The sequence below is a fragment of the Camelus bactrianus genome, chromosome 1 (assembly GCF_048773025.1).
Source record: "Camelus bactrianus isolate YW-2024 breed Bactrian camel chromosome 1, ASM4877302v1, whole genome shotgun sequence".
In the NCBI taxonomy this organism is placed as follows: Eukaryota; Metazoa; Chordata; class Mammalia; order Artiodactyla; family Camelidae; genus Camelus; species Camelus bactrianus.
The window spans coordinates 55778400-55883862 of record NC_133539.1 but is presented as its reverse complement, the minus strand read 5'-3'; the positions used below and the strand labels follow the sequence as shown (position 1 = coordinate 55883862).

The window sequence follows — 105463 nt, the reverse complement described above, 5'->3', positions numbered from 1 at the left end:
CCTTTTTGGTCTGTGTTCTTGAGAGGTGATATGCTTAGTCAGTTGATGTCAGTAGTCATCTAAACTCCTGAGGCTTTGTCTTGAGAGCCTGAAACAATTCTAATATGTTTTCTACGGTCACTTTGGGTTTTTTTTACACTGAAGCTTTTGGTGAAAACACGGTATGGTTTATGAAGTAAAAAGACCAATCATGTAATTCATGAACTGTCTCTGAAAACAGTTCTTGCAGAAGAGTTCCCAACAGGTTTTCAGCAAAGGCAGCCTTGTGAGGAGTAGGTGTGTATACAACTACCCAAGGTGACTGCTCTAAGTTAACCATTGTTTCCTTACATATCTTGATGGGTACACTTTTATTTTTTCAAAGTTACATTATTTGGCATTCAGTCTGAGTCTATTTGGTCATTGAACAAATATACATTGACCACCGGGCACTATGTTAGGCATTGAGGATGTAGCAGTGAATAAGAAATGCAAAGGCCCTACACCATAGAGCTTACAGTGTGGGGGGTGGGAGGTGCAAAGTATACCATAAATAAACTTACATATATAATGTCTCCTGGTAGTAGTTATAAGTGTGGTAAAGAGAAATTAAATTAGGGTAAGGAAATAGACAGTGCTGGGAATGGCACTGCTTGAAAGCATCTTTGAGGAGATGATTTTTGAGCAAAGACCAGATGAAGCAAGACTGAACCATTTGAATAGTTTTAGGGGGACTTCCATGTTACAGTAACAGCAAGGGCGGTGAGTGCCCTCAGGTTGGAACGATTTTGGTATATTGGAAAAATAGCAAGATAATCAGTGTATTGGTTGTTTCTTGTGAAGTGATTCAGCCTAAATGTGGTGGTTCTTGGAGTGGGAGTGGGGAGAAAGCTGCCATCCCCATATTCTTTCCTTAGGATCTTGAACATATGCTTCTTTTGACTAACTGACATTTTGATGAGTCACTTGACAGCTGAGAGCAAAATGGGTGGCCTGGGCACAAAAATGTCACAATGGCCCCAGGTTGGCTCTGTCATTGAAAAGCAGCCTAGATAACTGATCAGATAATAGACTAGTCTTGTAAACTGCCATGATTCCCCCTTTTGGTTTGACCAGTCTTGGCCATATCCTAAAGAAGTAGCACAGGAGGATCAGATGCCAGCTTGGCTAAACAAATGAGTGAATATAATAAATAAAATTTAATTTTGACTAACGGAATTACAAAGTGTACCCCTTCTTCCAGGTATGACAGCATCCGGGAGATTAAACCCTCAGTTCATCATGGTCCTACTTATTTCAGCTGTCCTTTGTAGGTTTCATAATCAGATGGGGGATAGAGGAATTACTAGTTACCTGTATATCCTATTACTTAGGGATCATGTGAAGGAAAGGATACCATCTTCGTTTAGTGATGGGAGATGCATACGCATTAAAGAATGGATTTTCTTGTAATTGTTAAAAGTTGGGAAATGGTGTGTGGAAAAAATGTTACAGCAAAAGATCAGTTAGGTGAACTTGGGATACTGGGAAAGGAAAAGATGCTTGACCAGTTTTCTGGGTGGCTTAAAGTTAAGTGTGTCAGTAGAAGGGGGTTGTTCACAGGCATTAGCATGATGGAAACATTCGTCAGCATCCTGTTCACTCTGACTCCATGTTATATTCCCTAAGCTGCTTTCCCTCCCCTCCCTATCAATAATCACCTACACACCACTCCTCTCATTTCTGTTACTGAGCAATTATTATGTGTCAAATTACTGCTGTGTGCCAGAGTTCACAGTACATTGTTCAGAGTACATTAACTTCAAGGCAGACAAGTAAGTAATTGTAACACAAAGGTGTTCAGTTAAGGAGGCACATACAAGAGACAGAAGTGATGTAAAAAAGAGTGATGAACTTTGCTTGGAAGCTGCAGTGTCAGGGAAAGCTTCACTGCATCAGTAACACATGATGCATTTTAAAGGAGGACTAGTTTACCACAGAGATGAGGGAGTGGGGGCTCAAGCAGAATGAACAGAATATACAAAAACTTGTGGCATGGATTTGTACTAGGTTTTTAACTAATAGTTCAGTTATGCTGAAGAGCTAGATAAGGAATAGATTCGAGTGACTTGAATTCCACATTAAGTGGTTTGGGTTTTTATTATTTTGTAGGTCACAGACTGTCAAAGGAGTGATCCTTGGACACTGCATCAGATCTACTAAGTCAGAATCATTAGGGTGAAGCCCAGTAATATGCCCCTTTCACAAGCTCTTCAAATAATTCTTAAGTGGACAGAAGGCTGAGGACTTCTGTTGACAGAAGACATCTAACGAAAGATTTTAAGCTGAGGACTTGTGACCCAAAGAGTTCTCAGGTCAAGGGGCCAGGAACTATAATCTCTGGATGAACAGCACCAGCATCAACTAGCTGGGAACTTGTTGGAAATGGAAAATTTCAAGCCCTACAGTATAGTCAGAAACTGGGAGGATCCCAGAAGTCTGCACACACTCTCCAGGTGATTTTGATGAGAACCACTATCCTACCTTAGATATCTTTGACAGCAATACATAGGATAGGTTTGGAGAACAGGGGAATGTAAATGAGACTTAAAGCAGGGAGACCAGTTAGCCAACCATTTAAAAAGTCCATGTAAGAAAAAATGGGAGTAGGGGTGGGATGACATCCTTGGGTGACAGAAAAAGCCATGGACATGAATAAGATAATGCAGGGAAAGTATGTGGAGTGAAAAGAGAAGGAAGGACAGAATTCTGGTGAATAACAACATTTAAGGGTAGAGGAAGAGGAAGCTTTCAAGTGAACAAGACTAAGAAAATAGAAGTCCAAGAGGTGAGGTGAATCAGAATTTGGAGAAAGGAATGATGAACAGTATCAAATGCAAGAGGAAAGTCAAGAGACTGAGAATTGGCTGTTAGATTTGGTTATTTAGACCATTGGTAACTTTAGCAGGAGAAACTGAATGGAGCAGTGAGGGTGGAGGTCAGGTTGCAGTTGGTTTGGAGTAGTGAATTGGAAAGGATGGCTCTTGGGAAGAGGAGTAGCACTTCCTCTGAGCTAGAAAGGAGGCTAGGTGCACACATATAAGAAGTGGCATTGGGAGGTGGAGAAAACACATCTGATAGCATAAACTGGTAGTGAAGTAAGAAGCAGTTACTTTTGGGGGGAAGTGGTCCAGCTAGGATGAGGAATAGCCTTTGTGAGTTTGGGGAATGCGGCCATTGCTGAGGTGGTAAACCATAAACTTCCAAAGGCTCACATCATGGGTTTATGGTTTTCTCTGGTCTAACTCAGCAAACACAATAAAAGGCTAGAGACAATGGGTGGTAGGAATCCTGGTCCTGGCTTGGAGGTTTGCCAAGCAGGTATGGCCGAAGGACTGTTCAGCATCAAGGGAGTTAATGGTGCTGCTGAGAAAAGCCGAGATGATGCACCTTGGGGTCTGGAAAAGCTAGGGAAGAAGAATGCAGTTTGGTGGGATACAGTCTGTCAGAAAGAGGAATGGGCCAGGCATTAGCAGTCTTGAGCAAGTAGAAGGAATAAAGGAACCAGGAGAGAGGCATTCTGGTAAAGAAATACGGGAGTTTAGGATCACAGAATTCTGGGTTGTGAAATAGCCTGAAATGTAACCCTGGAAGCAAATGGTCAAAATTGAGTAGAGTCAAAGGTGGAAGTGGTTGTGGCAAGGGGTTGGGTAACTTTTCCTCAGGAACATTGAAGTCATCCAGAATGATGGTGGGACATGAGGTAGAGAGGAAATAGGGCGCCTGGTGTCAAAGACTGGGAAATCTGGGGCATGGACTACATCATGGCCACAAAGAATGGAGAAGTTAAAATAGCTGGATGCCATAAATTTCAGTAACATGAGATTTTTGTATGAGATGGGAAAAACTGGTGCAGAAGCAGGAGTATGAAACCTGGATAACGTTTCTGGGCTTTTTGTGGAACAGATGGGCAGGGAAAGAAGTCCCCTCTGGTGAGTGTCAAGTTTTATTGACATCTAAGAAGTGGAGGCAACGTTCATTGAAGAGATTGCAAGGAGGTAAGGGCTCTAGAAGAACTGCAGGAAAGATGAGGACTGAGGGGAACTGAGTGTTGCCAGTTTGGGGGGTGGGGCAGGGTGGCGGGCTTATTCTGGATAGAGAAACAGAAGAGTGGGGATCTGGGAGTACACAGGAGAAAAAGGCATTTAGGGCAGTAACGAACAGGAGCAGGCCAAGTAGTGTTAAGTTCTAAATAAAATATTGCCAAATACTTGTATTTTTATCCCCTTGGCAACAGTATTTTTCACTGCAAATATCACTAGGTTGTGAGCCTAGGTTGTATGATTATTTTTCTAAGGGCCTGCCATTTCCACCCATTGAGTGCCTCTCCTCCCCCGACCCCCTTTTGTGATAATATATGCCGGGATAGCAAACTTCTTCCACCACCCCCTCCCTGCAACCCAGAGCACCATTAACATAATCACTGGGTAGGGGCGGGGGGAATAGTCCTTGATTAATTCAAGTAATAGAAAAATTGAGTTCGCACCTCTGCAGGTAGACCCACATAACTCCTTTAAGCTGCGGAATTTTGAGAAGTGATAGCTTTTTTTTCCTACTCATTTTTCATTACAGTATCCATTGATTTATACTGGGTATCTTGGGTAACATGTATGATTGCAACATAAGAGAGTGAAGTTGAAGTTGCAAATGTTTGACAATTACTAAGTTGTAAAATAACAAAAACAAGAAAATCTTACCGAAGCAAGCCATCAGGACTTTTGCTGCGAGACCAGACCTTGAAGTAATAAAAAATGACATCCAACAGAACAAACTAGAACAATGAGCCTGAATGCATATAATCCACTTTTCCTATTATTGATTTCAATGACCTCCATGTCCTCTAGTTCATAGTGCCACCGTGAGGTTTATATTTTATATCATTTATTAGAGTACACTTTTAAAGCATAACAATCTGTTTTAATTACATTTAAATGTCTCTGGATAGGTTTAATATTTATGCTTTTTTAATCAATAGAGAAACATTTTGATTATATCTTTGGAAACATTTGTCAAGCTCAACAGCTGAAACTGTGTGGCTGTTTAATAGACTCCTTTGAGAAAGTGCTCTACCTTGCAGAATCATAAGCCAGGAAATACTATGGCATTAAGTTAATGCAAAGCATTGTGATTTGCCCAGTAAAACACATGGCTGTGTTCTTTCATGGGTTTCTTATATTTAACTACATCCTCCTTCATCCTTGTAGAAGTGATCCCTGCATTGCTCATGAACTTCAGTGCTACTAAATTATCTACTGTGTGCCAATCAGTGACAGCCCCAATTTTATACCAACTGGATTGACTCTGATCTCAGGGAATCATCCTTCTACCATCTCCCATTCCTCTCCATGCTTGAAAAGGTGCTTGCTCCCTCTTCTGGCCTCACCTTACTAGGAAAATTATTGACAAAGGAGGACACATTCTTTGTCATTCCACATTTTGAACTGACTTTCCTGCTGGAAATGACTAAAATCATATTCCTGGCAACACTTAACCCCAAGATTCATGTTGTCATCAGATAGCACAGGCCATGGTAGAATGTGGCCCTAATGAATCCTGGTGGGAATTGGACCTACCCTGAACCTCTCCCATTCCAATCCCAGACAAATGAATCTTATGTTTCCCAGTAGCTCTTCAGGCAGAACACAAGGCCTGTGTAGACAAATGACTGTCCCACTCAACTTTAGTCAAGTAGCATTATCACTTGCTAAACATTAGCTATAAAACAATTTATCTTGGACCTACAATGTCATCATCAACAAGAGTTAACCCATTTCATGAAGAAGTGTCTAAAACCCCCTCTCAAGGAGTATGGAACCCTGATATCTGGCTCATTTGCAGAGATCCAACAGGACTTCACAACCCAACCAATTAAGATCAGGCAAAACCTCAGAACTATTTATTCTTAGTTACCACTCTCTAATTTTTTAAGGGATCAAAGCAAAATTTTCAATAACTGAATATGCTCCTCGTACCTTCTACTGGATTTGTAATTGTGTTTAATTTGATTAAAGTCTTAGGTAACCTCAACACTATTAACAATCATATTAAAAGATGCTAAGTCACTACGTATTTTCCCCTTCTGCTTTCATTTGGTAACTTATGGGTTCTAAATCTTGCTCCTGGTTGCTTATGGGATGTTTCATTTGCTACCCTTTCCCCCTTTTCATTAAACTCCTCAAGAATTTCAGGTTCTAGGGTAACCAGTGCAATATTACTAAGCGCTTGATAAATACTGTCTGTTGAAGATGATGATGTTTACATTTTAATTTTCACAGAACCCAGAATTTTGACTTGGCCAATATTTTTAATTTTAGAGCTTAGATTAGGCTAACAATGTCTTAATGGGGCTTTTGGTCAAGCCTCCTCATATTCCACTTGAAACAGAGAATAAAAACCAAATTCCCTCTACCTAGTACATTTTGGCAAAAAAGAAGAAAAAAGGCCTCAGAGCTCCATTTTGCCAATAAGTATAGATTATTATCTTCTTAAGCAACCATTAACACTGAAAGAAACATTAGAATATGCATGCATTTCACTTCAAATTCAACATTTAAAATCAGCCATCCTCAGTTTGAGGACTGGTAGTTGATTTGAAGGCACATTTAAGAATTTGATTCTGTAGCCCTTTCCAGGGCACCATGTAAGTCCTCCTATGAACAGCAGTACCTCTTCCATCCTTTTCCTGGATGGAAGCAGGCAATCTGATTCCCCCAGCCATTCTCAGAGGTTTCATTTCTCAGTCCCAAGTGGATGACCAAATTGATAATTTCAAAAGATTTGGGAAAACAATTTCAGGGGAAAAATGTAAAGAGTTTTCTCTGTCATGGAATGGAATTTCATCAGTGCTAGACTAGTCCCAGCTCACAAGAAGTTTATGAATATGGAGAGGTCCACACTTTAGCAGCAGGACACAGACCAAGAAGGTGAGTTGGCTTCCAAGGCCTTCCCGATTGATTGGCTAGGAAAGCTCAGAGTAGGGAATGTCTCCAGCCAGTTGTCACTTCATGATGACATCCATACACTCACACTCCTGAAGATGATGCTACAAATGAAAGATGTCGGAGTCTAAGGAACATGGCAGCCACTTAATCTACGTAGGAACCTCAAGTTGAACTCACCTGTTAATGTGTAAATGGTGGCTTCTCAGTCTATCTCCAAATAAAAATATATCCTCTAAGTGTTACAAACAAAAATTTAAAATAATCATGAAATAGTTTAAATATTACTCGGCTCAGAGTGCTGATGGTGAAAAAGTGCGGTTCCCTCCCTCTCTCACATTCTAACTGGAACATGGTCTTTATCGAAGCATAGACACCACAGTGCATGAAGATTGACATAAAGCCTACCACACTTTCTGATAAGGCAGGAATGTACTTTTCAAATCTGCTGAACATGGCCCTCCTCATCTAGCACCGCTGTATTTCTTCACCTTGCTTGCCTAGTGGGGATAATGCTGTACCCTAGGACTTTCCTTAGGGGTTTACAGTTCATTTGCTGTCGGTCCAATGTCTTGCTCACCCAAAAAGAATGCAAAAGACACTGACCAAAGGCCTATTAATTGCTTCCCTTGCTCACTCATGTCAGTGCCCTCTGAAAGCAGAACTCATGAGCTGGCCTGCTAGTTATCTCTGCCATAGACACTGGCTTAAAAGGTTTGGGCAAGATTTCAAAGCTGTTTGTAAAGCTTATCAGGGAAGAAGAGAGAGAGGAGTATGTATCTGCTGCAGGACATCAGCCTCCAATCTCTCACTGGAGGAGGTAACTTTAGTTCAGCCCCTCCCCAGCCCAGCACCAGCCTTGGTCATGAGGTTTGCCCAGAGGTACTTCTAACCCTTAGAGAAATTTCTGCAGTAACTGAACTAGACAGAGCAAGCCTTGACCTGAGAAGAGGTGCATGGGACTACATATAGGTCCTACCTGTCTTTGTTTCTCAAACAAGACAATTGTTTTAGAAGTTTCAAAGTGTTGATAATCCTGATGGGTTTTGCTTTGAGAAGGGCTCCTGAGAAGCCCTTTTTGGAAAAGCACCAAAAATCTGCCAGCAGGTTATGTTGGTTCTCCTTCCTCTCTCCAGCTGAAAAGGAAAGAACCATTTGAAGTTCTAAATAACGGAAATAAAATTAGATTGGTTTATTGCTTCTGCTTGCATACAGACAGGAGAAGAGCAAGTCGGAGTGCCTGGGGTGGGCAGTGGGTGAGGGGGATTATAGAAGGGAGAGGGCTGCCTCATATTGCTCTTGAGCAGTGGAGGGAGAAAGGAAGGCACGCCCTGGTTAAAATGAAATACATTTTCAAGAAGGGCAGCTCTCACCAAACAGGAGTGATGGCCACCCTGCAAGGGCATTTCCCTCTTCTCCTGGGGCTCTCCCCCTTACCTTCTCCAGTACTCTGGTCCCAGCCTAGTGTGGAAGGAGAGTGAAGCTGAACTAGAGGTGCTTTCTGCTAACGTCCCACTGATTTAACCATTTAAAGTTTGGAGTGTAGTTCCGCCTATGGGTGAGGCTGATACTGGAAGGAGAGCAGATCACTTCATTTCACTACTGCATACCTAAATGAAGATTCAGCGCATTTCATTGAGGTAACCCTGCCCGGCTACTGGATTAATAAATCAGAGGGCAGGATAATGGCAGTTGGAATCCCAAATGAATAAAAGCTAAAGCCAGAAAGTCTTCCTGGATTGTGCCAGTCTCAGTGAATATAGATTCTGATTTTCTATGCTGGTATATGGAGCCATCTTGGACAGGTCTGCAGGGATTCCAGGGAGGGAGCATGGGTAAATTCACTCACTTGGATATCTAAGTGTACATTAGTTTGCATTTCCAAATCTGCTTCTGTTCTGGATAGTACACTTTTACAAAGCTTATCAGAAAACTGGTCTAAAAGAACACATGCTTTAAAGAGCATTAAAAAGCATGAAGTAAATAGGAGGCCTTCAGACCTCGATAGCAACATTTTCCAACACAGGCAAAGGATTTCTCTTTTTTTCATAACAAATTAACACATCGACACATCCAGCTCTCAACAGTAATAGCTAATGGCGATGGGGGAGTGATGCAACTCATAAGCCCCAAGTCTCACTGAAGACCAGCATTTCATCCTTTTCCTTTACCTGACCTGTCCCTGCCTGGTCATATAGACTTATCTGAATTTCATCTCTTGGTCCTTCCCTTGACCTTTCTTCTGGCAAATGGACTAATTAATAAATGGCCAAAAGGCTGAAGAAAGAGGAGAGGCCAAAATAAGCCCGAACTTGGATAACCTCTACCTGGAATAAAGGCAAGTTACTCCTGTAATAACTTCCGGGTGAATCATGGCATTTTTTTCAGACACCAGCAGGTGAGCTGATGTCATTCTATTTGCCTCCCACTTCTTCCATCCAGAATCACTGATCTTCGCTGGGGCTGGTAAAAACAACTGGTTGAGGTCTCTAGTCTCTGGCCATTCTTAGGGATGGTCATTTTATTCCTAAGTGTAACCCCTTCTGGTGTGACCCATGTGTTTTCTGCCAACTCCCCACAAAGAAGGCCAGGGGAAATTGTCTGGGTGGGACTTCTGATAGGGGACAGTAGGACCTTGGAATCTGTCACTGTGGATGAGGGGGGTGGATGGTCCATAATGGGGAAAGGAGGACTGAATAAGATTAGGCTCTGAGGTCTTCCTGGTCTTGACCTGTGGAAAGGCTTAGAACCCCCTGATGGTCGCTCTATTTTTGAAGAAAGAAGGTTGTCCCCAGATGGCTCTGTCTCTGATGTGCGCTTTCTACATTGCACTACTGTATCCTGGGTGGAGAGCAGGTGAGCCAAACCCAGTTCTGGAGAAAGGGTGGGCTCCTCACCCATGTGGCATGTGGTGGCATCTATTGGCAAGGGTTCGATGGCTTCTGTATCTTGCTTTGGTTTCTCTTCCTTTGGGCTTTCTGAGGAGGAGAAAGAATCATCTTTGGCAAGTTTCTGAGAGGTCCCACCAGCTGAGCCAGGTTCCTCCTTGCTCCTCTCCAGAGGCTGAACCCTACTCTCTTCTGAGCTCTGAGAGGGCAGGGGCTGTGGGATCTGAGTGTACTGAATCTTCGGTGGGATGACTGGGACTGCCCTGGCCTGGCACATTTTGACCATGAAGGAGGTTCTCACAGCTGACACACTCACGGGAGCTGAGTTACGGCGGCCTGTCAGGGCATGAGCAATGATGTCCAGGTCCTGAGAGTCCTGGGAGTAAACCCTCCAGGGGTCTACTTTACAGTGAGATGAGGTCATCCATGTGACCTGTGGATCTCCTGGCTCAGAGAGCTGCATTCCAGGTGAACCAAATGAGGCCACGTTCTCAAACTGGAAGAGGTCAGTAATGGGAATGGCAGAGTCCAAGTTGAGAGAAGAAGGCCTATTTTTCCCTTTGGGGGGCCCACACTCAGTACTCTTCAGCTGTAACTTGGGGGGATGCTCTCCAGGTGAGGTGCTGTCCTGCACACCAGGTGACTTCTCCTTGCTGCTCTCTGGCTCAGGAACACTACCTTGCTCAATCTGAGAGTTATGGTGCCCCAGGTGTGTCCCCAGTTCCTTTCCCTCTGCTAAGTTGATGGGGCTGGTTTCTGCTGATTTGGACTGCCAACCACCTGGTCCCTTCTGGTTGGGAGGAGCCTCTGTCCTTTTTAAGGCAGAGAACTCTTGGAAGGACCTCATGGCTTTCTCATCCCGTCCAGTAATCTCTCTCCTGGGTGCCAAGGGCTGCAGAGGGTCAGAATTCCTCTCTACATCAAGATTAGCACAGCTGCTGGAGGAGGGACCCTCAAGAGTCCACTGGCTCTTAACCATGGTTTTGCTGTCTAGAGAGTGGCTCTGGCGAAGGCTGGGCCGATGGGAAAGCCTCTTCTCCAATCGGTGGCACTGGGCACTCTGCATCTGGGCCTCTTGTACATCTTTCAGGGTCGGGGAGTGAAGAGGACTTGTCACCCACTGGGGCTCCTCCAAGGGCTCCACCATCTCCAGGCCATGCTGGGCAATATCTGTCACAGTGTCGTCTTCATCACAGTCTGAAGGCTCCTGTACTGAGTGGGTTACATCCCCCTCTCCTTGTGGGGAGGGAACCTCCCTGGTTGGGCTTGGAAAGCTAGAGTCTTTTTCCTCAGGAGAAGCATTCTTTGAATTTTGCTTTTCGTTTTGTTCTGGAGAAGCCTCGTCTCCCTGACAAAGACTGGGAATCCCAGGGCTGCCTTTGAAATTGAGTTGGTCTATATATGGATTTGTTCTCAAATTCCTGGATGAGTCTTCTCTCTCTGGGTCGCCTTTCAATGGATGGACTCGAGGCGCTTCCTCCGTAAGAGTTGGTGGAGGAGGAGCAGGCGGGAGCAGAGGAGACCGATTCCCTGGGTCTCCCACCTCCACACTTGCTTGTAGAGAAACCTTCTCAAATGGAACTATTTCCAGAGGAGTCAGGCTGGCGGGATCTGGGCGCGGGCCCTTCTCAGGCTCACATCTATGGAGGAGGCTGGTTGCCTCTGACTTTTCTCTATTGGCTACTGTGGAAGCTCCCTGTGTGCTCTGATTGGTTGAATCTTTAGCCCGCTCCCCCAGAGAGGCGGAGACTTGAGCTGGGGCGGAACCACAAAGCAAGTTCCCAGCGGGCTCTGGGGAAGCAAATGGCCCTGGACTAGACTCAAGAACCGGCTGAGCTGGGCTAATCTTTAGGGCAGGCGGTGGCAACGAGGAGAGTTCCTCCTCAGATTCAATAATTTTCAGCTCTTGTTGAATCTCAGGCCAGAGTAGGGCGTTGGCCAGATCATCTTCATCCTGAAAAACATCAAGAAACTGATTACTTAGAACCAAGGACTCCCGGCGCTGACCTCCGCACCGTTTCCCAGGGAGAGGGAAGGGACTGGAGCGGTTCCCGGCTGGCTACCTCCGCACGTAAAGGCCACAGCATTAATGACAATTCCTATTTTAGAGATGAGGAGACCTATGTTCAAGCAGATTAAACAATTTACGTATGTCTCACAGCAGAGACCAGGATTGAAATCCAGCTCATTCTACACCAAAACATACACACTTAATCCCTGTGCACTGTTGCCTTATAAAACAAACCAATCCCTGAGCTCATATAACCTCAGGTTGAATGGGTAGCTCATAAGAATGAGCTTCTCCCAGTAGAATGAAAATGTTAACTCTTGCCCTGAAACCTGCTTTCCAAACAAATAAATACTTTTCCCCCTGTGTATTACCTTATGTAAAGAAATACATATCTCACATGGAAAAAAGTAATACCTATTAAAAGAAAGAAGAACGAAAAATAGCAAAATGATAGCAGTCCTACTACCCAGAGATAACCACTGTTAATGGTATCGGTGCTTCCTCCTCCATCCTGTTTGCTGTCCCTGTCTCCCCTCAAATCCAACTTCTTTGTCCTTCTTGGCTCCATCCTTTCCTTACACAGAGCCCAAGTTGCAGATGGGAAAGTGATGAAGGGAGGGATGGTCAGGGCCAGGGAGTCAAATTTCAGTTCCTTTTGTTTCTTGTCTCAAGGCCTAATTCAGTCCCAAGGAGAAGCAGTTTGGGGATGGAGGGGTGGGGGTGACATTTGTAGGCAGTGGGAAGTGGGCCTTTCTGGGAAGTCTGACCTACTGCCAACCTGACATCACTTCTCCCATGGCTCTGATCACATGTCATTTCACATTATAGTTAACTTGATGCTTATCTTTCCTCATGGAGGCCTGTGAGCTCCTTAATCAGGAATTATATTCATCCATCTTTGATTACTCCAGGCCAGATGATGCCTGGTATACTGTGAGTAATTGCTCAGTAAGAGGTCTGTGAATTAAAATAGATTCATTGTTTTCTTTTGAGTTATTGCTTCAGATAACTCCAGGAGGGAATTTTTTAGATCTGATCCTACTATATTGCATGTATCTGTGTACATTTCTATTTCGCCTACTAGACTGTGCCCTCCTTCAGGACAGAGGCGTTTTCTTACTCTCTGCAGCATCTACAGTATTAACCTCTTACTAAGAAATGCTAAATTTAGATGAATAAATGAACATCTGAACTCCCCTCCGTCCCACTCTGCCCTTTCAGTAAGTGGAACATAGTACATCTTTTGCTCAGATCAGGAACTGATGGGGTGTCCTTGACTCTTCCTTCTTCCTCACTCCTTAGCCAATCCTTCATCAAGTCCTGTTCACTCGACCTTCCATTTCTACCCCCGGCACCCCCACCCTAATCTGAGCCACCATCTGTTCTTACCTGTGCTGCCCCAGACTAGCCTTCTAATTGGCTTCCCTGCCTCCTCTCTTGTCCTTCTCCAAGCTATTCTCCTCACAGAATACAGTGACCTTTAAGATAAAATTCTGAACAAATCAGAAGAGTTTCCATCGCCCTCAGGTTATTCTTCAAGTCCCTCGAAGCAGCCCTGCCTGACGTGCTCCTGCCTCCCTCTGAGCTGTACTTGCTGTAGCCCACGTTCACGTTCTCCAGCTTTGCTCTCATTCCTTGAATGTTTTGTGCTCTTTCCTATCCATATTTACGGCAATCAGAGCCCTATTCCTATTCTGCCCAACCTCTTTCTTCTAGCTAAGTTCTCAATCTAAATGTTTGTTATTCAGAGAAGCCTCCCCTGGCACTTGTGACCACCCCACCCCACCCCACTCCCTCTGACTGGGTTGGGTCCTCCTATTATATTTCCACAGAATTCACACTTTCATATCCCCTAGAAATGACTTGTTTAATGACCTTTCACCTACTAAGCGGTCAGCTCCAGGAATATTGGGATGGTGATCATCTTGTACACGGCAGTGATCCCAGCGCTCAGTCGAGCGTCTGACACAGTGAGTGTATAATACATAGTTTTAAATGAATGAATGAACTGATGCCTTTACTTGTTCCCATGAATCCAGCCTGGTTCTTCTTCTAGCATCACCTTTATCTGCTTCTTAAGGCAATGTCCCTCATACTTGATCCCTTTCAGAATTCAATCTTTGTATCCTCCTTCTACAAATATAAGCACACCCTATAGGAACCCTTATTCAGCTTTCCTGAGGCCACTGTGGTGCCCCTGCATTGCCCTAACTCCCAGTCCATAAGCCTTTTGTGCATGTCCCAGAAACCAAGTTCCTGGAAGCAGGTGAAAAGGCAGTTTCCTTTTCCTCTTTGGCACACTCCTCCAGGTCACAACGCTGCCTCCCAAATGCAGGATTCCTCCCTGGATGTCCCTGGAAAACTTCTCACAACTTCATCTTAAGCAAGGATATCCCAACAAATCTCAGAATCTCCATCACTAAAAAGCAGAAGAGGTTTAGTACACTCTGGCATCATGTTTCAACTTTACCAGAAACTGTAGGAAGAAGGAATAGATCTTGGAAATCTTACAGAAGATTTTACAAACAAGCACAGACAACTGTCCATTCATGATGTCAGGAAGAAGGGAGCTGGCCCCCATGCATGGTCAGCATGCTTGGGCCCGGGACATGATAAATGGGTTTTGTGCTGTTTCCGGGATTGAATGTCATTACATTCCCGGGACGTTACTGGTTTATGGTGACTTCAGGTCAGAAATATTTAGAGTTGGATCTGTCCTAGGGAATTGGTAGTTATTTCCTATCACCATAGGACCCCTGAAAAGTTCATTGCGAAAAAATCCCAGACCTGGTTACAAGGCTGTGTCCCAAAGTTCCTTTGGTGGAAACTGGTTCTTCAAAATAAAATAAAACAAAATAAAAAGATAAAAAGAAAATAGACTTTAGACTTTACCAAGAACCCTTGGGGAAAAGAGGACTCCACTGGCTGGACCAGACAGTGAGTCCACCTTACCATCTCATGGAGAAACACGGCTTCGGCTCTGGCCCCAGGGCTCTCCTGCAGAGCACTGGACTCCACCTGGCCAGTCTCTCCACCCTCTTCCATCGCCTTCTCTGCATCAGGCTTCTTCTCTAATTCACTTGACTGTTGAGAGCCAAGGGAGATTTCTGAGGTCGTCTTCTCTAGTTGGGCGCCTGGCTCTGTGGAAAGGCCTTTGCTGCATTCCACTGTTCTCACTGCATCTGGTCCTGGCTTCGCATCCTCAAGGGCTGCCTTCTTGGGTATAGATGCTGCAGTGAGGATGAGAGTTATCAGTTGAAGGAGGCTCCATGTCAACAGAAGTGGTTGCCAGCACAGTAACTGTCCTGGACTGGTCCTGCTTCACATAGATGGAGGAAATCTCCCAGCTCACTGCCCCCTCACATTCTTTCCCCTTTCCTCTTAGCAGTGTCCTGTTATCAGATCCCGAGTCTCAGGCTGTCGGAGATGGGAGGGACCTTGAAGATCATCTAGTCCAGTGATTCTCAACTGGGGACCATTTTGCTCCTCCCCTCCCCAGGAGACATTTGGCAATGTCTGAAGACACTTTCGGTTTCACAACCGGGAGTGGTGATGGGGCGGGCGGAATGCCCACTGGCATCTAGTAGGTGGAAGCTAGGGGTGCTTCTGAATATCCTACAAAGCATAAGATAGCCCCCTACAAAGAACTGTCCAGTCCCAAATGTCAACAGCGCTGTGGTTGAGAAACTCTGCTCTAATCCAGTCTTTCACTTGTTGCCTAAGGTCACAGAATTCTGTTATTTACACCAAGCTACAAAGATGTATTATGATTATAATGGAAGCTCCCTGCATGACTCTTCCCAGGGGTGATCTATGCGCCAATTTGGATATATCTCTATATCTAAAGTGATTAAGCTCCAATCTTAAACATCTACCAGAACAGAAGAGAGGGAGGCAGACCTCACATTTGGCCCCTACTGCCTTGCATGAAGAAGGACTAAGTATGTAACAAAGTATTTGGTACACAGCAGATTCTCACTGATGTTATTATTACTTTTATTATTGGAATTAAAGAAACTTAAGTTCATATTTTAGTTTCTCAACAAATTTTGTAATCTTGGTATAATGGCATAATAATATGTAATAATACATTACAGGGCTCGTGTGAAGATAAACAAGGGAGGCAAAGCACCTAGTACCATGTCCGACATGCAGCACAAGCTCAGGAAAGTTCATTGATTAGGAACAAACTCTGCTCATTGCCTCTGGGTATGCTGGTGACTTAACTCAAGGTATCTGACCACAGTTCTGGCCTTGAATCTGGATCAGACCCAGTGACAGCATCCTGATCTAACTAATACTGCTTCAGAACTGACAAGAGTGTTGTAGCAGGCTTATTTTTGGAAATTTAATTTGATTTGGACTATGCAAAACATCTAGAGACCTGAAAAGTTAAAATCCTATAAAAGAGGTATTCTCAGAAAAGTTTCACTTTCATCCTTGTGTTTCTTCCACTCTGCTCCACATCCCCCTACTGTCCCTTATGGATAAACATTTTTATTAGTTTCTGGTTTATTCTGCCATATTCCTTTCTGCATATATAAGCGTATCCTTGTACTGTGTATATTCTGATTCCCTACCTTTACTACACAAAATACAGCACATGATCTATACTGTTCTATGCTTTGCAATTTTTCACTTAAGAACATATCTTGAAATCTATGACATATTAGTATATCAGAAGGTTGTTCTTTAGATTGTGACCTAGTTTGGGTTCCCCTCAAAGCAGAGTCTGAGCCAAGGTCTTGGCAGCAGGTTGCTTACTTGAAAGGTGGTCCCAGGAAGCAGGAGAGAGGAGCTGAGACAGTGATGGAGGAAAAGTCTATAAAGAGTATGGTTTCGAGCTGGTTACCACAGTGAGGAACCAGAACTCAGTCCCTGGTGACCCTCTGAAGACTCATGAGAAATGTACCCCATAGTTATTCCACCAAAGGGAGGGAGGCTGGGTCATTAACCCACCGGTTCCCATCTCCTGTTGACTGAGAGCTGCCCCAGTTAATTTTCCCCATACTTCTGGGCTGTCCTGAGCCAAGGACTGGGTGAGATCCTTCCTTCAGAAAAAGCCGTGAGGCAGACACTTGGAATAGGATGCCTTCTGTGTGCACCGAAACTTGTCTCCTGCAGATGTGCAGGGGTTTGAGGAAATGGGGGCAGGACCACAAAGCTATGGACTCCACAAGACTCCGTCGTGTGGATGCGCCTAGTTATTCCATCCATCTCCTAAAGCTGGATATTTGGGTTGTTTCATTTTGCTATTACAAATAATGTTATGACGCACATAAACATTTTGTAGTCATGCAGCTGTTTTTTTGAGATAAATTCTTGGACGTGAGACTTCTGGGTAAAGGGGTAATGCATCAGTGATTTTTTAAAAAGAATTGTTTTTCCCCGTGTTACTAAGATCTCTTAGCTGGATGTGTTTGCCAGTGTCTCTGCAGAGCTCAGGGTCTTCCATTCATTGACTGTGACCATAACTGCAGACTCTTAAAGTAAGGCGAGGAGGAAGGCCCTGCACCAAATGTGAGCTTGTTCAGATCACTCACTGTCCTGCTCAAAGCCCTCCTCACTCCAGCCCAGCCATGTACCCGCTCCTCTCCTACCACGCCCCTGCACGACACTGAGCAGACGTGCTGCCCCTGACGGGCCTTCTACTCCTCTGCTCTGGTCCTCCCGAATCTAACCCATAAACCAAGTAGCATTTCTTTTGGAGCCTCCCCAGACCACACCCTCCTTCTATTGCCTGAAGTTCTCACTGCTATTCCCTACATGGTGCCAAGTCAGCAGGTTACCATTTTCTTTTCATAAGTATGTGGCATCCATCCCTGGGTTAAGTTCTTCGGGACAGAGGCAGCATCTACTTCTAGAAACTACCCTAGCCTAGTTGGCCAATGAATTCTGTTGCTGGAGACTTGTAAACTATAAAAGATTTTCTGTAGCTCAAAAGGGAAGGGCATTGTCAAGTTCCCAAAGGGACACATGATGCACAAAGTGGGCAATCATAGAGGCAGAGACTGCTAATGTCCCCTAGTTCCAGTCTCTTCTTCACTTAGGAACAGATCCTTTCGCATCCTTTAAGGTTAGCTAGGTACCTGGCCATCCAGCCAGTGCTGTCTCTCAGCCTCCCTGAGTAAAGTCAGTGTGGCCATGTAAGTTTTGGAAAATGGAATGGAGATGGAAGTGATGGGTGCAACTTCTGGGTCCATCCTTAAGTGGAAGCTACTTGGCTGCCTCCCTTGATCCCCTTCCCACAGGTGGGAATATGGTGGTGGGGGGGTGTTGAGCCCATTTTGACCATGTAGATGGGCACAGCACGGAGATGGCTGAAGGACCCTGGGACCACAGAGGATCCCCCAGAGCACAGCCACCTATCTCTGGGCTGGTATGTAAGGCAGAAATCAATTTCTATCTTGTTTGAGCCACTGTGTTTTTGATTCTCTATGTTACAGCAGCTTGGCTGTACCTTAACTAACAGAATCATGGGTTTTTTAAGACAGGCTTGCTCCTGATTAAAAAAATAATAAGTCAAAACAAATTTTTGTAGAAAGACTCAAATTTCAGACACACTAAAGTATAACTATTCAAAATAATTCTTTTGTAAATTCTTCAAAAAAAAATGAGGCAACTCCTAGTATCTCTTTGGGTACATTTCATAGACATTTTCCCATGCAGACCTCACCCCAGCCCTTGAGATAGGAGCCATCTCTGCTTTGCAGAAGAGAAACAGGCTCAGAGATATCAAGCAGCTGTCACCCTGCCAGCAGCGGGAAAGCTAAGATCTGAATCTGGCCAGCTGAAGTCCCAAACCTACACACTTCCCACAGTACTCAGTCTCTCAGCTCAGCATGCCCTTTTCCACCGTCTGCATTAAGAAATCCTATCCATTTATGAAGGCCCAAATGTCACCTCTTCAGAGAAGCCTTCTGGAATCCTCCAGGAAGGAGAGGGCTGCTTCTGTTTGACGCCCTTGAAGTCCTTTCTGAACAACCCTTTCATGATACTTTGGGTGCCTGTGCTCTCCCTCATTCAGAAAGCCCAAGGGCAGTGTGAGACTACTCCCACGGGCTGCCCCTGGGCTGCAGGTGGGTGCAGAGTTTCAGTTTCCCTTCCTAGTTTGTGATCTTGCTGAGGGAAGGGATTGTGTCTTAACAATCTTTGTAACTCCACAGCCCACAGCAAACAGGAGGGAACAGGGAGGAGTGCTTAAAAGCATGGATTTTTAAAAATCTGGATTAAAATCCTGGCTTTTACACTTTCTTGCTATGAGTCATTGGGCAAGTTAACAGCTTCCTCTCTAAGCAAACAGGGACAACAGTAACCACCCATACCTCATGGGGCTGCTGTGCAGAGAAAGGAGATAATACATGTAGAACACTTAGGACAGTGACTGACACCATGGTAGGTGATCAAAAAAAGTTAGCTAATTGAAATAGAAATATTCTTAAACCACAATGAGAATGTGTTGGTTTGTCTCTCAGCCATCCTTTCCTTTGAGGTTCTTGTGACTTCCCTTCTGTGTGGCTCACAGTTGGCTGTTGATTCTCACTTCAGAGATGGCCCAGAGACTCAAGCTCAGCCAGTCTTAGAACCCTATTAGCCTGGCAACAGTGATTGGTTCAAGGCTGGGCAAGTGACCCAAGCAGGCCCAATCAGAGTCCTCCTTGTGTTTGATATAAGGAAATTGGGAGGGAGATGCTCTTTCTCACTGCTAGGGCTGCTAGCCATGTTCTCTGCACGTGTGAGGTAGAAATGTGGGATGGGTGGATGGACAGAGGTTGAGTCTGGAAGAGCTGAATCACTAATTCCAATTCTGCATTCCATTCTGTGAGCATTCCCTCCTGCCTTCTTACTGTGTGAGTCAATAAAATAATAGTAATAGGTAAAGTGACATGTATTGGTTACTTATTATATATTAGACCCTGTTCTGAGAGCTTTACCTGTATCAACTAATTTAACAAGAGATTTATTCACAAGACTAATTCACAAGAGACTTACGAACAAAGTATGATCCTTAACATTATTCCCATTTTACAGATCAAGAAGCTGAGGCACAGAGTGGTTATGTTCACTTATACAGCAAAATGGCTGAGCCTGGACTTGTACCCGGGCAGCCTGCATCCAGAGCCCACAGTCTTAACCACTTTACTACATTGTCCTGCAAACTCTGTTTAAGCCAGTGTAAGTCTGGTTTTTCTCTCTTGCAATGGAACAAGACCCTCTCCTCTGTTTTACCTGTAGAAGTCTCAGCTCCCAGTGGCTTCTCTTCTTCAGGCCAACCTCCACTCTCCGAGCCCTGGAAAGAAAACTCTTCCAGGCTGGAAAGAGACTGTAGCTCCTTTGGGGGTGTTCTGCACGGGGTGCTGTTGGTGCTGATGACAGCTGATACACGGAGTGGCACGGACACAGCAAAGGGCTTGGAGATGTTCAGGGCCTTGCGCTGGTGACGGGGAGAGGGCTCCATCTGGAAGAGGCTGCTGGTGAAGACAGATTTGCTGGGGCTGTCGTTCGAGGTGTAGAACATGCCCAGCATCTTCGGGGCTGTCTGCTCACTCTCAGGATCCTCGATGGGCCGGAACACCTTCAGCTGCTCGGGTGGGGGCCGGGCCTGAGCGCCCTGGAGCTGGCTTCTGTCACTGCTCACATCAAAGCCCCCCTCTGCCCCTGCTGGCATCCCCTCCTGGCTCCATTCACCCTCCTGCTTGCTGAGGTCACATGAGCTGCCAGTGCTAGCCGTGTGCATTTTCACTGCTGGAATGAAAAATCCACCCGTGGTGACTGTTCGATTGAAATTTCCTTTGGCTTCTTTCCCTAGTGAAAAAATAAACAAATGTGGTCAGCAGCCTGGGCACACACATCACTGCACAGCCTTCCTTAAGGGAAGGCACACAATATTTGAATAATGGAAAGGCATGGTGTGCTAATAAGGGCATAGCCATCCTCATAAAGACAGGTGCATGACATTTGTTGACAGGAGAAAGTATCTTATGTGCACGGAATTTTTTGCAGTGCACTGATGGAACCACTTGCTGCTGTCTCATATGCATCTCTTTTAAACTTTGCAGGTAGAGCAGTTTCCTAAAGACAGCCACTGCTAAGGCTGCTGAACAGAGCAGCCATCCACCAAGCATTAAATGTAGGTCATGAAAACTGAAAAGACGGATGGGAGATGGTAGAATGATGTTTGCTTAAAATAAAGGAGACGACTCAAAGGCCAAAATAACAGAAACTTGTTTCATTTTAAAACCTTGAAACTTATTGTTTTTGGGTTTTTTTTTTTAAACTTATTGTTTTAAGTCTTCTGTGGCAGATGGACCCAAACAGAGGTTTAATTTCCCTGCAAGGAAACAAATGCAGTCCTCAGCTAGACTTTTCCGCCTATTCCCAGGCTTCCTCCTGCTGATTCAGAGGACGAGAAACCAGAAATATAAATTAATTACATGTTAGAAAGCACAGTTGTGAGGAGTGAGTTCCTGACTGACTTAAAAGTGAAGGCAAAGAAGAGAAAAATCTGTATGGGAAATAAACAAGCTGGGAGATGACAACTGAACTGCCAGGGATCTGGGAAATAATTCCCAGCTGGGCACCAAGTGCTACATCTTAGGTCACACTAGGTTTAAAATTCTTAGGACCACTCTGTAGGGGGAGTATTATCACCTCTCTTCACACACGAAGAAGCAGACTCAGAGAGGTTTAGCTAACCTGCCCAGCACCCACAGAAGCGGTGACCTAGCTTTTGAAATAGTAAATCCTGCCAAACTGAGCAAGAATTGCACCTAAGAGGTTTCAAAACCAAGCAAATGGATGAATATAAAAGTGAAAAAATGCTAAAAGGATTGATTCAGCTTAAAGAAAAAAAAAAAACACCTCACTGAATATCTTATAAGCTTACAATTCTTTGTGGAAAGTTGTTCTAAAGACTTTCTGTAGTTTCAGGCTGCCTCATTTATCAAAGAGAAAAATATCTTGTATTAAAGGGATTGGAAAGTCATGGGATAACTGTAGGGGAGTTTAACTAGTCTGCTGTTAGGGAAGCCCTGTGTCTTGTAGCTTGTAGCAGTGCTGGTTGGCTGCTTAACAAAAACAGAAGCGAGAGCTACAGGCAAGTCAGCCCTGAAGGCTGGAGCCGTAAGAACCAACATGGTGAGGTGCCACCTCGGTGATGGGTGTCACCTGGCACGCACATCTACTCCAACAAGCGATAACCAGCTACGTGCCAGGTTGGTGCCCATCAGTGTTTACAGATGAATGAAGGAATGAATGAATCTACCAACTCAAAATCATGACTTGAAAAATATGATGAAGCTCATGCCTATGGAAACACCTAAATCCGAACCTCTTCTTTATGCCCCAGGGGACCCTCGTCCACCTTTGTTTTCAAGTGTGGACCTTTCACCTGGCTCAGGCTTGAATGTAAAGAGGCTGCTGTCTCCAGCTGTGGATGCAGAAAGGCTGGAGAAAGAGGCTTGGTGGAGTAGGAAGGTTACTGCAAGGGCTATGTGAGCCCCTTGATTTGGGAAGGGTCAGGGAGCGATTTGAGTCCGGGGGAGTGTGTGTGATCCTGCCTGGAGATGAGCAGGTTCGGCAGTGTCTGAAGGCAGGTCTGGTGTGGGAGTACCACTCTCCCGCCTGTAATCCCCAGCTGCGGATCCAACTGTGAAATCTCACCTTCCACGGGCACTGAGCACAGTGAGTCCATGCTTTTAGCTGGTCGGATAGTAGCCTTTTCCACTAAAGACAAAAGAAAAAATATCCCTGATGAATGCATGTTGAGAGGGAGTGTTCAGAACAATAGGTCAGGCTGTACATACAAAAGAGAAATTTCTTTAGGAAAGTTTTTCAAGTATTCATAATTTTCCCCTTTGGAAAATATTCCCCACTCCACCTTAGATGTTCCTACTTTCTTGATGGGACTGATCTTATAAAAATAGGGCATTTATAGATCAAAGTTTTATTAACATTGTACAGATAAAGGTAATTACAAATTACAGTTTGTCAAATAGCTGTTAGCAAATGAGGAGTCCTGAGCCCAACTTTGTGTACAGAAAAGATTCATCCATGGGGCTCCAGCAACTCCTCCTATTTGACAGGCCAGAAAGCAGGATTCTTGGCTGCAGCCACATGTCACAGCACCCAGGAATTTGGTACAACAGCTGAGAGGGCCCAAGGTCACAGAGAGTCACTTATATTGACACTGATGGCTCTTTAATTTCACCCTTGCATCCCATCAGAATTTAGCCAGTTTGATAATCTATCTCTGATTAGTTTGGTCAAGGGATATTAGACCACGGGGAGGGTATAGCTCAAGTGGTAGAGTGTATGCTTAACATGCACGAGGTCCTGGGTTCAATCCCCACTACCTCCTCTAAAAATAAATAAACCTAATTACCTCCAACACCTCTCAAAAAAAGAAAGAAAGAAAGAAAGTACATGTATCAGTTTAAGAAAAACTTAAAAAAAAGAGAGAAATAATAGACCAGTGGCTTTCAACCCCAGATGCATATCAGAATCACCTGGGAAGCTTTTTAAAAAGTGACCAACACTCTGACTTGACCACAGAACTCCCGAGGCAAGGTTGCTGTGGGTGGGAACCACACGCTGGGGGATTCTGAGGTGCAGCCGAGCTGAGGAGCCCTGGCCTGGGACATCCTGTGCCTTCTGTGAGTTTCCTACCATGTGGTCCAGCACCTTGAGCTTCTTCCTTTTGAAAACCACATAGTGGGGCGGAACTCCTCCTAAGTCCAGATCAAAGCAGATCATTGATTCTATTTTTACTTGATTGCTTTGTTCTATTGTTTTAACTTTTCATTACTTGGTGAACCTCTTTGTCTGTGTTACTGATTCTGTAACTGAAGTTCCCTCTGCTGTGCTTCAGCAAATCTATTGTTAGATCAGGAGTTTCTTCCCAGGTACTTCACCCCTTGAATTCTCCTTCGAGAATCCTAATTTCTGATTTGTATCTGATCTGCCATACTTGGAGCAACCTGCCCTCTTCACCTAGGCTATCTTTCCATTTCGTGAAAGGCATTTTTTCCCATATAATGGAATTTGTAGATGCCCATCCAGAATCCATTTCCCTTCCCCCTTCTCACAGAGCCCTTGTGCTTCCTGGGTGCATCTGACTGTGAGCCCATTCCTCAGGGCGGTGGTTGGCTCAGGAACCCAGGCCTAAGCCAGTAAGCACAGGGTACTCCCTTGGTCACAGGGACTGATCTGTGTGACTCAGTGAAGGCTACTGTTTGGCAGGGGGAGAGGAGAGACACTTAATGGGGGTCTGTAGGAAGGAAGGGTCCCTGTACTTAGGAGCAAGCTACCAGGAATGATGTTCTCTTACTGGACACAGTGAGAGTCAAAGGGAAAGCCTAGAACTACTATAGACACTTCTCAGCAAAGGAAACTAGTCTACGGAGAAAGCTGACCCACACTGGAAGGCAGAGCTTAAGAAAACACGGAGAAATGGAGACAGAGCCCCAGTATTAAGCCATCCCTGAAGCCTTCACTACATCTGGGTGTCCCAATAGATCCCCTCATTGCATAAGCCAATTGAGTTGGATTTGCTATTATCTACAGCCTAAGTCATTGTAACTGCTATACCCCACAACATCGCTCATTACTCCAATAGGCAAATGTGATTTCTAACACCTGTGCCTTATAAGCCATGACATACAATTATCACTGGGGTCGAGGAAGGTCCTTAAAACATATTCTCTCCCATTTTTACCTATAGGCATTAGTTTTTTCCCTCAAATCTTTATTATCAAGAATTTCAGCAGGGAGGGTATATAGCTCAGTGGCAGAGTGCTTGCTTAGCATGTAAGAGGGTGTGGGTTCAATCCCCAGTGCCTCCATTTAAGTAAGTAAGCAAACAAACAAACAAACCTAATTACCCGCCCCCCCAAAAAAAGAATTTCAAACATTCAGAAAAGTTGAAGACCTTTAAACCTACCACCTAGGTTGACATTTTGCCACACGTTTGCTTTATCTATTTCTCTCTCTCTCTATATATATGTGTGTGTGTGTTATGTATGTGTGTGTGTGTGTGTGTATATATATATATATATATCTACCTATGTACCTATATTTTTCTGAATCATTTGAAAGTGAGTTTCAATATTCTGACACTTCATCCTTAAATACCTCAATTTTAGCATGTGTCCTAAGAACCACCAGCACGCTATAAAAATGTACTATTCTTTAATATCATCTAAAATGGAATCTATTAGTCCCCGGTATCATCTTTTATAGTCCTTTTTTTTCAACTAGGATTCAATCAAGTTTTGCTCATGGCATCTGTACAGTTTACTACTTGCTTTTATAACTATCACCCTCATTTTTTAAAAAATCATGCTTTTAATCTCTAACACTAAAGGTCGTTGTAGAATATTTCTTTGTCTTTCCCTTTCTGACAATATTTAGCTGGATTCATTATATTCCCCATTATACAGTGGTTCCTTCAGTCCCTCCTGCCTCAATTCCTATTTCCTACTCAGATATAATTCCTATAGGGCAGCATCCATGACCCTCGGGGGAAAGGAACAAATCTTTACAGTAGAGTTCAATTAATAAGTGCAGAAGGCATGATGGAAATAGAAAATGACCGTTTGGCAAACACCACAGTAATAACTGTTGCAGGCAAGAACCATTGATGGATGTTAAAATTCATGGATCAAAGTATGATGAGAAAAAGATATTTGCGGTCTGAAAATATCTCCCACAAGATACTTATTAACTGCAAAGGAAAAAATAGTAGCTTTACAGGGACATATCTTGTAAATAGCTTTAACCAAGTGATCAAACTTCACCTCACCTACAATAAAATATGACCTTACGTGCCCCCTGATATGACACACTGAGACAGGCACAGCATTCATAACTTCAATCTACCCCTGAGGAAATATTGGACAATCCCAAAACGAGGTGTATTCTGCAAAATGAATGGCCAAACTCTCCTAAAGTGTCAAGGTCAGAAAGATTGAGGGACTGTCCTAGGTTGGAGCATTAAGGAGGCATGACATCTAAACGTAATGTGGCTTCTTGGACTGGATCCTGGACCAGAAAAAGGACTTTAGTGGAACAATTGGTCAAATGTGAGTAAGGCCTATAAATTATTTAATAGCATTATGTTGATATTAATTTTCTGATTTTGATTATTCTGTTACAGTTATCTAATATGTTTTCATTTGGGGAAGCTATGTGAGGGTATATGGATTCTCTGCAAACTTTTTGTAAATCTAAATTTATTTTTAAAAAACAAAAAGACTCTCTAGTTAATTTATAAGTCTCTCAGGGTTAGTCAGTTTGATGTGATCAAACTGAAGACTTAAGAAACAGAACTGAAAAAATATAGATCTCTTATAAACACAGTTGCTGTTGATTCTTACCTGAGAGCCTCTGTCCTCTCACAAACACACTCCCATTTCTACTCAGCTTTGATTTGGAGTCTGATCCAGAACGTCCCAGGTTAAATATTGACTTCCACTTCTTTGATTTACTGGAGAGCTTTCTTCTAAAAGAGCCAAGCCACAAAGGGGTTATTTTGGTAACCTGCCATTTCAATGGGCCCTTTAAATTGAGAAGGAATGCCCCAATCATGTTCTTAGTTATGAATGGCTCTGACATGTCAGGAAATTGCTCTCTAAAATCCAAGTTGAGCCCAACTCTCACCCTGTCTGGGGATGCCCTTGATGACAGAGCTGGGTTTTCGTGAGTCAGAGTGAAGGACCACTTTCCCCACAGGAAGAGGCAAAGATGTGCTATTAAAGGCAGGGGCTGGTGGGAGACTCAGAGGTCATAGCAACCACAGTTATGGGAATTCTGGTAGTAATTCAGGTAAGCATTTTAAAAGCATTTTCAAAGACAGGCATTTCTTACAGGAATAAACACCAAAGATCATAAACCCCAGTCCCATTATGCTCCCTGCACTGAGGCCACACTGCTGGGACATCCACAGCTGAGGGGGCTGGTGAAAACTTTAGTGGACTGGAAAGGGGATGGATGAGAAAGCCACTTGGAACAGAGCCTGGCCTGGAAGGGCTGTGGGCTGCTGGGGCGTTGTCAGCAGTCATCTCAGAGAAAGGCAGAGGGTAGTCACTGTATCTCTGGCTCTGTCTCTCACTTCCCTGATGCCACCAGGCTGCTCCAGTAAGTGGCAGGGAAAGTTGAATGCCAGACTCAGCCCAGAGCCTGGTGCCACCAGGAGTCACCACAGAGGCCTTGCCACGCTCTGGCTCGCCCAGCCATCAGACTCCATAAAGTTCCAGGATGAACCCAGCACCCTATGGGTTCCACAAAGGGCCTTTTCTCTGCAGGGTTCTCAAAGAACATCCAGATCTCAAGTTCAGCACGTTTTTAATGATCAATCAGAGAGAGATCTGCAGTGCTTAGCGGGCTCTTTTGGATCTCGGCTGGTGTTTTCAAGCACTTGGCCTCGGGATGGATTTTATAGGATGGCATACCATGAGGTATGGCCCACCCCAAGGTATGGCACACCCCAGGTGTTTAAGGCACAGAGAAAGTGCACTTGATGGTCTTTCCAAGGTTCTCTTCCCCCTGACCAAGGGGTGGAAGTCTTATTCCCCAGAAACTTAGGGGGAGGAGCAGTGGGACTTAGTCTCAAGAGAGCACCACCAGTGCTCTCCAGGAAACGGAGGGCTTTCTCAGCAGGTGACTTCCAGGTGCCCCTCCCAGAGCACGCAGTGTGACAGGCGCCCCAAGGTGGCAGCGTTCTCTGCTCCCCAAAAAGGGAAACAGCCACCCCATCGTGGGGAAGACACTGCCAAGAGGTCTGAGGTTTTTATACCTCCTTTCACTGACCAAACAGCCAGGATGACGCTCTCCAATGAAAAGCCTGCCTTTCCGCACCTCCACCTACTGTCAGCCTCAATCACCGCCCCCTTTTTACAGCGGGGCGTGAGGGGGTGGTGGGAGGAGGGCTGTGTGGAGACCAGGGTTACAACAGCAGTGAGCAGGAGAAATGAGGAAAGATATGAATGAAAATGGTGTTTGGTTTGTTTTGGGAGGGGAGGGAGGGCTCTGACCGGCGAGAGAGGAGGAACGGAAGCGGGATGCACGTCCCCAAGTGCCGCGTTCCCACAGCTCTCGGTCCAGAGTGGCGCTCTCTGCCAGCCTGTCCTCCGTTCCTCTCTATGCCTTTTGTAACGTCCCGCGGAGGTGAAGGGTGGGAGGAGGGGGTCAAGTTTTTGTTTTTAGCAAACTTCCTTTTGAAAATTTCAAGCCTATTTTGTCTAAACTAAGGAGTCAGGGATTTATGATTCTTGGCACCTATGAGCCCCACCCCCACCACGGTACAGGAGATTTCTGGTGGGAGGTCAAGGTCTTGATGACTTTGGGGCAGCGAGTGAAGGCGTCGCCGCCGGTGAAAGTCGTGGAGGCAGCTCCCTCCCCTTCTGGAAAGCTTCCTTACACCCCAACCCGGACCACATCCCCAACCCATGCAGCCATCAAAGCCTGGAGACTCTATCACTCCCTCCTCTGTCCCCCTCCACCCAAACATCTCCCAGAAGTTGAAAGAAGTCCACTCACTTGTTGTCCGGTAACTCAAGGACAGTGTGGAAGAGGGTGCCCATGGGAGGGACAATCTCAGGCAGGCTATTCTCCCTCCTTTCCTTCCGAGCCGGATGGTTAGTAGCCAGGCTCCGGGCCTGAGCTTCCTCCAGACTCACCAACTTCATGGGCAGGGAGAGGGCTGGCAAGGTCAGGCTCTTCATGACGGGCCGGTTTTCTGTAACAAGAAGCGAAGCGCTCACAGCTCTCTTGAGAGGCAGCGTGTGCCCCCAGACCAGCCGGATCCCCCATCCACAGCCTCTCCATTCCTGACCTCCTGTCAGGGGCTGTTCTTGGGCATGGTGGGGTCTGGAGCAGAGGCTGCACACGGGGATCTGACAACTCTCCTGGCCAGACCAGCCAGAGGGCACATGGGCTTCAGAAGGTTGCCTACATTTCTTGTACTTTTCAGAGACAGATCATTCATTCATTCATTCATTCATTCACAAAACAAACATATTGAGCACTCACTGTGGGCCAGAGAAACAGCAGTGGATATTTGCCCCCAGAAACTGCCTATGTCTTTGGTCAGCCACAGAAGTAGCCTCACTCAGCTAGGGCAGGGCCGGAGACTGCCCCTCCCACCCCTACCCCCACTGGAGCACACAGGCACCAATTTAAGGTTGGAGCCTCAACTTTCCTGAGATGAGCTAGCCTTATATCTCTTTAGGAAAAGGACATTTTATGGCCTATGCTATTCCCTAAGAGATGAGTGGCTTTCTACTCACTACCCCAGTCATCTTCAAGTGCATGCAAGCTAATCCTTTCCTTCTACGTTTTTTTTTTTTTAAGAATTGAAGTGACAATGACAGATCAGTGGTATCCAAGGTTAGTGCTTTTCTCCAAGTCAATTTTTTTCAACTTGGAACAATGTTGTACCCCTTTCTCCGGCCAGGGACTTTTGGCAATGTCTGGAGACATTTTTCATTGTGACAGGTGTGTGTGAGAATGCGAACTTGCACCTTGTGGTTAGAAGCCAAGGGTGCAGCTGAACATCCTACGATGCACAGAACGGCCCCTTCACAAGAGTTATCCAGCGCTAAATGTCAACAGTGCCAAGGCTGAAAAACCTGATCTAAGTGAAAAAGAAGAGGTTTAAGTTTGCCTCTACTTAGTCTTTTGGCCACCGTGCCAGTTTTCTGTACCTTCAGAAGGTGTGAGGAGACTCAAGAATAACTTGGACCAGTTGAGACTAAAAAATCATTTTTGGTATAGGACTCACCTCATTTTCAGAAAGCACCCTGCTGGCACCATTTCTCTTTGCAGAGCATGACCCTCCCTGAGTGGAGGGAAATAAAACCACTGACGTAGGGCCTTGTAGAAAATGGAGTTGGGATGTAACTCTGGAGTATTTCCAGGGAGGACAGCATGACCAGCATTCAGCAGGACTATCATTAGGTACATCTGTGACCCTAAAGATTTTTTCAGTGAAGTTTCCAACTTTAACTCAGTTTTCCAACTTAATCCAAAGGAGACTAAAAATATTTAAATTTAATTTATTCTTAATATTTGTTCACAGATCCTAGACTATTATTTTAAAAACTTACTATTTACTTAAAAAATTAAATCATTCTGGGAGCAACTGGAACAATGGGAAGAATATAAACTGCAGGGTCAGGAGACCAAGCACCCACCTCTCCCCTGGTTCCAGGCTCCCGTGTCCCAAGGCCTATTCATCCCCTGTGCTTAGATGTTCAACAGGCGTCTCTAGATTTACATCTCCTAACAGAGCTTGTGACTTTTGCTACTTATCTCTGAACTGGTCTCCCCTCCCATCTTCTCCAAGGTGGTAAATGGCTCCATGCATCACCCAGTTGTGTAAGCCAAAACCTGGAGTAGGTATTTTTCATTCAATCCTTTCTCTGATGTACCCTCTCTCCCCTACATCATGCCTAGAAGCAAGTCCTGTAACTCTACCTCCAAAATATATCCTGAATCCAGCCGCTTTCCTCCGTTCCACAGCTAACATGCACAGATGATCCCCAACTTAAACAGTGGTTCAACTTACAATTTTTTGACTTTAGAATGGTGTGAAAGCCATATGCATTCAGTAGAAACTGTACTTTGAATTTTGAATTTTGATCTTTTTTTCTGTATTCAGTACGATACTCCCTCCTGATGCTGGGCAGCTGCTGTAGCCACAGCTCCCAGTCAGCCACACGACTGCAAGGGTCATACACCTGTAACCATTCTGTACCCGTGCAACCAATCTGTTTGTCACTTTCAGTGCAGTATTCAATAAATTACAGGAGCTAATCAACACTTTATTATAAAATAGGCTTTGTGTTAGGTGATTTTGCCCAAATGTAGGCTAATGCAAGTATTCCGAGCACATTTAAGGTAGGCTAGGTTAAGCTATGACATTCAGGAGGGTAGGTATATTCAGTGCATTTTTGATTTATGATATTTTCAATTTACATTGGGTTTATTAGGATGTAACCCCATCATAAGTCGAGGAAGATCAGTAGTCCAGGCCACCATGATTTCCCTCCTGACTTCTGCCATCACTCCTTAATTGGTCTCCTGACTTCCAGCCTTTCAGTCCCCACTCCACACACAGCAACCAGGGTGTTCAGATCCCGCACACCCTGCTCAAACTCCTCCGAGGCTTTTGCACAGCACAGAGAACAAACCAAACTCTTATCATGGCCGACCAGGACCTTCCATCTGCTTTCCCTCTCCTCTTTGCCCACTGACCCAGTGGTCTGCAAAAATATACGGTGAAATTGTTCCAATGTATATTCTCACTATATACATGTCTATATTTGTAAATTATACATATACACCACTGTGCTTGTGTTATCTGTAATAGAAAACATACAAAATCATAGAAATTATAAAGTAGACAATAAAACCAACAGGGGGAAAATTCTAATAGTTTCTTCCAACACCCATACTTGGGTACTTTGGTCTTGGGTGCCCTAGGGTGGGGCAGCCCACACTGGAGACTGGGTTGCTCGAGCCACACTGGCTAACTTTCTGCAACACGATGAGCTCCTCTGCACCTCAGAGCTTCTATACTCCCTGTTCTCCGTGTTTGGAACATTTGCCCCCCTAGATCTTCACATGACTGGTTCCTTTTGTCATTCAGGGTTCAGTTCAAAGATCACTTCCTCAGGTGCTGTGTGTCCACTATGTACAAAAATTACGCCCCCAAGTCACTGACCATCACATTACCCTGCTGTACTTCCTTCATGGCATTTATTGCCTTTGAAGTGATAATGTATTTATTTGTAAACTTATTTATTGTTCATCTTTCCAGCAAGACCATAGCTCTATGCAGAGCAGGGGCTTTATCATTTTAGGCACTGAGGTGTCCCCACTGTCTAGAACAGTGCCTGGCACATAGCAGGTGCTCAGTACATATTTATGTCTTAACAGAAGTTGGGTATATCACAATCTCTCTGGCCTCACTGCTCTCATTTACCAATTAAATGTGTTGGATTCTATGACTTCTAAAATCTTCCCAATTTGAAACAGAACCCTATTTCTAAATCCAAAATTCCAGAGGGTATGACTTATTTCATTTTGTGTAAATATTACCAGACTCAATAAGAACTCATAATAAGAACATTTAAATGAAATGCACTGAATAATAAGTATTGGGGGCAATCAAGAGTTAAAGGCTCAAGAGGAAACTGGATTTCAATATGCAGGACAAAGCCTGATTAAGGCAATGGTCATAAAGAGACAGGCATTTCCAGGTTAAAATTAGAACAGCCTTAACACTAGCAGCCATGGATGGATTTGCTATCTAGGAGAACACTTCCCAAAAGTCATTAATTCTTCACAATGGTTTATTTATTTCTTTTCTTTTCTTTCTTTTTTTTTTTTTTTTTCCTCACAGAGGTAGCACAGGCTGGAAGATTTAGGTTCAATGTTCAGTCCTACCAGTTACCAGCTGTGTGGCTTTGGGCAGTTACTAAGCTTTTCTGGTTCTCTGGTTCTTCACGTATAAAATAAGGTTGATAACAACTTTATGATGGCTGTTGATGGGTCAGTGAGATAATGTAAGTGGAGGACCTGCCAAAGTTCCTCGCACAGAGTAAGTCCCCAGTAAATTATTGGTTGACTCAAAAGGATGAATGAATGCATATTATTTCTCATTTACTTTCAAAAAGGATTTATATTGCTATAATAAAAAATATATCTGTAATGGGAGAGTTAGAGATAAAAGAAACATCAGCCACTCCTAGGGGTTTAGCCAAAAAATTGGAAACATATGTTCATACTAAAACCTGTACATGAATGTTCACAGCAGCATTATTCATAATAACTCAAAAGTAGAAACAAGCCAAATGTCCATCAACTGATGAATGGATAAACAAAATGCAGTGTATCTACACACTAGAAGATTATTCAGCCATAAAAAAATGACATACTGATACATGCAGACATATGCTAAATGAAAAGAGTCAGTCACAAAAGACCACATTATTGTATGATTCCATTTATATGAAATGTGCAGAAGAGGCAAATCCATAGAAGCAGAAACTAGATGAACAGTTGCCAGAGTCTGGAGGAGGGCAAGATGTGCAGTGACTGCTTAATGGGTGTGGGGTTTCTTTTTGGAGTGATGAAAATGTTCTGGAATTAGATAGTGGTGATGGTTGCACAATTCTGTGAATACACTGAGAACCACTGAATTGTATGCTTAAAAATGATAAAAGTGGTGAATTTAATGGTATGTGAATTTTAAGTCAACAGAAAAAAGTTTTTTAAAAAAGGTCATAAACCACATAGGGGACAGGATGGGGTGAGAACAATTATACCAGGAATCGAAATTTGATATTAATTGCAATTGATTACTCTGATGGTTATAACTGATTTTCCCAAGTGTATTAGCTGAACTAGAAAAGAATGCTTTGATCAGCTAATACAAATATTTTGCAGATAAGGTTCCCATACACCACTGGGTCTCCAAGCATGGACCCTGACCAGCAGTACTCCAGACATGCTGAATCAGAAACTCTGGGGATGAGGTCCAGTGATCTGTGTTTTAACAAGGCTTCCAGATTATGTGACATCCGCTAATGTTGTAAGACCACTCTCACACAAGTGGTAATTAGCAGGCTTCTTGGTCAGCTGGATTTTTGACTTTTACAAATTAGGCTTATATGAGTTCAAGCAGCATAAACCAATACCAATTCATTCCTGGGGTTAATTATGTTATTATGAGAACTACAGAACTGAAACATCGTATCTTGCATCTCATTATATCCAATCTGAAATAGCTCTCTTTCTCACAGTAGGGCTACAGGGGGTTTCAATGCTAGCTAGTCTCTGCATACACATGCCCACAAACACACACTCAATGCTGTATGCCTGGTGCCCAGTGCAGGGCAGAATAAAGTAAGCACTCAAGAAATGCTTGCAAGAAGGATAAATATTATATGCTATCACTTGGATCATATATGTGGAATCTAAAAAATAGTACAAATGGACTTATTTACAAAACAGAAACAGATTCACAGACATAGAAAACAAACTTATGGTTACCAAAGGGGAAGTGGGGAGGAAGGATAAATTGGGAGTATGAGATTAACAGATGCACGCTACCATATATAAAATAAACAACAAGGATTCACTGTATAGTACAGGAAACTGTATTCAATAACTTGTAATAACCTATAATGGAAAAGTATCAGAAAAAAAGAACATGGGTATATACATATATATGTATAACCAAATCACTTTGCTGTACACCTGAAACTAACACAGTATTGTAAATCAAATATACTTCAATAAAAAATAAGAAACACTAGGGAAGAGAAGGCATTCTGAATACACATATGAGTATGAATAGGACGCCTCTTAGCTCATTCACTTAAGACTTCTAAAATATCATACTGAAAGTAAAAATGAAATCTAATAGTTAAAGGAAGGAATGTTGCCAGTGCCTCTAGATTATAACTGGAAGAGTTTAAGAACTCCCTAAAATCATTAGAGTTCCAGCTCCCCACATTGCATTCGTGGGATAGGCCGTGTACACAACTGATCAGAAACACGCTACAGCCACATACAAACACAGCACACCTTTGCTGCATGTGTACACATGTGTGCACAATCCCCATACACTGACATGCACTGTAGTCAGCACGTGCACACACACACACACACACACACACACACACAGAGCTGACACTGAGCTAGAACCCAGCCCACGCTGGGCCCTGTGACCAGGCAAGAAAGATGGGTGGGCTGGCAGGGTGTATGCCAGGAGGAGCCATTACCGTCGTTCTCCAGAGACCCCAGAGCACCGTTGTTAAAGATTTGATCCACGTGATTCAGTATGAATTCAATCACCACCTGCTGGACCCGGACTGCAAGGAAGGCTGCATCTCCATTGCAACCAGTGGCTTCAATCTCTTTGGACCTGAACAGTGGAAGAAACACATTCAGTTAATGGGTCTGCCCTACCAACCGAGGCATGACAGGGAGCCAGCCAGCCTTTTGTACAAGCCCCCAACTCCTAAATGTGTACAGTGTGTTAATCTGTAGAATATTTTAACTACTTAAGATCAATTAAAGGAACTCTCCAAAAGCTGTGAAGCCCAACGCACTGAACAAATTGGAAACAGTTACCAGGATTTATATATCGAAAGACAATAAACACTATATTAGCGAATACACAGGAGTTAATTTTTTACTTCATAGGCTCGTCTTCCACCTCCACCCACTTGTTCTAAGGGCAGGTCATCATTTATGAAGTTGCGTGAAGCAGCTGATTCAGGTTGCAGCCAGCTGGGACCCCACCAAAACCAACAAAAGCCAAGGAGCCCCAAAGACCCAGAAAGGCCTTTTAAGGAAACTGTAACATACAAGGCCCCAAACCTTGGCTACATCTTGGTTGTACCCAGAAAATACCTCTGGGCTCCAGAGATTCCAAGGTTAGTGGGCAAAGGCTATTAAAATCACCTTTCTTTCCCAAGTGTTACAAAAAACCACCCAGCCAAAGGTTTGTCTTCAAGGAGCTTCATTGTGGAAGAACCCAGTCTTCATATGAGTTGGGGGCTGCTCTGAGAACCACTGGGGTCGTGAGAAGGTGAGGGTGTGCTGGTTACCTGAGGAGGTTGGGCGCCCACACCAGGGCCAGGTTCCTGGCATGCATGTTGGTCTTGCTGCTGAAGGAGGCGATGTGTGCCAGGTGTCGAATCAGGTATTCCAGGGTCCTGTAACGGGTCATTTTTTTTTTCAAGCAAGTGAGAAACTTCAGAGCCTGTGTGAAGCCTGACATCTGGAGATAATTTCTAAGTTTGAATTTAAGAGATTCTGTGTATTTCTATCTCATGAACTTTGGAGCACTCTCAGGAAGATATCAAGATAGACAGAGGTAGTTTTCTTGGCTGTGGCATGCTGGCTGGGGTGGAGAACAAGGCAGTCTTGTCAGAAGTCAGCGGAGGCCCTTGGAGCACCAGTCAGAGACCGAACCGAGGACTCATCGGACCCGGAACCTAAGGGCTCCTCGTGGCTCCTTGTGCCTCCTTTCACCCAGGGCAGCATCGTCTCCACACTGACTTGAAACTGGCCCCCAGCTCGGCTCTTACTTTAAGTCTTCCAGCTACAGGTACCTTGGTGCTTGTCAATGGATGACATCTATTATTGCTGGTAAGTTCTTTCTAATACCACATCAGAATCTGCCCTCTTGTAAAAGCTGGGCAGGCTTGGGGAATACTGGGAAAGGTTGGTAAGATTAGGGGCTAAATTGTGAGAATGAAATAAAAAGATGGGATGATGTAAGGGATGGTACTGATGAACATCTGGACAGATCAGTCAGTCAAACTGTGTTTAAAAACCATCTTGGGTTCCATTGATTTGATTATGCTATGAACCTGGGTAAGAACCTTCAGTATCCCTGTGAGGCTGGCTTCTGCAATCAGAATGACCTCTTGTGGCACTCTGAGGGGGTGCCCTGGAAGGGACTTGGACACAGGCTGCCCCTTCCCACCAATGTCTCTGGTCAGGCAAGAACTCACTCTAATAAAAGTGACCTGTTCCCCCACCTCAGAATGCCCTGGAAGGACCACTGACCACTGAATCCATTCCCTTTTCTGATGCCTGCCTGCATCTATGGTATTACATCACGTCGAGAGGCTGTGCATTTCTTTTACCAGGGCTTCTTACCTGTAATGGGATGCGGGTAGCTCCTGGATAACATTTTGGATTCGGGCCAGTTGGCCTTCTTCCGGGCAATGCGACACTGCCTCCTATGGACAAGAACAGGAAGCAGCCCATTGAGTGCTTGAGAGGGTGGCCACCCACCTGTCTGCTGCTTTCATTTAGGCTTCTGGTCCTCCAGCCTCCCAGCCTCCCATGCCTAGAGATCATCCTGCCAAGAAGCATGCTTTTCTAATAAAAACAAACCACTAAAATCCCTGACGGTTCAAGATGGGACACGTCTAACAAGCAGGCACATGGGGTCTCTGTCATCAGATGGTTGGTAGGTAACTGATAAGGAAGGTATAGAGTCTTGGGTGTGTCCTGTGTGGCAGAGAGTCACAGAGGCTCACACTGGGAGAGAGAAACAAGAGACTCAGACAGAGTGAGATTGATGAGAGAGTCGCTCCACATTTACTCAGCTGGCTGTCTTTTGGGGTGAAAACAGCCACTCCCCACCTAACCTGAGACTACCCATGGCCTGGCTATCTCCACAGCTGCCTGTCGTAGATGCCAGGAAACAGGGAAGACATGGAGACCTTCTCAGCAGGATAAGAGCTTTGTCCCTGAGACCCGGTGGCCTTGTCCAGACTTGCTCTCTGGTTGCTTCCAGTGTGGGAATTTGGTTCTCCCTCTGCCCAGGCCCACAGGGAGAGGCAGGGCTTCAGTAAAGGCACAGTGATCGCAGGCTTGTCGGGGGTTCCAGCACGATGCAGGTGTCCCTGGGCAGATTCCGCTAAGAATCTGTCCTGCCTGTGCTCAGGCCCCGCCCAGGGCAGTGGCTGAGTGCTCAAGACTGCCAGAATGGGAGCCATACCTAAGTTCAAGGTCAGTGGTAACCACATCTTTCTTTTTTTACTGAAGTATAATTTACATATATTAAAAACGTATGAATCTTCTGCTACAGCTCCCTGAGTCCTTTCAAATGCATATAATTCTGTAACCCCACTCAGATCAAGAGACACTTTCCAAGGGGCTCCTGAGCTCACCTCAATCCACAGACATATGTGACTTACACACTCTTGTATCTCTCCCAATGCTGGAAACTTGCTTTACATTTGTATATACCGAAAAGTTTAATCAGAAAATACATTCTTTAATTTGATGAATGCTGCCTCCTACAATACAACCAAAAAGAAGGTCCTAACTGTGGTCCGATTTTCTTAAATTGTTCAGTCATTAACTGTCACTTCTTGCTTGGGAGTAAAGACTTGAAGTTCAAACTCTCAGTAATGAGAATTTTTAGGCACAGAGGAGTGGAAGGAAATTAACTTTATTGAGTACCTTCTGTTTGCCAGACCCTATTCTAGGCCACACTTGCTGTGTCTGTTCTGTTCTCACTTGGAGGAGAACTTCAAGACGCTGTCCCAGCCTGGCCCTCCCACCGCCCTGTGCTTCCTCCATCTTTTCCCACAGCACTCATCACCATTACTGATACTACATAGTGTCCTTGTTCATGAGGCTTATTGCTTATTGTCTGTCTTCCTTGCTAGACGGAAGCTCTGTAGGTGCAGGGATGTGCGGGGTCCCAGTGCCCAGAACTGCGCCCTCTACCCAGTAGGTGCTGCCCGGAGGTCTGCTGGATGACTGCACATTTCCTCCCCCATTTCCCTAAGTGGGACATCATGCCAAGGCTTTGTCCACCAAGTTGGTTTTGCTCTTCTTTTACTTTTTCATTTAATTGAAGTAAAACATTCACAGAAGCAAACCATTTTCAAAGGTGATCAAAAATCTCTTTGGGAAAGCGAGATTTCACTTCCTAAGCAGAAGTGGGGAGAGATTCAGGGCTGGGAGGGTCACAGTCACAGGCGTCTCAGTCTTCTGGTGGGTTTGGCAGCCTGAGAATAGAGCCTACATGAGCAAGCTGTCTGCTGCAAGCCTCGCCTTTTGAAATGTGCACGATGTGGAGGGTGAGGACAAGAATGGGAACTGGGATAAGTACCCTGACACCGCTGCTCTCTTCCTGGGAGCTGTCATTTAGAAAACAGATTTGGGGGAGGACCCTGACTCCCAAGACAGGGAGAACCTCATAGGGCGAGTGAAGGGAGAGAGCTCCAGAGGAAGGAGAGGCAGAAGAACGCAGCGCGGATCCTCCCACATTCTGTCCTGAGAAAGGGGAGGGGAGGGAGGCCTCTCTCCCTCTCCCTGCAAACCTACGATGAGCTTTGCAAAGCTTTGCACACACATCCCGCCCCTTGCCTCCCTCTCTTCCCCCTGACTTTCTAAAAATGTGACTGGGGAATAAAGGTGTAGGTCAATTTAACAGCCCTCATGGAAAGTTCCTTTAATATTTTAGGAAGCTGTTGGTCATTTTTGTTCTGAGAGCTGGGCGGGCTCACCCCTGATGCCTGCAGGTCCCATTTGGGACTGATGTTTATATCATTATTCACAGCCTCTCCCCATCGCACCCAATCCTACTCAAAAGATCCCTACATCCTGGTTTTTCTCCTGAGGGATCCAGTCACTGCAAACCTATGTTTAGCTCTCTTTATGTTCCCCCATTAGGATGGGAGGGGAGTTGAAAATTTGCCCATCCCCATTTTTTTTCCTGAAAGAGAATTTCACTCAACATTAGCCAAGCCAATCTTGTTAATGGCTAAACCTTAAACGATACAGGTTGAATCTGTGACAATTGGTTCTCTTCCAATCAGTACCAATAAGACCAGCTCCTTGCCCTTTGAGGACTCTTGTCAAGGCCGGACTCTTGTCCCCCTGGCAGGGCCCCGGCTCTTGTTTCATCCATTTACCAAGCTGTTTACCAAGTCCTGCCGCCTGGGCAGCCCCTTCACCAGGGTGGACAAACAACCCGTGGCTCTCTCTTTCACCACACCCCAGATGCAACTCAGTTTTTGCCCTTTCTTTTGTATTAATTATGTTTAAATTATTATAAATCCTCTTTTAGTATTTTTAATCATTTTAATTTAGTAGATTAAAAAATAACTCATGCACATGATTTTAAAAATGCAAAGCATTCAAAGGAATTCACAGAAGAAAGTTAGTCTTCCCTCCAACTGCAGACCCTCCGTCTCCAGAGACAACCACTGTTGTCTTCCAGACAGTCGTTGTACCTCCCTGGCTTTGTCACACCTGGTGTGGCAAGCATGACCATGTGACCTGGCCCATCTGCAAACTCCCGGTCTCCCATTATCTCCTTGCCTGCTCCCTGTGGGCCACGCTGGCCTCCAGATATTCTCTCAAGCAAGCTTGGCATGTCCTCGACTGGGGCCTTTGCACCTGCTGTTTCTTCTTGGTGCCCTCTCCTACCAGATGCCTGCACACTTTGTTCTCTCCTCCATCCTTGCCTCTGTTCAAATATCACTTCATGGAGAGACCTCTGATCATCTCCCCAAAACAGCAGCTCCGTCATTCTCTGCCCTGAGCCTGCATTAGTTTTCTTCAGAGTGTTTATCAACAGCTGGCATTACAGAGCTATGCTTTAAATTGGTTTATCATCTGTTTCCTTCACTAAAATATAAGTTTCACGAGAGCAAGGATTTTATCTGTTCTCCTTACTATTAAATCCCTAGCATCTGGAACTGTGCCAGCCTGGTATACAGAGTAGGTACTCGAAAAATGTCTGTTGAATGAAATGAGTAAGTAAATGACCCTGTGTTTTGCTTTGTGTTTGAAAATGTCAAGCCGCAATAAGATATATTTCTTGTTGATTGAGATTGGCAAACAATTTAACAAATTGAAAACGTCCAGTGTTGGCAAGGCTCAGGAAAAAGAGTTTTCTTGTCTCTCTGGAGAACAATTTGGCAACACGTGACAAAACTTTAAATAAGAATTTTTTACTCAGTAAATCCACTTCTATGATTTCTTTTTCCCCCAAAGGATATAAATAGACAAAAATATACAAATATATGTTCAAAATATCTTTACCGTTATTTATAAGAGCAAAGTTTTAAGAAACAAGTCTAAATGTCCATCAATAGGAAACTGGTTTAAGAAATCATCATATATGTGAGAAAATAATCTGCAAAAATAATGTCTCTCTATATTTGTCACCATGGAAAGATGGTCACATTGTTGAATTAACACTGTTTCAAAACAGCAATACATACATTGAGGAGCAAAAATGAGGAGAAAGGGAGAGAGAATTTGAGGAAGAAGTCTAGGGGTAAGAGGATGAGACAGAAAAAGACAGACAAACAGAACTGTAAGGATGCCTCCTGAAATATTAAGAACAAATATGCCTAGGGTGTGAGATTTCAGGTGATTTATATTTGCTCCTTTACACTTTCTAGATTGATTTAATTTTTGCAATAAAAATGTATTTTGACTTAGAAAAACAAAACACAACAAAAACACTATGCAGAGTAAAAGAATAAAGGAAATACACACACGTTAATTATGGTTGTCTTTGGTTTTTTAGAATAGGAACCAAGGGTTCCTCTCTATTTTCCTCCATTTTCCAAGTTGTCTTTTATTGAGTATGGTTACTTTTAAAATGAGGAAATACTCACATCTAATGATAATGATGGTAATCCGACAGACTCACAAGGCCCACAGCCTTTCCTCCTGGTTCCTGGGAAAGACTCCTCTGTGGTTTGAGGGTCAGAGGCTGCCATTATTCATAACGTACCTACTCAGAGTGGAGGCTCATTTGCCCTGCACCTTAGATCTCAAGGTCCCCTTAGATCTCTTAAGAGTCCCCTAACCACTGACACGTCCACATCAGCTGGTTTATGTTGGCTTCTTTAGTGGTCAACATTTATGCCCACATTTTTTGCACCTTTTGGCCTAATTTTTTTTCATTAAAAGACTAATGTACTTTTAGTGGATAAAAATTTAAAAGTTAAAGTATAAAGAAGGAGAGAAAACAGGGAGAAGCAAGATGGCGGAGTAGAAGGACACTTGTAGCTCACCCTCTCCCACAAATACACCAAAACTGACATCTACAGACCCACTCAGCCAACCAGAGCACCTGCTGAACTCCGATAGAACACTGCCCTCTTTGAAAGACAAAGACGCCAAAAATCTGGTAGGAGAAAAGGAAAAAAGAAGAAGAAAAAGCAAAACAGTGCGGGACCAGTCCCATGGGGAGGGAGCAGCAAAGGAGGACTGGCGCTTGTTCGCTGGGGCTCCCCTCTCCAACGGAAAGGCCAGCGTGATGGAGGGGGAGCCTCCGAGGCTCAGATCTGCCCCAAGCACCCCTTGACTGACAGAACTGAGTTAAACGGGCACAAAGGGTCCCCACGACACCCAGCCTGAGACGTGAGCTGGCAGCTGGGGCCGGGACAGGCTGCCCGAGCTGGGCAGAGAACTAGGGTGGCTGCACTGAGGCAGCCCCAGGGGACTGCAGGGGGCTGCACACTGTGGCTGGGAGGGGATACAGAGCAGAACAACCTCGGTCCCCCATAAATTGTGAAAAAAGCAAAGCAACACAGCTGGTGTGCCCTGGGGGGGCACCGTAGCCTTTGTTTCCTCAGACCTGCGACACCATTACTGGCGCTTCTCAGAGTGAGAAGAGAGGTGGGGGCGCAGCCACAGCTGCCATCTCCTTCTGTGCGCAGTACCCAGGCAGGGGTGGGGCCGAGGCCTGAATCCACACCCGGGGGGCTCCACAACCTCCTAGGCAGGACTGAGACTTGTTTACAGCCCGAGGCAGACAGAATCTTTCTGCCCTGGCACCTCAGAGAACTTGTGCCGCCAAGACAAATAAGGAACTGAGATTTGGCACCGAGCAGGGGCAGGGCCGTTCCGCGGTCTTCCCTGAGCCCACCTTCGGAGCGCCAACCCAAGGCGGAGCGGGCAGCTGCACAGAGCAGCTGAGCAACAAGCGCCAGGAGAGGGTGGGCGGCCACCCACCTTCCTGGCAGAAATGCAGCATCTGATCACGGTGCTGGGAGGAGGCGCGATCCGCCCTCCTGCCTCTCCCGAGTGCAGCATCTGACTGCGGCATCCGGAGGGGGAGTGACCCGCCCGCCCACGAGGTAAGAGCTCAGCACCTGACCCAGTGTTGGAAGGAGGCGTGATCTACTAGCCAACAGCCACTGGGAGCAGCACAGAAGAGGGCCCCAACAGAGGGCCTCTGGAAACAGCAAGCTGAGTTCGCAAAACAGGGCAAAGACACAAAGACCTCTTGATAAAATCATTAAGAGCACACCATCTCCAGGAGAACCAGATAACTGATACTCCTTAAGCCACAATGCCAGAGAGATATGAGCAATATGAAGAAGCAGAGGAACCACTCTCAATTAAAAGATCAAGAGAAATCCCCTGAAAGTACGATCAAGGAAATAGACATTGATGGTCTACTAGATCAAGATTTCAAAAAAGGAGTGATCAAAGTACTGAAGGAGCTAAAAGAAATAGTGTTTAGAGATATAAAATGTCAAAAATGAAATAGAAGTTATAAGGAAGAACCAAGTAGAATTAGTCAATTCATTTGCTGAGATGAGAGCTGACCTAAAGGCTGTACAAAGCAGGCTAGATAATGCAGAGGAATGAATAGGTGACCTAGAAGACAGGACAACAGAAAGCACCCAATCAGAACAGCTGAGAGAAAAACAAATAAAAACAATGAAAACAACATAAGGGACCTATGTGATAATATAAAGCGTGCCAATCTACGCATAATAGGGGCTCCAGAAGGAGAAGAAAGAACAAAGGGGATTGAAAAGGTATTTGAAGAAATCATGACTGAAAACTTCCCAAACCTAAAGAAGGAATCAGATATTCAAGTACAGGAGGCTCAGAGGGCCCCAAACAGGAAGAACCCAAACAGACCCACACCAAGACATATCATAATCAAGATGGCCATAGTCAAGGATAAACAAATGATCCTAAAGGCAGCAAGAGAAAAACAAAGAGCGAATTACAAGGGAACCCCCATAAGGCTTTCAGCTGATTTCTCTACATGAACACTACAGGCCAGAAGGGAGTGGCAAGATATATTCAAAGTCCTGAATGAAAAAAAGATGCAGCCTGGGATACTCTATCCAGCAAGGGTATCCTTTAGAATAGAAGGAGAGAAAAAGAACTTCACAGACAAGCAGAAACTAAAAGAGTTTAGCAACACTAAACCCATGCTAAAAGAAATATTGACAGGTCTACTCTAAATAGAGAAGAAGCAGGATGCTACAAAAATGAGAAACTCATAACTGGAAAGGAGATAACTGCCATGAATTACAAAAAGAATAAACACAAAATTGTAGAAGAAGACATCTAAATCATTAAGAGTGGGAGAGGGAAGCAAGGAAAGCCACTGTGGAAAACAGTATGGGAGATTCCTCAAAAGACTAGGAATAGACTTACCATATGACCCAGGAATCCCGCTCCTGGGCATATATCCAGAAGGAACCCTACTTCAAAATGATACCTGCACCCGAATGTTCATAGGAGCACTATTTACAATAGCCAAGACATGGAAACAGCCTAAATGTCCATCAACAGATGACTGAATAAAGAAGAGGTGGTATATTTATACAGTGGAATACTATTCAGCCACAAAAACCGAAAACATAATGCCATTTGCAGCAACATGGATGTTCCTGGAGAATGTCATTCTAAGTGAAGTAAACCAGAAAGAGAAAGAAAAATACCGTATGAGATCGCTTATATGAGGAATCTAAAAAAAAAAAAAAAAAACCAAACATAAATACAAAACAGAAACAGACTCATAGATATAGAATACAAACCTGTGATTGCCAAGGGGGTGGGGGGTGGGAAGGGATAGACTGGGATTTTAATATGCAGAATAGAGAGACAAGATTATACTGTATAGTGCAGGGAAATATATACAAGATCTTGTGGTAGCTCATAGCGAAAAAAAAATGTCACAATGAATATATGTATGTTCATGTATAACTGAAAAATTGTGCTCTACACTGGAATTTGACATAATATTGTAAAATGACTATTACTCAATAAAAAAATGTAAAAAAAAAAGGAGAAAACTATCATTCCATCATTGAAATAAGTGGCTATTAATCTTTTGAACATTTTTCTTTTTTACTCATGTCTCAATATACAGTTATGTATCTGCTTTTTCCGATTATCACTATGAGTATTTTCCTGTATCACTGAAAACTCCTAAATATATTTTAATCGTCCTAGCCCAGTTTTTAAAAAGTATTCATATATTCCTCTATAATATCAAATTGAAGAACATTTCTTTGCTTAAAATAGGTTTATTATTGGAGCCACGAGAAAGATTCCGTCCCATGGTTAGAGCCTAGATCTGGACCTTATCAATAATTGCAATTCCTTCATAATCTTAATTTCAAACATCTTCTCTGACCACCCTACTCCAACAGTCTACTGACCTCACTGGGATGAATAATCCACCGATCTGCTTTTTCAGTGCTTCTCACCTGAATTATGCCCTCATTTCCTTTCTTATCCAGACAGAATTGTGTGGTCAGTTATTTCAGTCACTCCCTTACACACACTCTCATCTCTCTCCCACTCTCTTCCAGCTGAGCCTCAACCTTGGTTAAACCCAACTCCTCACCTACTTTGCACCTCCCCTGCAGCCAGATGTTCAAGCTCTGCCTTTAATGCTATCTCTACAGACGTGCTGTGGGCATTAATTCTCCTTTCTGCTTCTTCTCTGGGTGCCCTATTTGGTGGCCATGCTGCTGCTGCTTAGGTGCTCTGCTGTCGCCCACCCGTCCTCCACCAGCCAGACTCACTGGCCTATCCTGCACTCCCTCTTGGCTGCTTTTCCCAGATGATTCGTTTCTCTTCCCAGCTTTCTAACCTCTGTCTTGACTTCTGTTTGTTCTCTCTCCCTTCTCTACCCACCCGCCTCTCTGCCCAACTCCCCCGACCCCCAAACCATGGGAGGAATAGCCTGATAAAAATGAATGAGCCATGAGAGTAGCATCTGGAGCCTCAGGCTCCTGTCCTGCTTGGGGACAGTGTGACCTTGGGCCAGTCATTTCATTCTCTGGTTCTTAGTTTCCTCCCCATATAATGATGCACATTTGGTTAAATAAATATGGAGATGAGTTAACGCAGTTCTTAAAACAAACATGATTCTGAAAGTTCAAGAAAGGAAAAATTTCGCCAACAGTCCCGCTACCCTGATTTCCTCACTATACCATCCTGCTTCCATCACTAAGATAATGTTAACCATCTGGTGAGTATTATTATTGTTATTTTAGTGCTGAAACTTTCCTTGACCCATCCATGCTTCCCACCCAGTAACCATGGTGGAAATCCAAACACTCACCGTGAATTTCTCATAGAGCTCATAAGTCAGGAGGGGATTGGGGAGCTCCCTAAAGTAGAGCTTGCAGAGGGAGCCCACACAGTGGATGTCCTGGAGGTACACTTCCCTTGTCAGATCTGGACATTGATCTGAGCCAAACTCTTGCCTGAAACAACACAGACAGAGACATAGCAATCCCAGGAACATGTGTTCCATGTCAGCAGCTACTTGGCTGCTTAGGGGGTCAAAAGACCCTAAACTGCTGATCTGACCATAATTTTGACCTTGATTCAAAAAGACCTTCTCGCACAAGCACAAGGAAGCTACAGGAAGATTTCCACTTCAGGTCTGGATCATCCTTCCAGAAGCTGCTGGAATTAGCAAGCCAGAATCCCATTTACAAGTGGATTTCTCATGGCGTGTCTGTAGTCTCAATTACAAACAGTGGGGATACATGTAAACAATTTGCCAAAAACCCTGTTGAGATTTCAGTTTTTCCAAAATATTGTTCTAAATGAACTTCTCTTTCTTGGAGGAGAGACCAAAACCAGGGTGAGTCAGATTGTTATCATTCATGTCCACATATTCATGTCAGCCAACTTGTTTTATCTGGAGACTGAAAGCCAGGGTTTGAGAACTTGAATCAACTTTCTCTTTGATGCTGAATGGAAACTTCTAGGATGCCTCATAGTGACTCCCACAGGACAGATGAGCTTATAAATATCTTCTTAAACAATCTATAGACGGGTGTTTGGAAACATTGTCAGATTCCAGGCCTTGTTTCTAATTTTTAAAAATTTCCTAACAAGGTTACGTGAATATACTGCTTCAAATTATATATACTTACTAGTTAAAAATCTATTTAAAAGATGATAAACCTAAGCTTTAATACAGAAGTGAAGTTAGGTTTCTTGAGAGTATTCACTTGGTCAAACAAGTAGTGACAAAGTCAAGCAGACTCAAGCCAGCATCTCCAACAGCTCACTTCCCGTTCACCAGTAGTCTGGTTCTGCCCCTTTAATAAAGGGAAGGGAAATCCCTTATGCTGTCAGAACCTGAAAGGAACTGAGTGAGGCCTTGAAAAGAAAACCATGCAATGGCCTCATAAATTCATAGGCATGTGTTTTTTACGAGGGCAGAACAAAAACAAAAATTTCCCTTGTCAAGGCTAAGGTCAATCCTTAAATGAAAAAGAATTGGCCCCTGTCCAAGTGTCCTTCCCTGATACCAACTGCTGGGTAGTATATTCTAGAGCTAAGAGCAAACCACTAAAAATACTTGCTGCTGAAACTCTGAAAAATGTCACATGAGTACATTAGTGAAATTATATAAGCATATAGATTTGTTAAAATCTATGGCTGCAATAAATCAACTACTTTTTAACAGCTCTTACTTCTCCAGAAGTAAAAAGGATGCTTTATTCCTTTGGTATAGTTTTATTACAGTGGAGATTTGAGGGGGAGGGGCAGAAAACCAAATAGGAGGAAGAAAATAAAAATGAATTGCACAATGTATTACATTTTATATACTAATTTTGTGACAAGAATGTTTTATTATTTTAAAAGTCTACATTTATAGCTAAAGAACATATAGTAAATATATAAAAATAACACAATAAAGTATGTTCTTTTGATATTAAAGAACAATATTCAAAATAATAAATCTATTGTTTTAGTCATAGAATATATTATATATAACCTATATACGCTGTACATAAGCTATATAGATTTATGTATACTCTATTTTATATATATAATGCATATAAAATATACACACACATATCTGTGTTTTATATGAAGATTATTGTCCTCTTAATTCAATGAGATAGAAATTTATTCAAAAAAAATTCTAGGATACATTTCAGAATTGTTTAGGATAAATCCATAGGATTGGAAATAGTTTCTCCATCAGTAATTTTTAAAATACATGTATCAGTTAGAGAAATGCACAAGACTTCTGACCTCTCGACCAGATGAAATATCAGATGTTGAGTGTGTACCAACAGAAAAATTCACATCAATCTCTAAGTTCTGAAAACCACAGAACAGGGATCTGAGCTTTGGGTTGGTAAGTGGGTAATAATAAATCATTTTTCCCCAACTTGTAATTTAAATCGTTTGAGTTCAATTGAATCTACCTAAGAAGGATAAATCTGGTACAAGACAAAGAAACAGAATAAAAGCCCTCAGGAGCTTTTGTTGGAAAGAATTACATCAGACTGGAGAGCTTCCTGATTGGATTAAGAACAGTCAGGCATCTGAAAACATCAGCACTTGATCTTCTGTCCTGCCAAACTTCCCTCAATCCCTTCAGTGTTTAATACCCCCTACACCTGCAGATAGAGGTATGGACAGAGGAAAGATCATGGAAAAATTCTTCAGGGGGCTATTCTTTGACTTACCTTAGCCGCTGTATGTTTGAGGTGACTCCTGAAAGCCGATAAATTCCATCCACAATGCCGTGAGTCTCTATAAATTCTGCACAGCTCTTCAATACATATGGAACTATGCAAAAGAAAAGAAAAAACAGCAAAGTATTAGACATAAGTCTGACTGTCTTTTAAAGATAGGCTTTTAAAAATCCAGGTAACTTCAAAAGAGAAATGAGTATAGAATGCATATGAGTTACAAGTGGAAACAATTACTTATAAATGGTAGATGATGTTCTTCGGTATTTAAAAAAAACATAGGGTTTTGTTAAAGTTTGGAAAACTCATGTGTTTTAAGAGTTAGTTTTTTTTTTTCTTAAAGAATTTGAAAAATATGCAAACACTTAGATTTTGAAACCAGCGGTGACCTTGGAAATCCCACAACCCAACCTCTTCATTTCACTGGTTCTCCCAGTGTGGTCTCCTGACTGGCAGCAGCAGCATCTCCTGGGAACTTGATGGGAATGCAAACACCAGGCCTCACTCCAGACCCACTGAGTCAGAGATCCTGGAGGTTGGGGCTCAGCCATCTGTGTTTTAAAAAGCCTTCCTGTGACTGTTGAATGATAAAATTAGAGAACCGTTGCCTATTCTAGCCATGAAGAAACCAAGGGGCAGGTAAATCTACTTCTCTCACTCAAGAGTACTGGTTGCTTATGAAAAGTAATTAACACATGGAAAAATGCTTATTATATAGGTAGGTAAAAGAAAAACAAGGCACAAAATCAAATATACATTGTGAATTCAACTATGTTTTAAAAAATTGCAAAGGGAATAAAGACTGGAAGAATACCTGCCAGAATATTAAAAGTGATTTAAAGGTTAAAGTGTTTTGATTTTTTTAAAGGTAAAAACCAAACCCCACCCCACCACCACCAAATGGGTCAAACCAGTCATTGACTGAATGGACCACATAAAAGGGACTAACATGGCCTCTTGAATTTCTGCCACTCTAGAAGTCCAGTGCCTGGGTAGAAGAGTCTGGCTACGCTGTTCTCTCCTTGGAGTTGACTTCGACCAGCCTAGCCAGCTCAGTGACCCAGAATGGCAGCCACAGGTCTTCTGGATGGTGTGGAGAGAGTGGCAAGTCACTTGACACTTTGGTCCTCAGGCAGACTCACGTGAAGTCCCTCCATGAGTGTGCTGTGGATGGTAGTTTACCAAAGCTTTGGGCGCCAAAGTCTTCAGGCATAGAGATGGTATTGGAACTTCATGAACTCCTGGCTGGGTTAGCACTGTGCCCGCTCCCCTAAAAAATACCCAGTCCATTAACACCTTAGGTTAGACTAGTGCCTATCCATTAATGCTTAATGCACACGATCATATCTACACCTAATTCCAAGTTGGACTGGACCTTGACATGAGTAGATACTAGGCATTCAGACTCAACATTCTTCCTGGATTCACTATTACAATACTTTCTAAACAACTCTCCCATCATTTTCTTCAACTACTAACTATCATTTTAGGTGCTGATACCCACTTCTCAAAGGCAGTGCACCCCCAGATCCTCTCCCCTCCAGGACACATCCATATTTTGCCAGTGTCATTCGTGACCAACTGGTGAGGTGTTTCTTAGTTACCCCAGGTGGAAAGAGGGCAGGGAGTGGACTTGGAAATATTGAGGCCAGAGACACAGAGGTGGAGCTACTCCCTTTGCGCGACTACAGGGTAGGATCAGGGTGTGGTGGAGGAGGGACTGTGAGAGTGGGCGGGGTCCAGAGCCCCCACCTGGCTTCAACCAGAAGAGCTATACTCTGATCTATTTTATGAAATAGAGGTCTTGGTACAATTTTTGTCTCCCACCCTCATGTCTCTCAAAACATTTTATAAACAAACAAACAAATAAGCAAGCAAACAAACGGAGTTCAAATGCTATAAAAAGTTGCCTCATTTTTTTTTTAAATCCCTATTGTGCACAAAAGGTCAGCTCTTTCCCCAGCACACCAGCTGCTGTTCTGTAACCTGCCACATGTGGTCACAGTTCAGAGCACAGGTTGGGACACCAAATTGCCTTTGTAGCCTTGGGAAAAATATGCAGTCATTCTCTCAGTTTCCATATCTGTAAGATGAGGATAACAATGATGTTAACCTCAGAGCTGGTGGACTGAAGTAACACCTGTAAACACTTAGCACAGACCCTGGCATATAATGAGTATTCCACAGTGACAGTTACAATTTCTACCTGAAGCTTCTCTATGATGAAATTTATAATTTGTGAGATGCAAGCTTGGTGAAAACAGTTTGCCTCCTTCCATCCGATGGGCAGCGGGGGGCGGGTTGACCAACCTCTTACCAGTCAACACTCACCTCCACTATTCAGAATGCCTTTTGCAGACTTCTCCGGTTCAGTGTTTCTATTTGAAGGTCATTTTGCTCACCTGCAGCCTCTCTTCTATGCATTGAGGTGCATCTTCATAACACAAAGGTAGCAGGGCAACAGGGTATGGATTTTGTTAGCAGTTCTGTAACTGTGCTTGATCTGGACCTGTTTGGCAAGGTGCTTCTGCACCAAGGTATATGGCTGTGGTGCCACACAGGGCACAAGTGGACTTAAGAGCTTGGACCATTTCCAAGGAGGACTCAAAGACAAAAGCCTCAGCCTTGAAGGCCCTTTATAAAGAACACTCCACAAAAGGGCAGTGCAGGGTCACCCATCCGTCCTACCCCATCCTCAGGGAGCGGCTTGCCAGCACCATGGCCCTCAGCTGCAGCACCTCGGGCTCCGTTTGTTTTAAAGGTGGGGAACACATTCCCGGATGGAGCCTCTGACATAAATTTACTCTGGCTTTGGTACAGAGGCCCTAGAACCTCTTGTCCTGGATCTGTTTAAACAGGAGACAATATTAAAACAACCCAGAGAAAAAGGCCATGGTCCCAGTCCCTGAGGAGTGTTAGCTTTCCTGGAGTCTCGTCTCAGGTCACGTTGGAAGACTAAGGAGTCTCCATTACTCTCAGTAAATGTGAAAGGACCCACTTGATCTCTGTAATCATCTGGCTCTAGAGTCAGAGCAGTGGTTCTCAGATTGTGGTCCCCAGGTGAGGGCCAGCAGCTGCTTCCAGGTGACTCTGATGCACACTAAAGCATCTCATACTTTAACGTGGATACAAACCACTGGGATCCTCTTAGCACGCAGATTCCAATGGGAGGGTTGCTGCGGGGTGCTCAAGAATTTGCATTTCTAACAAATTCCCAGATGATTCAGATACAGACAGTCTGCAACCCACATTAAGGGTAGCCAGGCTCTAAAAGTAATACTGGCCCGTGGTGCTGCAGGCGCTAATAAGAGTTTTGTCTCAAAGCCTCAGAACTCTTTAGACTATTGTCCCTGGGGTCCAATCAAACTGGGGACACCCTAGGACTCTGGACAGGGTAGAAGCTTGGTACAAAATGGCTGAGTACTTACAGATGAAAAGAAAGCTTTCATTGTCTATTTAGGCCTGAAAGGAGTGATGCTGGAAGTCAGAGTCACAGAGCTAGTTCTGTGGGATTTATCATGAACCCAAAGAACTTTGTCTCCTCCTACAGAGGTACACACAGTTGCTGATTATGATGCAATATTATAACTTCTTTGAATTGTTCCACTGATGGTTCTCTAAGTCCCTTTTTTGTTTTGTTTTGTTTTTCCCGGATCAGCGATCTTAAACGTTAAATTTTAATCCAAGCACAAAATAAATCTTGAGGTGGTTTCTGATGGAAAAGAAAACTTTGCCTTTGATTTACGTTTTACAGTTTACAAAACATTTTAAACTTCTTTGTTACATTTGATCCAATCTGGTACAACTAAAAGACATTTTACACTTAGAAATAAATAAGTATAAATAAACATATGTTGGGGTACTCCTTTCCTCAATCCCTAACCTTTTCAAGGATTTAGGGCAGAAAAGGCCAGCAGTCAAACCATTTCTCTGAATCCCCCCAGAAGTAATGTCTGCTAAGCTGCCCCAGTTCCCCATGTGGCTGAGATCTGATCAGATCTGGAGAGGGAGACTGGAACAAGTACAGTTTTATTTGGTCAGTTGTGTGGTCATGGTGGCCTCATTCTTTCATAGTGCAAATTGCATTTGTGTTTCAGGAAAATATGGCATGTCTCCATCCCCATTCTGGATTTTTGTTAGGGTCTTGTACAGGTCATATTTCACCCCCTCTCTGAGTTCTGCATCCCTAATCTTCAAAGTGCATACACATAATGGAATATGACTCGGCAATAAAAAGCAATGATAAAGCATGTACGTGATAGAAGGCAGACTATGGAAGAGTACATACTATATGATTCTATTAATCTAGGACTCTAGAAAATACAACCTAACTTTTAGTGAGAGAAAGCAAGGAAGAGGAAGGAAGTGGGAACTGCAGAGGGGCAGAGGAAACTTTTGGGAGTGATGGATATATTCATCATCTTGACTAGGGTGATAGAAAGGACCATGGACCACTGGCAGATGAAGAAGAACTGATACTTGCAGGGGGAGGGTCACAGAGAGACAAGCCACTGAACAGGGAAGAAATCTCTGAGAGTCTGCTGCCGTGCACAGGGGACAGAGTGAGGACTCCAAGCAGCTCTGCTCTGCAGTGGATGAGCCCATTCTGCTCCCACATTTTTTTCAAGAGATGAAGTAAAGATTTCAATCACTTTTCCATGATTCTTGATTGTCAGCAGAGAACTTCCTCGCTTCCCATTCCCTGGGAATCTAAGAGCCATCTCAGTGGCTCCTGTACCTTCTCTCTCTGCCGGCTCCCAGTTTTTGTTTCTGTCCCATCCGTCCTCTGTCCTGCGACTCCATCCCTCCTGTGCCACACTCCTCCCTCGCCTCTGTGAGTCTCCGCTTGCCTGAGAGCTCACTGTTCCTTGGCAATTCCCTGTTTTCACTTCTTTCTACTCTCTTCCTCCTGGCATAATGTGGAATTATAGAAAAGCCTGAAAATTTGTGGTATTTATTTTTTAAAGTATAATATTCTCTGTTCTTTACAAAAAGCAAAGTAGCTGCTTTCTAATTTTCTGAGGAAAAAGAATTTTTAAATATCTTTAGACTTTAGCCTGTCCTCCTTTGAAAAAAGTTTCTTTTTTTATTTTTTAACCCTTAAAAATTGAGATATAATTCAAATGCCATGAAATTCACCCTTTTAAAGCATACAATTAAGTGGTTTTCAGTATACTTACAGAGTTAAGCAACCATCATATTTCAGAACACTTTCACTACCCCAATTCCGGGACATTTCTATATGTACAAGGTTATTCAATGCAGAAATTTTTTGCAATGGCACAAGATTGTCCATCAATAGGAAGCTGTTTATGTAAATAATGGAACATCCATGTAATGGAATACTATATAATCATCAGAAAGAATGAGGAACTTTCATGTACTGATATGCAGTTGTCTCCAATATATATTATTAAACAAAAAGATCAAGGTGCAGACTGTATTGGTATGCTGGCATTTGCTTTTTTTTTCTTTACAGAAAACAAAAGAACAACTATACAATTCCTTTGTATATGCATTAAATATCTATGGAAGGACACATAAGAAAGTGACAACTTTAGCTGCCTACAGGAAAAAGAACTGGGAGGCTGGGGCCAGAGCTATGAGTCAATTCTTTCATACTTTTGAGTCTTTAACTATAAGAATATATTACCTTTTCCAAAAATTTTTCATAAAAAAGTCCAATTCAATAAATACTTATTGCAAACTTGCTTTTATCCAGCACTAGGTGCTGGGTGTTGTCTCGACCTGTGTCATCTCCATTACTAAGTTGTGAGCTTCTTAGGACAAGGAGGACAGTACTGTCTTATTCATCCAGAAGAGCCTTGAAAACACATGCACTTGAAGTGTTTTGCTGAGCAGGAGATTGGCCATTATTCTCCAGATTGGTTTTCAGTGCTCCATTGATATCTGGGTCCTTTGAAGAAGAAAGCACTTTTTATGTGTCAGGCACTGCATAAGGTGCTTTTTTTTTTCTCTTTTCATAGCATTTTCCATTCTATAATCATAGCCAATCCATGAAAAAGGTAAAATTCTTCATTTTGAAAATGTGAAAGCTGATTCTCAGAGAGGTTAGGTAAGTTGACCAACATCACATAGCCAGTAAGTGCCAAAGTGGGGATCCAAACTTAGGTTTGTCTGACTTTTTTCATGGTACCACATTGAGGAGGACAAAAAAGAAAGCCCCAGGCTACACCTGCCTGACTCAAACCCTCCCCACCTGCAGGGCAGGTCCCATGAATTGTTGGCCAAGTATGGAGGTAGCATTTAAGGAAAGCTGACTGGTTCCTTGCCCTTAACTACCCAAATGCCTGAAATTCTACCACTGCAGCCCCTACTTTACGGTGGTGATGGATTTTAGGTGTTCAACACCTAGCAGTTAACATTTACTTTTAAATTTCTTTTGAAAAGTTACAAAAGCAGTATGAAAATGAAAAACACTTCCTGACTTCAGGCTATACTATAAAGTTATAATAATCAAAACTGTATGATACTGGTGTAAAAACAAATAGATCAACGGAAAAAAGTCAAAAGCCTAGATATAAACCCAAGAATATATGGTCTGCTGTATTTGACAAAGGGGCCAAGAATACTCAATGTAGAAAAGATAGTCTCTTCAATAACTGATGCTGGGAAAATTGGATATTCACATGTAAAAGAGTCAAACTAGACCTATATCTATACCACTAACAAAAGTTAACTTGAAATGGAGTAAAGAACTCAATGTAAGATCTGAAACTATGGAACTCTCAGAAGAAGACAGGAAAAAAGCTCCTTCACTGGGTCTTGGCAATGACTTTTTGGATATAGCACCAAAAGCAGAAGCAACAAAATCAAAGATAAATAAGCAGGACTACATCAAACTAAAAAGCTTCTGCACAGCAAAAGAAACAATCAACAAAGTGAAAAGGCAACCTATGGAACAGGTAAAAATATTTGCAAACCATATATCTGATACGAGGTTAATATCCAAAATATACACAACTCAATAGCAAAAAAATTAAGTAATCCAATTTAAAAGTGGGCAAAAGATCTGAATAGACATTTCTCCAAAGAAGATACACAAAAAGCCAACAGATACATGAAAAGATGCTCAACATCACTAGTCATTAGGGAGATGCAAATCAAAACCACAATGAGACGTCTTTTCATGCCTGTTAGAATGGTCAACATCAAAAAGACAAGATTTAACAAATGCTGGTGAGAATGTGGAGAAAAGGGAGCCCTTGTGCACCATTAGTGGGATTATAATTTGGTGCAGCCACTATGGAAAACAGTATGGAGCACCCTCAAAAAATTAAAAATAGAACTGCCATATGATCCAGCAATTACTTCTGGGAGTACATCCAAAGGACACAAAAACACTAACTTGAAAAGATATCTTCACCTTCCTGTTCATAGCAGCTTTATTTACAATAGTTGAGACATGGAAACAAAGTAAGTCTCCATCAACAGATGATTGGATAAAGAAGTTGTGGCATACATATGCGATCGAATAATATTCAGCCATAAAAAATAAGGAAATCCTGCCATTTGTGACAACATAGATGGACATTGAGGGCATTATGCTAAGTGAAAGAAGTCAGAGAAAGACAAATACTGTATGATCTCACTTAGATGTGGAATCTAAAAAACCAAAATAGAACCAAACTCATAGAAAAAAGATCAGATTTGTGGTTACCAGAGGCTGAGGTGGGAAGGGTGAGGTGCAGGAATTGGAGAAAGGTGGTCAAAAGGTACAAACTTCCAGTTACAAGATAAATGAGTACCAGGGCCGTGAGGTGCAGCATGATGACTGTGGTTAACATTGTTGTACGTTATATATATGAAAATTGTGAAGGGAGGAAATCCTAAGTGTTCTCATCACAAGGAAAAGAAATTCTTTGCTTTCTCTTTTTCTTGCATCTATATGGGATGATGGATGCTAACTAAACCTATTGTGGTCATCATTTCACAATAGATGTAAGTGAAGCCGTTATGCTGCACACCTTAAACTTATACAGTAATATATGTCAATTATATCTCAGTAAAACTGGGGGGAAAAGAATAAAGAATGAAAAAGATACACAAATACAAAGAGCAAAGAGTGTCTCCCTTTTACATCACCCTTCCCAGTATCTTAAATGATAAAAATCACTGAAAAGTTAATAGTGTGTTTTTGCTTTTCTATATCCTTAACTTTGTTTTTCTGAATTTTCTCTAATGAGGATGAAGCACAAATAATTTTTTCAAAGAAAGAAATAGGTTTTAAAAAACAAATTTCACTAAAGAAGCCAGAGGCCTTTCTGAAGTTAGTGAGGCAATTTCTGTCTATTTGTTAGTCCTTTCCAGTGACCCTGCAAGGTGGTTGCTCCTTGTTAAATAGAAGGGTTTGCCTAACTTGCAGGCCTGCTGTGGCTGAGGACTAGCTCTGCTCCACTGCTGGGTGAAGCTCCTGATGGCAGATTGCAGCCTGGAGTCCCCTCCTTTCCTCACTTCCAGGGTCTCAGATGCTAGGTCCAGTCAGCTCTTTCCTGTAGAAGTGTCCAGTTCCCCCCCTGGTCCATGCCCTGACCCGTCCCAGCCAGGCCCTCAGGTCTCTGCTATCAGTGAGTGCACCAACTCTTTCCAATGACAACAATTCTCCTACCTAAGCAGATGCACTGGGGGCCTATGTAGCCCAGGGGACAAGAAGGTGAATGAGATCTTTACCCTCAAGAAGCCAAGAAGGGAATAGACGATTACTGTGTACCTAATATGTGCTCAGCCCTGAGTGCTACACTTCCATGCATGATTTGTACCCAGTTCAGTCCTCAGAACCACTTTATGAGGAAGGCATTTATCCTTGTTTTATAAATGAGGAAACTGAAGCTCAGAGGTATTATGTAACTTGGCCAGTGTGAAAATATCAAGCAAAATATTAACGTTGAGGGCCTTAGAGAGGCACAGAAATGTGATAGCAGTTCTTCTAAACAGATTACACCACAGTGGGGGAAGTCAGGCAGGGCTTCTGGTGTTGAACAAGAACAGGAAATTGTGTGCATTAAAGAGAGCTGAGAGTATGAGAAGGAGCTGGTTAGAAAGTGCTGAGACAGGACCCTCGCCCTGGGTCCTCACGATGTGTAAGTGGATAGAGGACTCGGAAGGCTACACATTAAGAACCCTGACACTGCTTCCTAGCAGTGATTTGAGATGCTATGTTGTGATGTGATGCAGTAAATACTATGACACAGACAGAAGCCTTGCGTCAGCTTCTGGCATATAATAATCACTTTGTAAACATCACCCACTTTCTGTTGGAGGTAGAGCAGGGACTGGCATACGCAAGGTGGGAAAACAAGAAATAATGTGCTGAATCCCAGGAATGCTGACTAGACCAGTCTGGTGGAAGAGAAGGCAAACTCAGGTAAACTGGGGGAGCTTTTAATGACAGCCTAGGAAGACTACAATCTGTTCTGAGCTCCACTGCCAGACAAATCTTTCTAAAACACTATCTTGATGATAAAGCTCCCCGACTCCAAACCCTTCAGTGGCTCCCCATTGCCTATAGAATAATGTCCAATCCAGGCAGCTGCCTCATCAGGGGTATCCTGGAATTCCTCACCTCAAGGGAAGGGGCTTTTGAGCAAGGTGGGGAAGGGAGGGGATAAAGACTTGCCACAAACATATCACTCAGATGAGCAAAACCAAGGTGTCCCTTTAGGGTCAGTGCCGAGGACCTCTTATGCTTTGTCGAAGAGGAAGTGAGAAGGCCCACGCTTTTCTAGCTGCTTCCTAAACTTTCTTTAGGAGAGACTCAGAGACAAAAGGCTGGGTGAGGGCAGTGAAATATCTGGGACCAAATGTCTGTCATCTGCTAGTTAACAAGCCAGTGGAAACAGCCTCAGAGGGACTGTCACAGGGGCTCTGGGTTTGCTTTTGTTTTGGAGGAGGGGACGGTTGTGACCATGAGGAAGGGTGGTGCTGAGTGGAGAGAAAGGGTGGGGTGTGATGAGGATACACAGAGAACAGACCTCAAGGAGCCCCGACACGGCCTTGGGCTTAGAGCTGGCCCTCGTCACCTTGTACACAGGAACTGTGCAGAAAGTGTCTCTTTGCTGAGAACGTCCCTCACTGAAAATAGAGGGTGCTAGGCTTCGTATAGTTTACAAAGACTTTTTTTTTTTTTGGCTGTTCTTTTCTACGGTCTGTCTTTGTTCTCAGGGGAGTGGGGGGCAGACGTCACTCACTCCATAAGGCTGCCTGTGGATGGCAGAAAGTTCGGTCACATCCCAGCAGCCTCAGGTCCGGCTGTGAGCATCAGCTTCCCTTTCATTGCCGAGAAATCATTTAAATTCTCAACTTAACTGCACACAGTCAGGGTGGCTCATGTGTTCAAGATTTTATTTTTGGACTAGCAGCCCCTCTCTTTCTTGCCACCCGCTTTCTGAGATGCCACGGATGGGGGCTCTTCCACAGCGATGGATAGACAGGATGACCACATGTCCCTCCGGAGAGAGTCCCAGAAGAAGGGATGGAGCTGAGCAGGTTAATGAGAGAGAAACAGGGAAAATAAACCAGCTTCTTGAATTGTATGCTTCACTAACACCAATCATCTTAAGAATGAGGACAATGCAAGTTTTCTTCTCATGTGTGTCCAGACTTTTTTTGTTTGCATGCCTAGTAGGTGGTCATGGGATGCACTAACCAAACGCTATGTGGGGTCCCTTGCTTAATGATCATGATTTCATTTAATTCTCACAACTCTGAGGGGTAGACGTGACTGCTCGTATCTTACAGGTGGAAAACTAAGGTTTGATGGAGTTGAATGGCTTGTCCAAGATCAAACAGCTAGTGGCAAAGCACTGATGAGTCTGTCTGAATCCCAAGTTCATGCATTTTTCAGTACCTTACATAAGCATAACCTCCACACTAGGGGAACCCAGGCACAGACCAGGCATGGCGAAGACCAGAAAGCAGCAGAAAGCTGGGGTGATTTCATGTCTAAGAGCAACCTGATGAGAGAGAAGGACCTACAACAGGGAGTTAAGAACCCCGGGTTCTAGCCCTGACCTCCAGGTACTAGATTTCAGACCTTTGAGGGGAGTAACCGTTCTCCTCTTTGAATTGCCCCTAGGTGTCTCCCAGATACCAGATGCTGGTTAAAGCAACACAAACCAGCTGTATGTCCTCAAGCAAGAAACAGCCACTCCCAGCCTCAGACTTTTCTCTGCACTAAGTTCAAGTTCTGGATCTAGATGATTGCTTATTCCTTCCAAGGCCAACATCCCATGACCTGTGAACTTCCTGGATGAAGCCAGGGAGAAGCCGGGCTAGAAATGAAGAACTGATTCTACCTGCGACGTTCAGGTCCTCACTCCTACTGGTTCCTGTTTATCTAGGTCTTCTAGGGCAAAGCATTAGCATTATTTTTTGTTTGTTAGTTTTGGTTTTGTTTCTTATTTGTGTTGTTAATTGACTCCCCATCTTGCTCCACCCATAAGAACAAAAATTTGTGTTAAATAAATATAAACTTTGATCTCAAGAGTTCTACCTGCATCTCCTTTGGTATTGCTGGACTCCTATTAACCCCAGGGCTATTTTTATTATTATGGAGGCTGGAGTCCTCCAGGGAGTGGGCTCTAAGTGGTGCTGAGTTCATCTGAAGGTCCTGTGACTGAGGGGACCATGCCCTGAGAGCCACAACTACCTCCTCTTCCTGGTTGTACCTTCTGGTTTCCCCCGGGGGGACTCAGCTTCCTAATGGTTTCCAGGCTTAGGGCACCATGGGTTCTTTTCATTTCTGTGCTTTCCTAAGATCAACTGTGCTAATGAAAGATGGGGAGCATTTAGAAAAAACAACTTCATTGCTGGCCTGCTGGGCCTAGGCGAAGGACAGCCAGGTAGCGCTTATCAGCTCCTCCCTGCTCACCCCCCTCCCAGCATCCTTTCATTTCCTGCCCAATATTCCCGAGCCACAGGCAGCCATTGTTTCCAGAACCGCTGTGCTTGGAAGCCTGGGTACCGCGACCTCCCAGAGCTTCCTGTTGTTACAAGGCCTCTTTCCTGCTGAAAACAACGGCACTTCCCTGCAATGTGTAACCCTTTTGGGACAACCCGTTTCTTCCATGAACTTGTTCAGTGCTTGCAAATACTGGGTGCTCATTAAATTTATTTTATTTAGCTTTTTTTCCCCTTATTATACGAGTACTACAAGTAGAAAAAAAATTTAAATACAGATGAGTAGAAGGAAAAAACCCACCAAATCTCATCCCCTTCCATTAGAACTTGAAGCCTCTTTGGAGTTCATGGTTTAAGACTATGCATCTGCACACGCAGGCTCTCCCCTGAGACCAGGGCTGACCATTTCCAATGGCTGAAGATGGAGGGAGGGAGGCCTGCCTAGAAACTAGCCTCCGGGAGATTCTCATACCTTGGTGTGCAAAAGAGCCTCTCAGCAGCTAAAGAAAAGTGCAGACTCCAGGAGATTCCCCTACAAATTCTCAGGACTACCCTTGGAGAAACTCTAAAAGAGGTTCTCTTTTAAAAGTTTGTTTTAAAAAAGTGATAGGTGTTCATGGAGCACCTGAACAGGAAGGAGTTGGGGAGGCGGCAGAGTGGCGACGTTGCTGGGGCTTTTAGTGCTGGCAGTCTCCTCAGTCCATCCCCCTGCAAGCCACCAGAATGAGTTTTCAAAAACACAGATCTGATTGTGTTTGTCCCCAGTGAAGACCGAGGACCACAGAGGGCTTGCTCACTTCTTTATGACCCCTCCCCCAACACGACCCTCTCCAGTCACATCAAACTCCCCACCATTCCCTGAGCCTACCCGTCATGCCTTTGCACGCTCCTTGTGACTGAGATGCACCCAGATGCTCCAGCGTCCTTCAGAACCCAGGTGAGGGAAGTCTTCTCTAGAGCCTTTCCTGTAACCTCAAATAGAGTAAACTGCCAAAAAAACAGGACACACAGCTCTGCTGTATTGTCTAGAATTCTGAACACTGTTTTATGATGTAAACCAAGGTTGTCTAATTTCTTTGAGTTTCTGTTTTTTGGTCTCAGGGAACATAGCTGAACATAAGGTAGAGTATTTTGGAAACTGATACGCCTCCCTTCCCCAGCTTTCTTTCTGAATCTCTGATGCATCACAACAAAAAGATACGCTCCTGCAGGCACTGCACCTTCACCTTTGTGGGGAATGCATCGTTCTTCACGTAAAATCAGGCAAAATTAGTAGTGATCTGCGGTGTGTTAAAACAGCAAGGGATGATGGCATCCAAGCTTTTATCCTGAGGTTTTGCAGCTCAAAATGTACTCAGTATTCTGAATGTTTCCTATGGAGAACCAGCTTCATTCAGAAGCCAGGTACTGTAATTCCCTGAACCTGAATCCCTCTCCTTCCCCCCCACTATCATAACCCTGCTCTCAGCTCCGCCTTTAGAAGTGATTCTCCCCAGATATGCTGAGGACAGAGCCAAATGATAAAGATGGCATGAAGGATTACAGTCAGAGTTCGGGGCACTTCCTTTGAGGAGGAGGAAGTCATGAATAATATCTAAAGAACGTGGACAACTAGTAAAGAAAAGGCTAGTTCACCACGCAGACAACGTTATTTCTAGTTAGAGAAGCTGGGTCTCAAACAGCTCACCATGCTTTTGATTTCTAACTCTTGCTCTTGCCTTTTCCTTAACAGCTTCAAAATTGGAATTTACTCCTGCTTGCTTTTTGCTCAAGAAAGTGTTAGTGGTCAGATTTGATCCAGGGGTAGCCCAAGAATGAGCAGCTTTGAAATGGAAAGGCTCAGGTTCTGATCCCTTTTTTGAGGGTTCGGGGAAAGGGGTCAGGCATACCCCCAGGGTTCTCTGGGCACCAGAGGACAAAAGAGCCTGTGTTGGGAGTAACAGCCTAGAAGACGCTCTGAACGGAGACTGCGTCTCCACCCAAGCTTGTCACAAGGAGGCCACTGCAGAGCTTCCACGAAGAAATCAATGCCAAGAAATTGGTGTTTTAAAGGATCTGTCAGTATCACTTACAGTGAAGAGAACCTGTAGGGAGAGAAACCTGAGATAATCCAGGCACAAGGTGACTCAGCACCAGGTCACTTCCTCTGAGAAGCCACCCCTGATCCCCACAGAAGAGTGAGTCCTTGTTCCACAGTCTTAGAACAACTGGTACACAAGTCATGCTTGATTAAGTGGCTTTTGTTTTCATGGTTTTAAATGCCTGCTTTTCTTCTATTCCCTTAACTCCATGAGGAGCTACGTCTATCTTACTCAACCTGTATGACACCACCCATGATTCCTACAGTCTGGGAATGGTCCTCCAGCAGCACGTGGGACGAGGCAGAGCGCACACGTGGATGAAAGAGTGAAAAGACAGGCTGAGCAGCTGCGTGAGCATCACCTGGACCTCACGTAGGATGCGGCGAGATGACACCATCCCAGCAAGGACCAGGTTAGACGCAAAGTGCACATCTGTCTCCACGGCTTTTTTCCTTCCCAACTTGGTATTTATTTTCTCCTGTCCAGCCACCCCTCCCCACCTGCCAGCATGCTCCATTCTCCTTCCTGCTTCCCACTGGTTAGTCAACCAGAATCCTGGAATTTTGGAACGTCAGTGTTGGAAGGGATTTTTAAGATCACCTGGTTGAACCTGCCTGACTCAGTGCCAGGAAACTGGGGCTCCAGGAAGTCTGAGGACTTATCCAAAGTCACTCAGCTGGACAGTGGTAAAGCCCTGGAGTTAGAGGGAGACTGAGAAAAAGGTACAGGAGTGTTGAAGAGTGATTAAGATTTCCTTTCTTTCCAATTTTAAGGATTAGGGTTTAAGCGTCTGGTAGGCCTCTCTCTGGCCCAGACTAACACACACTTTGGTGTCAGAAGTAATTTAGAGCATTTAAGCTGAGGCACACCCTTAGCAGTCAAACCAAATTAAGTATGTTTATTGGATCTTCACGTGTAAAACACTGTGCCAGACTTTTAGGATTCAAAGAAGTATCTTTTACTTAGAAGACACCGCTCGTGACCTCAGCATACGGTCCAGTTAGTTCAATTACACGCAGTTAAGTTGTGGGTAGAGCAAACTGTCAGGGGGGGCCCGTTCTCGCTCATCCTACAGCCGTCAGGCAGGGGTCACTGGGGCTTAATGAGCTCTCTCTGGAGAGGGAGGAGAGGGAGTCAGCTCCAGAGGCCCTCTCTCCCCTTCTATAAATTTGCTTCCTCTGCTTAAAAAGTGAGCAGCTGAACTTCAGCGAGGAGGAAGGGTTTTATTGTTTGAAAGACATCATGATTCCTGTGTAAAAAGGGTGTGGGCTTGCAATGGCTGAAACTCCCCGCAGAGAGACGGAATAGCAGACTCTCAGAGCAGCGTGGCAGGCGTGGCCTGGGGACACGGGCAAGGCAGGCCTGAGCTGGTTGAGAGGACTGGGGAACCTACCAGGAGGACCACCTCCATATGGGGGACAGAGCAGCCCTGGTGCCACAGGACCCAGTGGAGGGTAGTCAGCCGCTCAGGACCCAGGCCATGTGACCAATTCTCCATCCTGGGAACTGAGAGGGATTGGAGAGGGCAGGCAGTGGGCAGCTGGTGTCCACACAAGAAACGTGGGAGAAGGCTAACAGATCCCTTCATGACTCAGCCTCAAGTGTGTCTTGGTTTGGAATCACTTGCTTAGCTCACTTCGTGGTCCTCTCTCACTTACCTCCCTTTAAGCATCTGGTAAGAGGGACAGATCAGGGAAAAGAAAAAGATCCCTGCCCTAGTCTTCTCCACTGTGCAAGCTGTGCTCACGTCCCACCCTCTCCATGAAGGCCTCCCAGATTCATTCGTCCATGAATTTGTGTCTTGGGGGCACCCACTCTATTTTGCTTCCCCCTCCCCTACAGCAGTGTTCCCTTGAAGCCTCATACTCACAAAGCCACGACTCCAAGTCTTCCCTGACTCCTGTTTACCCTCATGGCCAACATTAGGCCTGGCCAGGGGACATCTCTCACAGTTTAGCTCTGTCCAACAAGAGAAGGAACTGAGAGAGGGGTGGGGCAGCCCCAGGTGTGGATGTGTCAGGGGGCCAGAATCCTCGCCGGGTCAGAGGCATCCAGATGTGCAGAGGTGTTTGTGGGCTCCCCTCCCCGCAGAGACAAGGGGAAGCTACTTCCCCACCTGGTCTCTGGGAGACAGGGAGAGAGAGCAAGGACGAAACCAGTCTGGACACCCTGATCAGGGTTTCCCTTCCCATTGGGCTCTTTGTCTGCTAAGCCTGCCTCTGCATGTTCCCACCTCCTGGTGGCCTTTCTCCTTGGCTACCAAGTATATCTTTGATTGTATGAGTGTGTGGATGGGTGAGGATATTTTTGCAGCGTTCTTTTAGAAAAGGAGGGAGCAAGACACTGGGATCTCTCTGAGTTTAGGGAGTATGAATTTTTGGAGTACCACCTCCCACACTTCTCCTTTTTCCTTAGAACATTCCCTGTGTGCTGGGCACTGGGATAAGTATCTCAAATGTATTACTTCATCCAACCCTGCAAGGCAAGTGTAACTGGCCTCATTTTACAGGTGAGAAATCAGGGGCTGAGAGAGGTGTACCCTCGTGCTGAACGTCATCTGGTTTGTAAGGGGTGGAGCCAGCATTTAGGCAGAGTCTCTGACTCTGAATCCTGCTCTTAATTAGCTGACCACCGTGTTGTGTTTTGTTTTGTTTTGTTTCGTTTTGTTCAGAATACACCCTGGCACCTATTAGGTGCTCAATCATTATTTCCCCATCGAACGCTTGACTGAATGTATGAATGAGTGTATCTGGACCCGAGGGGCCACACTGAGCCTCTGTAGACTCACCAGTGATCATCAGGAGAACGATGTGTCAGGGTGTGTCAATAGATTTTTGATTTCGAAAATTTATCAGAGTATAATTTGTGATCAAATATTTCATGGCTATTAATTTCATTACAGTATTTTGTGTTTTTGTCTCTAAATGAAAATGTGTGGGTTGTGGGTCCTGAGTTCCCTACACCTTGATGCTCGTAGTTAGAGTTTCCATATATTACAGTGTTTTGGGAGAACACATTCCCTGTGTAATTCAGGAGTCAGCTGGCTTTTTGGGAAATCATCCTTGTGGGATTTTGAAATCATAGCCTCTGGCTGGTCACTGCCTTTTTAAGAACTTTACTGAAACATGCTCTGACCTTCAATTTTATGTGAACCAGCAGTAACCAACAGTCTCTGCATAGCTCTGAGTATTCTATTGAGAAATTTATTTTTCCTTTTGATCTTGATGTACATTTGGTATTAATTTTTTTCTTGGTGTGTTTCCATTTACACATGAATGACCTCAGTCTGTTTTTAGCAGAGCGCTGCTACAGCTGGATGAAGATTCAGGAAAGTCCTTGAAGCCGCTGGCCTCAGAGAGAATCGCTTTTCAAAGCACGTACAATCATAGCACACATTCTGTTACACACACACACTCACACACTCTGAGTCACAGGACATCAGGCTGTGAAACAGAGAGGGTCTTGACTTTGAGGAATGTGTCAATGAATATAAAAAAAGTAAAACAACCATCATCTTAAGAAAAAAGTTGTGGGGACCAGGTTGGGTACAAGCTGTGATCTGCAGTCTGGTATGGTTTAGATCAACATTCCACGAGTGCCCAGAACTTTTTAAGTCTTGTGTTAGAAAGTGAGAAGACATCTGGGAGACCCCTGAGAGGTAGCAGGAATGTCTTGTGCACAGATTTCTGGATGTTATGTAACATCGGCTATGAGTTTTTCTGTCAGAATCTGTGCTTGGACGAGCACTGGCAAACTTAAGGGAAGAGCAAGGCAGAACAATAAAGATGGGATTGTCTCATATTCTTGGTCATACGGTCAACAGAATTAAACAGCCCCAGAAGAGTCACTCAGATTCCTCCTGGAGACTGCAGCCTTGGCTTGTGTGCGAAAACAATACCCACACTCCCACGCACGGACAAAGAACTAGGCTGGATGCCTCACGTCTGCGGATCTGATCCTCACAACACCCTGGAAGGTAAGAATCATCAGCCTCACTTCCAGAGGAGGAAACTGAGTCTCAAAGAAAGAGGTCCCTTGTCACCTCATACAGCTGGTAAGTGGCCCAGGCTGTCCACCTCACGAAGCTGCTGCTTCAAGCTACTGCTGGCGTGAGATGGAGCCAATTTTCAAAGAAACTAGAGCTACTCCTATATCTAATCAGTCACTAAATCCTACTGGGATTATATACCACATTTGGGAGAGAAACCTCTGCAGACCTTTGTGGAGCTCCAAATATGGGGCTACCACTACAGCACTTAATTTATATGATAAAATGAGAAGAGACTGGGTCACCTGAAGAGATGGCCACGGGGGTGAACTAAGCTCTTTTGTGGGCTGAGGTATTCATTCCTACCCCCCAGACCCTCCATATGTGCCATAAAGGTGTGGCTCAGCAAAATTAGAAATGACTACGTGACAAGAATAAGCTTGTCTTTGGCTACAAAAAAAAACCTTGCTGGGATTTTGATAGGAATTGCATCAAACCTATAGGTCAATTTAGGAGGAAACTGACATCTTTCCTATGTTGAGTTTATAAGACCCTTTGGGTTTATTCCTTCTCCATTCCTGTAACTGCTACCCAAAGGAGAATGCCATTAGTTCAGGTCTGAATTACTTGACCAACCTGATAACTCTCCTTTGGATTGTGGTCTTCTGGTATCCCCATTCATCCTGCATCTTGCTGCTGAATAGTGGCCCTCAAGCTCTCCTCCACAAAGTTCTTGTCTGGGAGTCTCAGACAGCTTTCTACTCCAGACCCAGGCCCAGGTTTACCCTCTCTGCAAACTCCTCAGACTTCCACTGCTCATTCATTCTTGACATACCCAGTAATTCACAACTCTGGGACTTTCCCTATTCCTAGGACTTAGCGAGGAATCCTCCCACACTGCCACACTAATTAATCTGCTTCCATTCTCCTCTGCCAGTTCAAGCTTACTCCACACAAGAAACACTCCCTAAATAACCTAGTCATCTTGTCCATGTTCCTGCACAGTGGCACCCCAGCATCTCTGACATCCTGAGCAGGTCATTTTTAATGCCACCTTTCTTTATATAATGGAATTATGTTCAGGAATAAGCATGTAATATAATGGTTATACAATAATAATTGTTATCTTCTTATTTTGTTCTTTAGTTTTAAATCAATTTACTTAAAAAGGAAAAATAGAATTTTACTTTAAAGACATTCAAATTCAGTAAAATAGTTCACGTATGAACTAAAATTTACGCTTATGAAACAAAAAGATTACACTTTGCAGTTTATACTCTATTTCACTATTTTAAATTTTAACCACAAATAAAAACCTCAAGTGCACATATAGTGAATAACTTAAGTTTTGTTTCCCCCTATTTGTAATTACTGTGCTATTGTTGTTTATTTCACATCTACTTTTTAAACACAGGAATGTGTAGAATCACAGGGGTTAGAGACACAAAGTGCACCTGAAACAAACTCACAGTATTCAAACCAGTATGAACAGACTGTTAAAATGAACATCTGTATTCGAGTCCACATGCGTTAGGGGATGGCTGTGCAAGCTGGAGGTGTCCAAGTCAATGTCCATGTAGACTACAATGTTTATCAAAGGATAAGCATTAAAAATGTACTAACACACTGAATATGCCTGCATATATACTATTAAAATTCACAGTCCCTCAAAATGTTAAACATAGAATTACCATATGATCCAGCAATTCTAATCCTAGGTATATACACCCAAGAGAAATAAAAACATACTTCTGCACAGAACCTTGTACATGAATGTTCACAGCAGCATCACTCATGATAGCCAAAAAGGGGAAACTACCCGAATGTCCGTTAACTGAAGGACAGATAAATAAAGGATGGCATGCCCAACAAAGGAATATTATTCCACAAAAAAAAGGAATGAAGTACTAATACATGCTACAACATGGATGGACCCTGAAAACGTTTTGTTAAGTGCAAGAAGCCAGACACAAAAAGCCACATATTGTATGAGTCCCTTCATATGCAATGTCCAGAATAGGCAAATCTACAAAGATAGAAGGATTAGTGGTTGCCAAGGACTAGAGAAGTGAGTAGGAAGATGGGGGAATGGGAAGAGACTGCTAATGGACACAGTTTCTTTTTGGGGTGAAGAAAATGCTCTGAAATGGACTGTGGTGAGTGATCGCTGCACAACTCTGTGAACAGACTACACATCACTGACTTGTACACTTTAAATGAGTGAGTTGAATGGTATGAAATGTGTCTCACTAAAAATGTTTTTAAAGGAATAAATATAGCAATTGTTTAGAACTTAGACCAAGAAAAGACTTTTGGGAGGAAAGATATTTTATCACTGTCATGGTTAGCATTACCTGTGTGTGGTGACCAAGAAAAGTAGACTCACTCTTTAGATGGTCTTACTGTCATTTTTAATTTCTCTGTAGACACACCCTCTTATTCTGGGCATTCAGAGCGGACCTCTCCCCCTGCTGGGTCTTGATACATCACTGTGAGTACGCTCAGTGTACGTCTGTACCACAGCCCACTTGGTGCTTAGCGCTTATAAATTGCTTATGTGCAGAGAAAAGTATAATTTGGAATTTAAAAATAATTTAATTAAAAAAATTAAAATAGTGAGGTGACACTCCTGTCTGGGGAGTTGAGAGCCATTAAAAATGAAATAAAAACTTTATATAGTTAAGTGAGTCTTCTGTAGACTTTTTGTTCAGAAATCACTGTTTCTAAACTCAACCCCAGGATCCAGATCCCATGCACTGTTGACCAACACAGAGCGCCCTATACTGATGGAACAAGCCATAGATCTAAATGTCTGCTGTTCTTTCCAAACCCAAAGCAGTGAGAGCCCTGTTCCCATGGCTGTGGAGACACTGGCCCCATGGTGATCACCCCCTAGTCATGGCCCGACACTCCTGCTCTTCCGAGTCTAGACCCCCCCAACTGCAGCACGGCTGCCACGTATGGCCCTTCTCCTGACTGAGCCCCAAATCCGTGTGGGAGCCTCTGTGTCCTCCTCCGCCCCATCTCCTCCTCCATCCCTCTTCCCCCATCGAAGTGCCACCAGCTCCATGCAGGGAGGGCACATTTCCCCAGAGGCTCTCAGACCTGCCCACTGCCTACTGGGCTCAAAAGAGGTCTTGTCTCCACTTTAAGGGTCAGAATTAGGGGTCTGGGAAACTGGCTTGCCTTCCGGCAATGTCATAAATGGTGGTCCGTTCCTATAGTACTACAAGTGCTATTTTTAAAGGACTTTCTAGTACATTATCTCCGGTGATTCTTGCAGTTTTTAGCAGCTAGACACTTTCTAGCTCCTAGAACATTTTCTAGACATTTTCTCAATTTTGATGATAAAACTAAGGCTCAGAGAGGTTAAGTAACTTGCCCCAAATCACAGAGCCAGTAAGTGAAGAAACTATGACAGAAACCTATGGTTTTGCTTCCTATTCCAGTTCAGTATTACATAGAGAAGTAAACCACAATAAAATTATAGTCTGCATAGACTGTTGGTTGGTCTTGGAGCCTAACATCATTTTTATTCTTCATGGGAAAATGCATTTCAAATTCCAAGCAATCAATGTACAAGTGTTCCTCTGAAGCATAACTCATGTTTAATTTGGGGGCCGACTCTATTGTCTCTCCAATCAAAGTTTCATTTTTATTGATTCCGTTATTACACTGGTCAGGATTCAAAGGGAGGATGAAAAATAAAGGCTTTGGAGTCAGACTCGGGCCCGCCAGCAAATTATTTACCCTTTTTGAGCTTGAGTTTCTCCTCTGTAAAACGAGGGTAACGTTGTACATACAGGATTATCATTAAGAGTGAATGAACAGGCAGGCATGTAAAGTACAGTATTCTGCCCCGAGTCCACGTGCAGTAAATGTGTGCTGTAGTTTTAAGGGGGAATTCAGGCACTACAACCTGGAATATATCCCCCCTGACCAGGGCACCCTTGTTCATCCTGCCGTGCAGGTGAAATTAGTAATAGTGTCCCTTTTTACTCTTAAGTTGCCCCAATATGGATGATAAATTCTATGGTCACCTGACCTGCCAATGGCTGGCGGGCAGGGTCCAGGAATGGTGACTTCAGGGGATCACACAGTCCCCAGGCCAAAGCTCCCTAATCATAGGAAAATCTGGCCTTTGTCAAGCGAATCTCACCAGGGAGCTGAGAGCTACTGTTTGGATGATTCCAGAAGCAGAGTCTGGGTTTCGTTGAGGCTGAAGCCAGGAAGAGAGCTTGCAGGGATTAGGGAGCCCAGCCAAAGGAACCAACAGTCACGCAAGTGTCTGGTCAGCCAGGAGTCCTGCCAAGAAGCCAGGCCACAAGGGCAGGGTGGGGGCTGGAGAAGGGGCCAAGACAGCAAGCCAAACAGGAGGTGAGGGTAAGCCAGGAGACAAAGTGTCAGGGACACCAGTAAGGGAGGTCAGCGAGGTGCCGGAAGGGCAATGGGTGTCACCGTGCATGGGAGGGGGTGCCTGGGCATCAGCCCCCCATGGTAGGTGGCTCCATCCTTCCTCGTCTTTAAGGGGGCTGAGGCACTGTCTCAGGCACATCCTGGTTGTACCCTCCACGTGTGCCAGGGTTGACCAGTAACTGAGAAGACTGCCGGCAATGACAAGGACCAAACATGACTACACCTCTCGAGGCGCTGTTTCCTCTGTCTCCTCGTGTCAATTTGCCCGTTCAACAATAGAACTGGCAACTTATTTCAGTTTTGCCTGAGTACTGACTTCTCACAAAGTAACTGTCATAAAACACTTCTCATAAACGAGGGGTAATGATCAAAAGTCCTACTAATTAAGAAGCCAACTTAATTGGTGAAAAGAAAGGACTAATGGGGTGGGGTGGGACTTTGTGACTCTGATTCTTGTGATAAGTCATTGCACCTCCCTGAGCTCACTTCCCCTCGACTGCCAGCGAAGGAGTAACTGCTGTGAAGATAAACAGAGAGCACGGTATGTGAGCATTACAAAGACTGTGGAGGAACATACAAATGCAAGCTAACATAGCTGCAATATAATAGTAAAGTAGCAGTGTTTTCCAAAACAGACATTTATCATTTGTATTAAGAGAGAAGCTTGAAGAAATAACATTGTATTTAAAAAATAATACAGCTGAGGTAAATGTAATGAACAGACTCTAGTAATTAGAAGCAGGGCAACTTCAAACACTAAAGAAATAGTCCTTTACATGATCCTGGAATATGTTAGCGGGAGTTGCTAACCTCACCTCCCTCTAGACACGTACAACAGCTAGGAAACATAAATATCTTCCCCCAAAAGTCAAGACAGATACAGGGGTGATAGACCCATACTAGAATATTAATACTAATGGACATTCAGAGTCCCCTTTTGAAAAAGGAAGGGCAATCTTTTTTTTTTCCAACAAACATTCCTGGCTCGAATCAGGATGCTGAGTGGATCTATTTTGGCCCAATATTTCCAATCAATGGAACAAACAACACCTTTGATCAAGGCAGCGTCATGGTACAGAAGTGTGGGCTGTGGAATCTGATAAGCCTGGGCTCCTTTCCAAGCCGGCCCTGACTGCTCCTCTGTGACTTCAGGTGACGTATTCAGCCTCACTGAAGCTCGGCGCTGTCACCTCGGAAATGAAAGTGGCAGTAGCTACCTAATCGAGTTGCTATCAGGACTGAATTAAATAACATCTAGCACATTTCAAGTACCATGCCTGGCACAGAGGAGGAGACCCATGGTCACTATGACCTCTGCCTTGCACTGCCAGGAAGCCAGGGACAAAGACCACGGCCATGGCCTGCTGCTTGTCAATGTGAGTGAGCGGTGAGATAAGGCCACCAAAAAAGCTAACCCACCGCAGGCCTTGTGAATGGAAACACAGGGTCTGGATCTTGTGTATGTGTGTGCGTGTGTGTGTGTGTGTTTGTGTGTGAGAGAAAGGTCCCCACGTATTCTGCTCTAGCAAGACCTCATCCCATATCTGGAGCTCTGGATACAGCTTGTGGACACCCACCTTAAAATACAGGGCATCCAGAGGAAGCTGAAGAGGAGTCCAGAAGGCCCCCACACCACCTTTTTGGAGAGTAGTAGAAAGAGTTTGGGGGGGGCAGTGAACCCAGAAAAGAGAAGTCTTAGGACAAAGTGAGAACTGTTTCCAAATAGGTGAAGGGTTTCGTGCAGAAGCAGGTGAAGACATATTCTGTGTGGCTCTGAAAGCAAACCAGGACCAGAGATTGAGATGACAGAAGCATGGTGTGGCTCAGTTAACAGCAAGGACTCCCAGTCATGTGGAGCTCTTCACCTGAGGGACTGTTACCCAGGCAACCCCTTGGGTCCAGGATCCCTGCACTGGGCTGGGCGAAAATTAGCTGCCCTGTAAGGTCCCTTCTGAGTCAACTGACCCTTAACAGAGCCCTGGTTCTCATAAGCCTGGCTTTTACTAAATCGTATTTTATAAATCTCAAATTTTTCAAAATGGTTGATTGAGGTGATTATGCCTGAAGACATGCTAAAAGCCAGAGGAAATAATGAATATGTCAGAGCTGTTTTCCTTTTGTCATTACACTTGTGATGATTTCCATTCCAGTCTGGAGTCAAGGACTATTTCCTGAAGTTCCAAGGCCCTGTACACGTATCTTCCCTAACTCCTCCTTCCCACTCAAAACCCATCCTGGAGTCAGAGTCCTATTTATTACTGTTCTATCCAAAAGGTAAATTATTTTCAAACTTAAAAATCCAAAACCAGTTTACATCACTTTCCTTAAGCCCGTCCATTTTTATTCTTTTCTCTCAAATTGTCCTAACATTCAGATCATATTTGTGCAGAAATACTATATACACACATAGAAGGAAACTGATTAAAGAGCCAGGTTTGATCCTCTTTTTCCTCCAAATACCACCGAGTAAATGACATTTTTTAGCTTGTATCAAGCATGGAGCACTACAGAAATGCGATTCAGGGCTCACACAATGTTCAGTTATTCAGCGCGAGACCCCGGGGCTAAAGGAGATCTGGGAGCCCTGAGGCCCTGGCCAGGCACCCTTGAACTCATCTGAGCAAGGGCAGACCATCAGAAGCGGACGTGTGAAACATGTCAGCAGTTTCAGAGGAGCACCCAATGACATTTTAATCTGAAAAATTATAAACAACCGCACTCCCACCACCAGCCCTGCCACCTCCCAAGGAATGTGCAGCGGGCGGATCTGAAGGAGCCCTTGATAAGCAGAGCAGCTTTAAAGTGCGCTGGTGAGGCCAGAGTTTGACAGCGGAGATTATTTCTGGTGCTTTCAAAGGTGCACACTTTATAAATGTATCACACATATACAGCACAGGTCTGTTTCTATGCACGGCATATATACACAACTGTCTATTTAAAAGCATCTCAAAGCTGATTTAGTAATAGCTTCTCCTAAGTGCCATGGGGTGAAAAGATAAAGAGATAGAGAAGGCCAGGTCTCTCCCCAAAGAACCACAGACTGCCTATCTGCTGGCCATGCCCACACCATCTCCGTCTTCCTCATTTGACAGATGAGGAAACTGGGATTCCAAGAGGTGAGGTGACTTGTTGTAGGGTTGTCAGAAAGGTAGGCCTCACCCAGGTTTCTTGTTTCTAAGACTAGAGTTTACTATGTGATGGTGGAGACAATATCCACACTGTAAACTAGAAAGCAATGCTAAAAACGGGCAAAGCCACTGGGGGCCAGGAGCCCTGGAGTTTAATCCCAGGAAAGGAAGGCACACCCTGCCCCATTTTTTGGCCACTGCAACACAGACCGTGGGGTTCTCACCCGGGGTCACAGAACAGTCATGCCACTGGCATGCAGTGCAAGACGGCGGTTCGTCCCTGTGAAGCCCGCAGGCCTAGATGCTGGCATCACCCTGCCTGCAAAGAGCAGAACTAGCCCTGCCACGCTCCACCCCTTGTGCAGCCCTGGGTTCTCTCCGATTGCTGTTTCCATCTACTAAGGATATGAAGAGGCAAATGGGAAAAGACAAAAACCCCGTCTCCTACATTTCCCCAACATGTGGCTCACGCCTTTCAGCCTGGTTTCTCCTTTCCTGAAGGCTGAGACTACAACACCAACCGGGGCAACTAGATTAGATCAGTTCAAACTTCAGTCAACTAGATGGAAATATCTACCACACCAGTCCGTTTTACAAAGCGACCGGCGGAGTCGCTGATGACAGTGGGAAAGCCGCTGGTCTTAGACACAGCCTCGGTCTCTTCTCCGGGGCAACTTCCTCGGGGTGTCTGTTTACCCAGCCGGGGTCTTCAGTGATGGGAGTCTCAGCACCAGTGAGGACCCACACAATGAGGCTTGGTGACCTCGTGGTGGGGACGCAGCGGATGCGGCGCAGTCACAGAACAGTCCGTCCTTTCACTGGCTGCTGTGGGATGAGCGCAGGCTCAGCCAGCGGGCACGCTGGGCATCCTCTGTCTGCCGGCCAAGTCCGGTTTCCAAGTTCCCCACCATCACCTTGGAGACGGCCGGATGGGGGTGGCAAGGCCCTGTGAGGGGCCTTTGTTTGTCACTGGAGGCTCCTTAGGAGGAGGGTGTGGAGAGCTGGGTTCTGGGCCTGGCAAAGAAGGATGGAAAAGAACAGGAAAGAGGGAACAGAATTGCAGCAGGCCCACAAAGAAGGACCCAGGCCAGGCCTGCTCCGCCACAGCAAGTTCTCCAGGTCTTCCAGCTGCCCTCCACCGCCTCTTGAACGTTCCCTCCTAGCTGCTCCCACCCACACAGGCTTTGAGGATTTCACGCAGGAAGACCGGGAGCCTGTGGTGTTTGTGCAGGACGTGCAAGAAGCACTGCCAGGCACCCCGAGGGAACTAGACGCAGGCTGTGCTGACAGATGGCCCCAGAGACTAAGCAGCAGAGAAAAGCGAGCTTGGTGACCAACTGCCATCATGATCTAAAAGGCACTGAAGTGGCAGGGACCCTCAAAGTTCCTAGCTCAGGGTAGCATTTGGGGACCCGGCGCCCTGGGCCCATGTTCTCAGACAGACTTCCTTGCTGTAGGATTTTTAGGTTCCTTCCAAGGTACGTGAGATACCACGTGATGAGGTCATGCAGTCTCATCCTGGGTGATTTAATTGTCCAACAGATACTTCTTGGGATAATAATAATGATTATTTTTTTTCCAGGAGCTATCATTTCAAGCATTTATTATATGCCAGACATCTACATACATGATTTAATTTCCTCTCCCCAATGATCCTGAAAAGTGGGTATTATTATCCCCTTTAATAAATAAGAACACAGAGGTTCAGAGGTAATGTCTGTGCAGCTAGGAAGGGTAGAGGCAGCTTTCACGTCTAGGTCCGTCTGACCCCAAAGCTTGTATCTTTATAGTAATAAATACAGATGAGAAAGTAATAAACAAACGCTGCATTCAATTCTAAAACATTTTGTAACTTTTCGTGCCACGTCAGGTGTATTCAGTCTTGGGTAGCGCTGCTCTTTCATCTCCGAGGGCACAGCTCACCGTCCTGCGGCTTATACCAGACAGCGAGCACGCGGAGTCCAGAGTGACATGTGGCTGATAAGGTCACTGAAATCTCTTAGGCTGCATTACCAGCAGCACAGTGCCTAGAAAGAGAGAGAATGCCACTCTGTGCTCCTCTGGTGACACCTGGCCCATCATGACCTTTTTTGGGGAACACAGTGTAAGAGGGCCACAGGCACACTGGGCCAGGTTCAGAAGAGTCTGTCCTTGAAGGTAGGTGGACTGTAAACAACGTCCCATGTGGAAAACTGAGGAACTGAGGTTATTTGGCTTGGAAAAGAGTCGTAGTTTCTGGGACATATTGGGGTTGGGGAGGGGAGGAGAAGGGACTTAGTAAATATCTTCAAATTGTGAACTGCTGTGCAGAAGAATGCAGCTCTCCCACATGATGGTCACAAGCAGTTAGTTCTATATTCTTATGAAACTAGTATAAGGATGCTGTCAACTGCTCAACAGAAGAAAGTGTTTCTAATATGTGGAACTGTTCACAGATGGACGTGTCTGCTCTGTGAAGTACAAAGTTTACCACCACTGGAGACAACAAGCATCAGGACTCCCTGACATTTAAAGTCCCTTCTAACCCCTGAATCCTACAATTCATTCACTGGTAAATTAACCATCATAAACATCCTCTCAGATTCCATATTTCTCCCTCTTAATATCTCATTTGCATTTAATCTGTTACACTTGGTGGCCTTTACTTTTTCCCTTAACTTGAATTAACTCTGTTGTTAAATACTTAAATATTAAATTCACAATTGTTGGTTTTATGAGGTATCCCTGAAATTTTTTTTTAGATACTTGACCTTTTTGATCAGCCAAACATTTATCCTAATTTCCAACACAGGACATTTAAAGCAGATCTCTCATCCATCAGGGAGGGCAATTTATCTTTACGAACACGTCATTCCAAATCTTCCAACCTAGCGATCAAATACTGTCATCACTTCCCCTTCTAAAATGGAACCGCAGCAAGATCAATTCCTTTGGTCTCTTCTGCCTCTGAATATTGAAGTCACTTGTGTTGGCAATAGTACTGTATTCAAGTCAGTTCACTCATTCATTCATTTGATGAATATCTGTGAAGTGTGTGATAGATATTGTCCGAGGCACTGGGGAAACAGCAGTGAATAACAAACCAAACTGTCTACTCCCGTAGAGCTGCCTTTTAATGGAGGAGACAGAAGTAAGCAAGATAAAAAAGTAAATACATACAAGATAAACAAAGTATATATTAGATGGTTCTCTTTAGACGTACTAAAGAGAAGAATAAAGCAAGAAGAAGTATGTGGGAGCGGCGGGTAAAAGAAAGAGGATGTTTCAATTTAAATAGGTGGCCAAGTCCCTTTACATATTGTTTAAAGAGTAGGAACATCACTAAGGAAGGTGACCTTTGAGTTTCAAGTCTCAAAGGAAGTGAACAAGTGAACAGGGTAAGTACCTATCAGAAGAAAACTATAGGCAGAGGGAACAGCAGGAGCAGATGCAAACCCTCAGTCATGTCCTGGACACCTGCTAAGTGCTTAGCATCACGTGTGACACAAAGAAGTAAAATACAGGTCTCTGCACAAGGATCTTGAAGAGGAAAGAAAACATCTGCACCCGAAACAATGGGCAGGCAACTGCCAAGGGCTAAATTGCATAGATCAGTTCATTGAAAAACTTCTCTTTATTTACACTGGACCAGTCATCGTCCCCCCAGTGACACCTCAGGCTGTCCACCACGCATGCCAGAATGCTCCTCCCACAATTCTTCTGCTTTAGATGTTACACAACTTGCTAAGTCCGGCCAGAACTCGTCCTGCTCCATGGAGCTCTTCCTGACCATTAGATTATCTGACTCTGAACAATAGCAGGCCTTACCCTCCACCTGCTGAATCAGAACCCACATCTTCATGAGCTCCACAAGCGACTGGTGTGCACACTGCAGTTAGTGCTCTAAGTCACTCATCTTCAAATGTGGCTGCACATGGTAAAACCTTGAGGAGCTTTTAAAAATACCAATGCCTGGTTCCACCTTCAGAGATGCTGATTGAATCAACATGGGGTGAGAGCTGGGTACTGAGATGTTTTAAAAACTTCCCAGGTGATGCTAATATGCACCAAAGTTTGAGAATTACTGGTAGCTCTTCTCTCAGTTCCCTCCAAGTCCTCTCCCCATGGTTTTTCCCTAGCTGTCAAACAGCCTGCCCTCAGCTCTGGCCAATTTTTTTTTTTCCTGAGATGGATTCTTAGACATGTGGCACCAGAAGCGGCTTCCCCTCTCCCCTTTGTCCCCTGGCTCAAGGGCCCTGTGCCCTTTGGAGGCCTCCATGGAGTAAAGATGACAGTGGAGGCAGGAGGGCCATGGGAGGAGGCAAATTCTGAGCAGACTCCCCACCCGGCAGGGTGGCCTTGGGCAAGTCAATTAAACTGCTTCTCGGGAAAGGGAGGACAACAGTATCTCTCCATTCTGCCTGCCTCATGGAGTCACAGGGTCTTGGGGGAAGATCAACAGAGGTCACGTGTGAAAGTGTTTTTATGAAAGTTGGCATGGCTTCCTGGCCAGTAGTCCTCGGCTAATCACTTCAAACTTAAAATCTGCCTTTCCTCTCCTTCCCAAATCTAAGCAAAAAATTTTAAGCAAAATTTTATCTTAGCATCCAGGATGAACATGACTGTGTAGTGTCTGTACTGATGTGGGCAGGTGCGGTTCAACAATCAGACCTTGCTGCACCATTGGTTACCGCAGGACAGTGATTCTGTGACTTGAGGATATTTTGATTAGCACTAAACACCCCGTGAATGTTCAACAGATATTAACAAAGGAGGCTTACCTTACGATGGTATGATGTAAGACCACAGCATGCCGCCACTGCAGTGAGGAGTGCTACTTACTGCTTATCCACATGACCTAATTTTCACGTTTTAAGGAAAAGTATGGCGCCTTCATTAGCCATTCTGCTGATGTGCAAACTAAAAAACCAAGAGATGCTGGCACATTCAAAATGGGTTCTCTGTTGTATTAGGAGGGGCCCATCAAAAGTCACGCCAGTTGCTAAATGCCGGAAGTTAGGAACAGATACAACTTCGCTGCCTTAAACTAGACCAAGTACTAGCTGCTGAGAGAATACAGAAAGGCCTCTTCACCAAATATACTTCCCCCACATCGCTCCTTAGAAATTCTTTGAGGTTTTCATTCTGACAGTTTCTTTGAATAGATACTAATGCCCTTGGGAGGGGCAACAAGAAGGTCCTAGCAACGTGGTGTGAACCAGACGCTGAAGAGAGCAATTGTGCCCAGGATTTTTGGTGTTCATGAACCAATTTTAAAATATTTTGGGGGACACACATAGGATTACTAACTTTTTAAATTTTTCTGACAGAGGATATCAACTAAAAACAGTAAGAACTACTAGCATTTCGTAATAGAATGGACAGTTCAAAATAAAGTTATAGAGAACATAATTTTAGAATAAAAGGACTGTTCTTGAAAGAAGGGACAGTCGAAATCTTACAACTGTGATGATAGATACAGACAAATATATTACACGGTCCCTACTTTTCCTAGCTCTGCATTTGTACTGGAAGGATTTGAAGTGGACTGAGAATGTTTAGTGTCCTGATGACAGGTGGGGGCTAAAGAAGGTGTATTCTAAAAAGGTGGAAAGAAAGAAGCGAGGAGAGTTCCACAGCAATCATTTTCCCCCGGATTACATGCAGGTTCAGGTAACAGAGCCCTGCCACACTGGACCTGCAGGGAACTTCATCCCCCGGTAAAAAGGCAGGGGTGGCAGGATGTTATACTTCATGAAAGAATGCTCACAGTGGCAGAACGTCCCGGGTGCCAACTTTTCTTTTTCATTCAGGGGTGCACCTTCTTTGTCTCCCCGGGGGCCTTGGGAGCCACCTGGAGGGAAGGGCAAGGATGAAAGAGAGGAAACATGGAAATAGCATCCACAGTCTGAACCTACATTAGAACGTAGCTAAAATGCAAGGCAGGGAGGGCGAAAGAAATTCTTTTCACTATAATGGAAGACTTTCACAATGAAGTTTAAATTCTCCCTTTCAAAGTAAAGTAAGAGCCACAAAAGTAATATAAACATTTTCTGATAAAGATTCGCTCCAATTTGCCCGAGACCGGAGAGCTCAGAGGACCTGCCCAAGATCCTCCAAATGGTGAGATGAAGGCCTGGTTCCCCCCTACCCCCGCCACCCCCGCACCTTGCCCCGCTTCAGATGGTAAGGTTTTGAGCCAGCCCCCACTTGTGTTTCCACCGGCTTCCCGCTCTCAATTGATAATATGTCACATGAGGCAATTTAAACAATTTCCTACAGTTCTGATTATCCTCTTTCTTTCTTTCCTGTTATCTGACAGGCTTCCCTTCTTCCTGGATATGGTTAAGAAAACAAACAAAACCCCAGTTTGATGTTCAGGGCGCCCCTCCTCCTCCTGTTCCTGCTCTGTGCGAGGTGGGTCTGCACCGTGGCCCGGGGAGGGGGTGGGGAGGACCCCACCTCTGCCCGGGGCCGCACCGACACGGGCTGCGGGGCGGGGGAGTCGGGGTCTCTGGTCGGCCGGGCATCCCGGCTCCTGGGAAAGCGGGAGCAGAGAGCGGCGGGGGTCGGCGGGGCGCCCGTGCCACGGGCCGCCGCGCGCGGGTGACTCAGAGCCGTCCGAGCCGTTTCGGGAAGCGGCGGCGGCGCGCGGCCGCGCAGGGCTTTCCCCGCAGCCGCAGGGGGGCGGGTTCCCGACGCCGAAAGGGGATCCGAAACCCGTGGGCGGAGTGGCTGGAGAGGAAGCCGAGGCAGTGGGAGCAGAAGGCGGCGTCATTGTTTCTTTTGGGAGAGATCAGCGGGAACGTGGCCTTGACATTGGTAAAGCTGAAGATGCCGCCCGAAGGGACAGAGAGCGGCAGTGCGGCTCCGGACCCCGAGGGCCGGGAGGGAGGATTCTCCGTCTCCCCAGCTGGCGGGGGCGGGGACTGGAGGGGGGGGGGGGAGGGAGGGGGCGGCGGCGGGAAGGGGAGAGGGTCGCGACCCCACCGCCTGGGTCTGGCTGGGCCTGAGCCCCTTTCTCCTGTCCCGTCCCTGGCACCGGCCTGGCGCGGGCCCGACGTAAACCCATGTCAGCAAGCAAATGACTGAGGAGCCGGCTTTGAGGGCAACGGAGTGAAGAGACGGCTCCGTCGAAGAACCCCCGCCCACCTCCCCTTCTCGGCCTGTCCTTCCCAGACTAGCCGGAGATTCCTTTGTTTTCAGCGGTGACCTCTGAGCACTAGGGTGGGCGGCTGGGGTGGGAGATGGCTGGGCAGGGCGGTCAGAGTGGAAACAATGATGGGGGTGCGAAATGCAGGGCTGCCTGAACGGCACCAGGGAGACCAAGACAAACCCGTCAACATAGCCGGCCAAAAGAAGGAAGGGGCCCTGGGGATTCATGGGTGATAAGCTCAACCGCCAGGCCAGGCAAGTTTGTAAAATCTTGGCCCTAAAAAAAGGTGGAAGATGGTGCAGGGCTGTCACTGTGGGTTAGGCACATGAAGTACGTTATCTCCATTTTCACTTATCTCTGTAAGAGAAATGCTATTACACCATTCCAGAGACAAGGAAAACTCAGAAAGCTGCAATTCCAGCCTTAAGTCCCAGCTTCCTAAAGCCAGCATCCCCACCTCCCAAGTTTGCTTATATGAATCAACCACCAGCCCTTTTTTTTCTTATGCAGTTTGAGTTCCTTCACTCTCAGCCTAAAAAGGCCTGACTAATATACACCCTTTAAGCCAGTAATTTTACTTCTGGGGATCTCTTCCAAAGAAATATCATAACATAACAAAAGGGCCATATGCCTTGAAATATTCACTGTGGCCTTCTTTATAATATTATAAATATATAATTTAAATGTCCCAGTAATGAGGAAGAGTAAATAAACTGGTGCATTATATGAAAAAATATTACCAGGCCTTAAAATAATGTTAAAAGCAGGGTTTGATGACTAGAATAAAGACTTAGGTTATTAATGCTAAGTGAAAAAGCAAGACACAACATTAGATATATACAATATAATTACAATTATGTGTGGAAAATATACATAGAAAAAAACCCTGAAAGTGAACGTTACCTTTGTGTGGTAGAATTAACCCAAGCACTTTTTTCTTTCTAAAGCACTGATATATTTTCCAGTTTCCCTACAGTGAGGATTAGCATGTATCATTAATTAAAATATTAGAACATCTGTCAAAAAACTTTACATATGTAATGTGTATTTTGTGAATATATATTTCATTCATTCTGAATAGGAAGCCACTAGGCCTGGGTGAAAGAAAAGAGGTCCTGGAGCAATTGTTCCATTAATTGAAAGATTTTCCATAATTTAAAGTGTATGTAGAAGTTAAAGGGGGTGGGCAATTTTTATACGTCCAAGACATTAATGACAGGGAAGGGCATGCCTTTGGTGGGCCAGAGGAGGGACAAATAACTGAGTGTTAGAATATACAAAAAGGAAATGATGAGGTCATAGCTGATTTCTGATTGGCAGGACATGCTGACTCATGGGCAGAAGGGAAGAAGACTGGAATAGAACCTTTAATGGCAAAGGAAAGAATGCATTCATAAACATAATTACTTAGGAAAGGAGGTAAGGGAGTAAATGGCAAGGTAATAGCATCATGAAAAGATTCTTTTACAATAAATATATTTGTCAAGAGAATATTTTCTAATTGTGATGATTAGAATTGCAAAATGAACTCCACGTGTTCATGTTTGGTCCAAGGTGGTTGATACCAGTATTTTGTATCTCACGGCAAGCAGACGATTATGCTCATTTGGGCTTGGAAAAATGCTTAACAATGAAGTGGCCCCTTATCTGGGGCCCATTCCTTTTCTATAGAGAGGGGAATGGGAGGAAAATCAAGAAAGCCTCACGTCTACATGCTGTGTGTTCCTGAAGATCCTCATGTAGCAGCAAAAATATACACGAATTAATAAAAGCAGTGTTCCTTTGGTTTTGTGTGAGGATCTGGTAGAATGAAGTCTACAGGAGTCTCCTTCACGTAACCTAACACTAGACACTATGAAAACAACTGATGGAGCTTAAATTATGTCGAGAAACTATGTTATAAGAGAAGGCAAAGCTCTTGTTGTGGGATTGAAATCTAGGATTCTTTGTGTCCATGTGCATGACATTTACCAGACCATACACAGAAAGCTCTCTGTCTGGGCTTAATGATGTTTTGGGTGATTCCAGTTCCCTGCCCTTGATTCTCCCCCTGTCAGGGGAGATCCCTTGCTGATCTCACCTCTCTTGCTGATCTCATCATGTGGGGACTATTTCTCACTTTCCCTCCCTCACTTATTGAAAGCTGTACACCCTTCACTGGGAATGAGGTGGGAGGACTCACTCGGTTGTGGGCTAGAACTTGGACCTTTGTGGATTCATTGCCTTCCCCTACAACACACTAGTCTCACCAACATCATCACCTTCCAGCCTCCCCCACTTCATCACTCTGTTTACAATCAGACTTCTAAAATTAAAGGCTAACTAGAGCTGGGAGATAGGATGTTTCAGTACTAGGACAATGTAGGATTTCTACAGATACTTGTTGGTTAAATGAAGAAATAGGGAGCATGATGTTTGGGTTGCATATGACTTTATATTGGTACCTAGATGGAAGGTGGGAACTGTCTTGCTTGATACCCTGCATCTCCTGGAATGCAGCAAAATTTATCTTCTTAAAATATCTGATGATATAATTACAGTGATTTCTTAATATCTTCCATCAAAATTTTAAAAGGTGACAGAGAAATCATCTTATTTAAAAATTGTAATAGCGAACAGAAAGGATTTCTGTTTCCTTTGCCTAAAATCCAAGCACCAAGCATAAGCATTTGTCTGACACTTGGGATCACAAAATGGAAGAACTTCTTGACCCTGGCCTCAAACAAACAGACAAACAAAAAACCCTCTAAAGGCTGTTCTATAAAAACACGTGATAAAATCCAGAAGGTGCTTTTATCTCATAACACCCATACCAGAAGATTAATCTCTGTGGTTGGTGCCTTGTTCTGGTGGGGGATACGTTTGAGCCCAGCTTTGGAATCTTCTCCAGTTAGAACATCTGTTCCACAGTTGTTAATGTTTGTTGGTATTGCCCCAAAGAAGGCAGCAGAAGGGAAGAATTTTTTAACAATGAGTCCCAAGATGGACTAGATCAGCAGCATTGCTTATTTTGAAAAGGCATTTTTTGGAGCAATTTGACCTATATGTTAAAAAAAAAAAAATGGGCATGTCACTGTACCAAGAGATGGATGTCCAATCCAATACTGGAATGTAGTTGAGCTTGTTTTCATCACTTCTCAAAATTTTCCCCAGAAATATTTGCTCATTGAATTATCACTACATTCCACACTAGCTGAGCTTAGTTGTTTTTTTTTTTAATTTTTAGACAGAGATTTGAATATCTAACTCAAAATAAATGGTTAAGTGAAGAGACTGATGCTACAGTATTCAGTTAGGAGTATGCAAGAATAAAAAAGTTCTAGCTGTCTTAAGTCTAAGTGAAATATGTAAATAATCTATATCATTTGGAAATTTGCCACATTAGCCAGGAAAAGAAGAAACCATCATTTCTCTAGGCTCTGTGAAACTGGATTCAAGATTAAACAGTAAGTAAAATATCCCATTTTACTAAATTATGTGAGGTTCATGAAAAATCAAGCTGACCTGCATTTGAAGAGTGGAAAAGTTACATTCAAGGCAAAATTCAAATTATTAGATGATATTTTTAAAAAAGATTAGACTAAAACCCCTCTGCCAATAGTGTTATCTTTAAATTATTCTTATCACAAGTTATTATTCAAGAGTGCCAATGGAGGTGATTTATATCAGTTCCAATCCTACCCGGTGAATAACCACTGAGATCTAGCATTGCAAAACTGTAGAAACAGCTGGGTTTAGTTTCAAAGCTCCAAAATTAAACAGAAAGAGGGAAAGACCCTAATCCTCCAAACCATCTGTTCAAAGAACAGTGGGGAAAAAATGATGACAGAGTCTTCAGCTGGAGAACAACAATGGCCTCCTAACTGAAATCTGAAAGTCCTCTTTCTATTCACGGTTTCAGCTGATCCTCACAACATCCTTGTGAGGTCTATAAAGCAAATATTTTTATCCTCATCTAATAGATTTCTTATATGTTACTGCATGTCACATACGGAATACTTACTCCATGTCACACAAAACATCATCAGCAAAGGCAGGACTTCAAGTTAGGTTATCCGCTTCCAAAATTCTCAAGTTACTTTTCTGTACCAGATTCCAATTCCATTCTTTCTTCCTATCCCCCTTCCTTTGTCTCTTCCCTCTCTCTCATCCAGCATTAATTGGGATACATCTACAGTGCCAGAAATTATTCTGTGTTGCTAGTGTTCACATAGGAAACATTTATATCCACAATGGCAAAACAGACCAAGAACTATCCATAGAAATTTGGAGAAATAACATTAATGCCAATCCTTCATCTCTGCCTCATTTCTTTGTTGTTTCCATTGAAAATGGAAACTTCTCACACTATATAAAGCAGCATGTTACATATCAAGGCTGACTCCCTCCACCCCGCAAAACCGACTTTGCACGTGTGTTCTGCAGGATCTGTGAAATGTCTCATCCCCAAACAAAACAAGACCCTAGACTGCCCAAAGGAAAGCTCCAGGGCAGGCGTTAAGGGCGGCAGATCTCAGCGAGGAGGTACTAGTGAGGTCAGGAGTGGGCATGGGAGAGAGATGGTTGGCTGGGTGGGTGACCATGAGACAGAGAAGAAGTTTTGCTGATTTGCAGATTTAAGTAGCAGTGGTTTTCCAACTTGAAAAAAAAAAAAAAAAAGCATGAAGTGCTTTGTTCTGATAAATTCCATCCCACAGCATAAAACAAAAAGCAATGAGAAAAGCAGAGTATCCTAGCTTAAGCAGGTGGGTGAGGACCCCAGACCCTCCCTCCCAGCCTCTCTAGTGGCCCCTGCTATGAGGAAAGCATAGCACAGATTTAAGGGGTTTTGTACTTAAATAGCCCTCAAAACAAGCAGGCAAGTTCAGTCTCTTAGGATTAAAGCATGATCCCCCAAGCAGCTATTTCAGGAAGAGCCTCCAACTCAAGCTCACTCCAGCCCAGCTGTGTCTGGTCAGGGAGGCCTCTCTTTCTTCCCTGGAAACCTGATTATTTTTCTGCAAAGCTGAAAATCTACCCAAAGCAGGACAGGGGTGTGAAAATAGAAGGTTTGGGTTCCTAGGAAACTGGCTGGGGGTTGTTGGATTGTTGTGGGCTGTATTAGGTTTATCCAGTCCTAAAATAACAGTTCCATTTAGCGAAAGTTACTTTCAAACACACATCCCTCAGTGCTGCACCGGGAAATTAATCATACCGTATCATCCTTTAGCAGTTCACTATTTGCACAGCACACTGTTTTTGTGCCCCTGGTCTTGTCAGATCCCCACCCCACAAGGCAAGCTGGACAGGTATTGTTATCCCCATTTTACAGATGAGGAAGCTAAGGTTCAGAAAGATGAAGGGACTCCCACAAGGTCACATGACAGATACCTAGGTCTTCTGATTCCCAGTCCAGAGCTTTAAAATGTACGCTATGTACTTAAATCCTGCATCCTAGTGAGTAGTAAGTGAAGGCCACAGCTTGGGCATTACTAGGTCTGTGCCCTTGGGGAAGCTCAGTGTCCTCGTTATTGCAGCAGGTGTAATCATTACCTGCTTCAGCTAACTCACAGGACTGTGCGGGACAAGAGATGACTTGGTGTAAACAAGGTGTAAGCATCTAAGAGTTAATTACTCCCAGACCCCCACTCTCCTGCAGTCCTGGCAGGTTCTCTGCCTTCTAATAGCTTGGACCTCACTTTTACAAACCAAAAAAAAAAAAAACAAAAAAAAAACCTTTATCTCATACTCTGTTGGTATCATACAAGTCTCTTATGAGTGTCAGCCAGTGGCCAGAGCAGCCAGCGAGCCATGCTTTTGCACAACTTCAAACCAAAGCTCTCTCTCCCCACAAGTCAGACATTCCAGATCTGATCAAAGGTTTCCAGGGCTGTTTTACCCTGAACCCCAAGTGGTGGCCAGAAGGCCTGCAGGTCCAGCTGATGTTTAGGAAGGGCCTCAGGGGGTGTGTGCATGGGAGGAGCTAGGTCTCTGTGGAGTCATCACAGGTGGGGGTCTTCTCTTCTTGGCAGGATCAGAACCTTAATCTGGCTAGTTCATCTGAGAGTGACCTGTTTTCTGTAACCATGTTCTGAGGGGACAACTTTGTAAAGTCAGGTGGCAATCTCATCTTTTTTCAAAATAGGAATTCGCAACTGGGTCTAGGCTCTGTATAGATGAGGGCCTCACACAGGAGAGCAAGCTGCAGATGACAAAAGATGTCTGATGGAAACAAAATCAAAGAAAACTGGAATAATTTAGAAGGTATGCTTTTAGAAAGATGAAAATACCTTATAGTTTTTTCAAAGTATAAACAATCTACATGCCATCATTAAAAAAAAAAATCTGTCAACACAGCAAAGAATGCAGAAGAAAGAGAAAAAGATCCATCCAAAGAAAGCCACTATTAATGTTTTGAGCATATTCCTCCAGAATTTGTCTTACATTTATAGTTACCAAAATGGAATTATGTATACTTTATGTACTCTTCTGTAAACTTTTTTACTTAACTATTTTTAGACATCTTTCTGTGTCAGTAAATAGATGTCATCCTTTCAACCAGTTATGTAATAAAGGATATTTTCCTCAAGCTGTGAGGTAGTCTGATGAATCCCCCTTCTCTCCTAAAGGCATCATCATCTGAGCCTCTTCTCCCATCTCAGGGATCCCTGATGCTGGGTGGTTCTGAGAAACACACTAACCCATGATTTCTGGTCCACATCAGTAAGCAGCCAGAAAACATCACTGGGCCAGCTGCACCTTCTCGGGTAAGTGGAACCTCTAGGGCTCCAGGTTCTCATGTGTTAAATGAGAGGTTTGGATAGTGATTTCCCAAGAGTCTTTCAACTTGAACATGACATAGCTTCTGGTTCACTTATCTCTGTTTGCCTCAGTACAGGACGATTCAGGCCCTAAGTGAACAAGGCATCACGGGAGCCCCAGCTGTTCACCTGCACGACAACATATTGAAAGGCCCTGAAGAACCTCTACTAGGAGCCATGGCTGAAGCTGGCAGGGCTTGGGGAGGCACAAGGGTGTGTGTGGGTCACGTAAGGGAAACAGCTGTCCTGATTTCCCTCCAATATGGCAGCAGGTGATGTCTACAAGGAGGCATCAGATCCACAGCGTATCAGTAAATAGAGTCTTTGGGGCCATTCAGTCCTTTCCGAGCACCAGTGTCCAAACTTGCAGGATAATTACGATATTCATTTTCATTTTAAAGGCCCTTCTGCATATATTATCTCATCTAATTCTCATTCTTGTCTTTTAGATGAGGAAATTGAGATTCAGAACGTGATGACTTCCCCCAAAACCAGGTGACAATTATTTGCCAAATGAAGCCTCAGCCCTAAGCTCCACCAGTGCTTCACCAGAGCTTGACCACCTCCTCAGTCTTTGCATTGATACACAGAACACATGACAGATGCACACATATGTGCAAAATAGTCCTGCAGAACACACCCTCCACCCGACCCTGCCACCCTACAGACCCAAGACAGGTGCCCTCCCCTGGAGCCATCCACTCACTCAACACATATTTATGAGCACTATGCTAGGTGCCAGTGGTAAAATGATGAAGCAGGAGACATGGTTGCTATCTCACAGAGCTGACCCGGGGTCATCTAGAGTCTAGAAAGAGGCAGGGATAGTGTTGGGGGTGAGAGCGGTAGTGTTGGGGCAGCCCAGGGTACAATGGGATCAGAAAGGAAGAGCACCAACCCTTTCTCAGAGGGGTCAGGGGAGGCATCCTGGAGGACGAGACATCCAAGCTGAGACACCAAAGATGGGCTGGAGTTGGCAAGATTGAGGTAGAGCTAGAAAGAAAGCCAGGGAGAGCATTCTACCCAGAGGGTGGGTCAATGCACAAGCACTTGGAGGCAGGAGGAGCACAGGTACTTCTGATGCCCCATGAGAAGTACAGTGTGGCCAGGGGCCCTGCGCAGGTGGGGAGCTGGTGTCCATGGAGGCCGCAGAGGACACAGGTGTCTGAGTGTGATGGGCTGCTAAACCTTGCTGGTAGTATAGAGTTGATGTTTGTCTCAAGGGCATCGGGAAGCCACAGAAGGGTTTAGTGAGTGATGCTGGTGACAAGCTGTCATCAGGACAGTCTCCTTTTGTCCACTGTGAGAATCTGTGGTCATAATTAATTTCAGTCCTACTTTAAGATACATCTGGCTTTAGTTTCTGCAAAAATATAGATGATCGACTTCAGGATACTTTTCCCATTTAGGCTGCCACCTCCGTTTCACCTGCTTCGGCCCCTTTCCTGGGTCTCTGTGGCCTGTGCCAGGTTGGCTCTGATGACCAGAGCACTGTGATCAAGATGCCTTGGATAGGCCAGCAAACAGCTTCTCACTGTCCCCTGCTCCCAGCCTTAACCTTCGCCTGGGGCTTGGACTCCAAGCTGACAGAATATGGACTGATCAACCAATATCCCTCAGGAGTACTGGAAAGCAAGTTTAAGGTATAATTAGAAGTGTGTGAACTCTACTGTCATTATAAGCAGAGGGAAGCGGTATTAATATTCAATAAGTTATGGGTAATAGAAATTGTCAGTGAAAAGGATGCACGGCCCATACAACATATTCAATAAAAACTAAATCAACCGGTCAGGATTTAGACAATAAGAGAAAGCTTCTAGGAACTCATAAAAAGAGAAAGATTTCTATATAAAGAAATGTAAATAAATTATGGTAAGTTATAAAAAGTACATATATTTGCTTGTACATGCAAAGTGTATGGAACGATTTCCAAGAAAATTAACACTAGTTGCTTCTTGGGTGAGGACAGGAATAGGAAGGATTTGTTGCTATACCCTTTAAATCCTTTTACCTTTTGAACCACAGGAATGTGACACCTGACCTTAAAAAATAAAATTAACTTTAAACACCATCCATTCAGCAGAATCCCATGCAGTGATTAAAAGAGCGAGATCGAGCTATAATTACAAAAATGGATAGTTCTCCAAGATCTACTGGTATTTAGAACAGCATATTTCAGGACATGTATATGTTGTAACTTTATCTTTGTGGGAGGAAAAAACAAAGACAATCATTCAATGAGTGTATTTCTCAGTATGTACACAGAGAAAAGGTTCTGTGCTGTTTGATACAGTAGTCATGAGCCTCATGTGGCTATGTAAATTTAAATTAATTAAAATTTTAAGTTCAGTTCCTCAGTAGCACTAGCCACATTCAGTACTAACAGCCAGATGGGGCCAGTGGCTGCCAAAGCGTACAGTGCAGAGCAAGCAACTTTCCCTCAGGGAGCAGATTCTCTGGGGCAGAACTGGTCTGGATGAATCCAGCCCAGACTCTGAACTGACCATGGGACTGCAAGGATGTGGGAAGGGACTCTGTACTTCATGAATCTCTGTAATGTTTGATTTTTTTTTTATAATTGCTTTTATAATTTCACAAGAGAAGAGGATGGCTTGCACCTGTGGCAGGTACACATTCCTCATTAAAAATGGCAACCTGCACTTTTTTCATGACTCCGGCCATTCCGCTCAAGAGCTAAGAGATGTGGAGCACTGCTAGGGGGGTTACCTGGGGAGGGAGTGATAAAGCTAGATGCCCACGGTCCAGAGCGAACACAAGTCTGGGAGGACCCCTCAGGCATGGGCCGGCTATCCCACCAGTCTCACCACCCTCTGGGCCTCTGCTTTTCAGTCACAAGGCACAAAATCAGCTTGAGCGCCTGCCAGCTGGAGAAGCAAGTATTTTTAGTTCTTGGAGTTCTGGAATCTGGCAAGGGTGAGGCGGGCACTGCACAGGGAGGCCCACCTACAAGGGACCCTGAGGTCTCCTCCGAGACGGGGACCTAGGCGGGTTGGGGAGGACACCGCTCTGAGGGGGTGACGGCCTTCTCAGAGTGGAATGGGAGCATCCAGGGCCAATCTCAAGGGGGCACCTGGGAGGAGAACCGGCCAGACGATAGAGCTGGTGTCTGCTCTGTGGTTCCTTAAACTGCGGGAGTGACAAGGATGAAGCGAAGCTGGAGGACAAAGAGATTGGATGGAATAGGAGTGTGACCAGGAGGCAGGTGAGAAGGAATGTTATAAACATTTTCACCTCAAATAAAACTTGGATTTGAATGTTAAACATCACTCTGGTTATCATCCACTAGACAGAGAGAAATGAAACTTCCTAAGGTGGAAAATAAATACATGAAACAAACTCTGAAACTCTGAGTTACAGCTGCTGGGGGCACCTCATTTTCCCTCCACCTGGATGAAGTTTATGCCTAAACTGGGGTCCAGTTTTTTTCTCAAGAGCAACAGCAGAAACAGCAAAAAAGGACACAGTCGCTTTAAATGTGGCTCGAGATTCTTCTTCCCCTCTCAATCTGAATGTAAACTAGCACATTTGTCTTCATCACTCTTTCTTCCCTGGAAGATTTAAACTGGTCACTGAATAAGCCATTTGTTCCTACAAATCTCCTCCAGGCAGGTAGGTGACTCAAGCTTCAAACTTGTTCTCTTTTGTCTTCTTTTGAGAATGTTGGTCCTGCCACAGTATTTTTGCACCTCAACACCTTTGTTTGTATTGTTCCCTCTGTCTGGAATATCTTCCCTTCAGGCAGAGACTATTCAGATTCCACTCCTCTTCAAAGATCTAGCTCCTCCGAGTCAGAATTGATGACATCCACTTCCTCCTGTGGTTTGTAAGGCTCAGTGGAAGATGTGTCCACCTCCTGCGCGGGATGATGAGCCCCCACAGGGACAGACAGTGCCTGTTCATCCCTGTGTCCCAGCTGACCCCACGCCCAGTGCATAGTAAGTGCTTAGTGAATGTCCATCTCTTCCTCCCTCCCACAACCACCACCCTGTTCCCTTCATTCACACTACTAATAGCTATTGAGCCAACCATGTTCTGTGGGGAAAACAGACTGTGGTAGGTTGAGTAACGGTACCCCAAAGAAATCCATGTCCTGATTCCTGGGATCTGTGAATGTTGCCTCATATAGCTAAAGGGGTTTTTGCAGATGTGATCAAGCTAAGGATCTTGAGATGAGTTTATTTTGGATTATCTGATGTAATCACCAGATCTTTATGAGAGAAAGGCAGGCGATCAGACAGAAGTCCATGTGAGGATGGAGCAGACAGAGCAAAAGCAATGGGATGAGGGGCCAGGAGCCAAGAGACGAGGGCAGCCTCTAAAAGCAGGAAAAGGCAAAGAAATGCATTCTTCCCAGGAGCGTCCAGAAAGGAACCATTGCCCGCAGACATGTAACATGCAGATGAACAGACAACGGTCAGTCTTCAAGGAGCTCATTTTCTCTCTACTCAAGGAAGGAGACAATTTAGGAAACTATGACAGTGGTTGGAGGTCAGAGGTAATGAAGGTCCAAACTTCACCATCCTGATCACCTTCCTAAAGATACTTCTATGTGTAAGCTTCCATCTTCAAACAGAGCACTGAGAAATGGACACAGACGCCCTATTTGATTCGACCTGTGAAGAGGGCAGCGTGGACCCCTCGATCCACACACTCTGCAGTCATAGAACCTAAGATGGAGCCAGGTATACCTCACTCAGTCAGCTGCCAAAATGCAGTGTGGGGCAAAGCAACAGGCACATGTGGAATGTCCTGTGGGGCCACTGAAACCCGGCCTTACACTGGTCCATCAGCGACAAAGCCAGGCTCATCTTCCAGATTCATAACTCTCCTGAAACACAGATGGAAACTAGACGGTTGGCTGGGTGTCACTATGATGATTGCCTCTTGCCATAACCCATATCCCTCATTTCATTTCTTTTCAGATTTGTTAAGTAGTTTTCTGTTTCTGGTTATTAAAGAAATGTAAAATTTAGAAAGTTTACCAAATTCCCACCCCAGAAATATTTATCAACAGATAAGGATCTTAAAACTAGCATTTTTATTCATTCAACCAAAGGAAACAAATAATTACGTGTCTGTCTATCTATCTATCTATTTTTTTAAGTAGAAGCCCTTAGGGATACATGGGAGCCCTGGAATATATGTTCTCAGCTCTCTCAACTTCCTCGACTGTAGCATTACTCAGGAACCACATTCTGAGTAATAAGGCTGAAACAGGATAAGCTTTCCAATCACCAAGGAAATAATAACCACAGTTAACACTTACAGAAGGTTAACTAAATTCCAGGCAGTACACTAGTTTATTTAATCCTTATAAGGACCCTGTGTGATAGGCACTATTATTCTTACAATTCCCAATTTATAGATGAAGGAACTGAGGCACAGAGAGGTTTGGTATCTCATCCACGGTCACAAAGCTAGCACGTGGTAGAGCTGGGGTCTGAACCAAGGCAGACTATCAGCACACAAGCCACACACTAACCACCTTGCTACATGCACTGCTTCTCAGAGAGGTGAACTGATTTCACTAATCTGCATCTATTAAGGCAAGAAAGCAAACTAACAGACTTTATGAAGATTCTTTTTTGAAAATAAGGATTGGAACAAAGGGACTTCATGAAAAATTCAAGGAATCAAGACACCCTATTCCCATACTAACTTGAAAAGAGTTTTTCCTCAATTTAAATAGCCAAAATACATGTTCACTGTTGAAATTTTGAGCAATATAAAAAATATAATGAAAAAAGAAAATCACGTGCTTTCACTTAGCTGCTTCGTTTTACAAGCTAGTCAAAGTGAGATCAGTAGGCCAAACACATCACAGTCACCTGGAGTTCATCTTCGAAAATGCGGATTCCTGGGCCCCACCTCAGACCCACAAAAGCAGAGAGACTGGCCTTAGAACACTGGTCTACAGTGGCACTTCAAGGCTTGCAGCCCTGTAAACTGTAGAAACTCATTCAGTGGGATCATGTTTTCTCCACAGACCCAGATCCTTACAGGACCTACGCAAATGCCCATTTGAAACACTTATCAGAAGTCCACTTTGTTTCGAGGAGTCCAAAATGGAATTTAAGGAGAACTTCTAATACTCCTTATTGTGTACTAATAGTGTACTAAAATTTAACCAGTATTTTTTAAATTTTGAAATTAAATTTTAAATTAAATTACGTTTTAAAAATAAATACATTTTTAGTCATCCTTATGCCCAGTAAAGTTTAAGTATCATTGCCTGAGGCTTAAAAAGAGAGGTCCAGAATTTTTGCACCCAGAAATCAAAACTCATACTCCCCCCTCCCACCCACCCCCAGAACAGCACCCCCTTTCCTTTCTGAAACCAAGTTGTCTTTAGGGGCAGTAAGAAAAAAAAGGAACTGAGGAAACCTAGTCTCTTCTGAGAGTCAGGCTTGGGTGAGGGCAAACAGGTAACTTGATGGGTATATTTTCCTGAGCTTCAGCTGCAGGCTCTGTGCCCAGGGTCCAAACAGCTCTAAGGCAGCCCCTGAGAGCCCCCAAGCTGGGTTTGTGTCCTCAGCCCTGAACCCGATACAGAGCCCTGCATGGAGCTTTGCTTCTCCAGAAAGCAAAATGGCTTCTCCCCATTCACACCAGGCTCATACTCTAGCTATCAGCCAAACAAAGGATTTTCCAAATATGGACCCAAGAAAGCATGTGCACTTTGAAGGCCACAATGAAGCTTAAATAGCTAAAACTTATTAAAAAAAAAAAAAAAGCCAACAATGGACGCCAAAAAGCGTGAGTCCTTAAAGAACAGAACAGCAAGACAAAAGCCAGAAAGAGGAACAAAAATATGCATTGTAGGGGAGGGGCAAGCAGGGAGGTGCAGATTTATATGGAAGAGTTGACATCATTGTTTCCCAATAATACTCAGCGTGCAGGAAACAGATGGGAAAGCAGCGGTGGAAGGGGCTACTTATGGTAACAGGGCATGCGCTCTGTTTAGAATCCTGCCATTTGGAAACGAAATGTTTGACTTTGAAAAACTGAGGATGGGAACTCCATTGCCAGAAGTTTTGTTAAAGTCGAACTAAATCCTACTGAACTTACCACCTTGGCACAATGCATGGTTACATGGAGCTCTGCATATCAGACCCTGTTTTACTGTCAGCATAACTGCAGCTCTTTGGGTCCAGGGGAGACAAAGCTGCATGAGGGGAATCCTTAATGTCAGGCAGATGTGGTTTGAGGCCTTGTTCTCCCAACTCCTAGCTGCGTGATGTTAAGCAAGTTGCTTAACCTCTCTGAGTTAGTCTTCATATATAAAATGGGGGGCAAAACAGAACTTTCCACACACAGTGGGGAGAAGTTGAGGTCGCACATTTATAGTGCACTGTTAGATTTAATCAAGAAACAATTAGGGTGGTCAGTTAACATCACTTCTTAAAGTTCTACCTTTTAACAGAAACTTCCATTCCCCTGCCTTTGGACAGGACAAGGCATAGCCAAGCTAACTGCCATCTTGCTGTGATCAGGTACAGTGCCTTCTCCTGAGGGTAGGATCAGCCTCCTGCCATTGAAGACAGCTTCTGTCAGCCGGCCAGGGTACCTGCCTCCAAGCCTGGCCATTGTAAGTCACTCTCAACCAACTTTCCCACAGTTTAAGCATCTTCTTCCCCAGGGCGCAAGAAGGCGTGACCAATTACAAGTATCAGGCAAAACCATGTGGTTTCCTGTCTGCAAAAACCAACCACCCCATCTCTCCATATCTCCGTCATTCCTCACGAGTCAGATGATAGTTATCATTTCATTGACTTTTCCCTCTTACAAAGAACCCACTCTGATATTTCTCTTTCACTTGGCTACCTCACATGTTAACATCCCCTGCTTGCCCTCTCTAGAACCCTCATTACATTCTTGGTACTCTTCTAGTTGTTTCCCGTCTTATGCAACCCCACTAGGTTGAGAGCAACTTGAGAGCCTCCTGTAAGCCCAAGAGTGTCTAGCACATTAGGATCCCACTAAATGTTTGTTGCATTGAATTGAAAGCCCCATACAAGATGGTTTCTGAACAAAAATATGAAAAGAGCCAGGGAAAGAAATATGCATAATTATACAAATTAGCTAAATTCACAAAGGGTATAGATTTATTTACAGTTTGTCAGACTCCTACTTTATGTTTTGAACTGTTTTCTGCTGTCTGTAATAGCAAGAGCTGGTATATGTTGCTTTTTGAGAGGGTGACATTCACCCCTCTCCCTCTGGGGGGTGGTGAGGAGGGGCCCCCAGAGGCATTCTGGGCCAGCATCAGGCCATGGGCGGGGCACCGGGGCCTGGAATGTATCAGCCAAGCTTGAACTAGAACAAAGAGTGCCTGAGACTCGATCCCAGAAACTCAGTTGGTTCTAGGGCCCCGCCAAGAATGTGGTTCATACCAAGGAGTGACTGGGAGGCACTGGGAAAAGGCAGTGTTTCTGGGGCATCCTGTGAAAAGTCGGGGTCGGTTTCTATCTGGGGGTAGTTAATGTGCCCTTGTGGGGAACCTTGAACAATCTTGGATTCCTGATATTCCAGCACATCAGCAACATCCCAGGCCCTGAGCTTCCTAGAAGGGTTCAAACTCTGGCTTCTTGAGGAGGAAATAGGGTGGATCATCACCGGCTGTGTGTTGGCGGTGGGGCTCTCCCTGAGAGGCCAGTGAGCTACCAATTTGCGTGAGCTGCCACCTGCCTTCAGCAGAGCTCACCATCCACTTGCAAACACAAAGCCAGTGAGAAAACAGACTAACAGGTAGAACGAAGACCAAATGGGGTGCCTCTGACCCTAAGGAAGGGGCCGTTCCAAGAGGGAAGAAGGGTTGTGGCTACAGTGGTCAGGGAGGTGCTAGGAGGGAAAGGTGGGGTCTAGCTGGACTTGAAGCTGGTAAGTAGGTTTAGAGTAAGTGTGTGTGAAAGGCGCTTGGCAGAGGGCGAGGTGCTGTTACTATCACCATTCCTGATCTAGGCTGGGGGAAGTACAATGCAAAGGGAGAAAAAGCCACTTTTTGCAGGTTTGTTCTTTTTTTCTTGATAAAACTGTAACATAAATGCCAAATTATGAAATATGCTATTTTGGGAGATTGTGTTCGTGCCTAAGACCATGGCCTTGGGAGTCAGATGGATCTGGATTTAAATCCTGCCTTTCTTATCTCTGTAATCTTGACAAGTGAGTTAACCTCTTGGATCTGAGTTTGCTCCTCTGTAAAAATGGGGGGAAATGCCCAATTCTTACGGATTTCAAAACCATTACTTTGTATGTGTAAAGTGACTGGCACATAGTAAGCAATCAGTGCAGACTGTAACTCTGCTAATGAAAATAACAATCAGGTGTGATCTGGGGCTCAGCCTTCATTTCTGGGGCCTTTCTCTCCTTCCAAAGGGCTGCCCCTCCCTCTTTCTTAAGCCATCCAGCAGCCTAATGCAACCATCTTCCTCCATCAAAAGTTGCTCTTAAAAAAGACCTAGTACTAGTATCTATTCTCTTCTGAACTGAAGTCAGCATGTTTCCTCAGGGGTTCTTTATTTTGAACCTTACCTAAAATTGCACCCTGAGGGGAAGGTGTGTGTGGGGGTGCTCTCTAGACTTCTGGAGTTCCCTCAGGCGGGGGCCCCACCTCAGTCAGGACAATACTTTGAGGGCAGAACACCAAAACCAGTTAAACTGTAGCGTGACATTTATGTTGGGACATTTTTGCTGTAAGCAAAAAGAAAATTAATTTGAAGAATGACAATATGTGCGGAAATGCCATCTTGCCTTAAATGCATGGCAAGCAATGAGCGAAGAAGAAAACACAACAGAAGACCAAAAAAGCGAGTAGCTCCATGTTCCCGGGGCTCAAGACTGGTGTGAAGGAACCAACAGAGGAAGTGGAGTTCTGAGGCCCAGAGCGCAGAGGCCAGGACGGTGTGTGTGTGTGAGCAGGGTCGGGGCAGCTCACACTGACCGGCCTGTTCTGGAGGAAATGAGCACCAGGGAGCCCCAAGCAGGAGGGTCGAGCTCTACTTTGTTCCAAAAGTTCTGAGCTACAATAACTAATGGATGAGGGCTGGAGGCACTTCGTATCCCCTGACTGAGTCCTGGACCTCCCAGCCCCGTCCTCCTCTCCCATCCTCCACCACAGAACCCCTGCAACTTTCTGCATTGTGGTGACCCCCAGGGACAAACCTTCACAACTGCCTTGGTCAGTCAGCCTCTGGAATTCAGAATGTGTTCTCCCCTCTTCCTCAACCCCACAGAGAAAGGTTTCCAGGCTAGCCCACAGATGCCTAACAGGCTGAGGGGGGAAATAAAAAGAAGGCATCAAAACCCACCACTCCAATGGCAGTGGGGAGCTTACCCAGCACTTACAGCCTTGTCTACGCGAAAACCGCTTCCTAGTTTCAACATGTTTCCCTCCGCCCCAGCAGATGGTCCGCTGGGCTCCAGGGCAGGTCTGGGGTGGCAGAGGCAAGGGCTTCCTTAGGTATCCCAACACCTGGGTCTCCAGAGGCTGGAAGGCATCTGTGTGGCTGCCAGTGGGGGTGGTAGGGCTGGAGGCAGGGCGAGGCCACACCTGTGGTCAGGGGGCTCTGGGCAGAGATCTGGAGAGGGAGGGGTGCAGGTAGGTGGAATAGCCATGTCCATCCTCCCGGGGGTGGGGTGGGGTGCTGTTTTCCACATCCAGACCACACAGAGGAAGTTACAGTTCTGCTTCATGCCATCTGTCACTCTGCCCAGGTTTAAAGCCTTAATTCTCCTCTTTTCGTCTTCCTGTTTCACTGTGGGAGTCCCGATTCGAGAATGCCCCTCTAAACTCAAGCCCATGAGGGGATTATTTGATCTCCACTAACTCCACCTCCAGGACCTGACTTCTCTTTCAGTTTCTCAGATCTTTCTGAGGGCCCTTTAGTTTCAGGTAACATCTTGCTCTCCCACCACTAAATACTACTGGTCCACTCCCCAGTGGCTCTGGGAAATCCCTGTGGGAACCCTCCATTCAGTGGGACAACTAGTGTGCTTCCTCCCTCTTGGTGACTGATTAGCCCATCTGACCATATCATTTCCCGGTTTCATTGCAGCCCTCATCCACTCAGTCACAGATAGTGTGTGGTTATGCGGAGCAAGTCCAGGGTGTTATGATGAGAGCTACATGCACAGCTGACCCTATGCATGCCCTCTGCTTAGTGCTTTGCCCATTGTAACTCATTTCTCTCCACATCAGTCCTCTAATCCCCATTTCACAAGTGAGGAAACTGAGACCCAGGGAGGTAAGTAACTTGCTCCAGGGTCACTCAGCTGGGAACAAAGTTAGGATTCTACCCCAGGCAGAAGGCTTCCAGAATTCCTAATGGGAGCCTTCAGCGTGGGGCACCTGACTTGGGAGGATCGGGGAAGGCTTCTAGAAGCAGCTGAGACCCAAAGCATGAAAAGTTAGCTCGGGAAGTGGTGATAAGCAGGTGCCAGGCAAGATGCTGGGAAGAAAACAACCAAGCCAAAGGGAATATGCCTGCCTTGATTCTCCATTCAGTGTTAAATCTTCTCTTGAACAGAAAAATGTTCACCTTCCTTGCTGAGACTTTGCTCCTATCTGTGTTTGGGTTTCTTATCTACTGAATTGAAGATAAAAAACTTTCCTATTTTCTCCTTTGGTTATGACGGCAAACTTCAAAGCGCTTAATTGAGCTATTGGTTTCTGAAAGTTTGTTCACATCCCTTAGACTGTAGATTTTTTTAAAAATTTGAAACATAAATGTTCTCATGGTGTCTCCACTCCCAAATTTTTTAAAAAGTTATTTATTTTTATTTTCTTAATTTTTTGCAGGGGGAGGTAATTAGGTTTATTTATTTTTAAAGGAGGTACTGGGGATTGAACCCACGACCTTGTGCATGGTAGACATGCACTCTACCACTGACCTATACCCTCCTTCAAGACTAAATTTCTTGAGTCTGGATGCCTGTTTCTCTCCCAAAGCACCTTATACATGTTTGTTAAATCAGTGAACAAAGTGAGAAAATGATTCAGCCTCAGAAATGTAGAACAGCTACAAGTTCCCTTTATCTTATCCTGGCTCTTTGGAATACTGGGGCCCTTTTACTCTCATCAAGCTTAAAATTATATTTTGCAATGGCTCTTTATTTATTTCTTATGAACCTCTGTAATCCCTCAAATCAAATACATATATATAGTTTTTTCTCTTCAACCTGATAAGAACTAGGAAAAAAAAAACTTCAGGAATCATGTTCTTGTCAAACATTCAGAGGATACATTCTGAATAGTCAAGGTTGCTTATCCGAGGAAAATGATCTGTAACCCCCTGCACCATAAGCAATGGTTCTCATCTCTGCCTGTATATCAGAATCATCTAGGAAGCTTTTAAAACATACCCATGCCTGGGCACCAAGAGATTCTGATTTAATCGTTCTGAGAGGGGGCCTGGACATCAGTGTTTTTTTAAAGCTCCCGAGGTGATTCTATTGGGCCGCCATGATGGCAAATCACCACGTTGACACTTGTTACCAGGGAGTGAGTAAAATGGCCGAGATTATTGGGAAGTGAGAGGACATCCTCAGCTCTTAGAGTGGGACCAGCATAGCGGCAGAAGATGGCCTTCCTGTAATGCTCTCTTACTGGGCCCTTGACTCCTGGCCCCAGCATTTCCAAGCACTGTGGGAAGACCCAGAGCACTTGGCTCAGAGGGGAGAGGTAGGAAATGCTCACGGCTGCACTGTGGCCTCACAGAGCTTCACCCATGGCCTCCCAACCACAGGCATCAAAATGATGTGGTTTTCATTACATAGCTGCAAGCAAGGGTCTTCGTATCAGTGGTCAAAAAGAAGAAAAAGAAAAGTGTACTATTTTCAGCATCAGCAGTGAGAAAGGGATGCTCTTCTCCCTCTATTACAGACAGGAAGAGAAAGTTATCTGGTTCCGAAGGGAGAGCTGAGGGTTGGGGCAGCAGCCACTGTGCTGGAGGGGAAGTGAGAGAAATACTGGCCAAGTTGGCCAGAAGCAATTTCATGCCATTCTCGGATGATCTCACCAGGCTGGAGAAGTGGTCAAAAAAAACAAAAGGGGGAAATTGGCCCTTCACATCAGCCCCATGTGCAGCTGGGTACAATCAACAGCAGGGTCTGAATGTGGCATCCATTTGGATGCAACTGTATACAGGATTTGTGTGTGTGTGTGTATAAGGGAAAGGTTTCTGGTTTTCATCAGTTTCCTAAAGATCAAGGATGACAACTGGCCCTGAGCAACGTCTGCTTTAAGCTGAACACCTATTTGTCACCTGCATACCCTGCCCCATCAGATCTGTCCAACCAAAGGCAGCAGGGCTGGGCTACAGCAAATTACAGATGTGGATGACATTCATCTTCTGTGCTCAGTCCAAGGGTGCAGCTTCCCCATGTTCAGGTGGCCTGAGCTCAGCTGTCACCAGCTTTGTCCTGCACCCCAGCTCAGGGCTTTCCCTCCCTCCCAAGCACCAGAGTTCTCGTGGCTTCCCCACATCTCTGTTCTTTCCTTCTGCCCTTGTGCTCTTAGACCTGAATCCATTTTTCTCTGTCTCTACCCAGGTCTATCATTCTATCCTTGACCTCCAAAGATGAGTAACTGTGATGTCAGCCTGATGAGGCCCTCTCTAGCCTTCTGGATCCTAGTTACCACACTGACTTGTCACCCTTAGGATTCTGGGCTGAACTTTCAAGATGGTGGGCAAAGGGGCACTGCCCAGGTCAGCTTTTCCTCCCTGGGGGCAGAGTCCAGGCCTCGTCTATTAACTGATACATGTTTCAGAAAGTCCACAAGGAGGACACATTGTTTTAGAGAAAACCATTGGCACTGACTATTTATTGATGCTACACTATAACAAAAATGAGACAACCACCTAACTAGTTTTAGATGTGAGAAAAAAGAAATCCCAATTATTCTTATTTATGTAAGCTGCTTATCATGCGTGGCTAATTCCCACATGGCACAATAATGGTGTATGGATGATTGAGTGGGTCAGTTTCCTTCTGTTTCACAGCAGAACTTTACGCAGGTATGTCAGTCTTGAAAGTTTGCTGATCCTGGGGCAGGGCTCTCTGCTTTCAATTTAGGGGGAAAAAATCATTAGAGGAGAATGTTGGCCTAGACAAGGAAGCCAGAGAGGGGAGAGAGGAGCCTAGGGTGCCAGAGCCCTCTGCATCCTCCATGATTGATGGTATGACCTTAGGCAGGTCAATTTACCACTGTGCACTCACCAACCCTACCCTCCCTCCCAGGGCAGGGAGCACTGGGAATTGGTTTTCAATTTTTTTGTTTGTTTGTTTAAGCAGTAGCCCCTTTTCTTTTTATTCCAACTGAAACATACGTGAAAACCTCAAATATAAAGCAGGTGAAAGAGGAACTGTCTAAGGCTGCCTTTGAGGTGTCTTCATAGAACCCTGCGATTCCTGGCTCATCCTATGATCTGTGACGTGGTAAGAATAGGGCAGGACTGAGCAGCAGCTCGATGCAACTCTCAGCTTTGGAGTGAGAGCCCAGAGCAGCACCCACATGGTGGAACGTGGTATCTGCGAGCATTAAGTGAACCTGGACTTAACATGAAGGCCCTCTGCAAAAACAGGCAGAGGTCAACATTTCATTCTGAACTTCTGGGGGTAGTGGTTAAGATGCACATTTGGAGTTCTCTCACACTCAAAACAACTCAATCCAAGCAATGTTATTTCAAGATTTCCATTTCCAGATTGTTGGAGAGGATTAAATGAATTGATTCAGTTGTGTCCCAATTTCAAAAGAGGCAGTTTCAAAACCTGTGGTCCCCCAGCTGTAAGATACTAAGCTATTTGTCCGAATGACACGGCAGACTGAACTCAAGACTACCGCAGGAATATCACACCACTGCAAATTACTAGGTGGTTCTAAGTCTTTAAAAAAAAAAAAAAAAGAAATAGAAACAAAAGCATTGCTCTGTTTTTGAGATGCACATTTGATATGAGCTAATCAAATCATTTTTGAGATAACTTTCCTGGAGGCAGAATTATTCTGCACAGTTAAACAGCCCTTCATTTCCCCCCTTTGTTGCATCTCTCTATGTATAAACACAGGGCCCATATAGTGGACTTATTTCTCTCTCACTGAAGTTTCTGAAGACAAGGCCTTTTTGTCATGGGTAAGTGCAGGGCCAGTCAACCTTACAAAAGGAGTCATTTAATGCTCAATTTCCCCAACATCCCTATGAGTAAAAACATCTAACCTCAGATGCTGTTATTGTATTCTGGACTATTTTCTTTCACCCTCCCCCAACAAATGTTTAAATTGTCTCTTCTCCTCAGGATCCCCGCCCCACCAATCTGACCTTGAAAACCAAGAGGCTCTCCTGTTCTTTTACTTATCCTAAACTATTTTAAAATCAAGGCCCTCTGACCTTTTTACAACACTCTTCTGGTCTGACACACCAAATGCTAATTTGAAAGCCAAGAGGAGGTAAAGGGTCTGAGGGGGTGGGAAGGGGAGAGAGGGAGGTACTATATATTTGGCATCAGTTCAGAAATTCAGAAAATGTTTGTGCAACCACTCCCCCGGCCAGGATCCACCGCACCCCCTGCCTTCCAGCACATTAATAAAAAAAGATGTGAGCGGATGAAATTGGACAGCCCGGGAGGGACACCTAAGGCGGTCATAATTATGTACCCAGAGAAGCCCACTGAACACCATCCCACAAGTCCAGCCCTCCTCCTTCCCTTCCGATGTCCGAAGTTCTGGATCAGTACCTCTCGAGCCTCCACCCCCACCCCCCAGAGGCAGCCCGTTAAACTTGAAGCAGCACCGCCCATTAACGGCTTGTGTGACACAAACGGAAGGACTGACACAACCTCTGCACGTCGGGGTGGCAGCGCTATGCACCTTAAGAATCTTGTATGTTCTTTAAAAAAAAAAGTACAACGGCGCACAGGCCTGGATTACATTAACTTGTGAATTGAATATAGCACACCCTAGGAGAGTCCCTCTCTCTCTAAAACAAAAAGACGGGGGTGGGGGAGGCGAAGGCACTTTACCATCCTGTCCTGAGCTTTCCAGATATTCCGTCAGGTCACAGCCAAAGGCGCTGGCGGCTCCCTTTCGTTTCAGCTTCTGCTTGGCACCCTTGTTCTTCATGAGTTAGTCCCGAAGAGGTTGCCCCTCCGTCTCTCCCTCCCCTCTGCTTGGCACCGCGCCTACGATGGTCTCCGGGGGGCTTAGATCAGCGGCTGCGGCGCGGCGCTGGGGGGCCGCATGGGCGTCCGGAAGAGCCTGGGCCCGGGGCGGCGCGCATGGACCCCGCGGGGCGCAGAGCCCGGCGCGGGCGGGGAGCCTGAAATCCACGGCGCGCTCCTCCAGGGCCGCGGTGCCGCAGGCCGTGCGGAGCTGGCAGCCGCGGGCCGGCTCGCTGGGAGTGTCACTTCCTCACTTGGAGTCCCAGGGACTTTCACAGGCTCCCGCGGTGTCTTCGGGTCTTTCCCTCCGCTTCGGAGAGAGGGCGAGCTCTCCGGTCCGCCTTCTGGAAGCCCGGGAGTGGCGGAGGGCGCGGGGAAGCCGGCGGCGGCGGCGAGGGGCGCGGAGACAGACGGGGGGGCTGCCGTGGGTCCTCTGCCCCGCGCGCGGTCTTGCCTTCAGACGGCTTCGGTGGAACGAAAAACAAGCATCCTGTCTCTCTCGCCCGCCCTCACGCCTTCCTTTTTTTCCTGTCTTACAAATCCTAGGATCATCCAGCTCAGGAAATGCTGGAAGGAAGTTAGCTAGGGAGGGGGGCGGAGGGTGGAAATTTTTGGCAGCTCTGAGCTCGTGTGTGTATGGAGCTGGAGGAAGTAGGTGGGTGGGTTGAGGAGTACGGGGTGGGGGAGAGAACGCGCTCTTCGGGGAGCTGGTCTGCGACTCTAGAGATAACTGGGCAGCTCGGGAGGAAATCGCCGCTCTCCTATGAGCACCCGCCGCCCGAGCCGCCTGCTTCCTGCCCCACCGACGGCTCTTTGAAGACGGCGGGAGGAGGCGCGCTGGCTTTCTGGACGGAGGGGGCTAGGTGGACTGAAAAAAATGTCCTGCCTTTTTTTATCTTCGTTGTCACCCTCTCTTTGACACTTTCTATTTCGGTGCCCGCCTTCTCCTACACCAACACTTAAAGAGTAAGGACAGAAACAAAGACAGGGATTTCAGCAGAGAAACCAGACCGGGAGCGGTTTTCCGCCGGCCACTCCCATCCTCCTCTCGGCGTCCAGGTACCCCCAGCCCTGCTAACTCCCCTCCCAAGCTGAGGGAGGGATGGAGGCAGCCGCTGTGTAACCAGTGTTCATGAAAGCAGACTTCTGGTTAAAGTACACGCAAGTTTGCTAAATGGAAATTATTTGGGGGTGGGGGAATCCAGGATTTAAGATGACTCTAATATTCTAACACCGTGTGGAGAAAGCAGTCTCCCAGGATGTTTCGTAATGTATCAAGTTTTCAGGAGGGCATGTTTTATCTTCTCCAGTTAGATTTGAAATTCCTTGACTTTTGTGTACTCAGCACACAGTAAGCACTCAGATTCTTGTGATTTAACCATTTGAGGATTATTAAACTTCCTGTAGAAATTCAAATCCAAATATAGGCTTGAAGGGTAGGGACGTTCATAGTTCAGAATGCTGGGAAAAGCTTTAGGTACAGTATTTTAGATACAGTCTTTCATTTTTCTATGTATCACCAAGACAGTTTATGAACTTTGACCCTTGACCTACTCTCTTTGTCAGAGCTCACAATTGAGAGCCTGCCTGCCAAATCTGGACCACAGATGTGTTTGGTTTAGCACATGCCATGCTTGAAAAATTTTTTAAATTAATTGCCAACATTAAAGAGTTAACATTTATCACA

At 44.7% G+C, this 105463-nt stretch overlaps 1 protein-coding gene across 1 annotated transcript; it reads right to left on the bottom strand.

The window, feature by feature from the left end:
- Window positions 1–8133: 8133 nt before the first annotated feature.
- ARHGAP31 (Rho GTPase activating protein 31) lies at window positions 8134–104493 on the bottom strand. The gene is made up of 12 exons (XM_074364073.1): window positions 103639–104493; window positions 48131–48233; window positions 45751–45895; window positions 36537–36619; window positions 35477–35584; window positions 34646–34788; window positions 28392–28590; window positions 26231–26355; window positions 22518–22580; window positions 20085–20660; window positions 14808–15085; window positions 8134–11798 (listed from the first exon to the last, which is right to left on the bottom strand). Exons 1-12 carry the CDS (start codon window positions 103736–103738, stop codon window positions 9366–9368), a joined length of 4356 nt encoding a protein of 1451 aa, XP_074220174.1. The 5' UTR covers window positions 103739–104493; the 3' UTR covers window positions 8134–9365.
- Window positions 104494–105463: the final 970 nt, after the last annotated feature.

What these genes read in the sequence shown, in the direction of transcription:
- ARHGAP31 (XM_074364073.1), bottom strand. Translation starts at nt 103,738, where the DNA reads ATGAAGAACAAGGGTGCCAAGCAGAAGCTGAAACGAAAGGGAGCCGCC. An exon ending in GGAAAGCTCAGGACAGGATG is followed by an intron (nt 48,234 to 103,638) that starts GTAAAGTGCCTT and finishes TCTTTTGCATAG; the next exon opens with TTCCATATGTATTGAAGAGC. An exon ending in TGGGCGCCCAACCTCCTCAG is followed by an intron (nt 34,789 to 35,476) that starts GTAACCAGCACA and finishes TCCACTGTTCAG; the next exon opens with GTCCAAAGAGATTGAAGCCA.